Consider the following 134,326-nt stretch of genomic DNA (forward strand, 5'->3'; position numbering starts at 1 on the left):
TGAGTTGTATTAGGATATCAGTTAGTGTCCAATGGCTCAGTGGGTAAGCAATCCACCTCCTGCCAATGCAGAAGACACAGGAGATGCAGGTTCAATCCCTGAGTCAGGAAGATCCCCTGGAGAATGGAAAAGTAACCCACTCCTATATCCTTGCCTGGAGAATCCCATGGACAGAGGAGCCTGGAGGACTGTAATCCCATAGGGTAGCAAAGAGTCAGATGTAACTTAGCAACTAAACACATCAATTAGCGTGAACTTTTAATGTTTTGCAGGTCATGGTCTAGGACAAATGTCACTTTGTACATGAGTCAATTATGGCATTTATAAGGTTGTTTTGCTACTAATTATTTTCAAATTTTTCATCAGATTGTAAACCCTGTTGATACCAGGACTGTTTTATATATAATGCTATGCTTAGCTGCTCAGTTGTGTCCAACTCTTTGCAGCTCTATAGACTAGAGCCCACCAGGCTCCTATGTTCATGGGGATTCTCCAGGCAAGAATACTAGAGTGGGTTCCCACGTGCTCCTCCAGGGGAGCTTCCCAACCCAGGGATAGAACTCAGGTCTCCTGCATTGCATGCAGATTCTTTACCGTCTGAGCCACCAGGGAAGCCCTGTATACATTTCCAGCTGTTGCACAGCTGGAATATATAGTGAGGGCCTAGAAAAAGTTTGAGAAAGGAAGAAGGTAAAGGAAGGAAGAAAATGGAAAAATTTTAAAGAGTGGGGAAAGGGGGGTAAAATTTTAAAACTCTGGTATAAAAATATTACAAAAGAATTTTTTGCCAGGTTGAGGCTGTCTAGGCCAAATAAGTTTCTCCGACACATCAGAGTTTCCAAGTTGACAGTGATTGAGCCAAAAGAAAATCTGATTCTTCCCCTTCTTCTCCTTGTTCCTCAGGTGCCACATGCATATCTGACTAACGTCAAAACAGAAAGCTGGACTCCTTGTACAAAAATGTGCTGGCGAGCCATCTGGTAACCTTTAAGAATCAGTCATTGCAAATGGGCATGGGAGCAAGAGGAAATGATCTTCATCTGGGCCGCTTCTCTTCTGCACACGCTGCTGGCTGGCGAAGAGGCAGGCATACAGTTACAAGGAGCACAACTTTTGTTTTCCAACGGCCTGCCCAAGACTTCCAGTATTTTCCATGGCTTTACTAAGGAAAAAAAAAAAAAAAAAAAAAACATACAAGTGTAACAGGATGTGAAAACTCCCCCCACATCTTGAGACCATTCCCCTCCATGCAGCTCAGCCCCTGGCCTCTTCTTACTCAGCCAGTGTGATCTGCGTCAATTGCAGTAACAGCCCAATACCCAGAGCAAATATTGGCCTTTCTTCTTCCTGTGTCCCTAAGTTTTCTCTTTATCCACGTGCACCTGGCAATTCCCCAAAGTCAGGAAGTATTGCCTCGGTTGTATTTGCTAGCTCAGTGTACATAAACACAGCTCATCAGTAGCTACTAGTCCTCATCCCTCAACCCTTTTCTTTCCCAGAGTAGGGTCCAACTGCCTACTTAAAGCTATTATCTAGGGCTTTTTAAAAAATGTCTTGAAGAGTGAGATGGCAGGCTCATTGGTCTGTAGAGTAATAGTGCTTTGACACTTCTCAAAGTTTCTGCTTATACATTGCTTGCTACTGACTAGTTAATGGGAACTGACAGTTCCTGTTATTCTTCTAATGAAGACACAAGTGCGTACAGGAAATGTGTTTTGTTTATTTCTTTGTTTCTCCGTTGCTTGTTTTTGAAACAGAAGGAGGAGATGAGGAAATGAAGTTGCTTTGTTTTTTAGAATATGGTCTTTTAGGGTTAAAAACTCTGGTATATTAGTTTTCAAAAATCATATTGAATTAGTCAGAAATTTGGATAGAGGTTACTTTCAAGCAGAAATGAAGGTAAGCTACTTCTGCTTCTGCTAACATTCAAGAAGCAATGTTACATTAGAGATAATTTGACTTCAGATATAAGTCTTTACCAGCAGCTGATTATAAGTAATTACATAATGTTTAGAAGTGAATCTGAGCTTCCCTGGTAGCTCAGAGGTTAAAGCGTCTGCATGCAATGTGGGAGACCAGGGTTTGATCCCTGAGTTGGGAAGATCCCCTGGAGATGGAAATGGTACCCCACTCCAGTACTCTTGCCTGGAAAATCCCATGGATGGAGGAGCCTGGTAGGCTACAGTCCATGGGGTCACAAAGAGTCGGACATGACTGAGCGACTTCACTTTCACTTTCAGAAGTGAATCTAATATGTAGTACAGCTGATTAAAAATATCTTTCCATTTTGAATAAATCTGTGAATTCTAGTACATATAATAGTCACTGTATATCTGGCTGTGGGTAAAATGTGAGGATATAAATGCTTGTGAATAGAATTCATATAATATCACCAGTTAAAAAACTTTATTTGGATTGACTTCTCTTTTTCAGATATCATATGGGAATACGCTTCTAAATCTCTTCATCTTTGTCCTCCTCTGTTCATATTTTTTCTTAGAAATTTTCTATGTGTGTGTCTTTGGAGCTATAAGAGTGCACTTCTACGATCTCAAATTTTACCTAAGCAAAAGGAAAGGCTTTTTTTCAACAAACTGGTATAAAATTAGGTTTGCCATACAGCGCAGCTGGCATCACTCCACGGGACCCAACATGCATAGGAGACATCATCAATTAATGAGGCTACTCTCTGACTCAATCCTGCCAAAAACAGAACTCAGGCAGCTAAGGAAGCCTATGTCTTGGACTGGTGATAGAGCTGGAGGAAGTCAACTAGATTCTCTAAATTCCTTCTCAATGCCTTATACCGGCATATTTTGTTTTATCCCACTTAACAGATACTCAATTTTTTACAAACTTAAAGTCTGAAAGTCTATTCAGCACCATTTTACCAACAGCATCATTTTAAAATTAAAATCTATGCACTATTTTTTCAGACATAATACTATCACACACTTAAAAGACTATATCATACTGTCAACACAACTTTTCTATGCATTGCTACTGTTAAGTTGCTTCAGCCATGTCTGACTCTGTGCGACCCCATAGACGGCAGCCCACCAGGCTCCCCTGTCCCTGGGATTCTCCAGGCAAGAACACTGGAGTGGGTTGCCATTTCCCTCTCCAATGCATGAAGGTGAAAAGTGAAAAGTGAAGTCGCTCAGTCGTATCCTACTCTTAGAGACCCCATGGACTGCAGCCTACCAGGTTCCTCCGTCCATAGGATTTTCCAGGCAAGAGTACTGGAGTGGGATGCCATTGCCTTCTCTGTTTATATGCATCGGGAAGCCAAAAACTTGATGTGACTCCTATCATATTTAAAATGGATAACTAAAATGGACCTACTGTATAGCACAGGGAACTCTGCTCAATATTCTTTAATAACCTAAATGGGAAAAGAATAGATACTTGCATAACTGTGTTACTTTGCTGTACACTTGAATCTAACAAAAGATTTTTAATCAACTCTACTCCAATATAAAATAAAAATTTAAAAATTAAATACAATAAAAATATAAATAAACCCCCAAAACTTTGATGTCTTCTTTATTGTCATGATCTGGAACCAAGGCCACCACACTCCAAAGTCTGCCTGTCATTGTGGTTTCTTACCTGTTGTGATCATTCTGAGGGTTCCTCATAGCCACGTTGAGAAACATGGTCATATTATGATTGCTGTTTGTTGTTGCTACTTAGTCGCTAAATCATGTCTGACTCTTTTTGTGACCCCATGGACTGTAGCCTGTCAAGATCTGTCCCTGGGATTTTTCAGGCAAGAATACTGGGGTAAGTTGCCATTTTCTCCTTCAGGGGATCTTCCCCACCCAGGGATCAAACCTGTGTTTCCTGTGTCTCCCGCATTGATAGGCAGACTCTTTACCATCTGAGCCACCAGGGAAGCCCCATGTTACGATTACCTACTGCTTTTAATCACACTTTACTGTAACATATCATGATCATACATTGCTGTAACAGAGAGAAAAGGATTACTGACCTCTCTGGTGTTATGAGTCAGAGAACTTTCCAGAATATTAATAGTGCTGGACGAGACCTTGCTCCTGGAGCAGCTAGTGCCACGACAGGAGGGTCTGCAGCTGTGGAAGGAGCACATTCCGTTCCTTCCTTGATCAGCCAGATTAAACAAGAGCAGGGCTCCCCTCATCTCAGCAGCTGTGTTCCAGCCGGGACTGGAGAGGTGCCCCTGACACATGGTGTTTCCTACTAAGAAAAGTGCTAAAATTACCCAGAAGTTCCTCAAGTCCTGGCACAAGGGAGGCCACACAGTCAGCACTGCTCCCTTCTCCTTTTCAGCAGTTTTCCTTGCTATTTTTGGAGCAAGTTACCTTTGGCATTTTGGAGGACTTATCATTTTGTGTCTTAAACCTGTAACTCTCTAGTAATGACCAAATAGTGGAAATTTCAGCAAATGCAGTTTTTGACTATCTGATCCTCCTCAGGTCCCACCTAGCACTTGCAGCCTGAGTCCTAGGAAACCTCATGAAATAAAAGCTCCTGATGGGGATGTGTGCATCTATTGGGCCCCATCTTCAGGATTGCCTCTTTGGGGCTTCCCTGGTGGCTCAGATGGTAAAGAGTTTGTCTGCAATGCAGGAGACCTGGGTTCGATCCCTGGGTTGGGAATATCCCCTGGAGATGGGAATGGCAATCCACTCCAGAATTCTTGCTGGAGAATCCCATGGACAGAGGAGACTGGCGGGCTACAGTCCATGGGGTGACAAGGAGTCGGACATGACTGAGCGACTAGCACTTTGGGGCAAAGGTGCCATTCTTTCCAATAAAGCATCTGGGGGAGAGGGGTGGGAGGCCTCGTTGTCGAGCCCAGGTCAGAGGCACGACACACAGGTGGCCTCGCACAATGGAAGCTGGCAACCTACTCCCTGTGTGAGCAGCCCTGGTTCCACGCCCTCTGCATGACTGTCACCTCCCTCCTGGGAGTGCTTGTGAGGGCGTGTAGGGAAGAGATTGGCATGTGAGCTGGTGAACTGAGAAAAAGCCAGTCTTTCTCATCAAGGTTGCATCACCCAATCCACTGAGGGCCTGAATAGAGCAAACAGGCAAAGGAGGGTTGAATCTGCCCTTGGGCTTCCCTGGCCCAGGCTGTAAAGACTCTGCCTGCAGTGCCAGAGACTGGTGTTCCATCCCTGAGTCGGGAAGATCCCTGGAGAAGGGAAGGGCTACCCACTCCAGTACTTTCACCTGGAGAATGTCACAGACAGAGGAGCCTGGTGGGCTATAGTCCACTGGGTCCCAAAGAGTTGGAAATGACTGAGCAACTAACACTTTCACTTTCTCTCTGTGTCTCTCGGATTGCCATCTTCTCCTGCCCTTGGGCCATCGATATGCCAGGTTCTTGGGCTTTGGATAGGAAATTACACCATCAACCTCCAATTCTCAGGCCTTCCAACTCAGACTGAATTACACCAGCAGCTTTTCAACTTCTCCAGCCTGCAGACAGTCCTCTCTGCCACCATAACCCTGAGTCAATCCCTATAATAAATTTCCACTTATAAATATCTAGATATACCCTATTTGTTCTGTTGCTCTGGAGAACCCTAATACAGGCCTCATAGGATGGCCCATGTTGTACCAACAATTTTATATTTAGTTAAAACTTTATTTATACTCTTTTTTATTTTGGAAGTTTAAAAAATAGGAAACGTAGCCATAAAAGTATACCTCTTTGGGGGAGAAACTAAATTAGTATATAGCTTATTTTAAAATAAATATATAATCTAAAAATTCATTTTTAAAAAGTAAAACATAGTAGGTAGTTATTTGCTTCATTGGTCATTGTGCTCCTTAAAAGCAAGGAGTGTATTTTCTCTATATACAACTTGTATGCAGTGCAATACGGACAGGTAGCAGGCACTAAATACATTTTTTCACACAATAAACTCCTCTCAAGTGCATTTAAAATATAAAAATTAATTCATACAGCTTTCATTGCCTAACCTATCTATTGCATGAGAAATATGATATCTGAATTCTAGCATATGAGTGATACAATGTGAAGCGTTTAATATACTCATTAAGCAAATTCAGTGAAACCCACATTTTTATTATGCCAAACACCTGCTGAGCATTCAAGCTCTTGAGATAAAAAAATTTTAATTTAGGAGCATTTCTCACAAATAATCATGGACAATAAATTTGGGGAAGTTTTGTGTGTTTCTATTCGAAGTAGTTAGAAATACTTAGCCATGTCACTATTTTTAATGAACACAAGACAAGAAAAGACAAGAGAAGGAAACACTGGGTTCAAAACCAATATTTATAACAAATGTTTTTTAAAAGGCTGTATATTAAGATGAACTTTCTTGTTCTTATGTAATGTTAATGGAAAATGTGAAATTCTATTAGGATTGTATTCAAGACCTCTATGCATTTCCTCAAATGCTCACCCACCATTTAGGCAATATTTAAATCTTTAAAGTTCTTAAGCTGGGAGTCAGACTACAGAAATTTACCACTCTCTTTGCAAAGGGATAGATCTACCACAAGAGAGCAGTGTACTTCTAGGTCAATCTTAAGACTTAGTAAGATTAGAAACAGCACTCTGTCCTGGAAAGGAAATATTTGCATACTGAAACCAGGCTGATTATGTTCTTTGCAGCCAAAGATGGAGACGCTCTGTATTGGAATGGAGATAAAAGAGAGAAGTCATTAGCTCGATAGCTCCAAAGGCAAGAGATCAAGTGGAGTAACCATTGGTCTGCCAGCACTTTGTCATTTTCCATTCGTGCCACAAGAGGGCACCTCTTCTTCCCTCACAGCTGTGCTGCCCACCCCTGAGACAGTTTTTTAAAACTAGGTTGGTGATCAGCTCTCTAGTTTTGAAAAATTACTATTTCTTATAAGTAGAAGTTTAAGAAACTTAAGAATTTTTTTAACCTACTTATGAAAATTTGCCATTTTTTAACAGTGGGTTCCTGTTCAAGATGATCAACTATTAGACTGATGACATGCAGAACTGTTTTCACTCTATTTGAGGGATTTTCTCCTCCCTGAGCAGAGGCTTATTTAATACAAGCAATGCTGGGTTTCACATGGTCCCTAGCTTCCAGTATGAGGTCAAAACTCCTTCAACAAAACTAACAGAAGTACTTCATCAAATAGTAATGTTTCATCCCTGAAGAAGATAAATTATTTTTTGAGGAAAATGATTTCATTATGTAACATTACAATTGGGTTTTCTGAGGTTAGCTGGATAATTTGCTAGCTGGAAGACTTGCCTTCACTGTGACTTTTGATTGGCACCGTCCATCATTAAAGTCCTTAAGCCTGAGGCACTTCTAGGCTCTAGAGCAGCACCTGGGTCTATGGTTCCTCTTTGTCGTACTGGGTGCTGTGCTCTGCTGTCTAGGAAGAGGAATAAAGAGTGCAGAATGAGTGTGAATGGTTTAAATAAGCATCATAGATCACAGCCTTATCGTGATGAAGGGGTTTGGGTAACTTAAGAAAGCTATGAGCCATGCTGTGCAGGGCCACCCAAGACAGACGGGTCATAGTGAAGAGTTCTGACAAAATGTGGTCCACCTGAGGAGGAAATGGCAAACCACTCCAGCATTCTTGCTGGGAGAACCCCATGAAAAGCATAAAAAGGCAAAAGATATGGGCCTGGAAGAAGAGTCCCCAGGTCAGAAGGAGTCTAATATGCTGCTAGGAAAGAGCAGAGGGCAATTTCTAATAGCTCCAGAAAGAATGAAGTGTCTGGGCCAAAGCGGAAACGACACTCAGTAGTGGATGAGTCGTGGTGAAAGTAAATCCAGGGCTGTAAAGAACAATACTGCATACGAACTTGGAATGTCAGGTACGTGAACCAAGGTAAACTGGATGTGGTCAAGCAGGAGATGGCAAGAGTGAACACTGACATCTTAGGAATCAGAGAACTAAAATGGACAGGAATCGGCAAATTTAAATCAGATGACCATTATTCTACTACCATGGGCAAGAATTCCATATAAGAAATGGAATAGCCCTCATAGTCAACAAAAGAGTCTGAAATGCAGTACTTGGGTGAAATCTCAAAAACGACAGAATGATCTCAGTTCGTTTCCAAGGTAAACCATTCACAGTAATCCAAGTCTATGCCCCAATCACTGATTCTGAAGAAGCTGAAACTGACCAGTTCTATGACGACCTACAACACCTTCCAGAACTAACACAATAAAAGATGTCCTTTTCATCATAGAGGAAGGATTGGAATGCAAAAGATATTTGGAATAACAGGCAAGTTTGGTCTTGGAGTACAAAATGAAGCAGGGCAAAGGCTAACAGAGTTTTATCAAGAGAGCATGCTGGTCATAACAAACACATTTTCCCAATAACCCAAGAGATGACTCTGCACATGGACACACCAGATGGTCAATACTGAAATCAGGCTGATTATGTTCTTTGCAGCCAATGATGGAGAAGCTCTATACAGTCAGCAAAAACAAGACCAGGAGCTGACTGTGGCTGAGATTATGAGCTTTTTACTGCAAAATTCAGGCTTAAATTGAAAAATTAGGGAAATCCACTAAGCCAAACAAGTATGACCTAAATAAAATCCCTTATGATTATACAGTAGAGGTGATAAATAGAGTCAAGGGATTAAATCTGGTAGAAAGAGTGCCTGGAGAACTATGGACAGAGGTTTAAAACATGGTACAGGAGGCAGTGACCAAAACCATCCCAAAGAAAAAAGAAATGCAAGAAAGCAAAGTGGTTGTCTGAGGAGGCTTTACAAATAGCTGAGCAAAGAAGAGAAGTGAAAGGTAAGAGAGAAAGGGAAAGATATACCCAACTGAATAGAGTTCCAGAAAATAGCAAAGAGAGATAAGAAGGTCATTTTAAATGACCGATGTAAAGAAATAGAGGAAAACAATAGAATGGGAAAGGCTAGAGATCTCTTCAAGAAAATTAGAGATACCAAGGGAACATTTCATGCAAGGATGGACATGATAAAGGACAAAAGTGGTAAGGACCTAACAGAAAGAGAAATGATTAAGAAGAGGTGGCAAGAATAAACATAAGAACTATACAAAAAAAGTCTTTATGACCCAGATCACCACGATGGTGGGATCACTCCTAGAGCTGGACATCCTGGAGTGGAAGATGAAGTGGGCCTTAGGAAGCATCACTACCAGCAAAGCTAGTGGAGGTACTGGAAATCCAGCTGTGCTATTTAAAATCCTAAAAGATGGTGCTGTGAAAGTGCTGCACTCAAAATGCCAGCAAATTTGGAAAACTCAGCAGTGGCCACTGGACTGGAAAAAGCTCAGTTTTTATTCCAATCCCAAAGAAAGGCAATGCCAAAGAATATTAAAACTACCACACAATTGCACTCATTTAATATGCTAGCAAAGTTATGCTCAAAATCCTTCAAGCTAGGTTTTAGTAGTATGTGAACTGAGAACACCCAGATGTACAAGCTGAGTTTAGAAAAGACAGAGGAACCAGAGATGAAATTGCCAACATTCACTGGATCATGGAGAATGCAAGGAGATTCCAGAAAAACACCTACTTCTGCTTCATTGACTAAGATAAAGCCTTTGACTGTGTGGATCACAACAAACTATAGAAAAATTCTTAGAGATGAGAGTACCAGACCACCTTACCTGCCTCATGAGAAACCTGTATGCGGGTCAAGAAGCAAGAGTTAGAACCTTACATGGAACAACAGACTGGTTCCAAATTGGGAAAGGAGTATGTCAAGGCTGTGTATTGTCACTGTGCTTATTTAACTTATATGCAGTGTACATCATGCAAAATACCAGGCTGGATGAAGCTCAAGCTGGTATCAAGATTGCTGGGAAAAATATCAACGATCTCAGATATACAGATTATACCCTCTAATGGCAGAAAGTGAAGAACTAAAGAGCCTCTTGATTGAAAGTGAAAGAGGAAAGTGAAAAAACTGGCTTGAAACTCAAGATACAAAAAAGTAAGATCATGGCATCTGGTCCCATCACTTCATGGCAAATAAAAGGGGGAAAAGTAGAAACAGTGACAGATTTTATTTTCTTGGGCTCCAAAATCACAGCAGATGATGACTGGAGTCATGCAATTAAAAGATGCTTGCTCCTTGAAAGGAAAGATATGGCTAACCTAAACAGCGTATTAAAAAGCAGAGACATCACTTTGCTGACAAAGATCCATAGAGTCAAAGCTATGGTTTTTCCAGAAGTCATGTATGGATGTAAGAGTTGGACCATAAAGAAGGCAGAGTGCCAAAGAATTGATCCTTTTGAACTATGGTGCTGGAGAAGACTCTTGAGAGTCCCTTGGACAGCAAGGAGATCAAATCCGGCAATCTTAAAGGAAATCAACCCTGACTATTCATTGGAAGGACTGATGCTGAAGCTGAAACTTCAAAACTTTGGCCACTTGATGCCAAGAGCAGACTCATTGGAAAAGACCCTTATGCTGGGAAAGACTGAAGGCAAAAGAGAAGGGGGTGGCAGAGGATGAGACAGTTATATAGCATCATCGACTCAATGGACATGACTTTCAGCACAGTCTGGGAGGTAGTGAAGGAAAGAGGAGCCTGGCATGCTACAGTCCATGGGGTTGCAAAGAGTCAGACACAATTTAGCAACTGTACAACAACAGCAACAATAGACTGACATGATAAAACAGTAAGAGTATTGAAGAGCATTTTTAAGAAGCCACTGCATTGATCTAAGGAAAAAATTGTGAGTGTTCTAGGTACATCACTGAGATTATGCTTCAATAGGTATGACTTGCGACTGGGACTGGGGATCTTTATTTTTACAAAATTTCATAGGTGGTTCTGATACACATTTAGGTTTTGGAGTCACTGACAAGAAAACTATGGCAAGAAGATCCAATGAGAGATAAGAACTTGAGTTAAACCCATAACAGTGAGAGTTTATGAATGCTTTGTGCATTCAAAAGAGAAGGGGGTGCATTCAAGGATCTATAAAACATAGGGATGAATAGATTGTGAGGACTGAAGAAATAGCTGAAATTGATGATGAATTTGAATTCCAGTTCAGGTGAGTGAGAGAAGTGTGTTGCCAATTCACAACAAGAAAAATAGATAAGAATGTGGCTCAGCTGGTAAAGAATCCACCTGCAATGTGGGAGACCTGGGTTTGACCTCTGGGTTGGGAAGATCCCCTGGAGAAGGGAATGGCTACCCATGGCAGTATTCTGGCCTGGAGAATTCCATGGACTGTATATAGTCCATAGGGTGCAAAGAGTCAGACACAACTGAAGGACTTTCATAGACTTTCGGAGCAAGAGGATTTCTACTTGATATATAATAAGTCTGAATTTTGAAACATATAATTATATGTGCCATAATATATATTTTATATAATCATTGTGTTGTTGTTTAGTTGCTAAGTCATGTCTGACTCTTTTGAGATCCCATGAACTATAGCCCACGAGGTTCCTCTGTCCATGGGAAAATGCCATAATCATTGTATCTATATATAATAGATCTTACATATAGCCATACAATATAATTATATATGCATATAATTATACTCATGTTCTATGTCTAGTCCCATATGTTTAAGGCCAGAATTATCATGACATAAATAATTAGTGAACTCCAGAAAAGACAGAACCCTAATGAGTACCAACATTTAGCCTGGAAGGTACTAAATCCCATAAATATATTTTGTAAGGTCTACTTAAAAAAAAATAAAATAAAACTTTTAGTTGAGTCTTGTGTTCCGCAATTTGGACAGAGACTTCTTCATTCCAAGTTTTCCTCTGATCATCAGATACAATTCTTATTTTTATTATCTACTTGGCTACGATGGCAGAAAGTGAAGAGGAACTAAAAAGCCTCTTGATGAAAGTAAAAGAGGAGAGTGAAAAAGTTGGCTTAAAGCTCAACATTCAGAAAACGAAGATCATGGCATCTGGTCCCATCACTTCATGGCAAATAGACGGGGAAAAAGTGGAAACAGTGTCAGACTTTATTTTTTTGTGCTCCAAAATCACTGCAGATGGTGATTGCAGCCATGAAATTAAAAGACGCTTACTCCTTGGAAGAAAAGTTATGACCAACCTAGATAGCATATTCAAAAGCAGAGACATTACTTTGCCGACTAAGGTCTGTCTAGTCAAGGCTATGGTTTTTCCAGTAGTCATGGATGGATGTGAGAGTTGGACTGTGAAGAAGGCTGAGTGCCGAAGAATTGATGCTTTTGAACTGTGGTGTTGGAGAAGACTCTTGAGAGTCCCTTGGACTGCAAGGAGATCCAACTAGTCCATTCTGAAGGAGATCAACCCTGGGATTTCTTTGGAAGGAATGATGCTAAAGCTGAAGCTCCAGTACTTTGGCCACCTCATGCAAAGAGTTGACTCATTGGAAAAGACTCTGATGCTGGGAGGGATTGGGGGCAGGAGGAGAAGGGGACGACAGAGGATGAGATGGCTGGATGGCATCACTGACTCGATGGACGCGAGTCTGAGTGAACTCCGGGAGTTGGTGATGGACAGGGAGGCCTGGCGTGCTGCGATTCATGAGGTCGCAAAGAGTTGGACACAACTGAGCGACTGAACTGAATTGAATTGGCTACGATAGTTATGGATTCTGCCTCAATCCAAGGACTGTGTAGGATTTAAGGAAAGATAAAAGTCCAGAAAAGAACAAAGGAAGAATTGTAATGCATAACCAAGGGCATGGGGGAGGGGGGCTGACGGGGAGGGGAGTACTGGGGAGTAAGAAGACAGAGGGAGATCATTGTGTTAGATACAACGGAGACATTAGACGAGATTGATCTCAGAAGCAACTCGACTTTTCATCTGATGATTTATGAAAGAATACCGTTATTCTAAAAATGTTTATTGAATGTTTTCTCTGTACCTGGTAGTATGTTAGACACAAATGAGACAACAATAATCAAGACTGTTATAATTTGTTGTCTTCATCTTCATGGAATTCATAAGCTTTGTGAAGCTTATGCAGCTCTACACGTTTGTGTAACTAAAGAGTACATGTAAATAGACACACACTGATGGACTCAGAAAGAGTCATGCCCTCATGGTAGTTTGAATCACCTCTGTGTGGCAGTTTTTCTGGGCTTCCTCTGGCCAATCATCTTGCTTCACCTGACTCTGAATCCAAACTGGTTTATCTCATGGTCCTCCCATGTGTGTACATGCATCTCTTAGCCAAGAAGGATTCAAGGGAGAAGGCCTATGGGTAGATTGACATCACCTACTATGGGGTGGCACCCTCTCCCTTTTTGACCCCCAACGAGCCTTTCTGCATATGTGTAGTTGGGAAGGTAGTCTTGTTCATTCCTTACGCTGAATACTCCACCCAGTTCATCTCCTCCAACCCTCTTACCTCTATCAAATTGCATTAAATTCCTTCTCTCTTAGGAAGGAATAATAATTTAATGTGTTGGCTTTCCAATGATCAAATAATAATGTTCTGTTTTTGAGATTTTTTGAGATTTTTTAGAGATTTTTTAGATTTTAGGAGATTTTAGATTTTTTTTTAGAGATTTTAGATTTTAGGCAGAGTTTTTCTATTCATTCTATAATTATCTGAATTCATGAAGTTAGGTCACATGATGGTTATCCTGTTGCCTATTTACAAAGCAAGACTCTCCTACAAGACATGCCCTGAAGATGGCTTCATAGTTCTAGCTACTATGTTTTTCTACCCACAATAAGATATCCCATAAAAGAACTTTATATGAAAAAGTTTTATTTACTTAGTCTTACATTACATTCTTTACTCATTTTTGGTACAAAACAAACTCAAAGTTTTTGAAGTTCTAAATACTAAATATATTTAGCCTATTGGGAATTAGCAACCTATTAAAAACAAAACTTTAAAAGCATAATTAGAGATACTCAAAAATTAAATATTTCAGAATTCTTTAAATATATTACTATAGGCAGCTCATAATACTAAACTCTATAGGGGTTACAAAGGAAAATGATGAAAACTTTTCAGTTAAATCACATTAGGCAGTCTAATGGACATGTATTTTAAAATGACTTTAAGAGGATTTTAGAAAATTTAATATTTTATTCTAGCTTCTTCACTGAACTTAGGTCAACTTTAAATCAATCTTATGTTCATTGTAATGAAGTAAAGCGAAGATTTAATGTCAAGTCTATACAACAAAATAATTACTAAAAGCTGCTATGACCCAGAGTTAGCACTGTGTAACAGTTCCAAGTAAAAGTGTTTTTCTGTATATATGCAATATTAGCCACAGGCTATAACCCAAGTGCTCCTCTTCTGAGGGATCTCTGCCCACTCATTCTACCCCCCTTACACTTGTAAGCAGAGTGCTCACAAGTATAATTTATAAAGTTGAATGGATCCAAATAATAATGAAAACTAATGCAGGCATATCTTGCTTATAAGCTCTTTTAAACTGTTGAACTAAAATTCATCTGTAGATAATACAGACAATAAGTTAATAGTCTGAAAAATATCACTACTGAAGGCAAAATAATACTTAATTGTAAAAAATATACAGGTCAAACATTACAATAAGTAAAACTGTAAAGTATAGAGGAAAAAATACTATGTCATATAGCTATCAGAATTAATGCTGCATTAGCTATGCAGAGAAAACAATTAAAAAGATTTGCTTAAAGCCATGCCTACAATCTGCTTTCCCCCTGAGATTTGAACTTGAGCTTTCTTGTTCGCCAGTGTAGTTCATGTCTTTAGCAGTGTGTCTGGCTCAAGAGTGAAAGATGGACAAACAATTAAAATTGTTTAAAGTCAAGGAGAGATAAGAAGCCTTTCTCAGCAATCAATGCAAAGAAATAGAGGAAAACAACAGAATGGGAGACTAAACATCTCTTCAAGAAAATTAGAGATACCAAGGAAACATTTCATGCAAAGATGGGCTCAATAAAGGACAGAAATGGTATGGACCTGACAGAAGCAGAAGATATTAAGAAGATGTGGCAAGAAGACACAGAAGAAGTGTACAAAAAAGATCTTCAAGACCAAGATAATCACGATGGTGTGATCACTCACCTAGAGCCAGACATCCTGGAATGTGAAGTCAAGTGGGCCTTAGCTATGAACAAAGCTAGTGGAGGTGATGGAATTCCAGCTGAGCTATTTCAAATCCTGAAAGTTGATGCTGTGAAAATGCCACACTCAATATGCCAGCAAATTTGGAAAACTCAGCAGTGGTCACAGAACTGGAAATGGTCAGTTTTCATTCCCATCCCAAAGAAAGGCAATGCCAAAGAATGCTCAAACTACTGCACAATTGCACTCATCTCACATGCTAGTAAAGTAATGCTCAAAAGTAAAGAAAGCTGAGCACAGAAGAATTGATGCTTTTGAACTGTGGTGTTGGAGAAGACTCTTGAGAGTCCCTTGGACTGCAAGGAGATCCAACCGGTCCATGATGTTGAAGTTGAAACTCCAATACTTTGCCCACCTGATGCAAAGAGCTGACTCATTTGAAAAGACCCTGATGCTGGGAAAGATTGAGGGCAGGAGGAGAAGGGGCCGACAGAGGATGAGATGGTTGGATGGCATCACTGACTCAATGGACATGAGTTTGGGTAGCCTCTGGGGGTTGGTATTGGACAGGGAGGCCTGGCGTGCTGCAGCTCATAGCAATGCCAAGAGTTGGACATGACTGAGCAACTGAACTGAACTGAAAGTCTGCACTCGGATTTCTTACAGAGTTCATATGTACATCTCAATAATGCAAAGGACAGACTATAGGAATCTCCATTAGTCATAAAATAGAAAATTTTAGAAGAAAAAAACAGAAAAAATTTCCAGCTCATTAGCAGTCACAAAAGTGACTAAAGAAAATGGACAACCCCATGAGTAGGATTAGTTACCATATTTGCTCACTCCTCCAAGTGCACTGCCCATATACAGCTCCTGGCTATGGGAATGAACTTATGATAGTTTACTCCAAATCCTGTGCTTTTATAATTTGGGGACTATGGAGTTTTAAAGAACAGAGTACTTCATACAAGTACTAAATGGTCTATGAAAAGCACCATCATTCTTGCATATCCAGTATACTGTCTGAGCAATAGGGTTTATGACCCTAGAGAGATCAACAAATGACTTCAAGCACCAAAGACTTATCCTCATCCTCTTGAGAAATCTTTTACAAGAAGCCAGTGATGTAGAGGCAAGAGTTTCGGGGCAAAAATTCTCCACTTCCCTTGTTTACAAAGAGCTTTCTCATTACTGCTCACAATCCCACTTAAAGACATCAAACTGTTATTAAAGAAGTAGATACACACACACACACATACATATATATATATTAATAGAGGACTAATGGGCTTCAGTTCAGTTCAGTTCAGTGGCTCAGTTGTGTCTGACTCTTTGCAACCCCATGAATTGCAGCACGCCAGGCCTCCCTGTCCATCACCAACTCCCAGAGTTCACTCAGACTCATGTTCATCAAGTTGGTGATGCCATCCAACCATCTCATCCTCTGTCATCCCCTTCTCCTCCTGCCCCCAATCCTTCCCAGCATCAGAGTCTTTTCCAATGAGTCAACTCTTTGCATGAGGTGGCCAAAGTACTGGAGTTTCAGCTTTAGCATCATTCCTTCCAAAGAACACCCAGGACCGATCTCCTGGTTGGATCTCCTTGCAGTCCAAGGGACTCTCAAGAGTCTTCTCCAACACCACAGTTCAAAAGCATCAATTCTTCGGCACTCAGCTTTCTCCACAGTCCAACTCTCACAACCATACATGACCACTGGAGAAACCATAGCCTTGACTAGATGGACCTTAGTCGGCAAAGTAATGTCTCTGCTTTTTAATATGCTATCTAGGTTGGTCATAACTTTCCTTCCAAGGAGTAAGCATCTTTAATTTCATGGCTGCAATCACCATCTGCAGTGATTTTGGAGCCCCCCCAAATAAAGTCTGACACTGTTTCCACTGTTTCCCCATCTATTTGCCATGAAGTGATGAGACCAGATGTCATGACCTTTGTTTTCTGAATGTTGAGTTTTAAGCCAACTTTTTCACTCTCCTCTTTCACTGTCATCAAGAGGCTCTTTAGTTCTTCACTTTCTGCCATAAGGGTGGTGTCATCTGCATATCTGAGGTTATTGATATTTTTCCCGGCAATCTTGATTCCAGCTTGTGCTTCTTCCAGACCAGCATTTCTCATGATGTACTCTGCATAAGTTAAATAACCAAGGTGACAATATACAGCCTTGACGTACTCCTTTTCCTATTTGGAACCAGCCTGTTGTTCCATGTCCAGTTCTAACTGTTGCTTCCCGACCTGCATATAGGTTTCTCAAGAGGCAGGTCAGGTGGTCTGGTATTCCCATCTCTTTCACAGTTTGCCACAGTTTATTATGATCCACACAGTCAAAGGCTTTGGCATAGTCAATAAAGCAGAAATAGATGTTTTTCTGGAACTCTCTTGCTTCTTCGATGATCCAGTGGATGTTGGCAATTTGATCTCTGGTTCCTCTGCCTTTTCTAAAACCAGCTTGAACATCTGGAAGTTCACGGTTCACATATTGCTGAAGCCTGGCTTGAGAATTTTGAGCATTACTTTACTAGCATGTGAGATGAGTGTAATTGTGCGGTAGTTTGAGCATTGTTTGGCATTGCCTTTCTTTGGGATTGGAATGAAAACTGACCTTACTTAAGAAATTGAGCAGCAGTAATTGGAATGGTTAGATCATAGTTGAAGCTGAGTATTTAACTTAATTTTCTTGGGCTTCAAAATCACTGTGGATGGTAACTGCAGCCATGAAATTAAAATACAATTGCTACTTGGAAGAAAAACTATGACAAGCCTAGACAGCATATTAAAAAGCAGAGACATCACTTTGCTGACAAATGTCCATATAGTCAAAGCTATGGTTTTTCCAGTAGTTGTGTATGGATGTGAGAGTTGGACCATCAACAAGGCTGAGCACTGTTAAGAACTGATGCTTCAGAACTGTGGTGCTGCAGAAGACTCTTGAGAGTCCCTTGGACTGCAAGGAGATCAAACCAGTCAATCCTAAAGGAAATCAATCCTGAATATTCATTCGAAGGACTGAGGCTGAAGCTGAAGCTTGAGTACTTTGGCCACCTGATGCAAAGAGCTTACTCATTGGAAAAGACCCTGATGCTGGGAAAAACTGAAGGCACGTGGAGAAAGAGGCAACAAAGGATGAGATGGTTGGATGGCATCATCAACTCGATGGACATGAGTTTGACTAAATTCCAGGACAGAATAAAGGACAGGGAAGTCTGGTGTGCTATGGTCCGTGGGATCACAAAGAGTTGGACACAACTTAATGACTGAACGACATTTCAGTTTTTAAAAATGAAAACAAAACAGTGAGAGAACAGAAATTTGAGATCAACGTAAACCCCAAACAGAAGGCGAAGTATAAAATAACACAAGCTACAGTAAAATGACAGTTTGGAAGTTTTAGAAAGAGGCTTAGAATCAGTACAGTAAAAGGTTAAAAAACTTAAGATTGATCCTAGAGCTAAACTCTCAAAAAGAAAGTTTAACTTTCAGGTAACTGAGTTTAGAATGAACAAAAACAAAAGTAGTATGGAAGGAAGTAGAATCCAAGATGTGAAGGCTCAGATCAGGTTGTTGGAGGAATCTAGCACATTAACGGAGAAGGCATAGCATCCTACTCGAGTACTCTTGCCTGGAAAATCCCAAGGACGGAGGAGCCTGGTAGGCTGCAGTCCATGGGGTCGCTAAGAGTTGGACACGACTTAGCGATTTCACTTTCCCTTTTCACTTTCATCCACTGGAGAAGGAAATGGCAACCCACTCCAGTGTTCTTGCCTGGAGAATCCCAGAGACAGGGGAGCCTGGTGGGCTGCCGTCTATGGGGTTGCACGGAGCAGGACACGACTGAAGCGACTTAGCAGCCGCAGCAGCAGCAGCAGAGCGGACAGAATTGACAAACAGATGCACAGCGCGCCCTCTAGTGGTGAATAGAAAAACTTTTCTTGTTACTATGGATACCTCTCCAACTCCATTCTTATTTCCCGTCTTTTCCTTAATTTTGGTTAACAGAATATTATATTTAGTAGAATTATTTGGAAGAACATATTTTTTCCTGAAATATCTTAATAAGAGAAGACAACTTATAAAGTAATTTCTCAAGATGAAGTGAAGTTGCTGTAATCAAATATGGAAGAAACATTTTCATGAAGCAATAAAAAATAGTGCAGAATTTTAAAGCTATTCACCTTAAAAAACTAACCACATAAAAGACAAGATACAGTTCATATGAACTCTGAAATATCATTAGTTTCGATGAGAACACATTATTTTCAGAAATAAAAGAGCAAAACATGGTATTTTTGCTCTTCAGAAACATAAAACATAACAAGCAGGCAGTCAATAAAAAAATTTTTTGAGGGAGTGATTACCAAATTCAGGCTTTCTTGGTGGTTCAGTAGTAAAGAACCCATCTATCTGCTAATGCAAGAGACGTGGGTTTGATCCCTGGGTCAGGAAGTTCCCCTGGAGAAGGAAATAGCAACATATTCCAGTATTCTTGCCTGGGAAATTCCATGGACAGAGGAGCCTGGCGGGTACAGTCCATGCAAAAAGTCTGACACTACTTAGCAACTGAGCACGAACTCACGATTGCCAAATTCACTCAGACCCAATATTCATTTGACAAGTATCATTCACTCAGTAAAAGTGGTTCAGTTAAAGTCAAATTTCAGCTGATTATGTCTGTAAGGAGGAGAGAAAAATCTGCATTTGTTATCAGATACTGTTTATCTTAAACTGGAGATTTTGCAAAGGGAGAAAGAAAACTAATATTGACAGTTCATTATGCCAGATGCTATTTCTTGATTGTCACATTTAATCCACAAGCAACTTCATAAGGTTAGAATCTATTATTCCTACTTTACCAATAGGAAAACAAAGCTTAGTAAGTGCAAGTAATTTAGATTTAATTTATACATGTGTAGTTTGTAAAGTGACTGAAACTTAGGTCTCCAATGATTACTGCAGTACAGTATGCTATCTAGTTAGCTTTTCTGCATACAAGTACTCAACTTGAAAAGCAGTTTTAAACATTAAGTGAGAAATATTGTGAAAGCACTTTGCAAATTTCAAAGCACTGTACAAATATATGGAATTATTTTGGTTGTCAATATTTAATGGCCTTATTTTAAAATACTAAGAGAGAAATTGGTTCAAATCAGACTTGCATTCTATATTTGCAATATAGAATGACTCCTCTCAATTTTCAAAAAACATTTTTTGCATTACATCAATCCCATACCATTAGTCTGAGTTGAAGGCAATGGCAAACCACTCCAGTACTCTTGCCTGGAAAATCCCATGGGCCGAGGAGCCTGGTAGGCTGCAGCCCATGGGGTTGCAAAGAGTTGGACACGACTGAAGCGACTTAGCAGCAACAGCAGCATAGGTCTAAAATTTTTCAAAAATATATAGCCTTATTTGTCAACACTTCTCAAATGTTTTATTCGTGCCACATAATTCAGTTTAGTGAATTTTTTACTTCTAAAAATGTAAATTTCCTTTTCTATGTTCTCTGTAAACTGTACTAACTCTAGGTTAATAAAAAATAGTGGGTTGGCAAAATAGAACAGCAAATTAGGAACAGACTAATGAACACAAGTGGAAGGCCCATGTTTGTTGGGCTATGCTTTGCAGTTCACCATGAACAGCTTGAAATTTTTAGAAAAATTGTTATATAAACCTGGACACGCTCTGCTGGGAAAAGTACGTGTCCCATATTACGTGTCCCAAAGCTTGTTCCTTGAGGAACGTTGGTCCAAGACAACATGGTCAAGTGGTCAGTGAGTTTGGGAAATGTTTCACACTACATAACTTGAACTTTCCAATACACAATCATATATTCAAGACTCTGAGAAGTGCAACAGTAAGCCTTTTAAAATCTGTAGCAATTTTCCATGGCTCTTCATATTTTCCATGGAACACTCCACTGGCCTGGGGGTACGGGATGCTGCCATGAGTCTATTCAATTGACCATTTTCTGCTCATAAGATACCAGCTTACTATGCTGGATTTGAATACAACAGATACCCTATTTCAGAGTCAGTGCTTCAAAATTATATATATATATTCATGAGGACTCCTATAAGAGGAATACCTGCTTTATTCTTAGCAACATCAACTGGAAAAATAGCTTTCCCCTGGCTCCATAAATTTGAGTTTCCAAAAGTTGTGTATCCTTTTTCTAGCCAGTATGTTCAGCTTCCTTACCAAGAACAATGAAAACAAATATAATATTACACAATTTCCAAAGGAAATAATTTTTTTTGATATCTCAGATTCAGAAATTCTGAACTAAAAATAAACATGATATTTCAAATACAGAGTGTTTGGGATGGTCATATTATATAAATATTTGGATGGAAAATCATAGAATCTGATATATAGCACTTATGAAAAAGAATTAAACTTAACAGTAAAATACTCCTCATAAGTATTACAAACATTCCATTAAGTGGACAAATTCAAAGAATCAAGAAGGAAAAACTCCAAGAGACAATATTTATTTAAAAAACAATATAGTCTGTGTTGGGACTTCCCAGGTGGCTCAGTGGTAAAGATCCCACCTGCAGTGCAGGAGACATGGGTTTGATCCCTGCATAGGGAAGATCCGCTGGAGGAAATAGCAACCCACTCCAGTATTCTTGCCTGAAAAATCCCATGGACAAAGAAGCCTGACAGGCTAAGTCCATAGGGTGCAAAGCATCACACATACTGCACAGCTAAACACACATGCATGCCTGGTTTGTGTTTAAGACATTGTTTGCTGGGGAGAAACGGCTTAAAAATGAAATGGAAAAATACAACATTCTTAATTGATGTGACTGGCAAATCTGGCAGTACTGAACCGCTTGCTTCTCTCAAGGAGTATACAAGATAGCACACAAAAATTTAATTTCATTTAGTTTATTAATATGATCCAAACAAACTTAGCTTAAGACAATGAGCAAAAGACACAAGACAAGATTTGGCTGATCTATACCAAAAGAACAAAAAAGGGGACAGGATTGGTGACAATTTTATTTTGGAAAGTTAGTTTATTAACTAATATAAAAATAAATCTACAATAGCAACTGTGACTCAAATTGAGCCAGTATGCAACTCATGTGATACCCAACATGGTCAGAGAGGACCTCACATCCTCCTCAGCTGGGTCACACCCTCTGGCCTTTGTCCTGGACCTTCACAAAAGACCCCTCACAGCACTGAGTTTGCAGCCAGCTACATTTTCTCCTCAGCCTACAATCAGTGATGTACCATGGCTGTGTTTTCTATAGCTTCTTTCTTTTTGGATAGTGACAGAGCTCAAGGAAAAACTCACCTGGCCAGTGCTGAGCAAGGAAGGGGGAAAAAAAAGATGGGTTCAGGGTAGTTTGGGACTCAGACTCAGGTGAATGAGCAGACTAGACACCATCAGAAAGTGTTGAGGTCAGGGGCCCATGGGTAATTCACAGAAAAGGACAGACCCGGATATTACAAGGACGTAGGAGGAACCACTGTTCCATTGTGGAAATCACCCCAAGAGCAGTGAAGAGGAAGAACTCTGGAATGGAGAGTACTTCCATTTACACCTTTAAGATAAAAACATTTTAAAAAGAGGAATATAGAAATCAAGTCAATAACTTTAAAAAGTAAAATAGCAACAAGTATTTCAATAAAATGAAATACAGGAGATAAAGAAGTCTTTTACTTCCACTTGACTTTGTCCAATTTTTTTAAGAGGTTATGTAAGGTCAACTTTGCTTTACTGAACAATTCATACATTTGACCAGATATTTCTGAGGAAAAGATGAGAACCTGACAGACATCTCTCAGGAAGCCTGGGAAGAAAGAGGGGACAGGAGGAAAGGAATCTGTGAAAGAAGTCTCCAAGGTCTTCACCGTCATCCTTCGCACCCCATAATGTCCTTAACCTGCACGTGAAATGTCAGGCTCAGATCACGGAAAACCACGGTCACCGAGCAGGACAGAATTATGGGCAGAAGCTCCTGGCGCTGAGTGTGCTACCCAGGACCACAAAGCTCAGGAGCAGCTCGAGACAGACATTTCCACGCAGGGAAGTGGAAGAAGCTCCGCACACCAAGGGCTCTGCTTGATACGGTCTTTCTATCTCTGGAGGTAATGCTGTCATGCCTTGAATCTGAAAATGAAAGAGCAGAAACAAAGCCACTGAGTGTGTGATTGAAGAGCAGGACTGTGGCCAAGCTTGCTCAGCCCCTGTGCTTCTGCAGGGGGTAAAAGGGTGGGAGAGGGGGAACAGATGCTGAAGTTGTCCATCAGGCAGTCAGAATCCTAGAGATTCCCAGGAAGGTGGAGAAAGGGTCAGACACGCCTTTGGGAAAGAAGAGATATAAAACATGCTCTGTTGAGTTTCTTTCTGAAGCTTTCATCTCACCTTATTCCTTTTTCATCCCAACTTTAGTTTTAGAATAAACTTCAGGAAGTGGAATCAGGAGTTTTGGGGCATCTACGTAATCACTGAAAAATTCTCAGACTTATCAAAAGACAACTGAATTTATGGATATCTGTCTGTTCCTTTCATGTTCTCTGTTGTGGATTCAGGTAAGATGCGGTATCTGTTTTCCCTGAAGATTAAAACAAAGTGGGACTTACCGACCACTCTGCGTTGTCTGTCTTGGAACATCTCACGTTGACTGGCAGGCTAAGGACAAGCTTATTGAAGGCAAGACCTTCCTTTTTAGTCCATTTAAACTTGTTCATTGCATCCATGAAAGAAAGGTTTTTATACTGCTTAGGGCTTTTGATAATGAAAGGCCAGGTCCTGAATATAAAATAAATAACCAGAATAAGTTATATTCAGAACAAAAGCATTTTGTGTTTCCATTACTTTTCAATACCATAAGTCCCCTACATATGAGCTTTTAAAGATGCAAAAAGATGCAAACAGACCCCTGTATGCCAGCTGTTGTACTGTACTCCTGCACTTTTCAAGGTATGGTACTTTAAGATTAAAAATGCTTTCTTTACTTTCTATGTTTGTTTTTTATCTGCATATTTTTGTGTGAAAAGTATTATAAACTTATTATAGTACAATACTATATAGACAATTATGTGAGCTGGGTACCTAGGCTAACTTTGCTGGACTTAACAAATTGGACTTATGAATACTCTCTCAGAAGGAAATGCATTTGTATGTAGGGGACTTACTCTATTCTAAAACAGACTTCATACTAGTTCATTTTTACACACACATAGATAACCTAATTGAAAGTACTAATGACCTCTTAAGCAGTTGCTAGAAGAAATACATATAAAATAAGAAGTCTTTTTTAAAAAGAAAATTTCTCAGTTTAGTAGCAGATGAGTGTTACTTTTAGACAAATAGTTTTGACTTAGAAAGCTTCCCTGGAGTCCCACAATTCCTCACATAACTGTTTTGGCTTTGGTTAACAATATGACTAAGTGTTCACTTCTGAAGACTACAATGCTAATGGTGTAATGAAGAAATGTGCAGAACATCAAAAGATACTGAACAACAATGGAAATTTCAATTCCACACTGTTGAAAAGCCTAACCACTGCTGGTTGTCCTGTTTTTGCTTGCCTAAGTGGCAACTTTCTTTCTAAAAAATTGAACCAGTGTTTTTAAAATTTCAGAGAAAAGATGATACACTCTGCTTTTACTTGCTGCTGAAGAAAAATATATGTTAAATGTCCAAGAAATATAAGTTTTATATTATTGATTCTCGAAAAAAGGAAAAGTGTAGTTCAAAAATTTGCATGTTCTGTTCCATGGACCATCCAGGAGATTATCATGGGTAACTGGTAGGTGTTCAGCTCCCTTAACACCCCAAGAGGAAGTTCCAGCAATTTTAATAATTAGCAACGAATTAACCTCCAGCTGAGGAATCTACATTTTTAATATTTTAATACTTGATCTTCATAATTTCTTCATTTAATTATGTCGTATCAGCTCTCTCTCTTACACACATAACCTAATCAGGCACGTTTAATATTATCTTTTTAATTAAATTAAACATTCTTTATTATAATCTTTTAGAGTTATGAAGATAAATTTTTTATGTTTAAAATGAAAACATTTCCTCTGTACTTTAATGTGAGATAATGAATAATACAATAGGTTATATACAAGGATCTTTATATTCTTTATTCCTAACCTTTTTTCTTTAATTAAAGCCAATATATCTTTGTTGAGTTTTAAATGCACTGTTTTGCACAGAGACCTTAAAATACCATAAAAAACGAGCAAGCGCCATCACATTGCAGCAAACAGTTCTAGCAATGACCTAAAGTCGATAGCACTGTAAATTAAATACTCTGTGGAGACTTATAGAGGTACAATCCAGAATTAGTACACAATAAAATTTGTACATGTAAAAACTTGTATAAAGTGAAAATTTAACTTGAAAGAGGCCCATTATATTTGCATACCATGTTATTTAAAATATACTAAAAGCTAGGTCCAAGTGGTAAAGAACTTGCCTGCCAGTGCAGGAGATGTGAGCTCCATCCCTGAATCAGAAAGATTCCCTGGAGAAGGAAATGACAACCCACTCCAGCATTCTTGCCTGGGAAATTCCATGGGCAGAGGAGCCTGGTGGGCTACAGTTCATGGGGCCACAAAGAGTCAGACACAACTGAAGCAACTACAGCCTCCCCAAAGTAGCTAAGTTTCATTAAATATAAACTAACTTTAAATCAAATATTAAAAAGATAAGGTGTTTGTCTTGAAAAAAGGAAACATCTTTACAACCAGGAAAATGCTGGGGGTGCGGGGGGAGATCATCAGCCTGTAATCTCCTAAACTACCACAAGGGGGCACTGGACTCTCTGCTAACTCCCTAAGTTTTCTGCAGTTTGCTTGTAAAAGTGACTTAGTAGGAGCAGCAGCAGCAAGAGTGAACGCGTGTGTGCTGAGTCACTTCAGTCTTGTCTGTCTCTTTGAGGCACCATGGACTGTAGTCCACCAGGGCTATAACTTGAACAGATAATGTTCAAGTTCTGTTCTCACTGGGACTGGGACTTAGTTATTAGACATTTAGGAATGTTCTAGAAAGTAAAACCATTACATTTCTGCACATCTGGACAGTGTCTAAATAACTACCCATATCCACATATAAATTGAAGGGTATTACTTATATATCACTTTAGTTGATAAAAATAAAGGATTTAATACTGATGAGTAATTTTTCTTTATAAAGTGAAAGTGAAGTCGCTCAGTTGTGTCCGACTCTTTGCGACCCCATAGACTGTAGCCTACCAAGCTCCTCTGTCCATGGGATTTTCCAGGCAATAGTACTGAAGTGGATTGCCATTTCCTTCTCCAGGGGGTCTTCCCAACCCAGGGCTCGAACCCAGTTCTCCTGCATTGTAGACAGACGTTTTACCATCTGAGTCACCAGGGAAACCAGTGATTTTTCTTTATAAGCATAATTTAATTGGCTAGTCGATTTAAAAATGTATAGAAATGAAATAAACTTAGACTATCCAAAATAATTTTGGAAAAAGAAAAAAATGGCAAAGTTTGGGGATTTACACATTCATTTCAAGATTTAATATAAAACTATAATAGTGATTGTGTGGTATTATAGTAAAGCTAAACATGTACCACAATGAATAGAACTCAGAGTCCAGAAATTGCCAATATATGGTGAAATAATTTGTAACAATTCAGAGTAATTACATAGGAAAAAAGTAGCTTTTTTCATCAAACAGTTCTTGTACAACTTGATGTCTATATGAAATACAATGAACCTCAGAAAATTCAACAAACAGAAAATTATTCAAAATAGATCTTCAACCTAACACTAAAACTATAAAGCTTTTAGGGAAAAAGAAAAAAAGAGAAAATCTTCACAATCTTGGGCAGGCAACAGTTTCTTACACAGGATATCAAAAGCACAAAACAAACCAAAAATAATAAAATGCACTTCAGAAAAATACAGCTAAAAAATTAAAATCAAGCCATAGACCAGAAAAAAAATTATTTACAAACAAAGAATTTATATCTAAAGTATAAAGAACTCTTTAAAATTATAAAGAACTCTTACAACTCAATAATTAAAAAAAATAACAGTTAAATGGACAAGAATTTGAACAGTTAAAAAGGAAGATATATAAATGACTAATCAGCATATGAAAAGAGACTCAGTATCATTTGTCACAGGGGAAATGGAATATAAAACTACGGTAAGATACCACTGCATACACATTAAAATAGATGAAATTCAAAATGCAGAAAATTCAGAGAACACTGGTAAGATTGTTAAACAGTAGGAAATCTTACAGATTACCAGTGAGAATGTAGAAAGGAACGTTATTTGGGAGAACATTTGAAAGTCTCAGTGCGGTAAACACAGACTTAGTGTACAATCCAAGGATTCCACCCCTAGGTATTAAAGCAGAAATTGAAAATGTGTCCATACAAAGATGAATACAATAATGTTTATAGCAGCTTGCCTCATAATTGCCACAAACTGGAAACAATCCAAATGTCTTTCAACTGATGAACAGATAAATGAAATTTTAGGTATATACATACTGGGGAATACTACTCAGCAATAAAAAGGAATGGATTGGTGGTACACACACATACACACATATATATGTACAGATTACTTTCAGTATAGACGAATCTCAAAAACATTCTCAGTTAAAGAAGCCAGGCACAAAAGAATATATACCATATGATCCTATGTTCATAAAATCTGGAAAAGATCAAACTAATAGTGACATAAAGCAGATTCGTGCTTTCCTGGGGCTTTGTGTGGAGGTGGGTGTCTCCAGAGGTGTGATAGAAGTCTTAGTGGTGATGAAAATGCCATCCGATATGTAGTTAAACAGGGGAACACATCAGAGAGAACTTTCTAACAGCATTCTTAGCACACGTGTGGGCTCAGTTGCTCAGTCTCGTCCGACTCTTTTGCGACTCTAGGAACTGTATCCCACCAGGCTCCTCTGTCCATGGGACTTCCCAGGCAAGCATACTGGAGTGGGTTGCCATTTCCTCCTCTAGAGGATCTTCCGACCCAGGTATAGAACCCATGTCTCCTGCATCTGCTGTGATGGCAGGTGAGCTCTTTACCACTGAGCCACCTGGGAGCCCATACTTAACAAAGGGGCGTTTAATTGGATGTAAGCTCTATCTCACGGCTTCCCTGGTAGCTCAGAGGCTAAAGCATCTGCCTGCCACGTGGGAGACCTGGATTTGATCCCTGGGTCAGGAAGATCCCTTGGAGAAGGAAATGGCAACCCACTCCAATATTCTTGCCTGGAGAACCCCATGGATGGAGGAGCCTGGTGGGCTACAGTCCACGGGGTCGCAAAGAGTCGGACACGACTGAGCAACTTCACTTCACTAAGCTCTATCTCAAGCAACTTGACTTAAATAAATAAATAACAAACAAGAAATAAAAACATATCAATAAACAGACAAAAAAGATACAGCCTATACTTTACCAATCAAATTGTTAAAGAAGGAAACCAGGAAATTTTACTTAATGAGGCACAACTCCTAACCCTCTCCACGCTCTCTAAGTAAATGAAGTTGGGAAGGATCGAGCACAGTTGAATCTCCCTGACAGAGGCAGAGGTTTGTGAGCTGTAACAGATTTGGCAGACTGATATAATAAGGCCTGGGACATTCCTCTACTGAAAGGCAGTCAGCTCCAACCAGTTAGAAAACATCCTCTAATAGATTTTTAATAAAATCTCAGGAAGGAATAACCCCCGTATTGTGATATAGAGAATAGAGTCACACCTCTGCACACATAGCCGTTTACCCTCAAAATACAGAAGAGAAAGTACATAAAATATGAACAAGTGGACAAGTGAAAGTTGTTCAGTCATGTCTGACTCTTTGCGATCCTATAGCCTATATAGTCCATGGACTTCTCCAAGCCAGAATACTGGAGTGGGTAGCCTTTTCCTTCTCCAGGGGATCTTCCCAACCCAGGGATGGAACCCAGGTCTCCCGCATTGCAGGCAGACTCTTTACCAGCTGACCCACAAGGGAAACCCACATAAAATACATCACCCCTCCAAAAAAAAACATATATATATATCACCCAAACCTCAAACTGTGGTGTGGAGAGAAAGCAAACTACTCTCAGATTTGCTTAGAAAGTAGTCAAAACCTCACCTATGTTTACCAAAGAGAAGTTTTAAACAGTACTGGCTCAGCAAAAAGAAGGAATGGCCAAACAACCATGAAACTTAGGGTGAAAGGAAATAATATCACATTCCAACTAATTCAATATCCAGTGAAGACAAAAAAAAGAGAGAGAGAGAGGGAGAGATAAAAAATCTATTCTAGAAGATGATATAAAGCAATTATACTGGAGAGAATTTCCACAAGTGTTTCATGCTATGTTTATTTAATAAGAACATGAATGTGATTAAACAAGAGCTCAAATACAGGATGATAAAACAACAGAATGAGATGAAAAAGGAGATGGACAAAAGGAAATAAATTTTAGACAAAACAAATTTAGCACCAAGTGTGTTTTTTAAAAAAAAAAAAGCAAGAGGCAGAAGAGCAATTGTGAAAAATTATAGGGAAACTCTTGAGAAAAATCCCAAATAGATTAGAAAAAAGTTTGTAGACATAAGAAAATTTCCTTGTAATGAAAAAAAGAAATGAATACATATATTTCCAGAAAATATGTAAATATTTATATGTGTAAATATGTAAAACACTTTGTATTTCCAAAAATTTTGATTCATATACTCAACACTGAAATATGTTCAACTGAACTTACAAATTCTACAGGTAGAGGAAGAATGAGCCCATTTATCCAAAGACATCTCTGAAGGTGGGGGAGGGGGGAATACGATTCCCAAGTACTGTATCTAACCAAATGTGCACAAATATAATTTCAAACATGAAGCACTAAAGCATGGGGAAGCCCTTCTTGATTAAGTAACTGAGGACAAAATACTGAAGAGTCAAATTAAAGCACCTAAAGAAGTATGAAGTGAAGTCGCTCAGTCGTGTCCGACTCTTTGTGACCCCACGGACTGTAGCCTACCAGGCTCCATCCATGAGATTTTCCAGGCAAGAGTACTGGAGTGGGTTGCCATTTCCTTCTCCAGAGGATCTTCCCGACCCAGGGATCGAACCCAGGTCTCCCGCACTGCAGGCAGACGCTTCATCATCTGCGCCACCAGACAAGCCCCTAGAAATGCAGAAATCATATGAGGATTAGGGATTATCATGGAATCTATAAAAGCTGCAACAAATATTGTGGAAATTATGTTTCAGAATTAAAGGTGAAAATTAAAAATCTTGAGAATACGAAAATTCTAATATAAATAATAAATATTTGGAGGTACAAAAAGGGAGGTTGGGAGAAAACGTGAAAGTGTGAATGTTCTCATTTTTATGATCTAAGACTAAAATACAGTGTTTAAAAAAATGTTAATATATTTTATGACCTATTTTCTCAGCATCTGAGAACTCCTTTATATAATATTATTTCTTCTCATTAAAAACAACAACAATGTTTATTTATTCAACAATTATTCAATTTTAATTTAGTCTTCTGATAAATTTAAACAAAATTAAATTTTAATATTTTTGTTTAAAGCAGTAAACAAATTATAATCTTTCTAACACTGACCTGGGTTTCCCTGGTGGTTTAGCTGATTCTTATCCACCTGCAATTCAGGAGATGTGGGTTCGATCCTAGGGTTGGGAAGATCCTCTGGAGAAGGGAACAGCTACCCACTCCAGTATTCTGGCCTGGAGAATTCCTTGGGGTTGCAAAGAGTTGGACATGACTGAGAGACTTTCACAACCCTGATCTATTCATCTTTGCATCAATACCTATATAGAAAGCTGTCTCCAATGACATTCAATTAATGTCAGTGTTACTTATTTCTAACAGAATTTGAGTGATAGTTTGTGTCCTCTTTTTTAAAACTTGTTTATGCATTACCTAAATGCTCTATAATAAGCCTACGTGATTTTAACACCTTATCAACATAAAGTGATTTTTTTTTCCTGAAGAGAATAGAAAAAACACCTCACTTGATTTTTCTTTTTTTTTTTTTTTTAAGAAAGAGAACAAACGAAGTAGGAAGTTTCCATCACATAAACCTCACTGGAACCACATGGAGAGTGTTGATGTATCGTCCAGCAGGGAATACAAATGTATCTAAACTCACTATCTGTTCTGTTATCTGATCTTTGGGAGGTTTTGTTTTTCCTTAAGCCTTGCCAGATCTGTAGAAGGCAGAGGAAAACTGCACCCTCCACAATACACAAGTTTTGAGACAGGATGTACGTGTCTCTCTTTTTCTCCCAATGTATCCTCTAATCCTAGAATTGCTACAGAATCTTTAAAATAAAATGGGGCACCTAAATAGTCCTTACATTAAAAGCAAAACTAGAAGATTCTAGGTTATATGTTATATGATATTCCTGTTTAATACTGTATCCTAAAACCAAATTAGCAATATTTTCATAAGCAAAACAAAAAAAGCACCCAAAACCCTTTCTCTATCTTTTTCCCAGTACCTTGTTGGTTTGGCCTTTAAGAATATTTATGTCAGTGTGATGAAAGTGAAAGAGGAGAGCGAAAAAGTTGGCTTAAAGCTCAACATTCAGAAAACTAAGATCATAGCATCTGGTCCCATCACTTCATGGGAAATAGATGGGGAAACAGTGGAAACAGTGTCAGACTTTATTTTGGGGGGCTCCAAAATCACTGCAGATGGTGATTACAGCCATGAAATTAAAAGACACTTAAACTCCTTGTAAGGAAAGCTATGACCAACCTAGATAGCATATTCAAAAGCAGAGACATTACTTTGCCAACAAAGGTCCGTCTAGTCAAGGCTATGGTTTTTCCAGTGGTCATGTATAGATGTGAGAGCTGGACTGTGAAGAAAGCTGAGCACTGAAGAATTGATGCTTTTGAACTGTGGTGTTGGAGAAGACTCTTGAGAGTCCCTTGGACTGCAAGGAGATCCAACCAGTCCATCCTAAAGGAGATCAGTCCTGGGTGTTCATTGGAAGGACTGATGCTGAAGCTGAAACGCCAATACTTTGGCCACTTCAAGCAAAGAGCTGACTCACTGGAAAAGACCCTGATGCTGGGAGGGATTGGGGACAGGAGGAGAAGGGGACAACAGAGGATGAGATGGCTGGATGGTATCACCAACTCGATGGACATAAGTTTGGGTGAACTCCAGGAGTTGGTGATGAACAGGGAGGCCTGGCATGCTGCGATTCATGGGGTTGCAGAGTCGGACATGACTGAGCAAATGAACTGAACTGACTGAACTGAACTGATGATGAACTAAACTTAAAAGTCTGATTTAAAGTTCAAACATGTACTTATAACAGAGGTTCTTCTTCATTCATATTTTTGTAGAATAAATATATTTAAGCATGTAGTTAAATGTTTTATGTGGGCAATGACATCTCAAAACTAGTCTTGTTCTGTGAAGCAATTCTCCCTAAGTGATGAAAATCCCAACTTCAGTATTTCCTGGAGGAGCTCAAACTAGTGAACACTGACAAAGCTTGTTGGGACACAGGAGATAAGCATTTTCAGAGGCTTCATACAAGTTGAGCAGAAAAGAAAATAACTGCAGTTTGTTCATCTTGTAAATTCACAGCTTTGAATGTTCATCTAACATTCCCTCCAACGTTTTCTTGATTAGGAAGTTTCTAGTCAATACATTAAAAATATTCTAAAGGGAAAAAAACAAAGCTATTTAAGTCTTGCTGTGCTGTACTCAGTCATGTCCAACTCTTTGCGACCCCATAGACTGCAGCCTGCCGAGCTCCTCTGTCCATGGGATTCTCCAGGCAAGAATACTGAAATGGGTTGCCACGCCCTCCTCCAGGGGATTTTACCAACTCAGGGATCGAACCCAGGGCTCCCACATTGCAGCCGGACTCCTGAACAGTCAGAGCTGTCAGGGAAGCCCGTTTAAATCTTAGTAAGAAGCAATATGGGCTTCCCTGGTGGCTCAGATGGTAAAGAATGCCTGCAGTGCAGGAGACCTGGGTTCGATCCCTGGGTCCTGAAGATTCCTTGGAGAAATAAATGGCTCCCCACTCCAGTATTATTGCCTGGAAAATCCAATGGACAAATGAGCTTGGTGGCCTATGGTCCGTAGGGTACCAAAGAGTCGGACGTGACTGAAGTGACTAAACATCCACGCAAGAAACATACAATCTCGATATTTTAAAAAGAAGATTATATCCTAGTGCTTCTAGAGTGACATTTTATGTCTCATTGTGATTTTTATTGACATTTTATTTGTTTGTAATGTAGTTACTGTGAACAAAAAGGCACATATATAGCAACGACAATACAAATCCCACCTTCCCCATTGATTATGTAATCTATGAAGTTGAACAGAGTCTTAATTTTCAGTTTCCATTTTTCCTTCTCTGAACAGGGACTGCAAATACTGCTCTACCTAATAAAACTGTGTGAAAATAAATTAACTGAAATTACATATGTAAAAATACTTCAGAAGCTACAACCTAATTTATACCAGCATTTTGTTATTTGTATTTTAGCAGATACAGACCTCTGATATGGTGGTCATTGGGCTGACTGAATAGGAACTCAGTAGAACATATCTATGAATAGTGGGTTTAATTTAAAAAGAAGAGTGTTGCAGTTTCTAATTTATAATCCCTATAAAATTTTGGAACAAAAAGTAGGCCATAATTAGATTCTCCTTCAGATCTATGTCTTTACCACATCCTCATTAAGTGTTTATTTAATCTTTCCTTACATACGCCCCCTCAAAAATCTATGTGTCACTTTTGCCTAATAACATCAGTCCTTTTGTAACTGACTGATTACTTTAGAAAAATCCTAATCATTAGAAAATTCTTCCTTGTTTAAAAATAAAATCTACACTTCAAACTTTCTACCAGCCATCCTAATTCTTCTTTGTGGTACTGCTAAGAATGGATAAAATACTTTTTTTTCTATATCAAACTTAATATTAATAATAATTCTCAATTTCTTTTTCAAACATGTTTCCCTGCACCATTAGGACATGATTATTTTTCCTTTACTCTTCTCTTTCCCTCACCATCTCCCAGAAATGTAGTTAATCAACAAGTCCAGTGAGGGCTACCTTCAAAAGGTAATCTGATTGGAACCATTTCTCACTGATTTTACTGGCACAATCCTGGTTTAAGTCACCCTCACCTTTCAACTGGACAATCACAAATCTCCTGGTTGATTATATTATTTCTAATCTTGCCCTCCTAGAGTCTTTTCTCAACATAGTGGCTAAATTAACATTTTGAATACCTATTTCCTATAATAGGACTCTTGAAAGTCCCTTGCACTGAAAAGAGATCAAACCAATCAATACAAAAGGAAATCAGTCCTGAATATTCATTGGAAGGACTGAAGCTGAAGCTCCAATACTTTGGCCACTTGATGCAAAGAACTGACTCATTGGAAAAGACCCTGATGCTGGGAAAGATTGAAGGCAGGAGCAGAAGGGGACGACAGAGGATGAGATGGTTGGATGGTATCACTGACTTGATGGACATGAGTTTGAGCAAGCTCCAGGAGTTGGTGATGAACAGGGAAGCCTGGTGTGCTGCAGTGCATGAGTTCGCAAAGAGTTGGACACAACTGAGCAGCTGAACTGATCCTATAAGAAGGCTTCCCAGGTGGTACAAAGGTAAAGAATCTGCCTGCCAATGTAGGAGACAAAAGAGATTCAGGTTCAGTCCCTGGGTTGGAGAGATTCCCTGGAGTAGGAAATGGAAACCCACTCCAGTACTCTTGTCTGGAAAATTCCGATAGAAAAGCCTGGTGGGCTACAGTCCATGAGGTTGCAAACAGCTGGACACGACCAAACAACTAGCACTCATGAATCATACCCTATAATAGCTTCTCTTTGCATTTAAAACCCAAAGTCCTTATGTGGCCTATAAAGCCCTACACTGTCTGGTCCCACTTGCTCTTATACCTCCCACTTATTGCCCACCATATCGCCCTCTGCTTCAGCCAAACTCACCTTCTTGCTGTTCTTTGAACATGCTGGCCTCATTCTCTCTGCAGAGTATGCTTGCAGATCTTTCCATGACTGGCTCCTCAACACTTAGGTCTCTATTCAAACATCACCTTCTGATATAGACTGAATATCTGTGTCCCCGCCCCGCCCCAGAAATTCACATGTTGAAATCCTAACACCCAAGGTGATGTTATTAGGAGGTGGGGCTTTTGGAACAGTCTGTCCTCCTAAATGGGATTAGTGTCCTTATAGAAGCAGCTTGAGAAAGCTCCCCTGAGCTTTCTGCCAAGGGAGATCACTGTGAGAAGATAGCTGTCTGGGTCCTCAGCAGGCACTGAATCTGCCAGAACCTTGATCTAGGACTTCTCAACCTCCAGAACAGTGAGAGACAAATTTCTATTGTTTATAAGCTACCCTGTCTGTGGTAGTTAAAACAGAAGGGACTAAGACAGCCCCCAAGATAAGCTCTCATCACCCAGCTGAAAACAACAACACACTTCCTTCATTGTCTCAATTATTTTCATAACATCTTTCAATATCTGAAATTTTATATGTATATTTGCTTATGACTTCTTACCCTCTCTAATATACAATCTCAAGGGAGCAAGAATAATATTTATCTTGTTTATTATTTTGCCATAAGTCATTCCTATCATATACAACTGTGCAGAAAGAATTAATACAGCAAGCCTGAGATTGACATCCTGCTTGGAAGGCTGACCTTTGGCTGGCATCAGGGAACTTAAATAGCAAACAATTTTCTCTACTAACATAAAACTTTCTCTAAATGATAAGTGTAATTTACCATACCTATCCTCTCTGTACAAATGATGCTGCTTACGTTGAATACTTGCTTTCTGTCTGGGAGTCTGGAATTTTGGTATTTGCCAAGCAGAAAGCACCTGTGTGACTAGCTCCCAATAAAAACTCGGAATTCTGAGTCTCTAATGAACTTCTCCAGTTGACAACACTTCATCTGTGTTGTCATAATTTGCTGCTGGTGGAATTAAGCACATTCTGTGAGACTCCATGCTGCTAAGTCGCTTCAGTCGTGTCTGACTCTGTGCGACCCCATAGACGGCAGCCCACCGGGCTCCCCCATCCCTGGGATTCTCCAGGCAAGAACACTGGAGTCGGTTGCCATTTCCTTCTCCAATGCATGAAAGTGAAAAGTGAAAGTGAAGTCGCTCAGTCGTGTCCGACTCTGAGACCCCATGGACTGCAGCCCACCAGGCTCCTCCGTCCATGGGATTTTCCAGGCAAGAGTACTGTAGGGAGGGGTTTCTTGAAAGCTTGCCTTGGAAAGTTGTACCTGGTTTCCTGTGGATCTTGCCTCATGTACTTCTTCCTTTGGTTCATTTTTTATAGTCTTTCACTATAATATGTGTTAGCCATGAATATAATTACATGCTGAATCCTTCAGGTCTTCCTGGAAAACTAGTGAACCTAAGAGTAGTTGGAAAGACCTTGGACACAGCAAACAAGATGGTCACCTGGATGCTGCAGCTGAAAATAATCAAATAGAGCAGCACATAAAGGAATCCCATAACATGATGAATCCAAAATGAAAATAAAGCCCACCCTTACCCTTATCCGGAGAAGGCTGTAGCACTCTACTCCGGTACTCTTGCCTGGAAAATCCCAGGGATGGAGGAGCCTGGTGGGTTGCAGTCCATGGGGTCACTAAGAGTCGGACACGACTGAACGACTTCACTTTCACTTTTCACTTTCATGCATTGGAGAAGGAAATGGCCACCCACTCCAGTGTTCTTGCCTGGAGAATCCCAGGGACAGGGGAGCCTGGTGGGCTACTGTCTATGGGGCTGCACAGAGTCGGACACGACTGAAGCAACTTAGCAGCAGCAGTAGCAGTTACCCCTATCATGAAATCCATTTACTACTTACGTGACTGGCCTGTAGATCTCCTTAACACCAATGAACTGAAGTTGCTCCATGATGTCTGGGATACTTGCACATCGAGTAAGATTAATTCTTGGGTAATAAAGAAGGTATGAGAGACACATTTCATTTCTGGTGCTTAATCCTCCCTGAAAATGGAGATATTTTAGAAAAGTATATGTTCCACCAACTCTGATACTTATAGCACACAAACCACAAATGTTACACAGTTTCTTCCAATATTGAAATGTAACCCATCTTAAAGCTGAAAAATAATCACCTAAATGACAATTTGGTTTTCAAAAACATAGTAGCACTTTTAAAATTAATTATGTCCAACTCTTTAAAAGTTATCTTTCTTAAATAACCTAATAATCTCCTCAAAGTTATGTTTATATGGTGTAAACTTCTCACTATAGTGAACATTTCTGAGGATGTTTAGCAACATGATACCAATCAGTCAGTGTGCTGGAATCTTTGCCTGATTGCACTGAATTTTCTATAATCTTGTTGTCATAAATATCAGCATCTGCATACAACAGGGGAAACAGATTACACACTTTGAATCTAAATGTAAATAGTGGACTAATTAAAAAAAGATCAAAGATCCTCCGAAGAACAGAATCTGGAGTTGCTTACCATATATTATCTACAATGTCCAATTTTCAACCAAAAGTTATTAAACATGAAAAGGAACAGGAAACTATGACCTGTATTCAGAAGTAGAAATTTATTGTGAAGGATAAGATGCTGGATTTAGCAAAGACTTAAAAACAGACATACACATGTTAAAAGAGCTAAAGAAAGATGTTCAATTAAAGATAAATAAGCTAAAAATGAGTGAACAAATAAGGAATAACATCAGAGAAAGGTAAACACACAAAAAAGAACCAAATAGAAAGTCTAGATTTGAAAGATACTGTAACTAAATTAAAAGTTCACAGGATGAGCTCAACATCAACTTTAGATGGTAGAGGAAGGAAGCAATGAACTTGAAGATTGATCTCTAGAAATCTCCCAACTCAAAGAACAAAGAGAGAAAGACTAAAGTAAGTAAAAAAAACAACCCAAGAGAGCTGTAAGACAATATTAAATATTCCATTTATGCAACCAAAATGGGCTTCCCTGATAGCTCGGTTGGTAAAGACTCTACCTGCAATGCAGGAAACCCTGGTTTGATTTCTGGGATGGTAAGATATGCTGGAGAAGGGATAGGCTACCCACTCCTAACCCTAACCCTAACCAGTATTCTTGGGCTTCCTTTGTGGCTCAGATGGTAAAGAATCCGCCTGCAATGCGGGAGACCTAGGTTCGATCCTTGGGTTGGGAAGATCCCCTGGAGAAGGGAAAGGCTACCCACTCCAGTATTCTGGCCTGGAGAATTCCATGGACTGTATGGTCCATGGGGTCACAAAGAGTCAGACATGACTGAGCGACTTTCAATTTCACTTTCACTTCATGCAACCGAAGGCCCTGAATGAGAAGGAAGAGGAAAAAAGAGTAGGAAAAACTATTTGAAAAAATGGTGGGAATCTTCCCAAATTTAGTGAAAAACATTAACTTACAGACTCAAGAAGTTCAACAAATTCCAAAGACAATTATGAAGCAAGTCATACCATATAGTCATATTGCTGAAAGCCAAAGACAAAAAGAAAATCTTGAAAGCGGCAGAGCAAAATGATATATTGCATACAGGGAACAATAATACAATGGACAACTGACATTTTATCATAAATGATGGAAGTAACAAAAAGATATTGGAATTACATATTCTAGTGTTCCAGAAAAAAAGAAATTATTCAAGAACTCTGTATTCAGCAAATCCTCTATCCTTCAAAAGTGAAGATGAAAAACATAGTAGTAGTGTTCATAAAAAGTAAAAGAAGTAAAGTGAAGTCGCTCAGTCGTGTCTGACTCTTTGTGACCCCATGGACTATAGCCCACCATGCTTCTCCATGGGATTTTCCAGGCAAGACTACTGGAGTGGGTTGCCATTTCCTTCTCCAAGAAGTGTTCATAGATATACATTAATGTAGTATAGTGGCTAATATGCAATGATTTTACAAATTGCAAAACATCATGCCTTGCACTTGATAAAGGGTTGGGTAAAAGGAGAAGCTGATCTACAGATGAGGCTGCAACTGACATCTCAGCAAATATATTTAATCTACCTTTGAACTTGGATGGTTACTCAGAATTACATCAAATTGTAGGAAGGGAATCAAGCTTTTGTATTCTCGCATCAACCAGTCATTGGTTGCTGGCTGCCCCACTGAAGAGAGTATGACTTTAAGTGAATCATTCCCTGACATCAACAGCAACGTCCAGTGAAGGACACACTTTGCTCTTTTTCTATTGTATGTTTGTCTTATGCTTATCTTATGGATCTATAGAATTTATTTTAAATGTTGGATACTAATGCTTTATGTATTGCAATTTTTTTTTCAGTTTAAAACTTATCTTTTCACCTAATAGTGTTTTTTAAGTGACCAAAAATGTTAAAGTAGACAAACTCAATCTTCTAATTTAGTTTGTACTTTTCATAAGAAGTTCCTACCTACTCCAAAGTCATAAAGTTATATATTAATATACATTTATTTATATATATTTATTTCTTCTAAGGTTTTTAAAATTTTATTCTTCATGTTTTAATATTTAATTTACCTGGAAATTATTTTTATGTGTGAATTGTGGTAGATAAAGATGTAATTTTATTTTTGCCACCTGGCAATTGTACCAGCAATTCTTTAGTGAAAAGTCCATCCTCTCTCACTGACCTGAATGCCAATTTCTATCCTAAACCAAGTTTCCATACAGGGGGTTTGTAGGTCTGTTTCCAGAATCTCTATTCCATTCCACTGTTCTAACTCTGGACTCAAACCACACTATTAATCACCATAGCTTGAAAGTAAGTTTTCATACCTAGTAATTTGTTTCTCATCTTATTCTTTTAGTAGTGTCTTGCCAATTATTAACCCTTTGCTCTTCTATGCTGATTTTATAATTAACTTGCTCCATGTAAAAAAAGCTGCAAAATTTTTAGAAAAATTTTTTTAAAATAGGAGAAAACCTTTGGCTAAGGGAAGATTTCTTGGTTAGACAGCAAAACCCCAAATAATAAAATCTTTATGAATTATATCAAATTTATAAACCAATTTATAAAGAAAGATTATCTTTGTGGTGTTTTTAACCTTAGCCTTCTATCCATAAACACAGTCTCTCAATCTCTCAGATGATCTTTAATGTCTTAAAAACTAATAATTTTCTTCACAGAGATCAAACACATCTAATGTTATTTTATTTCTATAGAATTTATAGTCTTAAATTACATTTTCTTGAGATAGTTTACTGCATACTAATATATAATTAACTTTAGGTATATCAATTTGCGGGAAGTTTTTGATGTGGAAAATGACAATATCTGTGAATAATGTTTTACTTCTTTGCTTCTTCCTTTCTGATCTTTATATTTCATTTTATTTCTTTTCTACTATGATAGTGAATAAAACCAGTGATAATAAATATCCTTGTTTTCTTCTTGATTTTAAAGAAATACTTCTAGCATTTCATTTAGCTTGATATTTTCTACAGATTTTTCACAGCTAATCTTTAGCTGGTTAAAGAAATTCTCTCTTATTCTTAGTTTGATAAATGTCTTTTTTACCCCCATGACTGACAAATTTTATGAGTGCTTTTTTTAAAATCATAAGTCTTTTTCCTTTAATCTCTTAATGTATAATGGCATTAATGTATTTTCTAATTCAAACCAATTTTACATTACTTAGTTATCCCCAAATCAGTCCTAACTTACATTTTTATATAGTGAGAGATTTGGTTTGTCAATACATTGGCAAAGTGACTTCCATCTGGTGAGTGTTGTTGACCTTCCTGTACTGCCCATGTCAAGTTTCAGGACTAAGATTATGCTAACTTCATAAAATGAGTTGGTAGAAAATGTTTCCCCCTTGTTTGTGTGTTCCCTGGAAGAGGCTGAGGGAGACATGAGAGATTTATTTCTTGAATGTTTGGCAGAACTCCCCAGTAAATCTGCTGGAACCAGATTTCTCTCTGGGTCAGAAGCCCTAAGGTCATGGAATTCATTTCTTTTTGAAGTTTTGATTCATCTAAGTCCAGACTCATGTGCATGGTCATTAGTAACCACAGGTCTTTTATTAATACTATTTGGTGAGGAAAAACTAAAAGATTAAGGATAGCTTTTCATGAAAGAGTCAATAAACTGCACTGCAAATATTACCATAATATCATTAGTTAATCTGATAAAATCTTAAAACAGCTCTGATTTCACTTTTACAATGTTTCATGTTCAAGACAGTCAGGAATTTTGCTTCCAAATAGGAATGCTTTTTATTTTTTTCTGTTCTAAAATCAAAGTTTATTCCTCCCCCTCCACAAATAAATTTTAATAATAAAATTCTTCTTACCCAAGTCATCCGGGCTCTATCTTTTGTGTTGTAGTGACACTCAGTAATTAGATTATCTCCCTAAAACATAAAAGTGGAAGCTTTCAGATTGGAGTTTCATGCTGTTTTATTTATCTAACATATCTGTAGGCCAACAGTTTAATCTGCTATATGAATGCATGCATTAAGTAATTTGACTCAAGAGTAGACTTTTGATCTATTAAATTCTAGGTTTGCTAGCATAATAAGCAAGCAAACAAACAAATAAGGCTCTCTTTGTTCAGGCCAGACTCCACAATGTTCTAGCTGCATGACCTTAGGTAAGGAAATGAATCATCTGGGCACAATTTGTTCATCTAAAAAATAATGATAAAAATAGCACTTATCTCACACAGCTGTTGTGAGGAAATTAAATGACAGAACACACATTTAGTTCTTAGTACAGATTAAACACTCCTTAAGTGTTGGCCACAGATACTAGTTACTGTGATTATCTTCTTATTTACCTTATTTACTTTAAAGGTCCTTAATCAGGTATTTATTTTCGTAAAACAGACTTGTGAGGCAAATTACTAGTAACATTTTTTCCAATACTTTCCAACCTTTTGAACAGTACTGCACATAGAGAAACTAATTTTTTATGCCTCCCAGTCAGGTAAGTGGACAGGCTATTCACAGACCAGAAGCAGCAAGCTCTGGGTAATGGCCCTCAGATTTGTTCTCGATGCCTGGATATTCAGAGGGAGGAATCAGTATTTCAACACTTACATCCTCTCATGACATATCAGTTGAGGGACACTGAGACAACCCCCCAAAAAGCTGGTTAGAGAGCCCCAACACCAGACAACACCATAAAATGGAGTGTAGTCCTTAAGAATCTTGAGATCACTCAAACTTCATCTTTCTACTCCCAGAGTATACCAGGGAATTACTGCATGTAGAAAAGATATTGCTATTACTCTCATTTCATAAATAGTATAAATATCTGACTTTTAAGAAGAAAACTAGGGTAGGAACTTGTATAACTATTGAGCTCAATGTCAAAATAAAAAATTTGAAAAAATGAAGCATCATAAAATTTTTAAATTGTTTATCATTGGAAGGCATAAGATTCCTTTCTGTGTTGTTTCCTCAGAACCTCAAGTACTGTTGCCAGCCAGATTACACACAGTAATATAATTAGCTATGTCCTAATACCTTAGTCAAAAGAAAAATTGATCTTATATTCACTTTTATTGAAATGAAACTTTCAAAACTTCTGATCTTACCATTACCAGAACTGCAAGCCAAGGGATTACTAACTGGGGAGTCTAGAAAAATGGTGCTTACAGCACAAAACCTAAGTTTTATTTCCTTTGAAATCAACAACTTGAGTTGCCCCTGGGAATAGTAAGAAAACAAGTTTCAATTCTGGAAAACAGATCAAACACATTCCGTGAGGGTTATGCAACAGCCATGGTGGGTGGCTTTGAAGCTATGGATAGGATGAACGATTCATTACACCAGGAGAAACCTGGCTAATTCTTGGCAGGTATATGTCTCAGGATTTTGATGACATTCATTGATAAAGAATAAAAACATTCATACTGGTAAGATTGTCTGTTCTTCTTTTAGGTACTGAAACTCCTGGAAATTGAAGTCAAAATCATCATCGTAAGCGAGTAATCTCATTTCCTCCCCTTTGCGAAAATGACGCAGCCTGATGCCTCTGCCTGCCAGGTGAGCGTGGAGCAGAACAGCAAAAACATGGATGCCACTTGGCTTTTCAGCTTCCAAAGCCTACGGGAGATACAGGGGAAGACCTGATTAGGTCTCCAAACAAGCGCAGACAGTTCACCTTAAAACAGACTTGGAGGGACAACTGAGAAGAAAAGCTAACACAATTTAAGCCAACACATGACCTGCCAGACATTTATAATTTGGATTTTTCCTGACTTATTCCTATCTTTGTGAAGCAATACTGGCTGTGAGGAAAGAAGAGGAACTAATGCTTGCTGAGGACCAACTGATCACTTCTACATATTACCTTTCTTTTTTCTTCTTTTAGGAGGTGAGCAAACAGTTACAGCTTCTGGCAAAAAGAATCCAGTATTTTGGTAGCTTGAAAAGTGAAACTCTTAAAGGGAGAATCTACTCCCACTTTTCCAGATAAGAAAATTGAACTGGGAGAATTAAATTAAATGAATTGCTCACAGTCCTACAGCTAGAGAATGATGTCATGGCAATTTAATTCATGGTCTAAATGGTCTAAATAATTCAGAAGAGCATAACCTTTCCATTCTACCAGTCTTCCATACTGTCTACAACCACAATATCCTATAATTTATAAAGAATATGATCCATGTTGAAATACTTTAATTCAAGAAAAAAAGAACTATGAATGAAGCAGCCATTATAAAATACTTATCTCTTATCCAACATGTATTTTATATTAGTTATTTTTGCTATTTGGTTAAAGAAGGGTCAGCAGGTATAAATCAGAGAAAATGAGAAAAAATGAAAATAAATCATGGAAAAAACAAATATGAATAAAAAATAAAGTTGAGAAAGCAAAAGGGGACTATGAAAGATTGAAACCATAAAAGATAAAATGAAGTGTCCAATATGAAACAAACAAAGAAAGGAAAAGGAAGGAAAACACCAAAATTCTACTCCTGCAGCCTTCAGGATTTTAAAAAGCAATAAAGGTCTCGCTAAAATTGTAAACAATCATTTTATAGCGTGACAACAACAAAAAGATTAGTAATAAACTTGGAATTTTCCAAACATAGTTTCTACAAGCATAGATTAATCTAGGAAGAGCAGCTCACAGACCCAGACACACCATACCTCTTCCAGGCATTCCAGGGTGCAGTGACCCTCAGACCGGAAGTCAGGCAGGCCTGGAGGGATGGTGTGAAAGAGGCTTACCCAGAGGCCAGCCTCAATAACCCCAGCATCGTATTTCCTTATATCTGCCGTATAAAATAATCTCAATCCAGAATTATCTATTAAGCCTGGAACAAGAGCATTTAGACAAGAAAAATTAAAAGTGAGCTTGAGTACTTGAAAAAGTTTTCCATATTCAGCTGGAATAGGTTTACTGATTTTCCTTAAACTCTCACAAGGGAAAGGAATACAAGCAAAGATTAATGAAAGGCAACATCCAGATTCACAAAGAAAACTTATACAGCATACCATGGGAGACACGTTTGTATTATCTAATAATATATTCCACAATTATCTAACATGAAGACAGAAATAAAAATTCTAAGTCATTCATTAGAATATACAGTAACTCAACAGAAGTATTATTTGATACTGTTTTGAGGTGAAGCTCAGTAACATTTACAGAGAGGTGAAGACCACTTGGTCTAGAAACCATGTGATGATAGAGAAAAATATTAATAATTAACTTTCTTTATAGTTTACCACCAGTCTTTTAATAATTCATAGTCATATAATCAACAAACGATTATTAAGAATCTATGATGTGAACAACATAACAGGCATGGTGGGGAGGAAAGATAAGATACATCCCTTGCTGTGACATAGTTATCATAAGGAGGGAGAATATGGGCCCCAAACACTTCATAAATCCATTCCACTTGGAAATTAATTGACTTCTTTCTGCAACAGTGACTTACCTACCTGTGACCTGTTGGATCAATTAGCATATAAATAATTTTGTATTAATTGTTGTGATTATTTTATTGTTTGCCTTTCCCACTACACTATAATATCCCTGAAGATGGGGACATTATGTCATTAAGCACAGATCCAGCATATCCTTGGTGCTCAGTATTTGATGAAAAATTGCACAAATCAGTGTAAAATCATAACCTTGAGTTTCTTCTATTGATAATTCCATATTGAATCCTTTAAGTTTTTGGTGTTGGGATATTACATAGTAAATTCAGGTGTAAATACTTGCCCTTCTTCATTTCAACACCAGCGTCAACTGCAGTGTCAACACAGCAAGATGCTTAATATTTTCTAGTGTGATGAATGGTAATTTTTCATATGTGCTTTTAGAAAGAAAATGTTTCATAAGCACCATGTATTTCAGACTAATTTACACCATAAAGGGAAAAGTCTATTTTTCTACTTTCTGAGTAATGTCCAAATGGCCTTTTAAGATTAGTGACTACATGTGCTCATTTGCCTAGCTCATTGCTGGCCAATGACTGCTGTCCCAGTGAAATTGCTTATAGTGGCTTTTTCTACTCTAAAAGGTATCCCAATTTGGATGACAAATGTATAGGCTAATTTTTTTTTACAACATTAAATGCTATTTTATTTGAAGTCTGTTTAACTCTGTTAAAATAAAGGGAAAAGTTATAAAACTTTTAAAAATCATAGGTAGAATTTATAAAAAAATACTCACCTTCCTTATATGTTGGATTGTCGTAATGGACTTCCAGGAGCACATAATGAGGATCTAACGGAGTGCCAAGGGATAATCCAACATGAGGTGGATAGGAAAAACCCTAAAAGAGCAAAATTCCATGACATAGTGTTCTGTGAAAGTCCCTGAGAGCTCTACTCCATTCAAAACCCAAACATTCTCAATGATATCTCAACATTCTACAACTGTATTAATCTATAGTTAATCAAATAAAATGGCTTAAGGAAAGAATGATTTCCTGTGGAAAGAAAAATAACACACCCTCATATCAAAAAGAGTGCATAGAGTTTTACTTAGAAGTGTTAGAATCACAGGGGGAAAAGGGATCAATTAAGTTTGTTACATCTCAGTAATGAGCGGTCCCACCTCTCCACCAATGGCCCAGGCGAAAATGACGGTCTCACAGGTGAGGAAGGCATCGGGCATGTTAGGGTGGTAACACTCGTGCCCGTCGTCCAGGACGCCGTCACTGAGGTTGCTGCTGCACTGATAGAGCAGGATGTGATGGACCAGGCTCTCGTGGCCTTTCTGAATCACGGGCTCAACCTAAACAGGCACAGGTGAGAGGGACGATGCAATCAAATAAGCACCCTTCAACACCCTCCGAGAGGCACGAAACTAGCATAAACGATCATCGGTTTTCCAAAGGAGCAGTTTTCTCCATTGTGTAACTGTTGTGCGGTTGAAGCATCATTTGTTCTGGAGACGGTGACTGTGATGATGATGATGGCAAGGACAATGGCAAGAGCAAAGATGCACTAACCATTCGCTTCTCTAAGAATCGTTGCTGTCGTTGTTAAGTCACTGAGTCATATCCAACTCTTTTGCGACTCCATGAACTGTAGCCCTCCAGGTTCCTTTGTCCATGGGATTTTCCAGGCAAGAACACCAAAGGGGTCATTTCCTTCTCCAGGGATCTTCCTGACCTAGGGATCGAACCCACATCTCCTCCACCTCACTTGGATTCTTTACCACCTCGGAAGGACTTTACTAATGTGTTGTTTGCTTTTTAAACTCGTTGTTTCCCTTAACATTCTGTGTAGCAGCTGTTTCAAAACCTGCTTGCTCTCTTCCAGGCTTTACTTTGCCTGGCACTCTCTACCTCTCCATCTCTCTGTCTCTATCTCTCTCTGTCTCCCTCTCACAGAGGGAAAAAAAAAAATCACACAGGCATAAACTCCTTCAATCTCCCTTAAAATGTTATCTTTGCCCATCCCTACTGGAGGTATTGGGGCTTCCCAGGTGGCGCGAGTGGTAAAGAACCTGCCTGCCAATGCAGGAGACTTAAGAGACGTGGGTTCGATCCCTGAGTTGGGAAGATCTCCTGGAGGAGGGCATGGCAACCCACTCTGGTACTCTTGCCTGGAGAATCCTGTGGACAGAGAAGCCTGGCCGGGCTACAGTCCATAGGGTCGCAAAGAGTCAGATGCAACTGAAGCAACTTTGCACACATGCACTGGAGGTAGTAATACCTTTCTTCCTATCTATCTTCTATATGGTGCAGAGCATAGTACTAGGCACAAAGGAAGGCTCAATAAAGGACACTTTTATTTTAGTGACTAAAATCAAATTCTAATAAGAATTTTACCATTAGAATTTAGGAGAGAAAAAGTCATTGTAGTGATGTGCTGTACTCACTGTGTAGTGATTCAAATTAGAAGGAAACTGGAAACTGTGAAAATAGAATGAGTGGTGATGTTGGTCCTGAAAGCATGATTAAGGTGACTATGTTTATTTGACCATCCCTTCTGTAAGTTCCCTTCAGAACACTGTCCAGGAAACCAGAATGAGCTAAGCACATCCTAACATCTCAAAAAGCCTTACTGCCAGAGAAGGTGGACAAGTCCTGTACTTAGCTTAGCTGGACTATAGAGGTGGCCACTAGTTACAGGGTTCTTAGACCCTTCTATTAATCTGACAAAGTGATCCTTTGTGTTTTCAAGAGTTTGCTGTCTTAGAGCTCGTCCATGCTTGTGCTTTTAGCCCTAACTACTCAAATGCAAACAATTCATTTAAAAACCTTGCTTTAGACGGGCATAAAAAGATGAAGTGTTTCCAGCTATTTCCTTCTAAGTCTTGCCATTTTGACTTTCTATATAGTTTCTCGTTCATTCTTACTTTTTTTTAATAGGAAAGGTCAAGGCAGCCAAAGAGAGAAGCAGTAGACACTAGGTAGAGATCTGAATGGGCAGCCAGGGGGTCTGAATTTTTAAATCCAGCTTTTGTTTTGTGTGGAATAGTGAGCCCTGCTATGCCTAACCCAGAAGTACATTTTTAACATCACATTCATAGAAAATGACCTTGCACATGGCTGTGTTTGCACTCATCTCTAGAGGACTGTATACCCTGAAGACAGAAACTATTTTCTATTTTGCTTCAAAATGACAGTTACTGTTCAAACATGGTTGCATAATATATAACAATCACACAGAAGGGCAGCCCAGGATTTTCTGAGATTATAGTTTCCATGTCAAATTTGATGTGTGTGTGTGTGCTCAGTCTTTGTGACCCCATAGACTGTAGCCCGCCAGGCTCCTCTGTCCTTGGGATTCTCAGGCAAGAATGCTGGGGAGAGTTGTCATTTCCTCTTCCAGGTCTTCTTCCCAACTCAATGATCAAACCCATGTCTCCAGCAGCTCCTGAATTTGGCAGGCAGATTCTTTACTACTGAGCCACCAGGGAAGATGCTTTTTTTGGCCACCTCATGTGAAGAGTTGGTTCATTGGAAAAGACCCTGATGCTGGGAGGGATTAGGGGCAGGAGGAGAAGGGGACGACAGAGGATGAGATGGCTGGATGGCATCACCGACTCTATGGATGTGGGTGTGAGTGAACTCTGGGAGTTGGTGATGGACAGGGAGGCCCGGTGTGCTACGATTCATGGGGTCGCAAAGAGTTGGACACGACTGAGCAACTGAACTGAACTGAACTGAACTGATACTTATTTGGGTGCATCAGTACTCCAAGGGGGACAGGGAACTGCTAATATGTCTTTAGTTAAATATTCAGGCACATGTGAGGATTTTGCTGTGTGCCTAGGGGTTTCCATGGTGGCTCCGATGGTAAAGTGTCTGTCTGCAATTTGGGAGACACAGGTTCGATCCCTGGGTTAGGAAGATCCCCTGGAGAAGGAAATGGCAACCCACTCCAGTACTCTTGCCTGAAAAATTCCATGGACAGAGGAGCCTGGTGGGCTACAGTCCATGGGATCTCCAAGAGTCGGACCCAACTGAGCGACTTCGCTTTTTTTTTTCTAAGTTCAAGCCGAACCCTGTAGGCTGTACTGAGCTCTACTAGCTAGGTTCTGGATAGGAGCCCCTAAAGGCAAATGAGGATTGGCTGCTCCTAAGGCAGCTACCCTGAGTTTCCCTAGTGGTTCAGAAGTTAAATAATCCATTTGCAATGTGGAAGACCTGGGTTTGATCCCTTGATTGAGAAAATTCCCTGGAGGAGGGCATGGCAATCCACTCCAGTATTCTTGCCTGGAGAATCCCATGGACAGAGGAGCCTGGCGGGCTATAGTCCCTGGGGTCGCAGAATGGGACATGCCTGAGTGACTAAGCACAGCACACAGCAAGGCTGCCGCAGAAACTAGTGGCTTTCACTGAGGCACCACAGGAGGGCACTAGAAAGCAAGGGGGCAGAGTATGTGAGGCTGGATGGTGCTTAAAGGAGCTTCAAATAACTTTAAAAATTCTTAAAATAAAAAACAAAAACTTTTAAGAGTAAGTGACTTTTATGCATAAAATAGATAACTAATGAAAACCTACTGTATAGCTCAAGAAACTGTACTCAGTGCTCTGTGGTGAACAAAATGGGAAAGAAATCCAAAAAAGAGGGGATATATGTACACACATGGCTGATTCACTTTGCTGTACAGCAGAAACCAACACAATATTGTAAAGCAACTATAATCCAATATAATTATTTTTAAAAGAATAAGTGCTCTTTTATATATAAAGCAAATGCTGAAACCAACACCAAGTTGCCAAGCTCACAAAGCACTCTAGGAACAACAATAGTAACATCTGTCTTCTATTTAGCACCTCCTACCTACCAGCCACTACTGAGTCATTTCACATATTTCACTTACTATTTATAACAAATCTATAAGGTAAATGTTATTGTTTCCATTTGACAGATGAGAAAACTGAGACTCGGAGGATTCTGCAGCAAATCCAACCATGGCTAGGAAGTGGTAGATGGGGATTTGAAACTAGGCTGGTCTGACCCCTTAAGTTGGTACTCTTCGGATTGCAACACTTTATGGAAGGAAGATATGTTGGAGAAAACCAACAACCTTGGGAGTTGCTGCCAGTGAGTGGGCGGATGAAAGGTTTCACACAGGCAAGTTGCCGACAGCTGTCAGCAGGAGGGTGATGACACCAGGGAGCCAGCCCCAGGAAGTGCTTCAGGAGCCACTACTGAAAATCCCCACACAGTGCTGCCATCAAGGGAGCAGCGCCACACTGGGAGGGAGCCTCATGCCTGGGGAGTCTCCTGCCTTCTTCTGCTACCCTGTTCACATGCCTTGGTCTCTAGGGAGAGGAGACAGACCGTGGCCTTTGTGCTTTTTCCTAAGTAGGGCAAATAACAAGGTCTCACCTGGAAACCCAGTGAAGGCTTCAAGAACTAAATTGCAATCCAACCCCCAGGTTACAGATTGATAGTACAGCCTAGAAAATGACGATTTCCTAGGAAAAATACACCCACAAAGCAACAAGGAAACTTACTGCATGCAAACCCACGTACTGTTCATTGGGAAATATAAGCAGCCTTGGAAGAGGAAAAGTCTTTAGAAAAAAGATGTTTTGTTTTTGTTTCCTGTTGTGAGATTGAGAGACAAAGAAAGAGAAGTGCCTGAGAACAATATGTAAGGATAACTACTGAATAAAGTGTTGAAATGTTGGTCGCTCAGTTGTGTCCAACTCTTTGTGACCCCATGGTCTGCGGCTCGCCAGGCTTTTCTGTCCATGGGATTACCCAGGCAAGAATACTGGAGTGGGTTGCCATTTCTTTCTCCAGGAGGTCTTCCCAACCCAATGACAGAACCCAGGTCTCCTGCATTGCAGGGAGATTCTTTACCATGTGAGCCAAGAGTCTGCCGTAAAAAATATGAACTATCAAACTCTTGAAAAGAGGAGAACTTCTTGATAGAGAATTTTCAGTTGACCATGGGGGATAATTGGAGAAGGAAATGGCAACCCACTCCAGTACTCTTGCCTGGAGAATCCCATGGACGCAGGAGCCTGATAGGCTGCAGTCCATGGGGTCGCTAAGGGTCAGACACGACTAAGCGTCTTCACTTTCACTTTTCACTTTCATGCATTGGAGAAGGAAACGGCAACCCACTCCAGTGTTCTTGTCTGGAATATCCCAGGGATGGGGGAGCCTAGTGGGCTGCCACCTATGGAGTCACACAGAGTTGGACACGACTGAAGCAACTTAGCAGCAGCAGCAGCATGGGGGATAATTAAGTGAGACACCAAGAATATCTCTCTGGACAGGAATAACCCACTTAGCGCAGAGTCCAAGTTCCAGGGAATGTGAACACCTTGATGAGAGCAGGACAGGGCCATTGGCTCCCAGCACCTGGTATGGGGTAGAATTTCCCACAAAGCTTCCTGTCATGCTTACAAAGCCTAGTGCTGCTAGCGCATGGCTACCAATCACCCAGCAAATGACCACTGCATCTTATCTTCTGCTGCCATGACCATTCCACAAACATCTGAAGCAGTCACAGAACTTGTGTTTTATCCCCTGCTGTGATATCCTACTTTACACCAGGTAAGAGTGAGGCAGAGACAGGCGAGCACCATCTGAGGAAGGAGACCGAAGCACACAGAGCTCCAGGACGCACGCTGCTTGGTGGCTGAACGCAAGCATTCAGCACTGCTCTTTCTTGTGCTCCTAGTAACTGTCCATGGCAAGGAGTTTTCCTTTGGCATCACCGCCCGATTTGGATCAATGGTGGAGTTCTATACTTCTGTATTTAAAAATTTTGGAGACAAACGAGGCTGTAATGCTTATTTGTCTATCACTACTATAAGGGGAAGCACTTAGAAAGGATCTCCTATTTTGATTCCTCCTTCACAGATGTCACATGATCATCACAATCAAAATGGGAATCCCCAAAAGTTTCCTCTATTCAAAAGAATATTGCAGTGATAGAAATGGTCACAGAAGGTCATGGCAAGATAAAGCACACAAATATAAATAAATTGGTATTTCTGAGACGGCAATGAACATTTAAGTGAATCTGTTGAGCTGATTATGAGTTTGGCAGAAGAAATAAATTTTTAAAAATATTATTTAAAAGTGCCCATGGAAGTAGGTGGCAATGACTCCGAATATTAAACTATGTCATTGATCGCTGTGTTCTTGTACATAAGTGAAATTTACAGACCTAGAACAGATGGTAGGCCTGTACACCCACCTTCATATGCAACAAGCCAAGCAAGGATGGTCTAGCAGCTGTGGGTTATCTGTTAGCCTATGTGCAAACTGAAAAACAGCCCAGGAACCAAAACACAGATAAAAAGAGAGGGAAGTCTTTAACCTGAAGGATTTTAAAGATTAAAACAGTCCCTTCAGTTAGTTCAAGAAAATGGAACTTAGGGGTATTGTTGAGAAGACTTAGCAATAAAAAGGTAAAAAAACGAGAGCTGCTAAGCATAGCTAAGATCAAGATAAAAATTAACACTGACCATAAAGCAGTGTTGTTTTTGATTGCTGTTTTTGATGTTTCTGAGCATCAAAAAGCCCCAAATATTTATACTGTTCCTCATGAACTCATCTCTCTTACTCTCTTTAGCCAGGTCAAAGCAAAGTCCTTGTAACACACTGACTGCTTAATAGCTACTCATTGAATGGAAATGAAGTTACTACTCCCTTTTCCATCAAGCCAACATTAAGGAGGCTGAGTCATCAAATGCACTGCCTCCTAATTTCCTGATTTTCTCAACTCCAGTGACCTAGGCTACATCCCACTTCCTTCACCATCTCCCAGAGATGCAATCACCAAGTCTAGTGAGTGCTCCCTTTAAAAGGTAACCTAGGAACTTCCCTGGTGGTCCAGTGATTAAGAATCTGCCTGCCAATGCAGGGGACACAGGTTCAATCCCTGATCCATGTCTCGGTAACAAGAGAAGCCACCACAGTGAGAAGCCCACACACCACAACCAGAGAAAGCCCATGTGCGGCAATGAGGACCCAGCACAGCCAAAAATAAATGAATAACGAATTTTTAAAAAAGGTAACCTGAGAGTAACCATGTTTTCTTAGCTTTCAAATACCAATGACCTCAATACTAACACTTGCAAAATAAAATTATTTTTTGCTTAATTCCCCTGTACTGGGTTAAGCAGTGTTCCTGCAAAATTCATATCCACCTAGAACCTCAGAATGTAACCTTATTTGAAAATATGGTCTTTGCACCTGTAATTAGTTAAGATGAGTTTACACTAGCTGAGGATGAGTCCTAAATCCAACGACCAGTGTCTTTATAGAAGACAGGAGAAGATTCAGACTCAGATACACAAAGAGAAGATGGCCATCTGAAGACAGAGGCAGAGATGGGAGTCAAGTTGCCAGAAACCAAGTAACCCCAGAAAGCATAAGAAACTGGAAGGACCAAGGAAGGATTCTCTGCTAGAGCCTTCTGAGAAAGCATGGCCCTGCCAACACCTTGATTTTGGACTTCTGACTTCCAGAGCTCTGAGAGAGTACCTTTCTGCTGTTTCAAGTTACTCAGCTTGTGGTCATTTACTATGGAAACTCTAGGAATCTAGTACAGTCCCCATCTCAATTTTTAAATAAAAAACTAACATTTTTCAGATGTGCGCATTTGTAGCTAGGTCATGGTTGTCTCTGCACTTGTTTGTGACATGAACTTATCACAAATACACATCATTTCCTCTTATCTAAATAGGTCTGTAGGTTAGCTGGGGGCTTCCCAGGTGGCATTAGTGGTAAAGAACCCGCCTGCCAATGCAGAAGATGCAAGAGATGTGGTGTCAATCCCTGGGTCAGGAAGATCCCCTGGAGGAGGGCATGGAAGCCCACGTCAGTATTCTTGACTGGAGAATCCCATGAACAGAGGAGGCCGGCAGGTCACAGTCCATAGGATCGAAAAGAGCTGGACATGAATGAAGCAACTTAGCATGCACATAGGTGAGTTAATAATATTGTCTCAAGGGTAATTTCCTGGTTTTGATAATCAAACTAAGGAAGATAAGATGTTACCATTTAGGAAAATCTACTATTTTTACAACAATTTTTTTGTAAGTCTAAAATGATTTCAAAATAAAAAATGTAAAAAATAAAAAAAGATTCATTATCTATAGCCAAATATATGTGCATCTTGCTTTTGATTTTATTTTAGGAGGGTTAAAAAGCGGGGGGGGAGATAAAATGCCCTTCTTGACTGGTCTAGGAATACCAAGATCAGTGAGAAAAACAGGAGGTTATTAGAGCTCTTATGAGCAATTTTCCTTTATTTGTTCTTCTATGTCTACCCATTTAAGATGTGACTTGTTAAAACACGTGTGGAACACAGCTCTCCAAAGCCAACTTGCAGTTCAATAAATTAAAAATTAAAACAAAAGGAAAGAGGTGATGGGCGGAATCTGTAATGAGCTGGAAATTTTGTAAATCCCCATCACTGTTCTTGCCTGTTCTTGTCCCTGGCATCCCATTCTATGTACCCACCCAAGGCATAGATTGCTGTCCATGTAAAGCAGGTAAACCGTCTCTGACAAAGGTTAGCCAAAGGGCATCTGTTGATAAAGTGATGCAGCCTATGAGAACATTTCAGCCAGAACTAGCAGTGCAGATAGATGATTATAAGGTCATATGACTATTTGCCTCCCTTTCTCCCTTCTTATCTCCATCCGTGCTGGGCAGAGATCCTTGAGAATGACAATATATCTGACTTTTAAGAGGCAACCAAATTGAGCAAGAGAATGATATCATTGTCTCACATGTAATCCAGCCTGAAATAGTTCATGGTTCAAAGCAAAGCCCGACTTGTTGATATGTATTCAAGGGGCCATAGCTCAAATGGACTTGGCAACTAAAGCCCAGGAAATCATGTTCAAATCAGATGAATAGAAGAAATGAAGAAAAGGGGAAAATTGAGGGAGAGGAGACCACTGGGAAATAATCCATCCCCTACTGCAATCTTGAATTCTCAAAGGAACTACCATCTTCAGGTGGGACCATGCCCTGCCAGCCACAATTGACTAGTTCAGGGGCCGGGGCCCAACACATCAATCCTTTTTTTTGGAATTTCAAACTATGAAACAAGAATGCATTGTCCACTAGAAGGTGGAGACTGTGGAAGAAGCCAGCATGTGGTGAGATACAATAAAACCACACAGAAAAGTCCCAAACACAAGACAGTCTTGGTAGGGTTTGAATACTTAACTCAAGCTGTTCCTGAAACCAGCTTGTCTCTACCATCCTGTGGCTTATTTATTCAACCTTTCCTCTTAATTCATGAGTCAGCACATTCCTTTCTTTTTCCTAAGCTAATGCAGGTTGGGTTTCTGTTACTTGCAACCAAGAGTCCTGATTAATAATCATGTGTGACCCTATGGACGATAGCCCACCCGGCTCCTCTGTCCATGGGATTCTCCAGGCAAGAATACTGAAGTGTGTTGCTATGCCCTCCTCCAGGTGATCGTCCCAACCCGGGGCTCAAACCCACGACTCCTGTGGCTCCTGTGTGGATTCTTTATTGCTGAGCCACTGGGGAAGCCACCAATTAACAATCACACCATTAACCATATATCATCAATTTATCAATATGCATGTGCATTTATGTAGTACTATCTGAAAACATCTCTTTCTCTCTTAGGAAACTTGCCACATAAAACTACTTTGCTTTTGTTTTACTCTTTTATTTTAATTATTACTCATAATTGTATCTGTGTAAGGTAATAACAAAGTTACTTCAATAAAGTGCCCTTGAAAGACAATATGGAGAGAGAAATCTACCCCTTTAACACACATAAGTGTCTCTATCCCTTGCTTATTGATTCCTGAAATTCCAACGCACTTAATATTAAACATTAAACCTGTTTTACTTGAGAAATGTTAAACACTGTGATTCATAGTCATTTACTTCTGCATGTGAATTAACTAGGTACCTTTGCCAAACAGTTCAATAATGTTAAAAAAAAGATATAAAATTACCTTTAAGAGCGTTTATAACACAACATAGTGTATATATTTGTCCTTTGAATTCTTAACAGACTATTCATGATCTATGCTGCTAAGTCGCTTCAGTTGTGTCCGATTCTGTGCGACCCCATAGATGGCAGCCCACCAGGCTCCGCCGTCCCTGGGATTCTCCAGGCAAGAATACTGGAGTGGGTTGCCATTTCCTTCTCTAATGCATGAAAGTGAAAAGGGAAAGTGAAGCCGCTCAGTCGTGTCCGACTCTTAGCAACCCAATGGACTGCAGCCTACCAGGCTCCTCTGTCCATGGGATTTTCCAGGCAAGAGTCATAGTTATATATTAATATTGGTTAACTGAGATTTTTAATAAACTAGAGACCACCAAGCTACTCTAAGAAAATTTAAATTAACTATAAAATTAATTTTATAAATTTAAATTTAGTTTATTTAAAATTTTATTTAATTTATAAATTTGCTATATGGCCAGTAAAGAGTAGTGGAATGACCTGGAGGTTTGGAGACCAAGTTCATTTCCTGGCTGTGCCATTAACTGTGTCCTGCTGTGTGACAGGACTTTGAGCAGGTCACATCACACTAGTGCTTACTTTTTATCAGGCTCTAAGACTCATGTTTATATAGAGACTCAGTTCAGTTAAGTCACTCAGTCGTGTCCCACTCTTTGCAACCCCATGGACTACGGCAGACCAGGCTTCCCTGTCCATCACTAACTCCTGGAGCTTGCTCAACTCATGTCCATTGAGTCAGTGATGCCATCCAACCATCTCATCCTCTGTCATCCCTTTCTCCTCCTGCCTTCAATCTTTCCCAGCATCAGGGTCTTTTCTAAGGAGTCAGTTCTTTGCATCAGGTCACCAAAATATTGGAGTTTCAGTTTCAGCATTAGTCGTTCCAATGAATATTCAGGACTGATTTCCTTTAGGATTGACTGGTATGATCTCCTTGCAATCCAAGGGACTCTCAAGAGTCTTCTCTAATACCAGTTAAAAAGCATCAGTTCTTCGGTGCTTAGCCTTCTTTATGGTCCAACTCTCACATCCAGACATGACTACTGGAAAAACCATGGCTTTGACTAGATGGACCTTTGTTGGCAAAGTAATGTCTCTGTTTTTTAATATGCTGTCTAGTTTGGACTAGACATGTAAACATTATATTCATTTAATCCTCAAAACAACATAATGAGCTTAGGTAATAGAATTATCACATTTGTTATAAATGAAAAGTAAAACACATATAAATTAAGAAACTTGCCCAAGTGTCAAAGCCCTGTTTAACTTCTGATGGCCTTCACTGTGAGTCAGTGCTCCTCACAACCACACTGACTAATGTACTGGCCTCTTTATCGGCAGGGCAGTAGGTGGCAGAGAGTCTGCTCCACTGAGATCATGTCAGGTCTCCATAGCCTTTACTGTATACCCATCATCCAGATTCTGTTGTCTAATTTCTAATTACTTCCCCTGAGACTCCTCGGAGGCATACTCTTGCACTCACTTTGCAAACAACAAGAAGTGCAAGATAATGTACATTCTTCTAGGGAAGGTGAAAAGGGAGGATGAATGTCTAGCAATCTTAGGTCGAGTGGGACAGCTCTAAACATAATTCATATGCTATGGATTGAATGCTTGTGCCTCGCCCTGAAATTCATATATTAAAATCCTAACCCCCAAGCTTATTACAAACTAGGCCTTTGGGAGGTGTTTAGGTCATGAAGGCAGATCCTCATGAATGGGATTACTGTGCTTGTAAGTAACCCCAGGGAGCTTTGTCCCTTGTCCCTTCCTCCATGTGAGATTGAAGTGAAAACAACCTCTGAGGAAGAGGTTCTCACCAGACGCCAGAGCTGCCAGTGCCTTGGTCTTGGACTTCCCGGCCTCCGGAACTATGAGAAATAAATTTCTCTTGTATATAAGCCATCCAGTCTATCGTATTCTGTTAGAAGAGATCAAACAGGCTAAGACATTGAGAATAAGTTAAACCTGGAACTACAAAGCCATCATATCCTTGCTTGGCTCTTTCCCTAGCCTTACTCTGCCCCCTATTGTTTTCTCCTGGTACTTCCTTAATCAATCCTTCCTACATAAATTCTTGTCTCCAAGGACTGCTTCTGGAAACCCAACCTAAGACAAGTAGTGTAATGGAAGAGCATTTTTGGACCACATTTTCTTGGATTTGAATCCTTCTCCACTAGTACCTTATTTATGTTTCTTGAAATATATTTGACACATAACACTGTGCAAATTTAAGGTGTACAACATGCTAAGAGACTTGATTTGAGTTTTAAATCTGTATATGTAAGACTGAGATGTGTTTTCTCTACAGAGATCTTTTTCTGAATTACAGCCTCCCTCCTTTCTCCAAAAGAAACTTAGCTACATTGACACTTAAGGGTGTTTATGTACAGTTTTGAATATAAACATTCCTTATCATTTGCTCTGAAAATCTTTTCTCTCAAAGAGATGCTCTCCATTTAGTCATGCACTCGACTAATCAACTAAGAAAAAAACACAAAAAACACACACCTATATCTAGTCTACTGTGTGCTCTGTGTTAGGTGTCAAAGGAGAAAGCAAAGAGGCATCAGACATGACTCTGACAGTCATATTGTTAGGGGAAGCACACTGACTGAAAGCGCCCACCCTGGCCAGGCACCATGGAACCAATTGCATGAGTTGTTTTACAAGAGGAGGTCCTGCTAAGGAACATAGAACTAATAAGCCACCACCAACTGGAAGAGTTCAGGAAAGGTCAAAAGAAGACATCACATGTCCGACCACCTCCCAGAATCCTTCTCACTGGCATCCATCTTCACTGAACAAGGTGTGCACCACCAGGAAGGACTCTGAGTCAGAATGATTGGCTAAAGACTACCCGGAAACTAATCCCATCACCATAAAACCCAAGACAGCAAGCCACGTGGCAGAGCTGTTTTCCTGGGTTCCCTTACCCTACTGCTCTCCAAGGGTTCCCTTTCCCAATAAAATCTCTTGCTTTGTCAGCACATATGTCTCCTCGGACAATTCATTTCCAAGTGTTAGACAAGAGCCCTGTTTCCAGCCCTGGAAGGGGTCCCACTTTCTGCAACAATATGGTTCATATTCTAGAATGGTAGAGAAGTGTAGACCAGAGAATGATAATTTCTGGTTGCCTCCCAGCATTGATTCCCCTAGAAGATTTTCCTACCAGAATCCTTAATTGCTTAAGTCGCTCAGTCGTCTCCAACTCTTAGCAACCCCATGGAGCCCACCAGGCTCCTCCGTCCATGGCATTTTCCAGGCAAGAGTACTGGAGTGGGGTGCCATTCCCTTCTCCATCCACTGGGCTAAGAACGATTCCTACTTCCCTTGAGTGGCCTAAATTCATTTATGTGATCCCATCCTTGACATGAATTTAAATTGGTCAAGTCATAGGGACTTTCCCATGGTGGCTGATGGAAGAGATGTCCTCTCCTTTCCCCAAGATGTAGAAGAAAAACTGTTATGTTGGGAGTTGAGGCCATCATTTTCCTAACTTGAGGGAAAACAGGCCAAGGATGAAAATAACAGAATAGTAAGGGCCAAACTCAATGAAGCTGAAGTTCTTGAAACATCATAAATCTCCAGACTAACAGATTTGCCTGAAATCAACAGAAAGCAATGCTCAGTTGAAATTAAAATCGGTTTGGTACTGATAGTAATTGTCAATGACAATAATTTTCTTCCATCGCCCTTCATTTCTTTCCTCTCTTTAGACAAACAATGCAAACTGAGATGAGCACTCAAATCTAGATTAAGTTAGAAGCTCTGTTAATTAAGACTTCTGAAAAAAAAAAACAAAAAAACAAAAATGAGTTCCCAAAATAGCTAACATCTGAGTTTTGGGTTCTATAACACATCTGAAAACCAATTTTTTTTAATGAGAACACTAAATATTTAGAATATGTCAAAGCAATATAGCTTCTCAGGTGGCTCAGACAGTAAAGAATCTGCCTGCAATGCAGGAAAATCAGGTTAGATCCCTAGGTCAGGAAGATCCCCTGGAGAAGTGAATGGCCACCCACTATAGTATTCTTCCCTGGCCTGGAGAATTTTATAGACAGTCCATGGGGTAGCAAAGAGTCGGACATGACTGAGCAACTAACTTCACTTTCAAAGCAATATGGCTCATCTAATTTTGTATTTCCCACCTATAAAATACCCTTCAAGCAACTTTCCTGTCATAATATTCATCCTAGTCCACACCTTCTATGCATCCTACCTGAATTATAGCAATAGCCACACACTTATCTTCTTGAATGTACAGGAGTTTGCCTTCTGAACCACACTCCATATCCAATACTTTGGTCACCTGAATCTAAGAGCTGAAAAAGACCCTGATGCTGGGAAAGATTGAGAGCAGGAACAGAAGGGATTGCAGAATATGCGATGGTTAGACAGCATCACTGACTCAGTGGACATGTATTTGAGCAAACTCTGGGAGACAGTGAAGGAAAGCGGAGCCTGGTGTGCTGCAGTTCATGGGGTCACAGAGTTGGACACAATTTAGTGACTGAACAACAACAACCACCCTACCAGGCGAATCACCTTCAGAAATCAGCACTTTTGACCTTGTTAATCAGAATAACATTTGATGGTTCCACTCCGCCTGTCTTATAGCCGATCAACTCCACACTTCTGTTTCTGACATCAAGGGCTCTCTTTCATTGGCTGCGTGTTACTTACACAGTCTCAACACGCATGAATTTCCAGCCATAGGAATCGCATCTCTTTATGCACCATGTTCATTCTTCCCTCCATGATTTCATTAGTACTGTTTTCTCCATCCAATACATCCCCCTTACTCAACTCTGCTTATTAAAATCTTACTCATTCTTGAAAGACCAGGTTTTGTCTTCCCCAGATGCCTTCTCTGATTATTTTGGCTCATATTTGTCTTGTTTCTCTGAACTTCTTTTAGGAGGCAATACTATGTGGTAGACTAAAACCAAAGGCTTGGTTTAGAATCCAATGTCTGGCACTTACCAGCTGTGTGACCTGAGGCACTTTGCTTAACCTTACTGAAACTTAGGGTTTTTATGTATAAAATGTAAATACAAATCAACTTCTAACACATTATAAAAAGTAAAGGAAAATATGTCTAGCTCATAACTCTTAGTATGACGCTGAAAACTCTGCTCAGTTCTGTGCAACTTAGTAAATTATCATTTTTTACTGGATGCAATAATTTCATATATGAGTTTTTTCTGCTTATTTGGAGTTGCCACTCACTGTTTTACCATTTGTTGACAATTCATTCCAGAGGGTAGACTTCTTCAAAGCCTTTATTATTTCTGTGTATTGTAATTAAGAGAATAGAATATCAAGACTAGATATTGCCAGTTACTCTTTGACGAGCAACTTCTAACTTACTTGTAAGTATAAGCTGTTTTTAAACAATGAATTGAATATTTTAGGTTAACTTGCATTTCAGATTCTGGAAATTCATGGAATCGAAAGTACATACTCTTTATATAAAATAGAGATGATTTACTGCTTCCTAGTACAGAAAAAATGGTTCAGAGAACTTATCCAACAGTGCTGTTAGTCAGTGCATGCTAGCCAGTGCAGCAACACATACATCAAAGGTGTGAGTATATCTGGATTTCTGCAGGGTAGAAAGATACACAAGGACCAACATGTTTTATGGAAAATCAAAAGTGCAGAAATGGGGGATGTCTGATAGGAACATAGCTCCACATCACAGAATGACAGAGGAGGCAGAACAGTGCAAAGTGACCCATCTTCCTACAGAGAAGAAGTGGACTAAAGATTAATAGAGGAAAGAATTGGAAGCAACACTCAGCTGAGCAAAGATAAGTGCGCATTAAATCACCAAAATAATGAGGAAAGTATCTGTAACATTTATGTCAAGGAAAGGGCCTATTCCCTTAATATAAAAAAGCTCTGATGAACAAAGAAATAACCCCAGTAAAGACAGGCAAGGTTACATGAATGAAAAGCAGCATCAGAGTCTTTTCCAGCGAGTCAACTCTTCGCATGAGGTGGCCAAAGTATTGGAGTTTCAGCTTTAGCATCAGTCCTTCCAATGAACACCCAGGACTGACCTCCTTTAGAAGTTTGTTAAAAGGCAGTATTATGGACTGAATGGACTGAGAGTATTATGGACTGAATGCTGTATCTCTCAAAATTTATCCATTGAAGTTTCAACCCCCAAAGTGACTGTGTTTGGCGACAGAGCCTTTATGGAAGTATGCTCAGACACAGTAGTGTCCAACTCTTTGTGACCCCATGAACTGTAGCCTGCCAGGCTCCTCTGTCCATAAGATTCTCCAGGCAAAAATACTGAAGTGAGTTTTCATGCCCTCCTCCAGGGGATCTTCCTGACTCAGGGACTGAACCCACATCTCCTGTGTCTCCTGCACTGCAAGCAGATTCTTTACCCACTGAGCCACCTGGGAAGCCCAACTTCTACATAGTGCATAGTATATACAACCATTCATCAAATGTTAGCTCTCACATTTCTGATTCATAATCTACCTATAATACTTCCTTGACTATTACATATATATTGCATTTATACCATACTATTATACTTAAATATATTATATGCAGTCCTCCAAAATCTTTGAAAATGTTTATTTTCCTAATCTTGAATTAGGGGAACATAGTTTTTTTCTTCTCAAGATTTTTTAATTCAAAATTAGTTAGAGTAATAACTGATCAAGATGAAGCAACATACTGTTCCTCTGCAAACCCAATTATAGCCTCCAAATTTTTAGGTCCTTAGAATGAAAGAGTTTTCTCCCCAAGCCTGCTGTCAAGACTTTGCAGCCCACTGGCAGATGTCACTGAGCTGGTTTCACCTCTGAACAGACACAGCTCCTTCTGGGAGAGTCTCAGCAAAGACACCCAGACCTTCCCTTGGTTCTGCACCAAACATTTTCTGTCTCCCTGGATTGTTTCTGCTTTCTGGTCTCCTTTGAAGTTACAGTCGATAGTCTGCTTCTTGTTGTTGTTATTGCTGTTTTGTGTATATGTGTGTTTGTTTTTTATAGTTTAAAGACCTAATAATTCCATTCATGAAAGAACAACTCAATGATTAACAGATGATCTTCACGATAAAATGCCATAGCCCTAAATTAAGGGGAAAAAAGCTTAGTTTTTCACTTAGCTCAATACAGCTTACATGTAAATATAACTGATTTAATTCTGCATATTTTAATATTAACTAAGGTTTCCCTGAATATTCGTTGGAAGGACTGATGCTGACACTGAAGCTCCAATACTTTGGCCACCTGATGCGAAGAACTGACTCATTGAAAAAGACCCTGATGCTGGGAAAGATTGAAGGAAGGAGGAGAAGGGGATGACAGAGGATGAGATGATTGGATGGCATCACCAACTCCATGGACATGAGTTTGAGTAAGCTCCAAGACTTGACGATGGACAGGGAAGCCTGGCGTGCTGTAGACCATGGGGTCACAAATAGTCAGGCATGACAGGTACTGAACTGAACTGAACTGAACTGAACTGAACTGCGGGTTTCCCTGGTGGCTCAGATGGTAAAGAATCGACCTACAATGCTGGAAACCTGGGTTTGATCGCTGGGTTGGGAAGATCCCCTGGAGAAAGGAATGGCTACCCACCCCAGTATTCTAGCCTGGAGAATTCCATGGACAGAGGAGCCTGGCAGGCTACAGTCCATGGGGTCACAAAGAGTTGGACACGACTGAGCGACTTTCATATTCACTTTCACTTCAAGACTTATTTCCACATCCTGAAACTTCTAGTACGTATGTTTATATATAATTTATCATAATATTTTTGGCTTATTTAAATAAAGTATATTATTTTAGCATTGATTCATCATAATTTAAAGACTTTGTTTCCTGCAGAAATTTAATAAACGGGCCATCTTATTTTTCTTCTAGGAAGAGGAAAATAATCATTGCATGGTATTTTTTATTCCTTCAGGCATAGTTTAAAGATTAGCTATAACTGGAAGCAATACAAATGAATAACACTTGCCTGATGCAGAATTCTATGTTGGCTTTTATCCAAAGGTCTAGAATTCGCTGCTCTTTAAATTAAATTTAAGTTTAAAACATAGTCTACTTTATCTTGTAGTGAAAGTAGGGGAAACTGATATTAAGTATTTTTCTCCAAGATACAAGGTAACATCGCCTTAGAGCTGGTAATAAATGCAGGTTTCACAAAAATAATTAATTTTATTGATTTTGGCCCTTTCTATGAAGTGTCTGCAAGTAGCACAGCAGAACAGTTCAGTTCAGCCCTTTAATTCGAAACATAATCCACAGTGCCACACATTCAAAGTTCATCTGTTTCCCAGATAAGAGAGATTTTTCTGAACATTGTTTATAACTCACCATCACTGACTTGAATTTAGATTTGAGCCATTCATCCAACAAACATTCACCAAGCACCACTGCCCAGGATTGAAGGTCTAAGGATGATAACAGCACAATGTTCCTGGGGCTTAGGTTCTAAAGTCAGTCTTGTTGGTGTATGACAGAAAACCACAGAATTCTGTAAAGCAACTATCCTTCAATTAAAAAAAAAAAAAGATGAGTCCTATAGGAAATATATAGGTACTATAGCATTCAGTAACAACCATCGTTTCTATTTATATGCTCCAAGATGTTACACACACAATGATGCTTAATTTCACTTCACCTTCATACCTTCCAGAGACAGGTATCATGTCCTTATTTTACGGACAATGGAACTGAGTCAGTAGAACAAGCAATTAAGTCAATGGAATGAACTCACACAGCTGCTGAGTAGCAGGCTTGAATTGGCTTAAGTCAACAGGGCTGACTGGCTTAAGTCCCATTCTGGGGGACTGTTCTTATCTCCCTTTCTTATTCACACAGGTTGCAGAGGGGGTCTGAATGGGGAGCTATGGTTAGAAAAGAAGTTAGAATAAGGCTCAAAAATAATTTTGTACTTTTAACACTACAGCACTGTTTCAAAGAGTCATTTGATTTTATTTATGAAGTTTTGCCTTCTGGCTGGAAAAGAGATCATTATAAATAATAAAAAAGATGGTGACCTCACAGAATTTGTTGCTAGCCATTTTTTTTTTGTGGGGGGGTGGGGTCGGTGGTGGCTGTGCTGGGTCTTCATCCCTGCATGGGCCTTTCTCTAGTTGCAGACAGGGAGGGCTATTCTTGACAGCAGTGCATGGGCCTCTCATTGCAGTGGCTTCTCTGCTTGTGGAGCACAAGCCCTAGCACTCGGGCTGCAGGAGTTGTGATTCCCGGACTCTAGAGCTCAGCCTCAGTAGTTGTCATGCATGGGCTTCGTTGCTCCGAGTCATGTAGGATCTTCCCAAACCAGGGATCGAACCCATGTCTCCTGCATTGGCAGGCAGATTCTTTACCACTGAGCTACCTGGGAATCCCTAGCCATTATTATTGATATCAATTAAAAAATACTAATCACAGACTCGATGTACATGAGTTTGGGTGAACTCTGGGAGTTGGTGATGGACGGGGAGGCGGTGATGGACGGGGAGGCCTGGCGTGCTGCGATTCATGGGGTCGCAAAAAGTCGGACACGACTCAGCGACTGAACTGAACTGAACTGAACTCATAGTGTCTTCCCTGGAGGTCCAGTGATTAGGACTCTACACTTCCACTACAGGGCATGCAGTTTCGATTCCTGGTCAGAGAACTAAGATCCCATATGCCAACCAACCAAAAAAATTTTTTAAATAAAAGAAATACACATGAATTGTCTTTACATTTCAGGAAAATTAAACAAATAAATGAATACCAGGAGAAGAAAATGGCAACCCACTCCAGTATTCTTGCCTGGAGAATCCCAGGGATGGAGAAGCCTGGTGGGCTGCCGTCTATGGGGTCACACGGAGTCGGACACGACTGAAGTGACTTAGCAGCAGCAGCAGCAGTGGATGGCTTTTGTAATTATGTCCCCTCTCTTTCTCTCTTTCTTATTCTCTACATATTTAAACATGAGACTTCCATAAAAAGAAGTCCTCATTTACAGAGCAATTCCAAGAAAAGGGGAAACCAATAAGCTGAAGAGTGTCTCACTTAGGCTATGGCTGAGTTAACACTTATCTTTGAAGTTATTTGCTTGCTTTTGATTTTGAGAAGTTTATAGACAGAGAAAATAATGTAACAATTTATATATCAACCACACAGAATTAAATAGCATATTGTCATTTTTACATTGCTGTTCTTCTTTGTCCCCACTAAACACAGCACATGGCTCTGCTCTCACCAGGTTCTCAAGGATGACCTGAAGGACAAAATCAGGTATTCAGAGTCTCAAGGAAAAACTCAGGAATCATCAGTTTCAACAAGTCTGATCTTATTTTTCCTAAACATGGCCACCACCTCTTTTAAATTAAACCTCAAATAACTTTGGCAATCAATATCTTTATCAGAATTTAAATATTCTTAGGTCTGCTGTATGGATCGACTTATAGAGAAACTTATAAAAAGCATGGGTGACTTACTTTGCTTTTACTTTTTTTCAGTCATGCCATGGATCTTGTGGCTTATGAAATCTTAGTTCCCTGACCAAGGATTGAACCTGGGCCCTCCACACAGAATACCAAGTCATAACCACTGGATCACCAGGGAAGTCCCAAGCATGGGTGATTTATTTCACACTCTTCTCAATCAGATAAAAGACACATGCAATCTAAACTTCATAATTCACAACCTTCATAGGTATTCGTATTCCAAGAGAAATGTGCAGTTTCAATAATGTGGCCAGTCTCTTTTCTCGGCAGTTGAAAGAAGATATCTAAAAATTATTTGATAAATCAAGCTATGATAATGGTTCCAAGAGAGAACTCATTATCTTCTCTCCCCCATGAACCATCTCTTCTTTCAAATTTTTATTAAGGTCTTAACCTCTAACATCGAGTGAGCTGCCAAGCATTTCAACTTCTCCCTCTACAACGACACGTGTATTCTCTCATTCCCAAGCCACTCTCCTAGTGGACGCTGTCTTTTCCTCTCACATACACCATTCTAACCAGTCGGAGCTAAACTCCTTCCTCTAATCTTTTGTATTTTAAAACCTCAACAACAAATCATGCCATTCCTCTAGGCAGAACCCAACAGCTTCACTTTGCTTCAAGAGAAATTCACTTTTCAGCCTTCTACCCATGCTCCATATGATAGTGTCACAAGACCCTCAAGCCATACCAGGAAGATCTGTTCTCGGCGCTTATTGTCACGGCATTCGTCTTCTCAAGCCTGAATCTAGCAAAACTGAAATGTATCTACCAGAATCCAAGTTCTGTTAGGATAATTAGCTGTTTTAAACACCCCTCAGCTGGAAAACATCTGGATCCTTAAATACACCTTCAAGCATATTGATAAGCTCAGTAAGAATAAAGTGAAATTTCTCAAAGGTAAATTTATACATATATTTGAAATCAAAGTGACAGACAAAAACTGAAGCTGAGGCTCCTATGAGAATATGTGTCTCTACTATGATTGCAGAGACTCAGGGAATATCAGTAACAGGATAGCTAACAGAATGTTGCATGGGGGACCGAACTTGACACACTCCTCTTCCCCAACTCCATTTAGACATAGAACCTGGACCCCTCAGTTTGATACAACTCCAGTAAAATGGCAAACTAGAAAAATCTAACTGCTAGCAAAGATAGCCAATGAAAAAACTTGCCTCTGCCACAAATCTGGGTTAATAAGTTCTCCCCCTCAATTCATATCTTGAAGTCTTAAACTCCAATGTGATGATATTTGAAGATGAGGCCTTTGGGAGGTAATTAGGGTTAAATAAAGTCACAGGTGTAGGACCCTCATGTTGGAATTAAAGATCTTTAAGAAGAAAAACCAGAGAGTTTGCTTTCTCCTCTCTTTCTTCGTATAAAGAGATCATATGGACACCCAAAGAGAGGGCAGCTGCCTATAAGCCAAAAGAGGAGGCCTCAGGATGAAACCTACATTGCTGGTGCCTTGATCTTGGATTTCCTGGCCTCTGGAACTATGAGAAATAAATTTATGTCATTTACCAGTTGTCCTCCACACACCTATATGAATAGCTAAAATTAAAGGGGCTTCCCAGATGGTGCTAGTGGTAAAGAACCCGCCTGCCAATGCAGGAGACGTAAGAGCTGTGGGATCGATCCCTGGGTCTGGAAGATCCCCTGAAGTAGGAAATGGCAATCTGCCCCAGTATTCTTGCATGGGAAATTCCATGGACAGAGGAGCCTGGCAGGCTATAGGCCATGGGGCCACAAAGAGCTGGACATGACTAACTGTGAACACACACAAAGGGATGGAAAGATATGAAGTAACTGGAATTCTAACACACTGCTGATGGAAATATAAAATGGCAACACTACTTTGAAAAACTACTTGACAGTTTCTTAAACATGCACACCATGGAGTCCAGCTATTGCTATTCTATTATTAGATATATATCCAAGAGTAATAAAAGCATCTGTCCAAAAAAGACCTGTAAAAGAAAGAGTGTTCAAAGCAGCTTTATATGTGATAGCTAATCCCAGTGTGACTTTAATTTGCACTTGCTTAATGGAGAAGGACACAGCAACCCACCCCGGTACTCTTGCCTGGAAAACCCCATGGATAGAGGAACCTGGTAGACTACAGTCCATGGGGTCGCAGAGAGTGGGACATGACTGAGTCACTTCACTTAATGAGTCCTGCAGGTGAAAATGGCAACCCACTCCAGTATTCTTGCCTAGAAAATCCCATGGGCAGAGGAGTCTGGTAGGCTACATACAGTCCACGGGGTCACAAAGACTCAGATATAACTAAGCACACGTGCACAATGAGTAGTGATGTTGAACAGTGTCTCTCCAGATATTGGACATCAGTTACACCTTAGCAAACCTGTTAAAAATCACACCATGCCACATCACCATGCTCCATCTGTGTGTGTGCTAAGTGGCAGCAGTCGTGCTTTGTAATCCAATGGACTGTAGCCCACCAAGCTCCTCTGTCTATGGATTCTCCAGGCAAGAATGCTGGAGTGGGTTGCCACGCCCTCCTCCAGGGGATCTTACTGACCCAAGGATTCCTGATTCAAATATGTAAAAATGAAAATCACTGGTAATATCAAGATTTACAAGGATACAGAGCAATTAGAACCATTATAAACTAGAACATTTATAAATTAGAACTATTATAAATTAGAACATTATAAACAATTGAAAACTGTCTTCTATCTAGGTTGAAACTATTTTCTAGGGCTAAGAGTAAAGGTGTGTCAATCTCAAGATCAGGCATCAAATGGCCTTACAGAAACATGTTTGTAACCTTGCCACCACCTTTGAATGAGCTCAATCTAGACTTCTGGAGAACAAGATACTATAAAGTAGAGCTCACTTCCCAGCTGAGGACTCCTAGACCAGCCTACAAAAAGCTAACTTCCAACCATATGAGAGAGCCCAGCCACCATTAAAGAACCCCCTACACAACCCAAGCTGGTTACAGAACTATGAGTAAGCAAAGCAACAAACAGAAGAACACCTGCCGGCTAATCTGTAAACTGTAATAAATGTGTATTTATTTAAAGCCTTGATTTGGGACACAGCAATAGCTAACTGAAACAAATAAAAAATCTGGTATATACAGACTACTAAACACTATCACACAAAGACGAAAATGAACACATGATTTTATACATGCAAAAGCATGGCTGACACAGTATGTCAAGGTAAAGAAGACAAACACAAAAGAGTACCACTGTCTGATTCTCTCTGCACAATGTTCAAAACAAGCTAAGTTGGTAAAGTGACTGGGTAGAGGTTATGTCTGGAGAGAAACGGTACCTGGGCTGGTGGGCGGGGGGCTCAAGTGCCACATCTGGAGGAGTGGCCATATTCTAATTTCTTGAGCTTGACTCTGATTCCATGAGCCAGTTCATCTTGTGAAAATCCATGGGTCATATATTAGTGTTTGTATACTTTTATATAATTCAATAAAAGGATTTCTTAAAAGAAATTGATAAGGAATTGAACAGAAAATTCACCAAAGAGGTGATATAAATAAAAAGAACATCAGTCTCCCACTGGTAGTCTGAGCAAAGCAAGTCAAAGCACTCATAAATACTAGTTTTCACCCACCAGTAGGCAATGTATTTAAAAGACTGAAATATTCAGTACTTGAGAGGGAACAAGGAAATATTGCACACTGCTAGTATGTGAAATTTAGAAAGTAATCTAATGAATATACTAAAATTTGGAATGCAGATAATCTTTACTCAATGCATTTATGAATCCATCCTACAGAAATGAAATCATTAATATGTAAGGATATAATTACTAGAATATTTATTGAAGCACTGTTCATAGCAGCGAAAGAATTAAATCACCTTGAATATACATCAAATGTGGATCATTACAAAAGCTGCAGTTTATATGTAACAGAGGACTTAATTATCTAAATATTAAAATGCATGTCTTACTACATTTTGACCTGCAATGATAAGGGTGGTAATTTGAAAAAGCAAATTTCAAAGTAATATACATATAGTGATCCTACTTCTGTTTCAAAAAAGAAGGGCTATTAACCCAATAAAACCCTATCTAATTCTGTATTTTTTTTCCTGAATATAAAGTTATAGAAATTAACAAATGAGTCTATTAACATTGGTTGCCTCAGAGAAGTGGAATTTGGAAGAAGGGGAACCCCACTGTTTCTTTTATACAGTTCACTCTTTTTTCTTGTTGTAACAAGTTTTTATTACATTGAAAAAGAAACTTATACACAAATTAGAAAACACTTAAAAAAAAACTCTAGGGCTTCCCTAGTGGTCCAGGGGTTAAGAATCCACCTTGCAATGCAGCAGACGACGGTTCAATCCCTGATCCAGGAAGATCCCACATGGCACAGAGCAACTAAGCTAGTGAGCCACAACTACTGAGCCAGTAGCCTAGAGCCTGCAAGCCACAGCTGCTGAAGCCCAATTGCCTGGAGCCTGTGTCCACGAGAGAAGCCACCATGAGAAGCCCCTGCACCACAACTATAGGATGCCTGTGCAGAAAGGAAGATTCCGCACTGCCAAAAAATCATAAACAAATCTTTTCTAAAAGACCTATAAAGTTTTTTCTTAAACTCTCAGCATTTAAATTAAAAATAAGAACATCTCATCACCTCATAAATGCAGTTTTCAAATTTTATACTCAATCAGCACAGGTAAACGTGAACATTACTCAAAATAGACCCCAAGAAAGGAGAAAAAACTAAAGCATTATCTTGAGAAACAGTGCACAGAACAAACTCCTTAATCTTTCAAATAATGAGGGACAAAATTTTAATAGTTGTGATCTCTTTTCAAGATTATTAAAGGCCAGTCCAGGAGAACATCTTATCACATAAATATCATATGCTATTAATTCAAGCAGAAGAATAAAGTTTTCTATAAAATATCTTTTAGCACTTGGAACAAATATCCTTTGACATAAAGTGACCAATCCAAAAATCCATTGGAAAATTTATTTGCTATATGAGTGGAAAATATTACTCAGAGTACTGACATTTCCTGTTTATCATTAAAAAAAAAAAACTTAGTTCCGTAACCTTGTAAATTTGATTCATTTATGAATCTTACAACTTCTAGACATGGGAGTTTACCTTAAGTAACAAATAAGATACGTTTGGCAGCCTAGTTCTTGTTAAGAACCAAGCTTTATCTTAAAAATGAATACAGAAATAAAAGTGAAGATAGCAGAAATAGTGAATAGCAAATTATAAAGGACCAATATATAATATGAAATCCACTTGGCTATAACCAAATATATTTCAATGTTCTCTTCTTTTTAATGTCTCAAAAAAGTCAATGAAATCAAAGTGAGTTTCACAACTGCTCTAAATTACTTGGATGTAATTATTCATTAATTTAGAACTTTTCAAAAGCTCTATAAATTATTTCATTAGAGATTATTGAAAGATGACAGGTTAGAAATGGTTACAAACCGTGGGTGTATTCTGGGTGTATTTTTTTTTACTGTAAAATTGTTTTTTATTTCATATGTTGAAAAAGAGATAAGTAACAGCAATTTGGAATTTATGACCTAAGTTTGAATCCCAGTTTCAATTAACTGGATGAGAAAGGTAGTTTTCTTCCATGAGACTTCATTTTCTGCAACCATGAAAATAAATGTTGAAGAAAGCAAACAGAAGTTTTAGAGTGTCAGAGTAAAAAATAACCATACCATGCGTTTATATCAGGTGCTTTATACACATTTTCAGGAAATTAATTTATGAGTAGGTAGTATCTCCATTTTGCCAATGAAGAAGGTGACATTCAGAATTCTGTTTAACTCACCCAAGGTCACACTGTGGAAAATTCTTAAAGAGATGGGAATACCAGATCACCTTACCTGTCTCCTGAGAAACCTGTATGCAGGACAAGAGCAACAGTTTGAACCGGACATGGAACAATGGACTGGCTCAAAATTGGGCAAGGAGTACATCAAGGCTGTATATTATCACCTTGCTTATTTAACTTCTAGGCAGAGTACATCATGTGAAATGCTGGGCTGGACGAATCACAAGCTGGAATCAAAGTACTGGGAGAAAAGTCAACAATTTCAGATATGCAGATGATACCATCCTAATGACAGAAAGTGAGGAGCTAAAGAGCTGGATGAGAGTGAAAGAGGAGAGTTAAAAACTGGCATAAAACTCAATATTCAAAAACAGATCATGGTATCTGGTCCTGTCACTTCATGGCAAATAGATGGGGAAAAAGTGGAAAGAGTGACAGACTTTATTTTCTTGGACTCCAAAATCACTGCAGACGGTGACGGCAGCCATGAAATAAAGACACTTGCTCCTTGGAAGGAAAGCTATAACAAACCTAGACAGAGTATTTAAAAGGAGAGATATCACTTTGCCAAGAAAGGTTCATATAGTCAAAACTACAGTTTTTCCAGTAGTCATGTATGAATGTGAGAGTTAGATCACAAAGAAAGCCGAGCATTGAAGAATTGATGCTTTTAAATTGTGGTGCTGGGGAAGACTCTTGAGAGGCTCTTGGACAGCAAGAAGACCAAACCAGTCAATCCTAAAGGAAATCAATCCTGACTATTCACCGGAAGGGCTGATGCTGAAGCTGAAGCTCCAATACTTTGGCCACCTGATACAAAGAGCCAACTCACTGGAAAAGGCCCTGATGCTGGGAAAGACTGAAGGGAGCAGAAGGGGATGACAGAGGACATGATGGTTGGAGGGCATCACCAATTCAATGGACATGAGTCTGAGCAAACTCCAGGAGACAGTGAAGGACAGGGAAGTCCGGCATACTACAGCCCATGGAATCACAGAAGGTCAGACGTGACTTAGTGACTGAACAACAATAACAACAGCAAAGGTCACAGAAATGATCAATGGGAGAGCCAGGATTTGAAACCAGCTCTAAGTGACTGCAGAGACAGGGTCCTTGAAACTTTGGTACGTATAAGTTAAATATATTGTGTAAGCTCCCACTGCTAACTAAGTGAATGCTTTATAATACTAAATCCTCTGTAACATTAGGAAAGACAACTAAATTTTCTGAACCTTAGCTTCCTTCTCTGCAAAACAGTATAAGTATTAACAGTACTTAGCACAGTGGCTGGAACATTAGGACCAGTCAACGCATATTTGTTTTCTAAAATCAGTATTTTTAAAACACTTTCAGAATAACATTGAAAAGACAAGAATCATTATCTCCATTTTGCACGTGCATATAGTCAAAGCTGTGGTTTTTCCAGTAGTCATGCATGGCTGTCAGAGCTGGATCATAAAGAAAGCTGAGTGCCGAAGAATTGATGCTTTTGAACTGTGTTGCTGGAGAAGACTCCCAAGAGTCCTTTGGACAGCAAGGAGATCAAATCAGTCAATCCTAAAGGAAATGAACCCTGAATATTCATTGGAAGGACTGGTGCTGAAACTGAAGCTCTAATATTTTGGCTACTTGATGAGAAGAGCAGACTCATTTGGAAAAGATCCTGATGCTGGGAAAGACTGAAGGCAGGAGGAGAAGGGGACAACAGAGGATGAGATGGTTGGATGACATTATGGACTCAATGGGATGAATTTGAGCAAAATCAGGGAAATAGTGAAGGACAGGGAAGCCTGGCATGTTGCAGTTTATGGGGTCACAAAGAATCGGATACGACTTAGTAACTGAACAACAACAACATACACTGATACCAATATCATAAAACATAAGAGAAGCATATTCAATAACAGCATAATAAATAAATCCGTATTTATTGATGTGATGAAAAACTGTGTTGTTTCCATTCAAAACAACTAATTTTGCCTTGAAGTTATGATGTTAAGATCAGCTATCATGGAGAAAATATCCAAGTTCATGAATAAAGATAGATTTGGAAATTTTTAATAACTATGAGAAATATTCTTCTTTGGAGAGTGGTTTCAAAGCAGTATTTTTTCAAATCTCAGGCAATAAATGAATAAACTCTCTCCTGAGATCCTTACCAGGTCCATGATTCTATAAAATAAGGAACTAAGTGATACAAACCTCTCGTATAAAGAAGCCCACACTTATTACATACTTGTAAACTACTGAGGAAACATGACTGACATTGACAATGGGAACGGACGCCCAGCAATCTCAGTAGTCAAGCCACCCTACAGTGACTAGAGCTCTTAGGGAAGACCTCTCATTTCCACAAGAACTGAAAGGCCATCACTCTCTTCTGAGGAACTGTCTGCAGCTTTTCTTTAAAGAACTAAATGCTTATATGCATGTGTGTGCAATTAAGAGGTAGCCTTGGTTTCTATTTTGGAGAGCATGACGCAACTACCCAGAGTTTTAACATAAGTAAAACTGTAAGTTCATGACTGGGGATAAAGCTACACAATGGTATCATTCAAGATAAAATCAGTGACCCCATTTAGGTAGTGAAAGCCATAGTCTACAGTCCCTTTCAATATTTCACATGAGGGGCTTTGGTGTGGTATGGTGAAGGCATTCTCTGATCAAAAAATGCAGTTACCCTGACAACAAGTAACTGCTGGGATTCTGCATTCTAATCTAACATAACCAGACTATGGATTTAAAGTTCAGCCGGCAGCTGCTGGCCGGCTGTAGCCCAGACAGATGTTGGCTGGAGCATCGAGGATTATTTGCCACATGTGGGACCAGATGGAAACTTCTGCACAGACCAACTTCAAATCTTTACTGCTGAAGCAAGAATCTTATTTTTCCGCTAATGATTGTTTTTTGCCATGGGCCTAAATAGTCATATTTTGAGATTAAGTCAGCAAAAGTGCTCGTCCATGCATATTTTTAAAATACACTTTCTTCCTTGGGGAAAAGTATACAAACAGGAAAAGTATCAGCAATGAGCAACTTACTTCTCTGGGCTTCAGTTTCCTCATCTGTAAAATGAGGATAATAATACTACTTATTTCCTAGGCTGTTTTATGAGGATTGGTGACTCACAGAATGTATGATGTTTTCAGTAAGTGTCTTTCGTCTAGTTTTATACTGGCGCTTAAGCACATAAACAAGAGGTTGTCTCCTGGTCATCCTCACCACACCTGGATTCTTACCTAAGATCCATCTGGCTGTACTCTCCCAAGATGATCCTTTCCATATGGCGTGGGACTGTGCCCAGACCTTCACTCCTTTCTTTTCACCTTTACTGCCTGTACTATGTCATTTGACAGCAATGTTCACTTGCCAGCTTTAGAGTTTCTCTTTCATTCATGTGTGTGTCTCTTCTCCCCATCTAGACTAGGAGATCATTGGGGTGAAAGGCCATGTCTTATATCACCTTGTATTTGACAAAAGACAGCATTGTCCGAAGCGGGTACTCACTAAACACTCACTGATAATTCTTTGCAATTTACAGGATAGTTTGAAGGACTACTTCCCACTGATTAAGCATGTAGTATATTAAGTACACACCTGATTTCTGAAATATGTCACAAGCAAAGTACCTCTTCTATATTCGTAAGACTTCTTCACATTAAGTGAAAGGCTGAGAGGCTTTTGGTATCATTTATGTACTTATTATTTACATGGTCTGGACTTTAGTTAATATTTATGATTCCACACAGAGCAATTCAGTGAGATTACACTGATGAAAAGATATCTCTTTGTTGGTAACGGAATGCATTTAAAAGTCAGCAAGGTGGCCTTCCATATACAGTTTCTAAAATGGATCCATTACATTATAAACGTTAATGTATAGAGTTAACGATGTATATGTTTCACTAGAACATAAACCTTTTCCCTTCATAGAAGAAAGTATCCCTTATATCTGAATTAATTCGTTGAAATTTTATAATGAAAGTCAGCTGTGGTTCCAGGAAACAGCTGGTGTTTTCGCCTCTCCACTTCCACAAAGAAATATGCAATGCATCAGGAACAAACTATCTCAAAACCATAAATTGCTTAAATCTTCTTCATGTGCAGACACAGTGCATTTCAATAGGAGACATTTGATGTGTGTTCAATTTTTACAATAGTTGTTAATTAAAACTGTATAACTATAAAAATATGCATGGATGCTATGTAATATGAAGAGCACTTTACTAGGTGCTATAAAATATAATTTAAATATGGTCTCCTGGGAAATTTTAATAAATATAAAACACTGGTTCTCAACCATGGGGTTTGTTTCAAGATCATCTGGGGAACTTGTGCAAATGACAGCAACATAAAATTCTGGATTCTATCCCTAAAGATTCTATCCAGATAGTTCTAATGTGTACCCTAGGTTATGAATCTAGAAAAACAATTATTCAATGAAGCAAGACTCAACCATAACTTTTTTTGATATATGAGCATAATATTCTTCTTCATAAAATATATATACATTATTAAAATCAGGTATATTCTGAATTTTTTACATAAAAATACATTCATTTCAAATGTAGTGAAAGGTTTGATAAAGATCCACAACAGTGCAATCTTTTATAACTTGATCAGGATTGTATAAAACTATTCTTTAATTTGAGTTTATAAACTTGAATAGTAAATAACTCTTATTTAAACTGAATTTCTAGCACATACATAATTTTTTCTGTTGTAATGTGTTCAGTCACTCAGTTCTGTCTGACTCTTTGCAATCCCATGGACTATAGCCCACCAAGCTCCTCTGTCCATGGGAGTGGGTTGCCATTTCCTTCTCCAGAGGATCTTCCTGACCCAGGGACCGAACCTGTGTCTCTCACATCTCCTGCATTGGCAGGCAGATTCTTTACGACTAGTGCCGTTTCACTAAAAGCTCCATTCATAAAAACTATAAAAATTTTCAACGTTGCATTAAAAAGGATGTCATTAATGGATGACATCCTGTTTTGATAAGTATACAATTTCCTTACATTGAAAATAGACATCAAAGCAAAATTGGTGTGTTATATCCCATGGAAATATACACAAATCATCCTCACGCCCTTTCTAATTTTTAGCGTAACTTTTTATTACAGTTTATCTTATAAACTTTATGAATGTATCCATTTATTTGATACATTTCCAGTTTTTTCAATTTCAATATTTAACAAGCCATAGAATTTAAAGGGTTCAAGATCGCTTAGGACAACCTCTCAGTTATATGGATTTATAGCCTTTGAGTTGTGTTGTTTACGTGAACTCTATCTTATGAGAAGCACTGTGATGCAGACACATTACTGATCCGCTGACCAATGTTTACTGCAGGATTAGAACTCACACTCAGACTGATTCTCAGGTCATTCAGAGAGACCAACATTTCTAGACCTCTCTCCAACAACATGGCTCTTCTTGCTTTTAGGGTCCTTGCTCTCTAGGCATTTTGCCATACATTTAACTTCCAGATGAAAATGTTGGTATTTTTTTCCCACAAGTCTCTTTTTATACAGTGAAAGAGAATAAAATAAGTCATTACCATTTTTTCACTTAATTCCAAAGATGACTGTAACTCAGCTTATACAGAAGGCTATGGGCTTGTTTCCAATTATCCTGATGCTGCAGGACAGGTAGCATTTCTTCCCGCTGAGATTATTTCCAGTTTCTTTCTCCCTAACATCATCTCAGAGATCTAACCTTCTGTGCCTTATTGTACCCATGTGCATAGTCCTTCACCTAGTCAACCTAACGCAAATCTTTTCTAACTCAGTTCCCAGGATCTTTACACTGATATTTATGGAAGGTTCTGTCTAGGAACAGATCTTATAGGATACAAAAGTATCCACAGCCTGGATACTGAGGAGCTTATTCAAATTAAGTTCCATTGGCATATATCACCTAGAAAGGCCTGGGCTAGTAGTATTTATGTTTCATTGGCATAGGCATGCATGTGTGCTCAGTCATTCAATCATTCCCAACTCCTTGAGATGCCATGGACTGTAGTCCATCAGGCTCCTCTGCCCATGGGAATTCTCCAGGCAAGAATACTGGAGTGGGTTGCCATGACCTCCTCCAGGGAATCTTCCTGACCCAGGGTTTGAACCTGGGCCTCCTGCATTACAGGGGGATTCTTTACTGCTGAGCACTGGGGAGGCTCCCATTGGCATAGATCACCCAGAAAAACCATAAGGCCTGGGCTAGTAATATTGTAGAGAAAAAGATCTACTAGCTTTGCTATGAAGACCTGTGTTCAATCTTGCCTCTGTTTCATAGACCTTGTGTAATATTAAGTTCTTTATGCATGCCATGCCTCACTGTGTTCATCTGGAAAGTGGTGTTAGAGGGAGGCTGTGAAAATCCAACAAGATAATATATCTCAAGTAGCAAAAAAATATTTTACTTACATACTTCTTTGTATATAAGTAAAGTCATTCATATATTAATATTTCCACATTTCTTAATCTTATTGTGCCATCAACATCTAGAATCCAACCTAAATATTTTAGTACTCCATTTTTTAAAAAATTTCTATTTATTTATTGCTAAGGTTGCATGGATCTTAGTTCCCCTGACCAGGGATGGAACCTGTGCCCCTGCAGTGAAAGCCCAGAGTCTTAATGTCTGACCCACCAGGGAATTCCTTCTTAATACTATTTCAAAAGAAGTGCTGTTAATCAAAATATTTACCAACTTTTATAGCCAATAATTATCAATAAATGAGCTAATGCTTTTCAATTCTGCAATTCAAACTTTTGGACTATTAAAAAAAGAGATATAGTAGATTGGGTGTAGAGTTGGGTGGTAGAAGAGCAACAAAGAAGAATAACTATCTTTTTATGTCTGTGGAAAATTTTTTAAGGCCATAGAGTGGAAAGTTAATGGGCGATCTAAGAATGTAAAAGAATATTTCCCAGAGGTTAGTCACCAGCTGGGTTTTATCCTTAGTAAGACAAGAACAGGAGGAAATTAGCTTAGATTTCATTTGGTTTAGAATAATGGAAGCAAGCTATGAAATCTAATTCCCAAGGAATCTTTTCGTCAAAATAAAATAGAGACTGACTGCCTACCATGATTTCAGGGCAATCCTGACTTTAAGTATGAGAAAATACTAGATGAATTTATAGTCATCCATCTCTATAATCCCTATCAAGAGAAGAAAACAAGCAATTATGAGTCAATTATGGAACAGGTGTTTTCACTTGTAATCATTTCATCTTTACTGGAAATTATTTTTCCTACCTCACAACTGAAGATGCACAGAGTTTAGTTTGCCCAGGATCATTCAGTTAATGAAAAGCTGAATTAGAACACAACCCTTACCTATCTCCAGAGTCCATCCTGGGTGCTGTGCCAACCTATGAGCCTTCCTCACCCTGCCATTCTTAATTTCAATCCTTATTATTTTTAAAAGGACATTATTCCCAATATTTAGATTTATTTCATTATTTATTTATTTTATTTGGATTATTTCCAAGATTTAGAGGTATCTGAAAACCAAAGGAAACTGGGAATATAGCTAGTATTTACTGAGCTACCTAATATATGCCAAACACGTAAGAACTCTACAAATAATGTCTCATTTTATAATGACAGCTACCATTTGAGACAAGTACTATTATTATCCTCTTTATAGAAGGAAACCTAAGCCTCAGAATATATGCTAAGAGTTAGAGATGTGGACGGACTTTGAGACTGTTATACAGAGTGAAGTAAGTCAGAAAGAGAAAAACAAATATCGTATATTAGTGTATATGTGTAGAATCTAGAAAAATGGTGTAGATGATCTCATTTGCAAAGCAGAAATAGAGACACAGATGAAGAGAACAAACGTATGAACACTAAGGGGTGGGAGGGAAAGAGGTGGGATGAATTGGGAGGTTGGGATTGACATATACACACTACTGATATTATGTAGAAAATAGACAACTAATGAGAACCTACTGTATAGCTCAGGGAACTCAGTGCTCTATGGTGATTTAAATAGGAAGGAAATCCTAAATAGAGGGTATATATATATATAAAGCTGATTAACTTTGCTATACGGTAGAAACTAACAACATTGTAAAGCAACTGTGAGGTGAGGTGAGGTGAAGTCGCTCAGTCGTGTCCGACTCTTTGTGACCCTGTGGACTGTAGCCTACCAGGCTCCTCCGTCCATGGGATTCTCCAGGCAAGAATACTGGAGTGGGTTGCCATTAAAGCAACTGTACTCCAATAAAAATTAATTTTAAAAAAAGAATATATACTAAGCCCATGACCAAGGGGCTAAAGAAGGAGACTTTTAACTTTAAGAAGGAGGACTTTTAACGTCAAAGGAAGCAGTGGGGTCCTAAGCATTTTCACCCTGGAGCACCTGCCCAGGGATGGTGAGAATCAGGCGTATCAGGAAGTCACACCACAGGGCATCCAAACCCCCACACAGATTTCAGTTTTAGTTTTCAGCAAGCCATAGATACTTAGAAGTAAAAAAGAGCCAATTGAAATCATCTGGTCCAATCCCTTTATCTTATAGACAAGGAATTTGAGGATCAGGGCGAGGTTAAGTACTTTCTCTAGGGTCAGAAAGCTAATTAGTGACAGAGTTAGCAATAAATCACTTCCATGAAAAGACATGCTTTCAAAGTGAATTCAATTACCTCCACTCTCAAGTGGCTATTAAGAACACCCATGTAGCTAGACAATCCCCAATGTTTTTGTAAAGTCTATGTAACCCAAGAGGATCTAGAAAGAACTTGGCAACACTGAGAATCTAAGTCAACAATCCTTAAAATGTGCTAATTTGAGTTAATTCATTATTGTTAGGGGCGGTGCTCCTACCAACTTCTGTTCCAAGTTACAGTTTCAGACAGTTACAGTAAACACCCAAGTATTTTCAACTCTCCTCTGGTAGATAAAAGATATATAACATTTCAGATATATTTGGATATAAAGGTAAAATTATTTTGTATTTGTAAATTTTGGATGACAAAATCCCAAAGAAGAGGATTCTTATGATTTTATCACATGATCTTTTTTTTCCCATAAGGTCAAAAATCATCTGTCTTGTCAATTGTGATAAAATTCACAGATGTCAATGGTAATACATTGATGTTAAGAAAAGGGAAAGGAAAGTGAAAGTGAAGTCGCTCAGCCATGTCCGACTCTTTGCGACCCCATGGAGTGTAACCCACCAGACTCCTCCGTCTATGGATTTTCCAGGCAAGATACTGGAGTGGGGTGCCATTTCCTTCTCCAGGAGATCTTCCCGACCCAGAGATTGAACCCGGGTCTCCTGCATTGTAGGCAGATGCTTTACCGTCTGAGCCAAATAACCAAATACAGTGTTGCAAACTAAGAGGAATGCAAAGTATTTTTACACAAAGCATACTTTTAAAATTAATTTTTTTCAACATACTAAATAAATCTATCTGGAGAGCCAAAGCTTGCCTTTAGGAAATATGGTTGAATTAATTAAAGATAAAAGGGAAACATCAGAAAACCTGAACAAGTACTATGGAGTTGGAACGAAAATGGATGAAAATACAAACAATTGTTCAGTCAATGGTCAATAATAAATACCTACTAGTCTGCCACAGAATAAAGTGAAACAGAAGGTAAACACACAGTGAAAGAATGAGAACTAAAGCATGGAGTCCGTATAAAAGCATCCTGATGAGAAACCAAAATGCTATTTCCATCAGGGGGGAAAATAATCACACCAGTTAAAATCTATTTTGAAATATCATTTCAGGGGGGAAAAGGAAGTAGACTGAGAAGAAATCACTCTAATAGTTGTCAATATATGTATTTTGACACTGAGAATTCCCACATTTTCCTAAATTTAGCTATGAAGTCTTACACATTTTCAGAAATAGAGACCTGCTATCACACTTAATGTTTCAGAATGTGTTAATGCGAAATTTTTCCATTTGATGGTGTCCTTTCATTTAAGAAAGAAGAAGGAATGAATGTGACAGGGAAAATGGGCAGCAGTGTTCATTTAATATCGTGTATAAAGTCACAGTTTCACGCTTTGTGTCTAGCATAGGAAAATTGATTTTTGAGTGACATTTCATGGGTATACAGTACTCTGGCTTCAAGGACATTTCATGGGTATTCAATGTCAATCGTGCTTAGATTTCCTTATCCCAGGAAACATTCCCCCAAATTAAACCACACAGATTTATGAATGCCACCAACAGAAAAGGGCAGCAGCTTCTAATTTAACGGCAAGAAAGATACGCTGTCCAGCAGCAAGTAGAGAGCACAGGATTTCTCTCCTTGTATCTACCGCTGAAGAAGAGAGAGATGAGAGTTTTTTTCACTCAATTTCAATTTTTCCAGAGCAGAAAGTTCTCAGAGTGGCCTGCCTAAATGAAATAAGTGACAATCCAGGTTCTATTTAGAATTCTGTCTAGAAAAGGTTGGCTGGTTTGGAATCCCACAGGACCCCAGAAACCCAACAAGATATTCAACAGATTAGCAACTGTGTATCACTAGTGGTCAACATAATTTTATTTAGCTACTTTATTTAACAAATGCTATGTGCCAGGCACTGTTTTAAATTACAAATATTAAACTCCTTTGATTAATGGTCATAACAGCTCTCTTAGAGGAGAACTAGTATGTCCATTTCTCCGTATGACAAAACTGAGGTACAGGACAGTAAATAATTTTCCCACGATCACACAACTAGTAAAAGAAATCCTCTCTTAAAACTCCACAATAGTCAAACTTCTAGCATGATGCTCTTCCTTTTCTGGGCTGTCAGACAAAAATAGTAGTTTTCAATGAAAAGTTGTTTGGAGAGCAAAACTGAAAATATATAGACTGATAATAGAAATTGAATTTATTAGGAATCCTCTGTATTGGATACAACTATTAATAAAATTTTTTAAGCCTGTTATTTAATTTAATCTTTATTCTAAACAATACCATTAGGAAAGCATTGTTCCTATTTAAATCGTGAAACTGAATTTTACGTACATGATGAATAACTTCCCTGCTGTTCAATGACTAATGGAAAGAAGGATTCAAACTAGGCCCATTCAAATGCAGAACCTACCTACTGCCTTCCTACTAGGGAGACATCTCCTTTAAGGGGAGATGACTAAGAATGATGATTCAACCTGGATGTTTTTCTTTTTCCTCCTCTTTAACACAATAAGCCATCAACAACTATTTATTAAATTGATTAAGACATCAGATTTAAACAGATGAATGAGGAGTTTAGTTTATGGGGAGAATTCGCAGACACGAAAAAGCTCCTCAAAAAAATTGATAGCCCCAGCATCTAGCAGAGTATATCCAATTATTAATTGTGATAATGATATTATACTGACTAAAGAGAGTGGAGGCAGGTTGAGGAGGGGATAACAAGAGGATGACATTGTTGGATGGCATCACTGACTCAATGGACATGTTTGAGCAAGCTCTGGGAGCGGGAGATGGTGAAGGACAGGGAAGCCTGGCATGATGCATCCATGGGGTCGCAGAGTTGAACATGACTGACCGACTGAACAACAACAAAAGAGAGTAGAAAGAATCACTTCCTCTAAAAATTTTTAAATTGGGGGTAATGTCACCTATTTGGCAAAGCTCAAATACGGTCACACTTAAATATGAAGAGATGGGCTGGAGGGTGAATCTCAAGAAGGAATCACAGAGATGATCTCCTATGAGAAGTGTGGTTTTAATATAATTTACCAAGAATTTTTTTTTCACAATCTCTGTATATGACATCAGACAACAGCAACATTTTCAAGTCATAATTTTCAACTTTGTTTGATATCGTCAAAATATAAATCAGTAAAATGGAATTACAAGTGAACTGGAACCATCAATAATTTATATCATAACCCAATCTTTCCTGCAGATTAAGTTATTTACCTTTCTTATTTTATAATTTTACAAATAACTTACCTTATTATTTCATACTTTTAGTAGCAAATAATTTTTTTGTTGTGTTGTTCAGTTGCTAAGTTATGTCCGACTCCTTGTGACCCTAAGGACTATAGCCCACCAGGCTCCTCTGTCCATGAGATTTTCTGGCAAGAATACTGGAATGAGTTGCTATTTCCTCCTGCGGAGGATCTTCCCAACCCAGGGATCAAACTTGCATCTGCTGCATTGGCAGGCGGACTCTTTACCACTAAGGCAACAAGGGAGCCCCATTCATGAGAAGTAATTGAGTTTAAATTTTAGTCACCAACCTTCTGCCCTGCAACCACAAAAGTTTGTATAAGCTCTGCTCACCAATCTGCTACCCTCCCTCACTCAAAACCCCTCTTGTTCAGGGTAAAGAATTTTTGTCCTCTTATAGATCTTCAAACATGAAAAAAAAAAAAAAAAAAGACTTCCAAAGTCTTTCAAGTCACTGAGATTCCTCTTTATACCTTTGAAACAGCAATGTGAACCCCAAAGTACTTAATTCTAAGCATATCCTTAGATAATAGATGCACACATATCTGAGCATTACTATAATATGCTTGTAATGGGAAAACTAAGAATTCTTAGATGAGGTACCAAGCAAATACCCTACACAGAGGGTCAGAACATATACTGCCATTCCTTAAGTGTAGACAGTTGTTTTTATTTCATTCAACTTAATTATTAGCATTAATAAAAACAAGAAAAAAATGCATTTATGTAAGTGGTTAAGAACTTCACATCTTATCAATTAACATTTGCTGAAAAATGCATCAAGGACCTGTTTTGTGAAACATGTGCTTAACCAATAATTTTATACTTGACCTTTAAGCCAGGTTCCAGTTCAACTTTCTAGAGTGACACACAGCATGCATAACATTCTCTTTTCTGAGAAAGGCTTTTCATTGGTTTAAGGGAAGGACTCAGGCACTATTAAGCATAGAAGACTAGAATTTGCATTCTCCTTTCACACACAGAAAACAGAAACTAACACTGCCTGGAGGTGGATGACTCATCCAGTCACACTGTTGGTAAATCTGATTGTAAAAATATCCTACAAATATTTAGGACTACTTATTTAATTCAATAATCATTCTCCAACCTACCCCTTTTGCCTAAGTAGTTATGAGTCATTCTATAAACAAAAGGCAGATATGTGCCACTGGAGAAATACATTAAAAATTAACAAATTTAAATCACTTTATAGAATGTGCTTAATGTTTCCATCTCTTGCCAGAATGCTTTGGCAGGAAAAATGGAAAGACTGAGTGCCTTTTCACAGATGAGGAAACCAGGGCAGGCAGCATTATCAGAGTGACTTACTTGAGACTACATAAAGAGACCATATAAAGAGCTCTTTAAACCTGCATGTTTCCATCTAGAATATAGAAGCTTCTCCCTTTCTCGTATGTACACTGCTTTACCACATAGTCTGCTAAGTCACTTCAGTCGTGTCCGACTCTGTGCGACCCCATAGATGGCAGCCCACCAAGCTCCCCTGTCCCTGGGATTCTCCAGGCAAGAACACTGGAGTGGGTTGCCATTTCCTTCTCCAATGCATGAAAGTGAAAAGTGAAAGTGAAGTTTCTCAGTCGTATCCGACTCTCAGCGACCACATGGACTGCAGCCCACCAGGCTCCTCCGTCCATAGGATTTTCCAGGCAAGAGTACTGGAGTGGGGTGCCATTACCTTCTCTGTCTAGGGGACGACAAAAAGTGCAGCAGTATCTGGCCCTCTGATTGTCTGCAGTAGTCTGTGTACACTATGGAATTCTATTTCATTCCTTCTTGTGTCTTGTTCACATCTCCCACAATCTCACTGTAGGTTCTTTGAGAGCGTGGATCATATATTCAACCTCTATGGAATTTGCCAACAATGCCTAGCACAGAGGCAAGGACCTCTAAGTTTTTAAAAAATACCTGTTCATTCACTAACTAGATGCAAAAGTTTTGGGAGACCTATCCCTGGAGGAAGTGAGAATTAGATAAAAATTATATGTCACAGGCAAATCAGGCATTATTTATTACTCAATTCTGTGTTTTTCAATACTGTAGAAATTCACTACAATTTTCTCATTTTCCTATTTTCAAAAAAAATACTGTAACAATTACTTTTATGAAAATATGCAGTATTTTCAATGAAGCAGATATTATCAACCAATATTTGTAGGAAATGTAAACTTCATGGATAGAATTTATTGATATACAAATACATTATTTTAAATTGCTATTTCAAGAATTCTAATTGTTGAACTGTTACCTAAGAAATAACCAGAGGTGTACAAATGCATCCCAAAACTTTAACCTTTAAGCATATAAATTTAGGAGACAAAACATAAAATACTAGCTACAACTCAAGTTTCTTGTTAAATTCAGTAACTTTTAGGACAGTGGGTGATTCAGATAAGCTGATTCCTTGCTCTCTAGGTGACTTTTGAATAACTGAAAATCATTACTATAAATTTATTATTTTCATTTTAAGAACAACAATTTCTCCTCCATTCATACAAATTAAGTTTAGCTTGTGAGTGAATCACATACCTTTATGACATGATGCTTTTCCTGGAGCACAGGAATCTTAAACATTTGGCACCAGTATGTTGTACCTTTGTTTGGGATGGGAACCTGTCTTAAAAATAAATAAATAAACAGGAGAAGGGGACAAAAGTCATATTGTCTTGATATTCTATTAAAAACAATAATTTAAGTAAAAAAAAAAAAAACAACTATTATACGGTTTCAATAAATCCATCCCTAGAATCATAAAAACCTGAAAACAAAACAAAAAAACTTACGTCTTGATTGACCAGGTCAAAGTATGGTATGGCTATAGATAACATATTGGTTTTCTCAGGATTCAATAACCGTAGACTCTTGGTACCACGATTGGATTCATGGTACTTGGGACCTGCTTCTCCCACATCTTCATGGTGGTAGGCCCAGATCACCCTTACCGTGCTCTCCTGGTGAACAGAAATGAGTAGGGTTATGTCTCATGACAGCACTTTCCTTACCACTGAATTGAGTTTAATGAATGCTACTTAAAGCAAGATACAGAAGCAAAGAAAAGAGAATGACATTCAGAGTCTCAATATGGTCTCTCACATAATTGTGTACATTTGATTAAGTCTTAAAAATCCAAATAGATGAGTTCCTTTTTGAAAGAAATCATCTCTCCCATGCAAGATACCCATGCAAGATAATATGTTCCAAAACATTGGGTCAAAAAATTTGTTTGGGTTTATAGTAAGATGTTCAGAGAAGGCAATGGCACCCCACTCCAGTACTCTTGCCTGGAAAATCCTGTGGACGGAGAAGCCTGGTAGGCTGCAGTCCATGGGGTTGCTAAAAGTCAGACATAACTGAGCGACTTCACTTTCACTTTTCATTTTCATGCATTGGAGAAGGTAATGGCAACCCACTCCAGTGTTCTTGCCTGGAGAATCCCAGGGACGGGGGAACCTGGTGGGCTGCCGTCTATGGGGTCGCACAGGGTCGGACACGACTGAAGCAGCTTAGAAGCAGTGGCAGCAGCATAGTAAGATGTTAACAGAAAAACCCAGGTTGACTTTGTGGTCAACCCAATAGAATGAAGGACAAGTGACATAATAGTTATCCTTTCATGCTGATAGCAACAGTAAATCATTGTCATGCAAAAACTCCAAACTACTGAAAACAAACTAGTAGTTACCAGGTAAATACTCTTGTTAAGTAGCAGGAGTTTAGGATAATTAAAACATGTTTCAATGCTATGGAACATTTTAAAGAAAACAAACAAATATAATGAAAGTTAAAATGACTTCCCAGGTCAGGATTTTAATTTTCACAATAGATTTTTCCTAGACTCTAGCTCAGTCATATGTATGAATTTAGAGAAAGTGGAAATGTAAGAGGAACTTCTGATTCTGGGTTGTTTATTATCGTAGAATCTAGGTGTAATCATTTCATAAACTCTGGGAATTTTCAAGGAAATGGGGCATTCCAACTAGGAAAAGTGCTGTCGGGGGAAACTGGTTGCCCAAACGGTGGTGAGGCAGGGTGTGCTGGGATATAAAAAAATAGTTTAGTCCCTCCACACATAAAGATGCCTTTGTCAGACCTTTATAATAAGAACATTGAAGATAAATAACACGGTAACAATAACCCAGGAATTGAACCCAGGTCTCCCGCATTGTAGATAGACGCTTTACCGTCTGAGCAACCAGGGAAGTCCTAACGATAACCCTGTATGCGAGACAGCAAAAGAGACACAGATGTACAGAACAGTCTTTTGGACTCTGTGGGAGAGGGCGAGGGTGGGATGATTTGGGAGAATGGCATTGAAACATGTATAATATTATATGTGAAATGAATTGCCAGTCCAGGTTTGATGCATGATACAGGATGCTCAGGGCTGGTGCACTGGGATGACCCAGAGGGATGGTACAGGGAGGGAGGTGGGAGGAGGGTTCAGGATGGGGAACACGTGTACACCCATGGCGGATTCATGTTGATGTATGGCAAAACCAATACAATATTGTAAAGTATTTAGCCTCCAATTAAAATAAATAAATTTATATTTAAAAAAAGAAAATAACAAAACAAAAGCTATTCATTTTAAAAGTTATATTTTTTCTTAATAAGTCAAATGACTATAATTATTATTACAATTAAAGTATAAGAGCACTGTATATTACATAAAAGTGGTCCATGTCTTTGTACACATTTTTCTTCCTCTTTTACTCTTTATGCAGAATGTTAATCAAAACTGCCTCAGATTTTTACATTTCCATTTTTAAAGCTTTGAATTACAAAAAAAAAAAAAAAAGGTAATCTTGTTGGTCTGTACAAAATGAAATTGGTTTAAGAAATTCATGGAAAGTTTCCAAGTACCACATGAATTATAGATCCTCTAAATATTTAATTTGCATATGCACAAAGATGTTAATTTTTGCATGATGCCTGACAATAACACATCTTGTATAACACGTTGACAGGCAATTTTCATCAGTCTACTATTCATCTTGACTTTAGAAATGTACAAAAGTGAATCAGTAACAATTCAGATGAATTATAGCCTAGCATTTCGTATCATAATTCTCTCTTATGTAATATGATTTCTTCCAACCTTTATCAATTGCTTATTTTCAAACTTTATAAAGAAGCTACAATCTTTTATAGATAAAATCACACATACTTTAAGCAGCTCTTCAAAATTTTAGATTCACACAAAAACTGCCTTTATTGAAGTTTATAGTCATAGGTGGTTCCCCGCCCTCCCCCCATGGCTTCTAAGGAGAATTCAAAAAATTCAAAAATATTCCCAAAAGATTATGTGACTTTGTTGCTAAGAGTTATTTTTAAATATTTGTTCTTTTTTATTCTGCAAAGTATTTCCCAATTGTAAATGTACAATCTGCTCATGCATGCATTTACTGATAGACTTCTTACCGTTATACTCTTGTCATTTAGGTCACACGTATGCAGTTCTCTGGCAAATTCAATTACTGTGTGTGTGCTGTTTTCCATGGCATATTCTAGGTGGTAATCTTGCTGAGCATCTTTTCTCAATTCTCTGTTTGCATTTGTAAAATAATCCTGTGGAAAATATGAAAAAGGAAAATCCAGCTATTCTAAATTCAGAGTGAAAAGAATTTAGATTAAGAGCATATACATATAACGTTGAAAAATAATTCTGGTTTGCTTATTACAAAATCCTGTATTTACAGTCATTTTTTTAAGTCCTGGGAATTTCCAAGGGGCTGGAGTATTATCCCTAGGGACAGTTCCCTAGGAAACTAATCCATATTTGAACTTCTGGCCCTTCAGGAAAAGGCAGTGTGGATTTATAATAGAGACTATTGAAAGAGATGGAATGAGCAATCACTGAGTACTTTTTTCTCCTTCTACAGTTGAAAAGAACCTCAACACAGGGAAATGACTTGCTTCAAAGTGAAATGACTAACTAGTTCACGGCAAAACCAGGACCAGGCCCGGTGTCAGCACTTTTTCCACTATTACACCTTATTGTGCTTACCTTCTGCATTTCTAAAAGCAAGGAGACCCACACTAAGCTTATAGGGTTTTTTAGTATGAGCTTTAATGGCATACATTTATTAAAATGAAATGCAGTGGCAAAATAGGGAAAGAAATGACTCTAGTTGAATTACAAGATACTGAAAAACTAGAGATGTTTTGGTGGTTCAGCTATAATTCTCATACTAAACTAGTTCAATGGTGTAAGATCACTTCTTAGAAGCACACAGATGCAATGGAAAGCACATAGGCTTTGAATCAGATAACTAGGATCTGACCCCCCCAGTTCTACTCCAAAAATGTCGACGAATTATCAAAATCAAACTCTGAACTTTTGTTCTAACATTAATAAAATTGAGATAGGGACTTCCTTGATGGTCCAGTGGTTAAGCCTTCACCTTCCAGTGCAAGGGGTATGGGCTCGATCCCTGGTGGAAAAGCTAAGATCCCTCATGCCTGGTGACCAAATAAAAATAAAACATAAAACAGAAGCAATATGGTAACAAATTCAATACAGACTTTAAAAATGGTCCACATCTTTAAAAAAGGAAATAAAATAAAATTGAGATAATACATATTTTTTGTATGAATTTTGAAAGATAAATACATGAAAGAGTACATAAGGGAAAAAACTGCCAACCATAGTTAGAGCTCACTCAATGCCCATCTTCTTCCCTCTTTTGCAATTAGAGCAGTTTTTCTCTAAAATATTCTCTATGCTTTTTACCATTAGCTTTCTATGTTGAGAGTTATAAAAATCATGTTGTTCATTTTTATTACTTATAGAAGATATAAAATTTGCCATAAGTATACTGAGTTTTTAGCTATATAATGGTATTTCATTTCTGATAAATCACAAAGAATTGATTTAGAATATACATGCTGAAATAAAATTACAATTAGTTTTACTAACACTAAAATTACATTTGAAGAAATGATTGCATGCTTGACAGAGAAAATACAGTTGTACAAGAGAAAAACTTTAAGTTGTCTATAATTGTCATACTCTAGGATATGGATCGGAGAAGGCAATGGTAACCCACTCCAGTACTCTTGCCTGGAAAATCCCAGGGACGGAGGAGCCGGGTAGGCTGCAGTCCATGGGGTGGCTAAGAGTCGGACACGACTGAGCGACTTCACTTTCACTTTTCACTTTCATGCATTGGAGAAAAAATGGCAACCCACTCCAGTGTTCTTGCGTGGAGAATCCCAGGGACGGGGGAGCCTGGTGGGCTGCTGTCTATGGGGTCGCACAGGGTCAGACACAACTGAAGCGACTTAGCAGCAGCAGCAACAGGATATGGATAATAGTATTATAACAATGTTAAATGACTTAACATCAATTATCATGGTTATGTAAGAGAATGTCCTTGTTCTTGGTAATTATACACTTAAATGTTTAAGAGTGAAAAAAAAAAGGAACAGGAAATGGTTATTCTCAGATGGATGGCATTTGGCGTTTTTATTCCTAGCACTTTTCTAAGGTAGCTATCTAGTGTACGTAAGCTTGATATTCAGGGTACTACATCTTGACATTATTCAAATCTCTCATTATTGGTGATGCACAGACCCTAACTAATTTCACTCTGGTAACAATGACAACATATTGAGTACATTCTATGCACTAGATTAAGCATATTACATGTATTAGCTCATTTAATCTTCATATCAAGGCTATGAGACAAAATGATTTTCCTATTTCACTGAAGCACAAAGAAGTTAGCATCTAGGCCAGAATCATAGAGCTAGTAAGTGGTAAAGCCAGGACTGAAACTCAGGCAATTTGATCTGAGCCTCCTTCTTCACACCATAGTGGCCACTGCTGGAAAAGGATGGGTTCGTTTACATCGTTCTGTCTACAGAACTAAATACATCAAGTATTTTTTCATATAAAATGTTACTTTTTCTACTGCTAAAGTCAGGGTCTGTCCAAAAATGTATTCTGAGAACCAGTTGTAATTGTGAAAGCAATTCAAATGAAATATTCCAATGATAACTGTGCTTTTCCCACTTTCGATCACATAGATTTTCAGGATATAAATGAAATAACAATGCCTGTGGATGAGAGATTTAGATAAACTAACTCTGTCTTTACACCAAGCTCACATTACATTACATGCTTCAAGCAATCACGGTTTTTGCAAACAAACAGAATACAATACAAATGCAATCAGTTCAAAGAGTCGAATAATTATCCGAGTTTTGCAAATATGTTTCCAAAGCCTTAGTCCCACAAAATATCCAGCTGGCTTGCCAATTTTCCATTTGTTTTATTTCCACTCACCAAAACCAGTTCTTTTCAGTTATTCCACCTTTTTCTGGTTTTTCAGATAACTTAACTATGAGAAATAGCTGTGAAAAGAAGAGAAGCGAAAAGCAAAGGAGAACTGAACTATGAGAAAACGGGAGAAAGCTCATTCAGGTCTTACTGAAAGTCCCTTGAGTTCATCTGCACTGTGAGCACTCATTAAACCACTGAGTGTTCAATATTCAGAAAAGACGGTTGTCAATTATGTCAAAGTTCTACACTTCTGGAAAAGTGTGCTTGTCCAAAAGAAGTTGGTATCTTCAACCTCACTAAGGAAAAACATAAATGGGTTTGAATAAAACTAAAGTTGAAATGTGCAGTTCAATCAGTTCAGTCATTCAGTCATGTCCGACTCTCTGCGACCCCATGGACTGCAGCACTCCAGGCTTCCCTGTCCATCACCAACTCCCAGAGCCTACTCAAATTCATGTCCATTGCATCGGTGATGCCATCCAGCCATCTCATCCTCTGTTGTCCCCTTCTTGTTCTGCCTTCAATCTTTCCCAGCATCAGGGTCTTTTCCAATGAGTCAGTTCTTCATATTAGGTGGCCAAAGTATTGGAGTTTCAGCTTCAGTATCAGTTCTTCCAATGAATATTCAGGACTGATTTCCTTTAGGATTGACTGGTTGGATTTCCTTGTAGTCCAAGGGACTCTCAAGAGTCTTCTCCAGCACCACAATTCAAAGCATCAATTCTCCAGTATTCAGCTTTCTTTATAAAAGGTTGAAATCTGAAATAGCCTAATCACCACTGTAATTCCATTACAATTTTTTTTCTCATTTTTTCAATTTTTCGGGTCTGTTTGGAGACATATCTTCAGATTTGATCATAGTACACCTTAATTACCCAAACAGTGTTATCAGTACATGTTTACTTGGCTAGGTCCTTACTATGAAGAATCTAAGCTACTCCATTTTGTTAACAGAAAAACTCCATTTTGTTAAGGTTCTGGGAAAAGAGCCTTTAGAAATCCAAGAGCCTTTAGAAATCCAAGAGCCTTTGGAAATCTCCTGACCTCACCCCACCGCCCACGAGCCAATTGGACCCCAGACCAAAATCTCCTGACTTAACGCTCAGGAAATTGGGGTCTACCTAGACAATAGGGACCAATCAAGAACCAACACACAACCCTTCGAAAGAAAGTGACCAATCAGACGTTCCCCTACCTAGAAATCCTTTTTTCCATGTATACTCCCTATGTAAGCAATGTAATCCAAGACCCGGGGCTCCTCCCTATAGCCGCCTCGGTGGGAGCCCCAGCTCGAGCTTGGTAATAAAAACTCTCTTGCTTTTGCATCGGATATCGGCTCCCTGGTGGTCACTGGAAGATTTCGCAACTTGGGCATAACAACTAATGCTTGAAAACCCACAAGTTAACTTCTTACTATTCCTGGGAGATCTCCTAGAACAAATATTCTAAACCCTCTCTATACAAGATGCCAACATTTTCCCATCCTCAGCTTTTGATCAGACTTTTCCCTTCACTGAGAGAATTTCAGTTATGATATACATGTGAGCTCACATCTTGCCTTCTGTCTATTCTAAATATTATATCACTTAATGGCATCATAAAAATCAATCTCAAAGCAGGAAAAGAGAAATAAAAAACAAAGAGGAGATGGGACAAACAGAAAGCAAAAAGTAACTGACATGAAAGAGAAATATTACAATAGATCCTACAGACATTAAAGGGTTAATAATTTTATATACACCTTGATGGGAAAAGCTTGAACAATTTAGGTGAGAAACAGACAAAGTACTTGAAGGATACAAACCAGAAAAATGTATTTAATAAAAGATATTCTTAATGACCAGAAACTATAAAACTCTTAAAGGAAAACACAGGCAGAACACCCTATGACATAAATCACAGCAAGATCTTCTATGACCCACCTCCTAGAATAATGGAAATAAAAACAAAAATAAACAAATGGGAACTCATTAAACTTAGATGCTTTTGCACAGCAAAGGAAACTACACAAGGTGAAAAGACAACCCTCAGAATGGGAGGAAATAATACCAAATGAAACAACTGACAAAGGATTAATTTCCAAAATATACAAACAGCTAATGCAACTCAATACCAGGAAAACAAACAACACAATCAAAAAGTGGGCAGAAGACCTAAACAGATATTTCACCAAAGACGACGGCTAATTAACACATGAAAAGATGCTCAGTGTTTCTCATCATTAGAGAAATGCAAGTGAAAACTACACTGAGGTATCACCTCACACAGTCAGAATGGTCACCATCCAAAATCTACAAGCAAATAATGCTGGAGAGGGTGGAGAAAAGGGAATTCTTTTGCCCTATTGGTGGGAATTTAAACTGATATAACCACTGTGGAGGACAATATGGAGATTCTTTAAAAAACTAGGAAAAGTCTACCATATGTATCCCACTACTCAGCATATACCCTGAGAAAACAATAACTGAAAAAGACATGTGTACCCTGATGTGTTCATTGCAGCACTATTTACAATACCTAGGACATGGAAGCAACCTAGATGTCCATTGATAGATGAATGGATAAAGAAGCTGTGGTACATACAGAGTATAGAACATTCAGTTAAATTCAGTTCAGTCGCTCAGTCGTGTCCGACTCTTTGCGATCCCATGAATAGCAACATGCCAGGCCTCCCTGTCCATCACCAACTCCTGGAGTTCACTCAGACTCATGTCCATCAAGTCAGTGATGCCATCAAGCCATCTCATCCTCTGTCATCCCCTTCTCCTCCTGCCCCCAATCCCTCCCAGCATCAGAGTCTTTTCCAATGAGTCAACTCTCGAATGAGGTGGCCAAAGTACTGGAGCTTCAGCTTTAGGATCATTCCTTCCAAAGAAATCCCAGGGTTGATCTCCTTCAGAATGGACTGGCTGGATCTCCTTGCAGAGGTAATATCAAGCTTTCACAGACTCTTCCAGAAGAGAAAAGAGGAGACAATACTTCCTAACTGACTTTTTGGTGGCTCAGACGGTAAAGCATCTGCCTACAGTGTGGGAGACCTGGGTTTGATCCCTGGGTCAGGAAGATCCTCTGGAGAAGGAAATGGCAACCCACTCCAGTACTCTTGCCTGGAAAATCCCATGGATGGAGAAGTGTAGTAGGCTACAGTCCATGGGGTCGCAAAGAGTCGGACACGACTGAGCAACTTCACTTCACTTCACTTACCTTGATATCAAAATCAAAGACATTATAAAAAAAAAAAAGATTATGACCTCTCATAGGCCAAAGTGCAAGTTTTCTTAAAAATATGTAACAGCAAGTAGAACACAGTGATGTTTTTCAAAAAAAGGATACTGTATTATGGTCATTCAGAGTTGGTTCAATATTAGAAAATTATCAATGCAACTCAGTATATCAAAGTCTAAAAGAAGAAAAACCATGCAATGATCTCAATAAATACATAAACCCATTTGAAACATTTATCCATAGTAAAATCTCTCAGTAAACTAGCAATAGAAGGTATTTCCTCAACCTTATAAGTAAAAGTGAAAGTCGCTCAGTCGTGTCTGACACTTTTTGACCCAAAGGATTGTACAGTCCATGGAATTCTCCAGGCCAGATTCTGGAGTGGATAGCCTTTCCCTTCTTCAGGGAATCGTCACAACCCAGGGATCGAACCCAGGTCTCCCATCTTGCAGGTGGATTCTTTACCAGCTGAGTCACTAGGGAAGCCCAAGAATACTGGTGTGGGTAGCCTATCCCTTCTCCGGCAGATCTTCCTGATGCAGGAATCGAACCGGGGTCTCCTGCATTGCAGGCGGATTTTTTACCAGCTGAGCTTCGAGGGAGGAGTCTACAGAACCTCAGGGCGTCCCAGGTCGCGCTAGTGGTAAAGAACCCGCCTACCAGCAGGAGACATGAGAGAAGTGGGTTCGATCCCTGGGTCAGAAAGATGCCCTGGAGGCCAGCAGGGCAACCCAATTCAGTACTCCGTCCTGAAGAATCTCATGGACAGTGGAGCCCCAAGGGCCACAGTTCACAGGTCGCAAAGAGTCAGACAAGACTGAATTGACTTAACACGCATGCGCACAAACTTAAGAATAACATCACACTTAATGACGGAAGACTGAATTCTTCCTCAAGTATGGGAAAAAGAAAGTCCTGGGATAAGGCAAGGATGTCCACCTCCTCACTTTCAGAAGGGTCCATCATTGATTGTCCACCTCTGACAGTTTGTCTCTGTTATTCCCATTCCTGAACTAAGTCATCGAAGTTCTGTCCTTGACATTACACTACTCTGTTTTCATATTTCATCCTTTGGGAATCTCATCTTCTCCAAGAATTTCTAATCATCGCCCTTATTTAGTACCATATGTCCAAAAGTCCATTGGATACCATTACTCGGAATTCTTTACTTTCATTTCAAATGTAAGATTAAAATTGTATTTACCTTTTATCTATAAGGATTTTTATTTACTTATACTATCATTCTCCCAGCCACCCAAATTAAAAAATCAGTATTATTAACTTCTTCATTACTCACAACTCCACAGATAATCCCTGGTCCTATCAATTCCTCATTTTGAAAAATAATCCACCTTTACCTCTACTCCATTCAATTTCTAAGTTCAGATTCTATCACTCCATATTTTTGTCAAGCTCTTCCTTGAAAATCACTCTCAACATGCCATTACATTTTATTCAACAGTATAGAGTACCAAGTTTTATAATTTAGATTCAAATTTCTTTAAAGTTTAGCCTGCTTTTCCAGGGTGTTTATCATTAATCTCACCACATAATCTCTATTATCTATTTATTATTCCATTCAAATCTTGGTGGCTCAGTGGTGAAGAATCTGCCTGCCAATGCAAGAGTCTTGGATTAGATCCCTGGGTCAGGAAGATTACCTGGAGTAGGAAATGGCAACCCACTCTAGCATCCTCCTGGAAAATCCCATGGATAGAGGAACCTGGCAAGCTACCGTCCATAGGGTCACAAAGAGTCGGACAAGACTGAGTGACTGAGCACACACACACACTTTTCTGCCTTTGCCCAGCCTTTTGCTTTTGTTCATATTCCTCCTCTCTATCTCCCCTACTGTCTTCACCCCACTGACATATCCACCACTACCTCCACCCATTGAAAGAACTGCATTGAAAAGCTTCCTTTCTCCAAGACTGATGATTCTTCTACAGTTTTCTCTAATCATTCCAGCTGGAAGTGATCGTTCCCTCTCCAAATTCTTATTCCTCTATTTTCATTCCTGTGTAGCATGCAATATATTCTAGGCAGAGCATTATCTTCTCAACCACTTTGGTTGCTGTTGTTCAGTTACTCAGTCATGTCTGACGCTTTGCAACCCCATGGACTGCAGGACGCCAGACTTCCCTGTCCTTCACCAATCCCTGGAGCCTGCTAAAACTCTGTCCATTGAGTTGGTGATGCCATCCAACTATCTCATCCTCTGTTGTCCCCTTCTCCTCCTGTCTTCAAACTTTTCCCAGTATCAGGGTCTTTTCTAACGAGTAGGCTCTTCACATTAGGTGGCCAAAGTATTGGAGTTTCAGTTTCGCATTGGTCCTTCCAGTGAATATTCAGGACTAATTTCCTTTAGGATTGACTGGTTTGATCTCCTTGCAGTCCAAAGGGACTCTCAAGAGTCTTCTCCAACACCACAGTTCAAAAGCATCAATTCTTCAGTAGTCAGCCTTCTTTATGGTCCAACTCTCACATCCATACATGACTCCTGGAAAAACCATAGCTTTGCCTATATGGACCTTTGTTGGCAAAGTAACATCTCTGCTTAATATGCTGTCTAGGTTTGTCATAGCTTTTCTTTCAAGGAGCAAGTGTCTTTTAATTTCATGGCTGCAGTCACCATATGCAGTGATTTTGGAGCCCAAGAAAATAAAATCTATCACTATTTCCATTGTTTTCCCATCTATTTCCCATGAAGTGATGGGATCAGATGCCATGGTCTTTGTTTTTTGAATGTTGAGTTTAAACCAGTTTTTCATTCTCCTCTTCCACTCTCATTGAGGCTCTTTAGTTCCTTTTTGCTTTCTGCCGTAAGGGTGCTGTCATCTGCATATATGAGGTTATTGATATTTCTCCTGGCAATCTTGATTCCAGCTTGTGCTTCATCCAGCCTGCCATTTTGCATGATGTACTCTGCATGTAAGTTAAATGAGCAGGGTGACAATATACAGCCTTGATGTACTCCTTTCCCAATTTTGAACCAGCCCTTAGTTCCATGTCTGGTTCTAACTGTTGCTTCTTGGCCTGCATACAGGTTTTTCAGGAGGCAGGTAAGGTAGTCTAGTATTCCCATCTCTTGAAGAATTTTCCATTTTGTTGTGATCCACACAGTCAAAGGCTTTATCTTAGTCAATGAAGCACTAGATATTTTTCTGGAATTCTCTTGCTCTTTCTATGATACAGTGGATGTTGGCAATTTGATCTCTGGTTCTTCTGTCTTTTCAAAATCCAGCTTGAACATCTGGAAGTTCTCAGTTCACGTACTATTGAAACTTAGCCTGAAGGATTTTGAGCATTACTTTGCTAGAATGTGAAATGAGTGCAATTGTGCAGGAGTTTGAACATTTTTTGGCATTGCCTTTTTTTGGGATTAGAATGAAAACTGACCTTTTTTAATCCTGTGGTGACTGTTGAGTTTTCCAAATTTGCTGGCATATGGAGTACAGCACTTTGACAGCATCATCTTTTAGGATTTGAAATAGCTCAGCTGGAATCCTATCACTTCCACTAGATTTTTTTGTAGTGATGCTTCCTAAGGCTCACTTGATTTCACACTCCAGGATGTCTGGCTCTAGGAGAGTGATCACACCATCGTGGTTATCTGGGTCGTTAGAATCTCTTGTGTATAATTCTTCTGTGTATTCTTGCCACCACTTCTGCGTATCTTCAGCTTCTGTTAGGTCTATACTGTTTCTGTCCTTTATTGTCCCCATCTTTGCATGAAATATTCCCTTGGTATCTCTAACCAGTGATAATTGCCTAGAAATAGACACCTAATTTTGCTAATCCAGTTATAAATTTACACCTTTAAAAAAGTTGTTCACATTGTGAATGAAACAAAAAGAGGGGAGCAATAAATTATTTTCCCACTTGTTCTTAACTATATTTACATATGTTTAAGACCTGGTGTGGAATGTATTTAACCAGACGCTAGAATGAGTTTGGGTCTGCATGATCTGTGACGCAGACACATCTGGGAAGGCTGTTATGACCTTTTAGCCCTTAAACAGACATGAATCTTATGAAACTGACATCGACATTTAGAAAAAGAGTTTATGCATGCAACAGTTCATTGAAATCCTTTTACACTAGGGGGTATTCCCTACCTATTTTAAAGAAATTTAAAAAAAAAAGATTTGAAAAAGAGAAACCCTGTTTTAGAATATTTTCTAATGTTAATTTATGTCCTCAGTGCCTAATGGAGTGACTTGCATATTGGGGAGTCATTAAATACATTATGCGCAATTTTGAAAGTAACATCCTGCCTTTCCCTTTGATAAATCTAAATGAGGGGGTAATTTTGAAGTTAAAAGAACTGATGAAGCTCCAATATTCATATCTTTGTGGTATAGGAATAATCTGACTTAGTAGGAGCAAAATATTCCCTAGTAATGCCTACCTTCTTCCTTCAGCCTGTATTAAGAAAATATATGAACTATAATTAAACACAGGCTCAATGATGTCAATATTATACAATAAAAGAATGGCATACTGGCAAACCTTAAAGGCAAAATTAAATGAGTCAAGAGGAGACAAAAGGGCAAAAAAAAAAATGTGGGTCTCAAATTTCTTATCCTTCAATTATCCTAGCTGGAAGGAAGAAAAGAAGAGAGAGAGGAAAAAAGAAAGAAGGAAGGAGGAAAAGAAAGCGAGTCACTAAGAGAACAATCTTGAGAATGGATCCTTCGAATTGGCTAAACCAAAAAAAAAAAAAAATTTAGTGAGTTCAAGGGTTTCCTGACAGTTTGACAAAGGGATAAATGTTTTCAAGTGGGTAATTAAATAGACTACTTACTTTGTTACTATCATCTTCTAGGGGAAAAAATGGAGAATGACAGTAAAACATCGAATAACATTCAAACAAGAATTTGAATACTGATAACATGACCTAGCGGAGAAGGCAGTGGCAACCTACTCCAGTACTCTTGCCTGGAAAATCCCAGGGACGGAGGAGCCTGGTAGGCTGCACTGCATGGGGTTGCTAAGAGTTGGATAGGACTGAGCGACTTCACTTTCACTTTTCCTTTCCTGCATTGGAGAAGGAAATGACACCCCACTCCAGTGTTCTTGCCTGGAGAATCCCAGGGACGGGGGAGCCTGGTGGGCTGCTGTCTATGGGGTCACACAGGGTCGGACACGACTGAAGTGACTTAGCAGCAGCAGCAGCAGCAGCAACATGACCTAGAAATTTATCTTCACAAAATCAGATAGTATAGTACTTATGGGATATTTAAGGAAATTTTCCAGATCATTTTTACTATTTGATTTTCGCTTTTAGGATTAGAAACAAATGGCTCTCCTCCCTCTCACTCCTCATCCCATTTAGCAAATGGGGCCAGATGTAGCTTCACTGTACATCCATGGTGAAGGCCATTCCTTAGCCATCTTGCTATAGTGCTTGATATTCCAGGACTTTTAAGGTAAAAGCAGGAATATTGATCACAGTGCACTCTTATTATCACGGTCTGATTATAAAAACCACAGCCATTGTAAAAGTCATTGCATGATATATGTATTAAATATATTTATAAGTTATAAATATAAAATACTGATAAATAAAAATAGGCTCTGGTTAATCACTAAAAATTGACTTTATGAGGGTAGGAGGGTTGAGGACGATTCAGAGAATCATGATTCTATACAGATTTTGTAAGCATTTAAGAATAAAAATATGTAGATGTTTTAATTATGTAATATATAAAAGCTGTTATGCAAAAGTCATTCTTCTTTCTACTTATTCATTTCTAATGTTCTGTAAAGTGAAATGTGAAAGTAAATATTTTCCTAGATAAATAATTTTATGTGGATTTCAATCATATTTGAACTCAAATATCTGCATAAAGATGTTTCAATATGAATTATCATTGAGGCTTTATTTTTTGTTTTTATCAAAGATTATTACATGAATCATATATTAACCTTGTTTATTCTTTTTAAACATAAAATATTAGCTTTACTCTTGAAAATCTGCTTTGATAATTAGACTTTGGCAATAAAATAAATCTGCAATTGTATCATAAAATATTACTCCTGAAACATATTCTCATGGGATATTTTTCCTTATGCACAGGTTATGCTCTGAAATAAATGAAGCATATTACTGAGATTTCAAAATGCTATGTGGTGATAGTACAGTTAAGCCAACATCAGCAGAAGTTGGAATTATCATTTTGCATGACAGCCAGAGTAATGACTGCCACCTTCAAACTAAGATAACATACCCAAAACGCTAACCTTGACAATCCACAGGATGGCTACAAACTCTTATTAAAAAACATGATTACGCAGATGTGAAATTGGTCCTCACTCATTGTCAGTCTTTCTCTCTTGAATAAAATCTCTTTAACAGCAAAGAGCTTTGACTGAGGCTGTGTTAAACAGGATGAAGTGAAAATTCTTACGGGTGTAATAAAAGATATGAATAAACCCCAGTTCGGCCTGGGGAACTGAATGTAAGCACAGCTGCACGGGGAACCTTGAGAAAAATGTGACCATCTGTCATCATTTTCTTCAACAGGTGCTTGTAGTTTTTCTTCTTTTTCTAAATCACAAAAGCCTTGTTACTTCAAATATTTCTGTTTGTAATATCCATTTCTATAATAACTGTTATGGTGCTTTAATAATACTGATAGTATAATAGACATTTTGTGTTCAAGGGAATCTTTGATCCTAAAAAAACATAAAACCCTATAAACAAACTATATAAATATAATCTTCAGATTTCAGTAAAAGCTGATTTTAATAAGTTATTTCTTTGCTAATCTTGGAAATTTGAGAGGAATGTCAAAACAGAAGGGGACTGCCTTCTAGGAACCACTTCAGATAAAACTGAGATTCTCTAGTTCTAAGAAGTGATCTGTTAAGTAACTGCCAGAATATCAAAACAGGAGCCCTGTAAGCTTGCTTTCCAGGGAGGGGCCACCTAAGCAATTTGGTTGTTCTTTAAGTGCTACCTTCTGCAAATACACATCCTGATTTTTCTCCCATAGCCAATCATCTCATTTTAGTTTTCATGGAGAGAAATTTAATACTTTGCTATCATTATAGAATTATCAGATAAAGTGTAAAATTAAAACTTTGACTTGATCTCTAAGAATAGACTTCAACAAAAAAAAAAGAATTTCAGATTTTACCATTGACATATTTTTACCTTCAACCTATTTCATCATATTAACTTTAAAAAAAATTTTAGATGGCTTCTCTTAACTCTCTATGACCAATTTGTCAACTTGCACAGTTGTGTCAGACTCTTTGCAGCCCCCTGGACTGTAGCTGACCAGGCTCCTCTGTCCATGGGATTTTCTAGACAAGAATACTGGAGTGGGTTGCCATTTCCTTCTCCAATGACTAGCTGATGCAAGGAATAAATTTTGAAAAGAAGGCTCCTTCTTTCCTGTCTTTCCTCCTCCCTCCCTTGCTTCCTTCCTTCTTCTCCTTTTTTCCAACACATATTTTATGGCATGGTTGCTACTCCTCAGTACCTGCAGTAGGGCTGAAGGCATGTGCCTGTACAGTATAGACTACAAGACAAAGTGCCTGTCATCATCAAACTGATAGTGTTGTTGCGGAATAAATGATTTTTTAGCTTGAATAATAACATAACCAAAAATATTTTGACAATAAGTGCTTATAGGAAAATAAAACAGAGATTCTAGAGACGGATTGGAAAGCCTGGAGTTGAGGCATCAGAAAAGTTGACAATGAGACTTATTTTGAGAAATAAACTACATTTAGGAGCCAGCCAATGAAAAGTGTGGAGGAAGTAGGTCCGGGAAGAGATAGCAGCTGTTGGAAAGGACCTAGAAGGGGAAGAGGCAGGGGCAAGGTTTATCCAGTTTGGTGAAGCAAATAAATGCCAGTATGACTGAACTCTAGTGCCCAAAACAGAAAAATGAGGTCAGCAGGGATCAACTGATGCCCCAAAGGTTACGATTCTTTACAAATCAATATAGGGAGCTCAAATGTAATACTAAGCTTATACAGTCCTTTGAGCCTTTAGCAGCAAGTGCCATATTTTGATTGATGTGAAAATATGTATATATGTGCCTCTGTGTGCATATGTGTGTGTGAGAGAGAGAGTATGTGTGTGTGTTACTGAGGTTGCCGTGTAAAAATGAAGAGAAGAAAGAAGAGACGTGGTCAGAAGACAGGAATCAAGCAGTGGTCTCACGGGTCAAGCTTGAGTGATGGTGATAAAACTGAAGGGAGGTAGGCAGGTTTTAGATTTAGTTTGGAGGAAGCACCAATAGACCTGAAGACAGGTTTTAAACGTGGGATGAAGGAAGGAGAAGAAAAAAGGATGACCCCTAATTTTTGACAGAAGCCTACCAGGAGGTGCCATTTACTGAGATGGGAAAGGCCAGGAAAGAAGCAGGTTTGAGATGCTATCTAGACACCCAGGTGAGAAAGTCTAGAGGCAGAGTGTATATAGACTGTTCTTAGATCAAAATAATGCATCAATCAAGTTTCAGAAATTTACTGACTCTATAGTCAGCCTTGAATACAAAGGCTCCTAAAGCCCTCCAAACTCTTTTGAGTATTTACAAGTCATAAAACATTCTCTTTCTTCTTTTTCTTCATTTTTTAGGTTTCAGAACGAATATATATTCACTATATAGGATTAACATATATTCACTAATATAATTCAAATATACTGAAATATATAGTAGGGAAAGAAATTAAACACTCTCACAATAATTGTAAAGATTCGCTGCACACCTATCCACAGAAACAGAACTTCTTGAGGCAGATTAAAAAACAACATAGATGTGCTCACTTCAGCAACACATATACAAAAATTGGAATGATACAGAGAAGATTAGCACGGCCCCTGCACAAGGATGACATGCAAATTCATGAAGCATTCCATATTTTCACACATGAAAAGATGCTCAACATTGCTCATTATTAGAGAAATGCAAATCAAAACTACAGTGGGATACCACCTCACACCAGTCAGAATGGCCATCATTAAAAAGTCTACAAACAATAAATGCTGGAGAGGATGTGGAGAAAAGGGAAACCTCTTGCATTGCTGGTGGGAATGTAAATTGATACAACCACTATGCAAGAAGGTATGGAGATTCCTTAAAAAACAAGGAATAAAACCACCATATGACCCAGCAATCCCACTCCTAGGCATATACCTTGAGGAGACCAAAACTGAAAAAGACACATGTACCCCAATGTTTGTTGCAGCACTATTTACAATAGTTAGAAGATGGAAGCAACCTAGATATCCATCAACAGATGAATGGATAAAGAAGCTATGGTACATATATAATGGAATACTACTCAGCCATGAAAAGGAACACATTTGAGTCAGTTCTGATGAGGTGGATGAACCTAGAGTCTATTATACAAAGTGAAGTAGGTCAGAAACAGAAATGTATATATCATCTACTGACACATATATATGGAATCTAGAAAGATGGTACTGATGAATTTATTTTCAGGGCAGCAATGAAGAAACAGACATAGAGAACAGACCTATGGACATGGAGTGGGAGAGGAGTGGGTGAGATGTGTAGAGAGAGTAACATGCAAATTTACATTACCATATGTAAAATAGACAGCCAATGGGAATTTGCTGTATGACTCGGGGAATTCAAACAAGGACTCCGTGACAATCTAGAAGGATGAGATGGGGAGGGGGGGTGGGAGGGAGGTTCAGGAGGGAGGGGACATGGGTGTACCTATGGCTGATTCTTGTTAATGTGTGACAGAAAACCACAAAATTATGTAAATAATTACCCTTCAATTAAAAAAATAAAGTGGCAAAAAAACGCACATAGTTTCATAGTTGAGAATGTTTTCTCTTCTAGTAATTTCTTAAATAATCTAAAAGTATGATTGTGGAGTAAAGTTATTTCCAGCATCACACTCAAGTTGGAAAACAGCCTGAAGTACACCTAATCCATGTTGTGTTGTTGCTCAGTGGCTAAGTCATGTCCAACTCTGGGACCCCATGGACTGCAGCATGCCAGGCTTCCCTGTCCTTCACCATCTCCCTGTGTTTGCTCAAATTCATGTCCACTGAGTTGGTGATGCTATCTAACCATCTCATCCTCTACTGCCCTCTTCTTTTGCCTTCAATCTTTCCCAGGATCAGGGTCTTTTCCAATGAATCAGGTGGCCAAAGTATTAAGAGTTTCAGCTTCAGTATCAGTCCTTCCAATGAATATTCAGGGTTGATTTCCTTTAGGATTGACTGGTTTGATCTCCTTGTTGTCCAAGGGAATCTCAAGAGTCTTCTCCAGCACACAGTTCAAAAGTATCAATTCTTCATCAACCCCATGAACAGTATGAAAAGGCAGAAAGATATGATACCTAATCGTAGTTCCCACCAAAGGAAGGTTTCCTTGAAAAATGTTTTTAGGAGAGGATCACAATGTTCAATATCTCCAGTGACAAAGCTCATGCATTTAACAACCTCACAAGGCAACTCAAGTTTATTTTTTGGCCACACCATGCTGCTCCATGAGGGATCTTAGTTCCCCTACCGAGAATTGAGCCCATGCTCCCTGCATTGGAAGTGTGGAGTCTTAACCATTGCACAGCCAGGGAAATACTGCAACTCATTTTAATAACTCTGATTGTAGAAATGTATTTCTTATACTAACCTGAAAGCTTCTATCTTTAAAGTACACTAATTGGGTCTTTTTTCTTCCTCTGGAGCCTAATAGGTAACATCTAATCCATCTTTCTTGAGGAAGGCTGTCCACTATTTCAAGACAAAGATTATATATTTTCCAACTTTTCTTTCTCCAAATATTGCCAGATGCTTCCCATTGCCTTGGTAGCCCAATTCCCAGAGATGTCAATTATCTTTGTAATTCTCCTTTAGAACAATCCAGGTCACCCATACATCTTTTAAAAAGTTATTCTAGAAGCTATCTTCTGGAATGATTAGCCTAGAATAGAGTACAATGTCAATATTACTTCCCTTGATGTCAATGTAGTATTTTAAGGGTAATATTGCATTCATGTGGAGAAGGTAACGGCACCCCACTCCAGTCGTCTTGCCTGGAAAGTCCCATGGATGGAGGAGCCCAGTAGGCTGCAGTCCATGGGGTCACTAAAAATCGGACAAGACTGAGCAGCTTCCCTTTCACTTTCCACTTTCATGCATTGGAGAAAGAAATGGCAGCCCACTCCAGTGTTCTTGCCTGGAGAATCCCAGGGACAGGGGAGTCTGGTGGGCTGCCGTCTATGGGGTCACACAGAGTCGGACACGACTGAAGCGACTCAGCAGCAGCAGCAGCAGCAGCATTGCGTTGCATTCATGTATTCAACAGGCATGTCTTTTGAGTTTAAGATGAACGACTACTTAGACCTAATATGAATTCCAATTAAGACCAATTTTACACTTTTGTACATACAGAATTAAACATTAGATAGAGTGTTTATTTGTATTCTCACTGAATTTTTAATTTTTAGTTTTCTTTCTTTATTTTAATATATCACTATCTTTTGAGTCCTTATTCTGTAGCCTAATATAGGCAGTCTGTTATCAACATGTTTTGGGTATGGATGTTTAAATATTTACAATAACTAATTCAACTTTATTAGTCCGTCTTCTACAGTGACATCATATGAAACCTGCCAATTACCTTAGTATCATTCAGAAAACAACATTCATTTATTAGCCGAACTACAGGTCCAGTAAATCAAATGCCAAAGAAAATGCAGTCTTGTCAGTATAATTTGTGTTTATTGAAAGCATGTTGACCTCTAGTCACAAACCAATTGCTGACTTCAGGCAAAGCATTCACAAATCTGTTGCTTAAAGTTTGTCCTTGAGTTTTCACAAATGACTCTCAACCTCCCCAAACTCTTCCCTTAGTAAATATTTTTTCTCCAAGTTGAAAATCTGGGACATTTGTCTCCATGTAATCATCTGATAAAGGCTTCCCAGGTGGCACAGTGGTAAAGAGTTCACATATCAATGCAGGAGATATAGGTTCGATCCCTGGGTTGGGAAGATCCCCTGGAGCAGGAAACGGCAACCCACTCCGGTAGTCTTGCCTGAGAAATCCCATGGACAGAGGAGTCTGGCGGGCTACAGTCCATGGTGTTGCAACGAGTCAGACAGGACTGAGTGAGTGAACATACACACAATCATCTGACCATTCTGATAGTTCACTAAGTGATTGACTCATTCTAACAATACCTTGTATTGACTGAATGCTTTCAATGTACCACATACTCTTCTAAGAGCTTTAAGTGACTAGTTCATTGGGTCCTCTCAAAAATGCCATGGATGGATATAAATTCCTTCTTCATAAAGGGAACTGTCACTCGAGCAAGGTTAAAGAGTTGGCCTAGGGCCACGCAAGGAATAAGCAGCAAGCAGCGTTGGGACTCATAGCAGGACTTCCTGCTCTTAACTGCTCAGCAGTTATTTAGCAGGCATTCCTTGAGGACCCACCAGGCAAAGGGACTCTTTCCTGTTCCCTCAGGAAATGAGACACTCATCAGCTTGTAGATGTTCCATCCATGCCCTAAAGAAACACTAATTATCTACTATGCAAACTCCTTTTCCTCCTCCTCCCTGCTGCAAATATAGCTTTAGGGCATTTCACTGCTTATTAGTAATCTTGGAAAATGAAAAGTGGGAAGGGAAAGAGTATCTATTTACACTTTACACTAACTAGAAATACACTTCAGAATTTTTCCAAATACAAAGGGAGTCATTTTGTTACTGTTCATTCTAATAAAAGATTGGAGAGCAGAACACATCTCTTGGCGTACATGCAGGCTGAAACTAACCTGAGACTTTCATTTATTAATATTCCTTTGATGCCCTGTGACCATATATAACTTACCAATTTTAGGCTTTGTGTGGGCAGATATTTCTGTTGCTTAGAAATATAGCAGCTAGTACCAACTGACAAAAGGTGTGTAGGAATGGAAGGGAGGTACGAGGAGGAGGGAGATTTCTGGCTCAGAGTATTTCAAAATACACCGCTACCCACAGTTCTTCCATTGCTGTTCTCATTTCAGCATGTAACTTTGAGAAAATACTTTAAATTATCAACACATTTGTTAAACATCTTAGAAGTGTTTCAATTCTAGAAAAACCCACTTGACTTTTCTACTTTACAATAATCTCTATCCAAGCACATGCTAACCCTTGCTTCAAACATCAGTCATTCTGAATTGCTTTGTTGGGAATCCTACTATGCATCTCCATGCCCAGAGTCTGGAATCCTCCAAGCTTCTGTAGGCAGACATGGGAGTTATCTGATTCTGATCAAAGAGCCTGACCACACAAGGTCAGTAGTTCCTGAATGTGACTGAACAGAATCAATTAAAAAACTTTAAAATACATTAAGCCCTGTGTAAGCTGCTAGAGGCTGTGATTTAATGGCATAAAGGAGGGAGGGGAGATGCCTGGATGCTAAAATTTTTTAAAGATGTGCAGGTGATTCCAATGTGCAAATTTGGGAATTTCTGACGTGGGAAGTATCTTCCAGTTCTCAGTCCTCTATTAGCACTGCCTGCTCACCACTGGAGTGCAATCTGCCATTGCCATCTTGGCCCTGTCTGAAGGGATCTGGAGGTCCAAAATACCAGGAGGCCTTGTTTCTACATGGTTTCATCTACCATGAGTTTTCCTATATGAATGGGCTTCTGGGCATGAAGCTTTTAGGGGAGAAAAAAAAAATAGTAGCAATTTAGTTGTATCTAAGAAACTGAGGTTCTCAAATTTTAGTTTACAAATTGCCTGAAAGATGGAAATCTTCCCCAGACTCATGTAGTTTTGTTGAACTAGCTTCTCAAAGTCCTTTAGCTCTCTCATGCTATTGAAGATGAGAAGGAACACAGAGTATAAGAGAAAAACATTCACACCTAGTATTAAGAAAGAAACTCCTATAAAATCACCAAATCTCTAGATCAAAGCCTGAAAGACTCTAGTTGAGCTTACTAAACGTGTGTAACAAGGCTACAGAAACAGAAAAGAGAGCTCAGGCAGTTCAGACACTTTAATTATATTTCTTCCATGCAGGCAGACTCCTATAGTCAATGTCTACCGAGTCCTTTGAAGCCCATGCCAGGTAATCTTCCTCATAGTATATAATACTTTGAATGGTAAATGCTATGGTTAATCTTGAAAGACAACATTTAAAACTTCAGACACTTGTTTTCCTTCGTGTTTTAATTGTAAGCCTCCCAATCTGAAATAGCCACAGCACTGCCCCTTATCACATCACCCTATTTTAAACCTCTGCACACACTTATCACTTTTTGATATTTTTCCTGCTTATTTGTTTATCCCCATCAAAATGGGAGCTCCATGAGACCACTGATTTCCTCTCAGTCAATGCTATGTCCCCAGGATCTAGAACTGTTCAATAAACCTTTAATCAATATTCGTTGAAAGAATGAATGAACATTCCAACATTATCAGTGAGTACTTTACTAAAACAGTCATGTGAAACTCACAAATGATCCCCATGCTGTATGGCCTGGAGCCTCAAATTTATATGTTTACAAAATGGGAGAAATAAGATATTGACCTCATAGGGCTATTGTGAGAATTGCATGAGATAACACACTTGAAGGACTATAATGTATGGCATATATTAAGAACTCTATGAATGAAAAATCACATTACAGAAATATATATCTATGGCATTTGTACAACAAAAATAGTAAGAGAAATACTATGATTTTATTTTACCAATCTTTTAAAAACTGCTTCTTATTAACACGTTCTTTCACTATTGAGGAAAAAAATTGGAATGTTTTTATATAAACTACCAGCTGCTTGCAGAAGAAAGAATACCAAACCAGGACCAAGAGGAAATGAATCCAGATCACTGATCTATACGGCTTCCAACAGGTCACTTAATAGGTACCTAAGGCCCAGTTTCTTAACTGTAAAATTCAGGTGGGAGAGTTAGGAAATTTAAGGCAGATCAACTGAACTCTGAGCTCTGAAGAGCAACAAGTGCCCAAAATATCAATATTCAACTTGTAAAACCAAACACTGTTTAAAGATTTATCATAATATTTGGCTACATTAGTGGAATACAAAAGACCTCAATAGTAAATTAAATTTGAACCATACATTATTTCCATAGCACTCATATATAATCCCATTTTTACTGTTAACAAAAATTGATACATTTGAAGCTTTCTTATTTTTGCAGAATTTCCTGCTTATGTGCATACTATATGCTGTCCTTAGGTGAAGCTTTTCTTTATTTTTGGTCTACTCCAGAATTTAACAAGTTAAAAAAAGACAGAAGTGGAGAAGAGGTTTTCGAGAGAGACAATTCTCTGTTTAAAAGTTCTGTACTAATTATCTTTTAAAAGTTACAATAAGCCACATTACGAGGCATCCTTAGGCAGAGTTGTTTGTTTGTTTTACGTACAGATCAAACATTTCCAGAAACAAGATGATATATAATGAATTCATTCTTTTGGCCAGCAACTCTATTTTAACAGTGCTCTATTACAAATGATGAATCAATAAACCACCATTCACTTTCTTTGAAGTGGATGGACTCTTTGGCTTTCTTTCCAAGAATCCAGAAATAGGCCGTCTGTCGCCTGAAGCCTTGGACTTTGGCGGTCAATTCAGGTGCAGTGTTCTCCCGACTCTTAGTCCTCTTCCTCGGGCTGGCTTCTTGAAATCGTTTGCTCTGTCAGGGAGACCATGCAGCTGAAGAGCATCCTGGTGATTCTTGGTTCTCGCTGACACTGGCGCATGTGGACTCACTACTAATACACCAAACATGAAGCTTGGAGAGGTCCTTTGTCATCTGGAAATTGGCAAAGAGGGAGCAGGGGGCAGGGCATAACCTGAAGATTTATAAATACCTCTTAACAAAGCCCCAGCTGATCTGTGTCGGGGTTGTACACTCTCTTCGTCTTCCCCTTACAGCTTTTCAATTTGCCTTCCAAACATTTCTTTGTTGCCGTTGGCTGCGGTGCACTTAAAAGAAGCACATCGTTAACCACAAAGAATGCTCACTGTTTCCCAGCACTTCCTCAGCAAGCAGCCCGGCAGCAATTACCCCGCTGCTGAAGAGACTCCTCATCACAGCAAAGTTTCGGTGGTGGCAACAGCCAACCAGTGAGGTTGTAACAAATGATGACATCCGTTTCTGCCTCCATTCCCCAGCAATTTACACCCCCAAAGGCAGAGTGAATTCATTTTTGTGCAGATTTCAACAGGCACATCTGACAATACTGCCCTCTTCAACTCGCACAAACTAGGCATTCATCAACCCTGATTACTTCCCCCAAATGGCGACTCAACAGTTGCTAAGTGGCTTGGATGGGGGCGGAATTGCTCTGTGTCAGAAAGGGGCAAAGTACAAGGAGAGGACACGAATCCATCAGGGACGTAAGCATTGAGTTAATTCACTGAGACAGAATATTGAGGCTTTCCAAAGCCAAGGCGAAAGGAAAGACTGCTTCCCACCCCTGGCAACTCTGTGAAACACAGTGTTTGGAAGCTGACCTTAGTATCATCCCAGGAGTACTGTGTCCCTAAGTGAACAACTTATCTGATCGGTTACATGGAGACGGGCTTTATTCCACAACCACGTTTCTCTCTTCTTTCTCATTTTGATGGTACCCGGTTATACACCCTTTAAAGAAACATCTGCTCCAGGGTTGGAGGATTACAAAATGGGCAGGGCCAATTTCCATAATACCTCATCTCTGGGTGTAGTTTTAAGAGTGTCCAAGCCAGTATACTGCTTTGAGGCAACGGAATCAAAATCTGATACTTCCATCTACAAGCAAATGTCGCACTGCCCCCTGGAGGTAGTCTCATTGCATCCAGTCCTGAATTAGTGACTGGCAACCACTGAAATGGCAACCCACTCCGGTGTTCTTGCCTGGAGAATCCCAGGGACAGCGGAGCCTGGTGGGCTACCGTCTATGGGGTCACACAGAGTTGGACATGACTAAAGCAACTTAGCAGCAGCAGCAGCAGCAGCAACCACTGAAAAATCTGGGGTTGCTGAGGTTTAGAACTCTTTTTGGTGGAGGCAGGGAGAGGATGGAAAGAGTATGGACTAGGAAGACTAACTATTCACTAACTTCTTGTGAGTGGGGGTGTGTGTGTAAGCATGAGGGAGTGAAAATGAGGTGAATAAGTAAACGCTTGCCTCCCCATCTCAGCAGTGTAGAAAGAGTGGATACATGGTAATAGGTACTCAGAAGCGGTGGTTGAAGGGGGATTGACCGGTTGGTGAGAATGAGTGTGGTTGCATGGATTTTGCAAAGATGGCCACGCTAATATCTTCCCCTCCCATGTGACCTTCTCACCATGGGATATTGAGGTGGTATCTACATTTCCTCTTGAATCCAGAGGGACTGGGACCACAGCAAAAGACACAGTCCAGGACTCCAAGGCTAAATGATAAAGGGCTGTACAGTTTCTACTTGGGCCTCTTGAGATGTTCACTGTTGGGACTCAGCCACTGTTGGGAGGAAGCTGGGTAGCTGCATGGAGAGGCCACATTCCCACCACAGTACCTGGGGAGGTCCAGCCAACAGCCAGCCTCAGTCACCAGTCAGAAAAACCAGTGAGAGAGCCTCCAGATGACTCAGTGACTCACCTTGGAATGGACACCAAGTGAAGCAAAAAAGACCTGTCACCACCAAGCCCTGCTCAAATAGTAGCTTTGTGAGCAAAACAAACCACTATGTTTGGGGGTAGTTTATTACACAGTGATAGATAACCAAAAGAGGGGCAAGGTCCCCTCCGACACTGAACATTTCCTAACACAGAATAAATGGGGCCTGAAGAGAATTGGAACCTGCCTCTCAGCCTTTCACCAGTTTTCATAATTTGGGTTGATTCTTTATTCACTTTAGCTTTTTCCCTCTTGGTCCCAGATCAAGCTGTCCATGGGATACATCTCAACTGAAATTATGTGTGTATATATGCAAAACAGGGTGTGTATATATGCAAATGAATTGTGGCTGCTATTTACTAATCAGATTTTACTTACACACACACACACACACACACACACATCTGTCTTCTCTCAAAAAACAAACAAACAGAAGATCTGGCAATACTTGATATGCATTCCCACATAACAGTAATTCACATGTGAAAACTGGGGTTTCTTCCATCCCCTCTACTCTTCTGCATTACAATACTGCCATTTCCACTGGAGTCTTGTCACTCTTTTACATTTGCTTCCTGACCTCTGTATGGATTTGGGTTTATGACATCTTTTTCACCAGCAATTCTCTGCCTGGCTAGTTGGGAGTTAGTCTTACATAGTTATCCAGGAGTTAAAATTCTATTGAAAAGAAGAGTCTTAATATCATCAGAAAAAAATAAAAGTCCAAATAATAATAAAATAAAATATCTAAAGGTCAAGTTTTCTAATTAAACAAGAAAGAAGGAAATAATATGTACAGAAAGTAGCCACAAGGGAAGGTGACTTGGACATCAGCTTAGGTTGTCATCAGTCATCATACAGTTTAATGCCATTGCCCCAGAACCAATGCTTTTTGTTGTATTGTTTCATGCAAAGTTTGTTCTCGCTGAAAGTAAAATTACATGAAAATCAAAGTTTCCTAATGGAATCACATACACAATGTTTAAGAACTTTATTTACCTTTTGACAGAGTTGCTGAAGATGCCACTCACTGTACAAAGAATCTCAAATTAGTAGGTTTGGGGAGAAGATACAATTTCAAGTGTTGGAAAATGGAATCTCCCAACCTGGATGATCTAGCTGGAATTGATACATTTCTTTTTATTTTTAGTGTCTGAGGTCTTTCATTTTACTAAAAAGGTTTTTAATAAATTTTCTTTCTACTTAACTGCTATGCATAATTTTTATTGTATATTATATGTCTTAAAATGAGTGAGCTGTGCTGCGCTGTGTGTGTGTTCAGTTGTGTCCAACACTTTGCGACCCCACAGACTGAAGCCCCAGGCTCTTCTGTTCATGAGATTCTCTAGGGAACAATACTGGAGTGGCTTGCCATTTCCTACTCCAGGGGATCTTCCTGACCCAGGGATGGAACCAGTCTCTTGCATTTCCTTCACTGGCATGCAAATTCTTTACCAATGCTTAAGAAAATGGGGTAGTAAAGGATGTCAGTCAACTGAGAAAATGACAATCCTTTATATATGAAAATAAAAATTCCATTTCCTTAGGAATAAAAATAGAAGGGAAAGTTCTATTTCTTGCTCATTAAATATATTGGGAAAAGGTCCATATCCAAGGCTTACTGAACAGTATTATGTGTTTAGAAATTACTTTAAGAAAAGTTCTATGTTTCAAAACCCATCTAAAGGGTACTTAGTTCTTATGTGATCTTTACAAAGAGCTACCCGCAGTGTGGAAATACTGTAGTTTAACAAACTATGTTTGTGGTGTGCCCCTATAGCATGTTGAAACAGAATTCTGCTCTTAGTCTTTCATTTGATATCAAACTCGATGGGCTTTCTAGAAATGCTACTCTTTGAGAAAAACAATATCAAGTTATCTTTAAAGTATACATGTTTTATGATACCACACGAAAGTAAGACTGTTCATGCTCCATGCTCCCTTCAACAAAACATTTAAGGATAGTTAAGGGGCATTTGATTCTGCCCATCCTAAAAAAAAAAAAAAAAATAGACAAACAAGCAAAAATATGTGGCTCAGCTCAATAGATGTTTAAATAAGGTACTATTTAAACAAGGTACTACTTCATATCAGAAGAGAGCTGAATTACTCAGCTAGTGAGGCCTGTGTTTGAAGTCAAATTCTTGGTGTACAAATTTAATGTCTGAGATGCTGCAGGAGGATTAAATTTATACATCAATGACTTCAACGGTGTAATTCACATAAAACTTTATTGGAGTTGTGCTTATTTGGGGGAGGAAAGGACTAATTTATGAAAAAATAGACAACGGAAGGGTTTTAAAGTTTTTATTGCTGCCATTTTTAAAACTTCTAGCCAGAGTTAACAGCTCATTGCCAGAATTAGCGTTAAAAATTAATGGCAGAACATCGTGGCAATCAAACTTAGATGTCAGAAATAAAATTACTGAGAAATGCTCTTTGCAATCTATCGGGTACATCGATTTTAATATCATCAAAGCCTAATACATAGCCAGAAGAACTAGCTTTCATATGGATTAAGAGACTTTTAGCAAAGGGCAGTATTTTTGGATGAACTTTGATAAGCAACACTATATTCACTACGATGTTATATCATGGTGGAGAAGTGTTCAAATGTTGGTCAAAATCAAACAGACAAAAATGTCCAAAAACCTAAGCATCTAATCATTCCGATCATTTCAATTCTTTTTTTAATTTTTTTTTCCTATTCATTAAAATATCTGTAAGCGGGCAACGTCTCTACTCTGGCTCTTTCAAAGCAAAACGGTAGTTGTCAATTTAATTTTGTTAGCTATTAAATAAAGTAAGTGGCATCACCGACTCAATGGACAGGAGTTTGAGTAAGCTCCATGAGTTGGTGATGGTCAGGGAAGCCTGGCGTACTGCAGTCCATGGGGTCGCAAAGAGTCGGACACGACTGAGCGACTGAACTGAACTGAAAGTAAGTGAAACGTTTTATCACTTAATATGGGGTTTTGCCTGAAGACCAGGTTTTGTAGGCTTCGCAGCTTCCTAAACAGTTCCCAATAGCAAGTTCCTAAGGATTCTTGGGCACCTTTCATTCATTGCTGGCATGAGGTAGCTGACCCACCCCCAGAGTTGGGAAGCTACAGAAAAGCCTTCTGAGATCCACGATTCTAGACAGCTAGACAGCAAATGCCAAAACTCTCCAGTCCCTTCAACCCTGAGAGCCGTCCCGTAGATCCCCAAAGCCCAAAGATCTCTCCTTAACCATCAGGGATGACTGGTGGTGCGTGGCAGGTGTGCACTTGGGGCGCGTACTAAGCGGGGCGCTGGGGACAGGAAAGTATTCAGAGACGGAAAGCTGCCTAGGGTTACCGTGTTCAGCTTTCCGGGGGCTGGGCGGCGGAGGTGGGGAGTCCAGCCCCAGGGGCCTTGGGCTCCGGGGTGCAAGAGCGGATAGCAAAGGGTAGCGGAAGCCGGGCTGAGGCTGCGGGGCTACGGGGGCGACGGCGGCCAGCCTCCGCCGGAGATAAAGCCGGGTGGCCCGGGGCGCCCCTCAACCGCGCCTGCCTGCCCGGAATCCGGACCGGCCGGGGGCTCTGCGGGGCGGCTGCAGGAGGGTATACACGCGCTTACCTGGAGGTAGGGCCGCCCGCGGGCCACCCCGCCCACGACGATGTCGGCCGCGGCCATGGCCCCGGTGGACGAGAAGCCGAAGCCCACGTAGCCGGCGGTCCGCACCTCGAGGCGGAAGGCGAGCCGGCCGCCCCGCGGGCCCCAGCTCAGCCAGTACTTGCCCTCGGAGTCCAGCAGCGTGCGGTGCGGGAAGGGCCAGCCCGAGCCCCCCGCCGCGGCGCGGGGGAGCAGCCCCCACAGCAGGAGCAGCGGCCAGCGGCACATCCTCAGACGCGTCCAGCCCACGGGCACCTGGGCTCCCGCCGACTGGAGCGCGGAGGGCGCACGCGGAGCGGCGGCGCGAGCAAGCGGCCTGGGACCGCCCCGCGGCCCGCCCGCCGGGAGGGGCCGCAGAGTCTCCCTCTCCCCCTCAGCCCCGGCGGTCCGCTGGCTGAGTCCCGCCGACTCCATCCGCGACCCGCCCTTCCGGTCCATCCACCTGCCGCCCCGCGCCCCAGACTTGGTCCCCAAGGTCGGATTCAGTGGGGAGCGCAGAGACGGGCGTCCTGGAAGAGGAGAGGAGGAGGCAGAAGCCGAGGACCGGGGGTCGACAGAAAAGGAGCGCGGAGAGTGCTAGTGCGTGCCTGGGCAGTGTGGGCACGTCGCGGGGAACAGGGGGTGGGGATCCCAGGGGAAAGAGTCAGAGATTGCTGAGGAAGGGCAAGTTTAGCTTAGCAGAGGAGGGGAGGACCTGAGTAATCAGAGGGATAATCCTGGGTTTGATGGACAGCAAGTGAGAGCAAGTCCCGTCCAGGGTAACTGCTTAACATCTCGATATTCGCTGCATCGGAAGCCATTGTAACCAGCGATGCCCTTAGCCCCACGGTTCACCTCCTCCAGCGCATTTGGTTCCTGACCCCAGGAGTCAGTGCCCTGAGGCTTGCTTCTTTATGCCTGGTTTTTGTTTGATTTGGTTTGGTTATGAGAAATTCTGCCAAAGTACTCAGCCGCCAGCAGAGTAGGTCAAGGTTGAAGCATCATTTGGGAGTTAAATTTTAATTTGAAGTCTTCCTAACTATTTCAAGTTCTGGCCATAGTTGTGTTTGTCAAAAAGTGTTTTTGCCTCTACTTTTACCCACATCACTCCTGTCTTCAGAATGCTAATTACTCAGTGTAACTGCAAATTACCTTCTTTATTCATTCATTTATTTATATTCTGCCATGTTTCAGACAACGTTCTAAGGTGGCTCATAAGATACAAATCATACAGAATATAAAAATAAGAGCGGATATCAGATGAAAACAGCATGGGCAAGAAGAATATACAAACGGTGCTATTTGCTCTGCATTTGGAAGCTCCACACAAGCTGCCTACTTTCTCTTTTACAGTCGTGTTTCGGCCTGTTTTTTCTTGCTCTTGTTTTCCCTTCCCGTTCCTTTTCCCGTGACTTTCCCAGAGTTACCAGCATGCATCAGAACTGTGCTCTCCCAACGATTCAGGCATATTTGACCAATTCCAGAAGGCAACCTTCCAGTGGCTCTGCTTACCAGGGAGTTCAGGGAATTGCTTGAGAAGGGACTCATCTCAAGGAGAGAGGGGACAGAAATCCATAGGTTTAGCCAATGACAATAGACCAGAGAAAAGAGGTGATGAAACCTTGGGACAAGGCAAGAAATAAAAGAGCCTGTGAAGACTTAAAGGAACTAACCCATTGAGAGTAGCAGCAGTAGCTCCCTGGGCAGACACCAGAGGCAGCTGCATCAACTTCAGCAAACTAAGAATTTCATCCTTAGAACTGAGATTTTACAAGTACAGGGGTGTGGTTACTGCTATGGCTCTAGCCAGGAAGAGAAGAGGAATACGGAGAGAGGAACACAATGGTGGACACAGAGACCAAGAGTCAATCTTGGGGCTACATGAAACAGGGATTTCAAAGGAGTTATGCCACTCCAGAATGATCAAACGCAAACTTCCGCTTTGGTGACCCTACTTTTTATTCCTAGCATAGAGGAGCCTGGAACATGTGGTTACATCTGTTTCATTGGTTAGGGGAGGGGTGTTATAGAAATTCCAAATTCACGTCTAGAGTCTGATCCCTGTTTATTGTTCTGGCTTTACATTCCATCAATAACTCTCATATCACTCACCCATTTCCCACTAGAAGGACATGTAAAAATTGCCTCTAGAATCCTAAGAGAGAGCCCCACTCTCTCCCATCACTCTGCCTTTTCAGATTGCTCACGCTCTGCCACACTTCCCTTTTCTTCCCTCCATTCTTTGAAGTATTTTCTAATCCTGTTTCCCACATTACCATCAGATTGTGTTGACCCTCACACAGTGGGACTAATGTCCATGGAATGTTCTCTTCAGACCTTGCTCCTAACATTTCAGTGTCTGTCTATAGACAGTTTCCTTCAGGAGCCTTTTAGATCAGAAACAGATCTGGTTCCTTATTCTAACCCACTGCCTAGAATATGGAACACCATGCAATAGGTGCTTAATAAAGACTTGTAGGAAGAATAAATAGATGCATTTCAGATCCTTCTGGAAGCATCCTCTTAACAAAGATGGCTGTGGAGGGAAAGCTTGGCTCCCTAGATGTGATCAAATGCTCTGCTCTGCCCCGGTATTAAGGCAAAAATAGAAAAGATGACCACACACGAATACACAAAAGAGAGTCTCCAATGGTTTTATTCTTTCATCAAGTAAGATTGTTGAACGTGAAGTTATTGCCTGTTGCTTGTCTGCAAATGGTATTGCATCTAAAGCACCCTGACTGCTCAAGAACTATTAAAACTAATAGAATCATCTTGAGATTAGATCAACAGAACATTATTAGCATAATTCATCTTCAAGAGATCCATTCTGCCTTGGCTTGAATTACCCCAGTAAATGAAGACAAAAGAGTCAATTTTATCTAAGTGTGCTTTAAATGCTGAGTGGGTTCCCTGGATCAAAATCATCTCCCCATTCAATTTCATAAACTCTCAGTTTCCCAACTGGAAATTAATCACTGTACAACTGTTTGTTTTAAATCCTTAAAGAAAGCAGGAAGAAAGCACTGGTCCATAAAAAACTCAGGATATATGGCCAAGAAGAGAATAAAATCAGTAGAAAAGGGTTTCAAATTTATTTATTCACTATTGTTTTTGTAAAAATAATACTTCTTTCTTGTTTAAAGCTAAAGGTGAAGAAATGCAGGAAAATATGAGTAATAAAGTAAATTTAAAAATATCACCTGAAATTCCACCATCCAAAAATAACCCTTGTATGCATTCCAAGAACATCATTCCAGAACCTAGAGCCATTAAAACCTTGAAGGAAGAGCCTGTTGAATAGGAATTTGCAAAGAAACAGGTGAATTAATTTTGAAAAACTCCACTTGAAATAAAGAATGACTCTAAGCATGCCAGTTCCAGTCATATTTTTTTTAGGTTTCTTCTCTACACATATATCTAAAAAAGAAACAGAAAAGAGATAAAACTGGAAATTCAGTGAGGTCTGACTTTAGTTCAGTACATTCAACCAAATTACTCATTCTTAAAAATGAGTCATTTTCTCACACTTTTCAATCAGGAATTTTAAATGTGATGTTTATTTTGAATCCTCACCCATTCTGATACACAGCATGGCATCAGCCAATGTGACTGAATGCATGCTGGGCTTCCTTACCTTGGAACCCTTGCTGCTGTGGAAGGTTTATTTATATTTCCACATTTGTCAACTGCCGGGGTTGGGGAGGGGGGAGGATGGAAAAATGAAAACTCAAGAGACCCTAACAAGCCACTGCAAAGTCCTTGGTATGAACCAGGATTGTCTGAACTAGGTTATTTCATAGTTAAATATGGGAGTATCATAATTTTCCTGTCTACTTGTACCTAAGGTGCAACAATAAGACTAAATATTTATAAAGTTCCTGTCTTCTAGGGAGCTCAAAGAAAAATATTTATATAAGTGATCTCAGCAGTTCTCCGGCATTCAAATAGGGAAGCTGAAGCATTTTCTCATTTTTGTCTATTCACTAAGCTTCTTGTGTGGATAGGCTTGGTTAATACACAAAAGTTGGTCACTGGTTCAAGTTAACACTGTGAGTCAGTGGTAGAAAAGCCAAAAATAGAACTTTGGTTTCTTTCTTTTTCTTTTTTTTAAACTATATACTTTCCCTAGCTCTCACCTCATATTCAACAACAAAAAAATAATTTTTAAAGCCACTACGTCATTATCACAAAACTTTCAGTTGGGCTGTTATTTTTCACATGAGCAAGATGGCATGATCTGCTCAATATTATATTCCTTATCTTAATAATGGATGATACCAATGATGACAGTAGTATGTGTGAAGAAGGTGAGGCCATAGTGCCTTTACTTTCATTATTAAAGAACTGAAATGGGTTTCACTGAGTTCTTGAGGTTACTTTGAAAGTAAGTGCCAGTTGGGATTGAAAAATCACTTTTAGGCTCTTCCATATGAAGATAACAACAAGCAAACTGCTTTCTCTTTGCAAAATCTGCATTTTGGTGTTATCTATAAATTGTTCTCAGAAATAAAACTGTTTCAACTAGAAAAGTAATAAACTATTCTTAGAAGAAAAAAATAATCATACTTGGGGCTTCCCTGATAGCTCAGTGGTAGAGAATCTGCCTGCCAATGCAGGAGACATGGGTTCCATTTCCTGGTCTGGGAAAATCTCACATGCCACGAAGCAACTAAACCCATGAGCCACAACTACCGAGGCTGTGCTCTAGAACCCGGGACTCAAGTACTGAGCCCATAGGCCACAACTACTGAAGCCTGTGAGATACAGAGCCCAATGCTCCACAAGAGAAGCAACCACAGTGAGAAGCCTGCACACTGCAGTGAAGAGTAGCCCCCCATTCGCCACAGCTAAAGAAAAGCCCGCATGGCAACAAAGACTGAGAGCAATCAGAAACTTAAATAAATAAATATGCAAAAGTATAAAAAAATTACTAATTTTTATCACTAATGCCCATCTTTTAGAATTTACCTTTATACGTAACCATGATGTGTTATCCATAACATGGTAGGGGAGAAACTGATTCATATCAGCACTTAGCCTATAGTATTGTAGAGTGAAATTGTTAGTCACTCAGTTTTGCCTGCCTGATTCTTTGTGACCCCATGGACTGTATGTAGCCCATCAGGCTCCTCTGTCCATGCGATTCTCCAGGCAAGAATACTCGAGTGGGTTGCCATTGTGTTTTCCCGGAGATCTTCCCGACACAGGGATCCAACCTGTGTCTTGTGTCTCCTGCATCAGCGGGTGGATTCTTTACCACTGCACCCCCTGAAAAGGCCTTCTCTAGTCAATACTCAAATAAAAAAGGAAAAATGTGTATGTTTATTTCCCATGCTACAAGATTTTATTTCTTTTCATTTTTAAATCTACACTCTAGTCTTAAGTCTTTGGAACTTTTCACATTTAAAGATCTAAATTAGAAGTTAAAGAAATTAAAGATTAATTCACTTAGAAATTAAAGATTAATTAACTTAGCTTTGCTGCTACTGCTGCTAAGTCACTTCAGTCGTGTCCGACTCTGTGTAACCCCATAGACGGCAGCCCACCAGGCTCCCCCGTCCCTGGGATTCTCCAGGCAAGAACACTGGAGTGGGTTGCCATTTCCTTCTCCAATGCATAAAAGTGAAAAGTGAAAGGGAAGTCACTCAGTCGTGTCCGACTCTTAGCGACCCCATGGACCGCAGCCTACCAGGCTCCTCTGTCCATGGGATTTTCCAGGCAAGAGTACTGGAGTGGGGGTGCCATCACCTTCTCCATAACTTAGCTTTACATAAACATAAACACAATTTGGTCTTCCAAAATCATCTTTTTTTTTCTTTAGGTAATTAAGCAAAAGACTGTAAATTTTAAAACAATTTACAAATTTTAAAATAATCAAGTTGACTGTCACTGCTATACTTGACCAAATAATTGCTGCCACCTCACTGAGCAGAATTTGCCCAGAGTCTATCAAAATCCCAGGCCATTACAAAATTAGCTTTAGGAGTAAAACCGTTAATAATAATGAGAACACAGGAGCAGAAGGAATCCTAAACTGTAGGGGAGTTTCAGTGTACTCACAATGACCTCTCCATCTCTTCTCTTTGCCTTCCAATGAGTTTATGGAAGTCAATATTTCATAAAACTAATTCCAACAGTGATCTTGAGACACCAAAAGAATAAAGAGTAACTGTTAAGATGAGGATATGGACAGAGCCAGGTATTGTTAGCCTTAGCAGTAAAATCATAGTAATGATAATGATTGTCACAACAGTAACAATACATTTATTAAGCACTGCAGGAACATTACATGAATTGTCACATTTAATCGTTACAGTAACATTGCTGTTTCCTCCCTATTTGGAGGAAAGGGAGGGTGAAAAATACTTTCCAATTTATATAAAAGTACCAAATTGCTATGATTTATTTAGTAATCCTGGATAAATACTTTGGTATTATGTAGGAACTTGGATGATCCTTTCAGTTTTATTCAGTACTGTTATTTTTTAGAGATCATGTACATTTCTGATCATCAGCAGTAATGTAGCAGATAGGTGAATTTCTGTTTTAGAGAGGATTGCCAGGTATTATACTCTCACAGGTTCTTAGCAAATTTTGTGGAATGTTTAAGAGTTACTGAAATTCATTTATGGAATATTTTCATGGAGAAGGAAATGGCAACCCACTCCAGTGTTCTTGCCTGGAGAATCCCAGGGACGGGGGAGTCTGGTGGGCTGCCGTCTATGGGGTGGCACAGAGTCAGACACGACTGAAGTGACTTAGCTTAGCTTATATAAAAGCAAAGACAACAGGATCTCCTCTCAACCGTAAAGGAAGAAATTTCTTATAATACTAAATATTTATTAACTACCACAAACTATTACATGTCTTACATGCATGCTAAGTCACTTCAGTCATGTTCGACTCAGGAATCAGGGATGGAACCTGTGACCCCTGCATTGGCGGGTGGATTCTTATCCACTGTGCCACTAGGGCCACTAAGTCCCTTCCTTTTTAACAGTGATGTTTCAATTCAGTCTTGAAGAAATTCCTGTATCAATAAATAAAAGGAAGTCATAAGTACTCCCAAGTAAAGAACATTAATTTTAATTATTTGATTCTCTGTGAACAAGAGCAAACACCATGTGATAAAATGTTTATTATTTGAGGGGGTAAAGTTAGGCAAACTGATAAACTATATGGTACCCACTTCTTAAGGCATAGTTATCGTCAATTCTAAATTAAGAATTGGCAAATCTTAATTCAGAATTAAGATTAAATTCTGAATTAAATTGATTCTTAATTAATTAATTAATGTAGCAAAGTAAGTGATTCCTTTTATATGAAAGAATTACCTGAAAAGTATTTGTCAAAGGTAGTTTGAATTCTGTATGTTTCTTTGATGGCTGAGAATGCAAGAAGAGAGATTAGAAAAAGCAACAGATTGAATCCTACTGAATGAGTCAGAAGAGTGAGCAATGTGTAAAAATAAAAAGGACAAGGGTGTGACTTCCCTGAAGGTTCAGTGGTTAAGACTCCATGCTTCCAACGCAGGGGGCGTAGGTTCACTCCCTGTTCAGGGAACTAAGATCCTACATGTCACATGAGATGCAGCCAAAAAATTAATTCCATGGCCTCAGTCCACATTATCACCACCTCTGGTTAGTCACCAATTTTAAGGTAACTCTCCATCCATGATAGCCATTGCTCTGACTTGGCTAGTTGGTGGTATGTCACAATAGAGCTTCTAAATCGGGAAGGCAGGAGCTTGGGATGATGTTCCAACAGGTGATCCAAGACAGCTCCGCCCACTTAACATAAATCTTAATGAGAGAGAAGATGAGTTGGTGCAGACATGACTGTAGCAGTAGATCTTATCTAAACATCCAGCCTGAAAAGGAAAGTTAAGATTAAAATAAAGTTCAAGATATATATAAGATGTGATATCCAATTTGTGAGGAGTCCTCTATGAAGTTTTGGTTAGAAGAAAGATTTCCATTGATAGAAAAAACGTTAGGTTGAGGAGCACCAGAACTCTAAAGTCAGAAAGGTTAACAAAATTGTGGTTTTTATAGAAGAAACTTTTTATTATAAAATCAAGAAATTCCATTTGAGTCAGGTCTAGTGAGGTAGATGAACCTTGAGCCTGATATTCAGAGTGAAGTAAGTCAGAAAGAGAAAAACAAATGTCATATTTCAATGCATATGTATGGAATCTAGAAAAATGGTACTGATGAACCTATTTGCAGAGCAGGAATAGAAATGCAGACAGAGAACAGATTTGGACACAGATTTGGGGAAAGAGAAGGTAGGACAAATCGAGAGAGTAGCAATGAAACATATGCATGACCATATGTAAAATATTAGTAGATAGCTAATGGGAAGGTGCTGTGTAGAATGGGGAGCTCAACGTGGTACTCTGTGACAGCCTAGAGGGGGGGGTTTGGGGGGTAGGTGGGGAGAGGTTCAAGAGGGAGGTGCATATGTATACTTATGGCTGATTCACGTTGTTGTAGAAGCCAAAACAATATTGTAAAGCAATTATTCTCCAATTAAAAATAAAATTTAATAATAATAATAAAATAAAAATTGTTCACCAAAAAAATTATGAAAGTCTACTCAAATATTTGTTGTTCAGTTGCTAAGCTGTATTTGACTCTTTGAAACACCATGAACTGCAGCACTCCAGGCTTCCCTGTCCTTCAATATCTCCCAGAGTTTGCTCAAACTTATGTCCATTGAGTCAGTGATGCCATCCATTGCATTCTCGGTCACCCCCTACTCATCCTGCCCTCAATCTTTCCCAGTATCAGGGTCTTTTTCAATGAGTCGGCTCTTCTTATCATGTAGCCAAAGTATTGGAGTTTCAGCATCAGCCTTTCCAGTGAATATTCAGGGTGGATTTCCTTTAGGATTGACTGGTTTGATCTCCTTGATGTCCAAGGGACTCTCAAGAATCTTCTCCAGCACCACAATTTGAAAGCATCAGTTCTTCAGTGCTCAGCCTTCTTTATAATCTGACCCTGACATCTATACTTGATTGCTGGAAAAAATCATAGCTTTGACTAGATGAGCCTTTGTTGGCAAAGTAATATCTCTGCTTTGTAGTATGCTGTCTAGGTTTGTCACAGCTTTTCTTCCAAGGAGCAAGCATCTTTTAATTTCATGGCTGCAGTTAATGTCCACAGTGATTTTAGAGCCCAGGAAAATAATATCTGCCACTGTTTCCAATTTTTCCCCATCTATTTGCCATGAAGTGATGGGACTGGATGCCATGATCTTAGGTTTTTGAATGTTAAGTTTTAAGCCAGATTTTTCACTCTCCCCTCTCACCTTCATCAAAAGGCTCTTTAGTTCCTCTTCATTTTCTGCCACAAGGGTGGTGTCATCTACGTATCTGTGATTGCTGATATTTCTCCTGGCAATCTTGATTCCAGTTTGTGATTCATCTTGCCTGGAATTTCAAATGATGTTCTCTGCATAGAAGTTAAATAAGCAAGGTGAAAATATACAGACTTAAAGTACTCCGATGTCAATTTTGAATCAGTCTGTTGTTCCATTTTCAGTTCTAAATGTTGCTTCTTGATGTGCATACAGGGGAAGGTAAGGTGGTCTGGTATTCCCAACTCTAAAAACTTTCTACAGTTTGCTGTAATCCACACAGTCAAAGGCTTCCGAGTAGCCAATGAAGCAGAAGTAGATGTTTTTCTAAAATGTCCTTGCTTTCTCCCTGATTTAAAGAATGTTGGCAACTTGATCTCTGATTCTTCTGCATTTTCTGAATCCAGCTTGTACATCTGGAAGTTTTCAGTTCACGTACTATTGAAACCTAACTTGAAGGATTTTGAGTATTACCTTGCTAGCATGTGAAATGAGCACAATTGTACAGTAGTTTGAACATTCTTTGGCATTGCCTTCCTTTGGGATTGGAATGAAAACTGACATTTTCCAGTATTCAAATATTTAATAGAAAGAAATGTTCACAGTATACATTCTCTAATGGAGAAGTTTTTTTTTTTTTTTCCAGTCAGTCTTTTGTGAATAGCCACCAGAATTTATAAGCTTCTGGATTTTTATCAATGATTAAAAATTATCAGGTCTTCCCTGGTGGCTCAGTGGTAAAGAATTCCCTTGCCATTGCAGGAGACATGAGTCCAACCCCTGATCCGGAAAGATCCCACGTGTCATGGAGCAATAAGTTTATGCGCCACAACTATTGAGCACAACGATTGTGCTCTAGAACCCAGGAGCTGCAACTACTGAACTCATGTGCTACTACTGAAGCTCCCGCACCCTGGAGTCCATGCTCTGCAAAAGAGAAGTCACTGCAATGAGAAACCCTCACACTGCAGCTAGAGAGTAGCCCCTGAAGCAACACAGACCCAGCAGAGCCAAAATAAATAAATTAAATTATAAAAATTATCAGAGCAGTGGATGTTCATGAGAGGATGAAAAGATTTTCACATGTATAGTAGAGCAAAACCTTCCTAAGAAATCATCATGATTACACAACCCTATAAACAAATATATTCTCAATTCCTTAAGGGATTAATCCCTATATTTTTTATTTGACATTTGTGAAATTTTTCATTTAAACTGCACTCCAGGATGCTGTTTTATTCATTTATTCATTATACTTTTGAGAACCTATTGTGTGCCTTCTAGATGCTGGAGATACTGCTGAACAAAACTCATTAAAAAAATTCTATCCTCTCATGGAGCTTGCATTTTAGTGATTAGATCAGGAAGCATTAGAAGAAGAATCAAATTATAGGTAGTCAAAAACCAGACAAGTTTTTGAGGTGGATAAAAGACACATTTTTCTTTACTATAAAACAATTTGTGAAATATTGTCACTTTCTTATTTTGAGTTCCATCAAAAGGAAGAACAAAATAAGGACCTCCACTCTCCTGATTAAATTGTGCTGAAATGTTTTGCTCCATGTGGTAAGAATTATCAGAACATGAAGGGCAACTAAAACAAAGCAAAAATTTTGGGGAAGAGTATTTACATAAGAGAGAACTGCATCAAGAGACTCTTGGTGGAGCCAAGACACAAAGTAAACCACCATAAGGAAATAATGCATCTAAAGAAACAAATGGAGATGTGCCATTCTGAGCAGGACTAGAGGAGAGTGCGAATGAAATGCCAGTGCATTTCTTAATGTGATCACCCTAAAGTAAAGCTGTTTAAACTTATCAAATTAACTTACTAGGAAGCAAATTCAATCAACCAAATGAATGTTTAGGTATGACATTTTTAATCATTAACTGTGTAAATATTTTTATCTCCTCTGGTCTTATATTTACTCAAATTACTTGACATACAGTCACTCTTTGGGTCCCCCTGTTTCACCACACTTCCAAAGTCTTATTGCCTCTATGTCCTGACATCACCCTCTAGACTACTGCCTTGGCAACACACATGCACACCCACAAACAAACTTGATTAAATACATCTCCAATTTCATCATATATTTCATACCATACTTTTTTAACTTAAAAATATTTTTTTGATTTGAGGGTAATGGCTTTACAATGTTGTGTTGGTTTCTGCCATACAACAGCACAAATCAGTCATATCTATATCTATATCTATATCTATACCCTCCCCTTAAGCCTCCTTCCCACCCCCCATCCTACCCTCTAGGTCATCACAGAACACCAGGCCAGGCTCCCTGTATTAGGTAATAGCTTCCCGCTGGCTATGTACTTTATACCTGGTAGAGTATATATGTCAATACTACTTTCTAAATTTGTCCCACCCTCTCCTTCCCCTACTGTGCCCACAAGTCTGTTCTCTGTGTCTGCATCTCCATTCCTTCCCTGCTAACAGGTTCATCGGTACCATTTTTCCAGATGCCATATATATGCATTAATATGTGGTATTTTTATCGACATGTTTAAGAACATCTATATGTAAGGGAATAACTGTATTTGCCCAGAAAACATACTTCTTTCTAATATCTTGTTCATATGCTAAGTTGTGTCCAATTCTTTGCGATCCCATGGACTGCAGCATGCCAGCTTCATTGTCCTTTACCATCCCCTGGAGTTTGCTCAAATTCATGTCTGTTGAGCCAGTGATGCCATCCAACCGTCTCATCCTCTGTCTCCCCTTCTCCTCCTGCCCTCAATCTATCCCAGCTGAGGGTCTTTTCCAATGAGTAGGCTCTTTGCATCAGGTGGCCAAAAGATTGGAGCTTCAGCATCAGCATCAGTCCTTCCTAATATCCACCTTATCCATTTCTGCAAAAGTTACAGTTGCTGAGTCTACATTTGAAAACAAAATACAATTTTTAGGACCACAGTAGAAATTGAAAATTTTCTTTTGAAGCCTATATTTTCCTTAGCCAATTATTGAGAATCTTCTGAATATCCTGAAAAATATGATGAAATAATCTCTTTACTCTCTCACAATCATAGTCTATCAAATTGAAATGTCTGATTTAAATAGGTTCAGGTTCAGATTGTAATGCACTATTTTGGTGTTTTAAAGTACAGCTGCACTTGGCTTTGCAGCATAGAGAAGATTACATTGGAGGCATTTTCAAATGGCATATACTTTTAATGTATGGTATTGAATTAAATAAACCCAGCTTGTGATGATAGTGATGAAAGTAATCATAGTCACTTATGATTTTGTTTCTCTCCATTCCTCCTTCTTCTCCCCACCTTTTGTTTCCCTCCCTCCCTCTCCCTTCCTTGTTTAATTTCTACAAGCAGAACACACCTAAAGGTTACAAGATATTAGTTCAATATTTTAGAAAAAAGAGAGCATAGACTTTGGAGCAGAGAACCACCCAGAGCTGAATTTCAACCTTGCCACTTGCCAGCTGTGCAGCCTTCAGGAACTTAGTTAACTTCTTGGTGCCTCATTTTTTATCCCTTATAAACTGTAGATAAAATTAATAGTTATCTCATAGGATTGTTAGGATCAAATGAACTCATAAATTCCTTAAAACCTGGCACTAGGAGTTACTTTTAAAGCACATGTTAAAGAAATAGGCCTGAAAACAAAACTGTTCTTCACTTAGAAATTATTTCTCTAGAACAAAACTGTGGAAAGTTAGTTAAGCCACCCAGTTTTTTTACCCTCCGCATTGCACCATCCTTGCCCAACAAATATATTCTATTTCAAGAAACTGAAATTGATTCCTTCTTGTCTATTTAATTCACATTTGTAAACAAACATTCCAGAAGTTAGTGTTTCCATTCCATTGATCATTAATGTAAGGCAGGATTCCTTCTGAAATTAGATGACATTGGAGCAGCAGAGGGGAAAGAGAGAAAAGTATAGCAAAAGTGACTAAAAGTGAAATACAGGAAAGTAGAAGAAAACATTTCAAAATCTATAATTAAAAGCATGCACAGAGTCCTGTTGACCTCAGCTGACTCCAATAACAAGGTTACAAGAGAAGTGGTTTAGCCTTAACAGTAAATACAGAGGTGAACAGCTCCAGGGCAATCACATCAAAGGCAAAGGGAAAGAGCTGGTACGAAGAGGCCCCACCCAACCTCTCGAGATGGGCTGGGTTTGACACCATTTTCCAGCAGACTAACCAAACAAGCGGTTTTGACCCTAAGTGCAAATCTTCACCAACCCTGGTATATGAGCCTGCAAGTGATGTTACAGGCAGTTCCTCTTGAAGATCAAGGAGCACACAGAAATCAGAGGAAGATTTTTCACTCCCTTGTCTCTTGAGTGGTGACTTCTTGGGACCCTTGAGCTTGACTGGGATGAATAAAGACCCTCTCAGACTTGCAGACTCCCCCTGAGGCTTTTGACATCACTTGCCAAGCACTTGCTTTCCATGAGTAGCGTCATGTTGCCCTCTGACCTAGTTCTGAAAGTGTTCTGAGACAGCTATTCATTTGTAGGAAAGTTAAAATACCAATCTGGGGACCTAGGAAATCATTTTGAACTAGTCATTAATTCTGAAAATTTTAAATATGGATTTTGGGATTATTTTTTTTATTGCTCTTTAATTCCCAGTTTACTAAATCGCTATTCAAATCTATGCCAAACAAGCAAAAATAAATATAAAACAAAAAAGACCAGGAGGAGTAAAATATGTAGCAAGAAACAAGCCAGAAGTATTTTTTTTAATTTACATTTATCAAGAAAGGAATTGCAATTTCCTTTGAGGTCAATAGAAATGTAATTTCTCTGTGTGGTAGAGAAGGTTGGCTCCATAGGGTTATGCTAACAGTATGGCACCTGATCTTCTGGCCATAAATCTCCTTACCTATAATCAATCATCAGCTTTGTTCTGAATGTACCTGTTTCAGAGCACAAAGTCTTTCTAATTAATTAATTTAAATTATGAAAACTTCTTGGCACAAAAAGACATAAAGAATAATATAACACATTTCTAAGTAAAGATGGTTAACCACACATTTGATTTCCCCCTAGACTAACATGGTTTTTCAAAGTCCTACACCAACAAAGAAAAAGAGAATGTTAGGGCAGGAAAGAGCAGCAAAGTTTTGGAAATCATAAAGCATACAGATCAATGGTGACCAACTTGGCAAGTCTGAGATAACAAAACCCTAATCTTGCAACAGAGAAAGTCCAGGAGCAAAGTGACTTCAAGCCCAGCATCTCCAAATGACCATGCACTGTGAATTCCAGATAACCCTGCAAGTGAAGGTGATGGGAAGCAGAGCGCAGTGAAAATAGAAGACTTTGAGAATTTAGGAAGTATTTAGGTCCTTCACATAGGTAACCAAATCCCCTCTGGTCTCCTTATCTGGGTTAATGACCCTCATATATGCATGCATGCCCAGTTGCTCAGCTGTCCAACTCTCTGCAAGCCTGTGGACTTTAGTCTGCCAGCCTCCTCTGTCCATGGGATTTTTGGGCAAGAATATTAAAGTGGGTTGCCATTTTCCTCTCCAGGGAATCTTTCTGACGCAGGAATCAAACCCGTGTCTCCTGCATTGGCAGGTGGCTTCTTTACCCACTGAGCCAGTGGGAAGCCTTTTCCAGTGCCAAATTGAAGGTTTATTCTCCAAAAAAGGGTAACAGAGCAATTCGAATTGAGGAAGGAGGAGAGGGGAGTGGCACTGAGGCAAGAGTCCTGGAAGGGAAGAGGGGAAACTCATGTGAAGTGCAGAATGTCATATTACAGTTTTATCTCCACCAGCTTCTAGAACCCTGAGAGCTGACAGACTCACCAGACTAGAAGACCATTCACTGAAGAATCTACTCAGCCTAAAGATTTTAATTTTGGGTGCCTCCCAATAAAACTGCTAAGTCAAGTCACACCAGAGTATACATGTCCCACTAGACCCTAGAACTTCCTGTTCAGCTCTCCAACTTTCAGTATGAGTGAACTGTAAAAAATAACAAGGTATCTGAGGAAATGCTCTACTCCTTTAAAATGAAAGTTGGGATGGGGGAGGGGAAGAATACAAATCATCAAAAAAATGCATCTTGAGGAAATGGAAACTATTCTGAGAAAACACAGTACAACAAAAGTCTATCATTAATATCCTCAGAGAAGTAAGAAATAGTATCAGTTCAGTTGCTCAGTCGTGTCCGACTCTTTGTGACCCCATGAATCGCACCACGCCAGCCTCCCTGTCCATCACCAACTCCCGGAGTTTACCCAAACTCATGTCCATCGAGTCGGTGATGCCATCCAGCCATCTCATCCTCTGTCGTCCCCTTCTCCTCCTGCCCCCAACCCCTCCCAGCATCAGAGTCTTTTCCAATGAGTCAACTCTTTGCATGAGGTGGCCGAAGTTTCAGCTTTAGCATCATTCCTTCCAAAGAACACCCAGGACTGATCTTTAGGATGGACTGGTTGGATCTCCTTGCAGTCCAAGGGACTCTCAAGAGTCTTCTCCAACACCACAGTTCAAAAGCATCAATTCTTCAGCACTCAGCTTTCTTCACAGCCAAATAATATAGCATCTGTGAAATGCTGGCATAATGCCATAAGAAAGAAACAATCAGATAATAAAAGGAAATCTCAGAGATTAAGAATAAAATACCATAAATGAAAAGCTCAAAAGAAGGCATAGAGAATTTAAAAAAAGAGGGGGGGAGGGAGAGCTATAAGATGCAAAATAGCTATTTTTAATAACACCAAATTAGTAAGGAAGCTTCTGTCCAAATAACATAAATTCCAGAAAAAAAAAAAAAAGCAGAGTAACCTGACTATAGAGGAGGGAAAAGTTATCAAATAATTCAAAAAATCTCCCAAAACTGTAGAAATGGGTCCACTGGATTCAGGATGAAAATAAAATTGTATCAAAAGAACATCATCATGAAATCACTAAAATATGGGATGAAAACAATCTGAAAATTGCCTGAGAAAAAAAAATTGTGTAAAAAAATGAAAATTGGATTGGGTCAAATGTCCCAATAACTCGATGGCAGCCTGAAGTCATTAGAGCAAAGCTATCAAGTTTCCTAAAGAAAATTATTTCCAACCTAAAAATTTAGACTCTGTCAAATGACCAATTAAAGATGCTGCTGTTGCTTGTTGTTCAGTCACTAAGTCATGTCTGAGTCTTTCTGACTGCATGACTGCAGCATGCCAGGCTTCCTTGCCCTTCACCATCTCTTGGAATTTGCTCAAACCCATGTCCACTGAGTTGGTGATGCCATCCAACCGTCTCATCTTCTGTCATCCGCTTCTCCTCCTGCCTTCAACCTTTCCCAACATCAGATGGGATGAGGTGACCAATAAAGAATCTCCAGACCTGAAAAAAAATCTCAAAAATCTTGTCTCCTGTGCATCCTTTCTCAGAAATATTCTGGAGGAAATAAATCAAGAGCCATGAATCAACATCTCAGATATGGGAGAGATAAAGGGAGAGTCCCCCTCCACTCCCCAAGAGCTGGATGGAGAGAGATCCAGAAATAATGACTGTCATGGAAAGGAATTAGTCTGCATGGGTGCAAAACAAAAGGCTCCAAGAGAACTTTCAGAATTCTGAAATTGACAGGGTACCTGTCATGTTTGAGGTATTGAGAGAAAATTCAGACTTCTGAGAGTTTAATGATAGATATATGCCAAATACATAGAAAACTAAACAAATAACACACATAAGGCAAAATTTAAGAATTTTAGTTTTTATATGGGTCTGTGATTGATTTGAATATTTTTGTATATGATGTGAGATAAGGATCTAAATTCCTCTTCTTGCATTTAGATATATTCAGTTGTCCGAACATTATTTATTGAAAGGCCTATCCTTTCTCCCCACGGAATTGCCTTGACACCTTTGTTGAAAATCAATTCGCCATAAATGTAAAGATTTTGTTTAGGACTTTAAATTTTGTTTCATTTGCTCTATAGGTCTAGTCTTATGCCCATACTAAAGCTCTTGATTACTGTAGTCTGATACTACCTTTTGAAATCGACAATTCTAAATTCTCTGGCTTTTTCTTTCTTTTTCAAAATTGTTCTAGCTATCCTGGTCTTTTGCATTGCCATATATATTTTA

General features: G+C 39.2%; 1 protein-coding gene and 1 non-coding gene across 2 annotated transcripts; one reads left to right on the forward strand and one right to left on the reverse strand.

Annotated features, from left to right (window-relative positions):
- Nucleotides 1–21,891: 21,891 nt before the first annotated feature.
- Nucleotides 21,892–117,440, reverse strand: MOXD1 (monooxygenase DBH like 1). Its single transcript, XM_040239233.1, has 12 exons — nucleotides 116,867–117,440; nucleotides 89,561–89,707; nucleotides 86,926–87,093; nucleotides 86,672–86,755; nucleotides 46,066–46,245; nucleotides 45,679–45,781; nucleotides 44,142–44,308; nucleotides 42,900–43,091; nucleotides 41,334–41,393; nucleotides 36,898–37,040; nucleotides 23,615–23,783; nucleotides 21,892–23,141 (listed from the first exon to the last, which is right to left on the reverse strand). The coding sequence occupies exons 1-12, from the start codon at nucleotides 117,338–117,340 to the stop codon at nucleotides 22,974–22,976; spliced, it is 2,055 nt and encodes a 684-aa protein (XP_040095167.1). The 5' UTR covers nucleotides 117,341–117,440; the 3' UTR covers nucleotides 21,892–22,973.
- On the forward strand, nucleotides 104,432–104,538 carry LOC120863131. Its single transcript, XR_005720934.1, has one exon. It is a non-coding gene; the product is annotated as a U6 spliceosomal RNA (small nuclear RNA).
- Nucleotides 117,441–134,326: the final 16,886 nt, after the last annotated feature.

This window comes from Oryx dammah, unplaced genomic scaffold (assembly GCF_014754425.2).
Source record: "Oryx dammah isolate SB20612 unplaced genomic scaffold, SCBI_Odam_1.1 HiC_scaffold_4, whole genome shotgun sequence".
NCBI classification, from domain to species: Eukaryota; Metazoa; Chordata; class Mammalia; order Artiodactyla; family Bovidae; genus Oryx; species Oryx dammah.

Coding starts and splice junctions, on each gene's coding strand:
- MOXD1 (XM_040239233.1), bottom strand. CDS start 117,340: ATGGACCGGAAGGGCGGGTCGCGGATGGAGTCGGCGGGACTCAGCCAG. Junction 45,782..46,065: donor CCTGGGCCATTGGTGGAGAG/GTGGGACCGCTC, acceptor TTGCTCTTTTAG/GGTTTTTCCTATCCACCTCA. Junction 23,784..36,897: donor GAGATCTACAGGCCAGTCAC/GTAAGTAGTAAA, acceptor TTTTATATTCAG/GACCTGGCCTTTCATTATCA.